The sequence below is a fragment of the Haliotis cracherodii genome, unplaced genomic scaffold (genome assembly GCF_022045235.1).
Source record: "Haliotis cracherodii isolate W230 unplaced genomic scaffold, xgHalCrac1.p SCAF_4, whole genome shotgun sequence".
NCBI classification, from domain to species: Eukaryota; Metazoa; Mollusca; class Gastropoda; order Lepetellida; family Haliotidae; genus Haliotis; species Haliotis cracherodii.
The window spans coordinates 13,033,762-13,157,424 of NW_027266297.1; the positions used below are offsets into that span (position 1 = coordinate 13,033,762).

General features: G+C 39.9%; 3 protein-coding genes across 3 annotated transcripts; 2 read left to right on the forward strand and 1 right to left on the reverse strand.

Annotated features, from left to right (window-relative positions):
* The first annotated feature begins 11,609 nt into the window (after positions 1-11,609).
* On the forward strand, positions 11,610-78,450 carry LOC139479047 (adhesion G protein-coupled receptor L4-like). Its single transcript, XM_071261793.1, has 20 exons — positions 11,610-11,733; positions 42,991-43,160; positions 44,775-44,908; positions 45,828-45,961; positions 46,168-46,887; positions 51,442-51,542; positions 52,989-53,183; positions 54,215-54,398; positions 57,517-57,636; positions 58,065-58,258; positions 59,352-59,404; positions 62,664-62,787; positions 68,311-68,414; positions 68,808-68,910; positions 71,427-71,580; positions 72,438-72,504; positions 72,956-73,022; positions 73,713-73,807; positions 74,770-74,938; positions 75,337-78,450. The coding sequence occupies exons 1-20, from the start codon at positions 11,613-11,615 to the stop codon at positions 75,472-75,474; spliced, it is 3,147 nt and encodes a 1,048-aa protein (XP_071117894.1). The 5' UTR covers positions 11,610-11,612; the 3' UTR covers positions 75,475-78,450.
* Positions 78,451-82,740: 4,290 nt separating this feature from the next.
* Positions 82,741-89,020, reverse strand: LOC139479049 (solute carrier family 66 member 3-like). The gene is made up of 6 exons (XM_071261796.1): positions 88,857-89,020; positions 87,663-87,745; positions 87,330-87,402; positions 84,810-84,876; positions 84,015-84,135; positions 82,741-83,284 (listed from the first exon to the last, which is right to left on the reverse strand). Exons 1-6 carry the CDS (start codon positions 89,018-89,020, stop codon positions 83,148-83,150), a joined length of 645 nt encoding a protein of 214 aa, XP_071117897.1. The 3' UTR covers positions 82,741-83,147.
* Positions 87,317-112,118, forward strand: LOC139479048 (radial spoke head 10 homolog B-like). The gene is made up of 21 exons (XM_071261795.1): positions 87,317-87,386; positions 89,211-89,468; positions 90,307-90,382; positions 90,856-90,924; positions 91,768-91,826; positions 93,147-93,261; positions 94,091-94,297; positions 95,780-95,956; positions 97,213-97,354; positions 98,857-98,975; positions 99,173-99,365; positions 100,050-100,161; positions 100,681-100,760; positions 104,191-104,285; positions 104,580-104,633; positions 105,073-105,183; positions 106,105-106,266; positions 108,543-108,701; positions 108,996-109,086; positions 109,469-109,609; positions 111,140-112,118. Exons 2-21 carry the CDS (start codon positions 89,227-89,229, stop codon positions 111,403-111,405), a joined length of 2,670 nt encoding a protein of 889 aa, XP_071117896.1. The 5' UTR covers positions 87,317-87,386; positions 89,211-89,226; the 3' UTR covers positions 111,406-112,118.
* Positions 112,119-123,663: the final 11,545 nt, after the last annotated feature.

Below are 123,663 nucleotides of genomic sequence, written 5' to 3' on the forward strand. Positions count from 1 at the left end.
CTTGTGAATTAACAGTGAACGCTTACCCGGGTCCTCATTTCCCACTCGGCAAATACATTTACATATGAATGTTCCACATGCTTGACAATCTTGTTGACAATCTAAAATGATTCCAGTCCCTCCGCACATGGCAAGGATTACTTGTAAGACATGTATACGTACACACGGCCATTGCCCACCCATAACTACGACACTCAAAAGTCAATCTTATTAAGTTTTAAAGGATCAAACACTTCATCCCCAATCACTCCTTTAATGACTCATGGAAGACGCAATGAGAGTTTAGATTCACAATAAAAAAGTTGCATTTTCTTGCCTCGGCTGCAGAAGTAGGATATGTCAAACACTGGCGAAGGGGCGACAGACCACGTGGAAGCAATATGTAACTTCCGGTCCGGAAGTCAGGATTTTGGCGGGGAAATGTCAAAGTTGATGTAACATTTGCTTCTGATGTGATGAGATGAGTGTTAGGCATACCCTGTGAAAGAAATCAACACGTGCAACTGTTAAGAGTTTATTGTGTTTGTATCAAAGCCTATCTTCGTAAAACCGTTGGTGATAAATAATATTATTTGAAGTCAAGTGGTAGATCATCCGCCGGGAGACCGAAGGTCCGGGGTTCGACATCTTTCCGAGGCAAGGGAGTTCACAGACTATAAAAGTCCAGTTTCAACTTTTGCCGAACTAGTCCGGAATTATGGAGTTATATTTTGGCAGGACTAAAGTGTTTATGCAAGTCCAATCAAAATCGTGTAATCTTGGACGCGACGTTAAACCCATTTCACCTCACCTCAAATGAATAAATTCAATCTTTTCTGTTTTAAGACAAGTTCGGACCTCTTTCTAAGACAGTGTCCCTTGAGTTACGACTAGCATGTTTAGTGCTTAGTCTTGTAAACTGAGATTATATATATATAACAACAATGCTGAGAATTGGTGAACATAACAGATCTTATCCTTTCATTTAGCTTTGCTTTTAGAAGAACATACATGAATTTTGTTAATTTCTATTGGATGGTTTAAGTCCACACTTTTCATGTGTACCATTGAAACAACAATACACGAGTCAGAATGAACAATTAATTTCTTAACAAGCAGTTGTATTTATCTGGAAGAAAACTATATGTTTGATAGTATGGCCTTGACGACATGATATCAGGACAAGGTGACACGTTAACCGCATCCAGACGGTGAGTCAACCGCAAGGCTTTTATCATCAGAATGTTTCGTCCATCTGGTTACCATTTTCATCTTATGAAGAAACATTCTCAGCGGCAAATGTGGTGCTATTGGCTTTGATAAGCGTGATAAAGTTAGCTTCTTTGATAGGATGTACACTTTCCTGTGCTCTATGTTTCTGGGCTAACTTCATTAATTTGTTTGTATGTTGTTTAACGCTGCATTCCAGCGATATGACGACAGCCGTAAATAATCGTGACCCGACCAGACAAACCAGTGATATTATGACCAACGCCGTCCGACGGGTGTGGTGACCCACAATCAACCTAGTCACCGAGCCTGACAATCCTTTCTTCACCTCGTACGAAAGGCATGAGTTGCTGAGGACCCATTCCAACCCGGAGTTCATTAAAGTCACAGTTTAGATGTACGCGTGGCCCAGTCGTTTAATGCTCCTCAATACGATGTGAAGACTTGCGTGCCTTAGAGGTGCCAGAAAGCTATTATCGTGGGTTCAGATCCCAGGTTCGTCCTTAGTTTGCCAGCATCATGCAAATGTTCACCTAGTGGTAGACGTTTAAAACCGGAATAACTTCATTCTTCCCTCCCACTTCAAGCAGACACGCCTTGAAAAATGCATAGAAAATAGCGTTCCTTGAACACATACACCTAGTGCCTTCCTTTATACGTAGAGAAGCGAAACCATCATTTAATGCAAATCACCAGGCTAAAAAGTCTGTCTCACATGTTTAATATTTTTAACGCTATCAAAAAATACTTCGTTAACGGGTTTTGAGCGGATTGCATGTTCAATATTAGCAGCACACAAAAATCAGCTTCACAAGCAGAGCGTACTCCACATCGTAATATCATGTGTCGATCTTGTTTTTACAAATGTCGTTTTTGTGGACATCGCATCCATAGACGAAGTGAGCATTAGGAAGGCACCGCGTTTCTGCAATGGTCGTTTTCGGTTTCTGCAAATTGCCACTAGGTTTGATTGGTTGTGTCTTGGATTCGCATGCTGCTGTTGGTGTTCACTGGCTCGAGACACAGTTCTCGTGTAGACGACGTCTGGGCATGATATAGATACGTTAATCTGTGTTTGATAATAACTGTCTCAAGCTTTTCTTGGAAACATCATTAAACAGATGGCCGTTTTCGCGTGGTGTGGTTGTGGTTATTGGGAGTTATGGGTATTCTAGGAGACGATGGTTCTCATGTTACGTGTTTACCATCTCGGGTGTCTGGGAAATAGGGGGATCCATCAGTTAAGCTTATCCCCCCGGGTCAATGACCTCTCGCACTGTAGACGCGTATATACACGTGGATTTGTTTACAGCGCTTCGGAATCTCAGAATCATCTGCGACTGGGAGGAATGTAGCATTTACATTTGTGACCAATTTGATTATAACGGCAAATAAATATTATCGGAACGGTAATGTCTAGATGTCATTGACTTCCAAGCTTATGTTAAGCATGTAATTGTCTTTTAGATGATTTCTGTGTATTTTGTTCAATGATAATATATGTGTGTGCGTGCTTGCGCGTACGCGTGTACGTGCATATGTGTATGCGTGTGCGTGTGTCTGTAAGCGTTTGTGTGTGCAGGCCGTTGAAATAAAGGAACTGTCTGCCACAAAAAATACATTGTTGCAATGCTGCAACTATCGCGGTAGTGACGTGTGGTAATGCAATATCATGTGTCATGTTTCCTTGTAAGCAATGAGTTTTGGTCGTAAATACTTACGATATTGCGGTAGTATCATCGAAGCAACTTTTGTGACTTTCAAAACAGGAAAGTAGGTGGCAAATGATTTGAGCATAGTGAAATTCGACATTAAACCCAAACGACGGGTAAAGCGATTTTCACACTGTTGGAGGGCAAACCACTTTAACATTTTAAGAGTTGCCTGGCAACGACAGAAGACCACAGGAGGGTTATCTCGATGACATCCTCAACCAAGGGCGACGTGAACTTGAGATCGAAAGTTAGTTTCCCTTCCTATGTTTCTCTGTATCGCACAGCGTATGATACATGTGTGATCTGGAATAAACGACATGCACCATAGTTATAGTTTTACCATACTCGGTGTATGTGTTTCTAAAAGTGAAAGTAGATCCGATATCAAAGAGATTTAGAGCTATAATCATTATGATTTAACACTATAACCAAAAAGATGTAACACTATAGCCAAGAAGATTTAACACTTCAACCCAAACGATTTAACAGCACATCCACAATGATTTAACACTATAACAACAAGATTTATCACTAAAGCCAAAAGGATTTAAGACTTCAACCAAAACGATTTAATAGCAGAACCAAATGATAACACTACAACCAAGACGATTTAACACTATAACCAAGAAGATTTGACACTATAACCAAAAAGATTTAACACTATAACCAGAAAGATTTAACACTATAGCCTAGACGATTTAACACTGTAGCCAATAAGGATTTAACACTATAACCAAAACGATTTAACACTATAACCAGACAGGTTTAACACTATAACCAAGACGATTTAACACAATAACCAGAAAGATTTAACACTATAGCCAGAAAGATTTAACACTATAGCCTAGACGATTTAACACTATAACCAATAAAGATTTAACACTATAACCAAAAACGATTTAACACTATAACCATACAGATTTAACACTATAACCAAGACGATTTAACACTATAACCAAGACAAAATGAAACAATAAACCAATTACCATAGTGACCATGATGACTAAACAGTTCATTTCCCGTCCTTGTATAAGCGCTCATCCAAACTAACCCTCAACTCACTCACTCACTCACTCACCTCACGTGGCTTCATTGCGTACCATCGAAAGAGGATCTTTGTATAACCAACAAGCGCCCTACCTACTGGCTCATCCAAGCTTTCCTTGGGTGTGGTATGAAGTTCATATCTGTTTCCAAGATATTTACACACGATCAGCAGGATATATTTTATGAAAGCGGTAGTCTGTTAAGTGGCTGCATACGTTATCAGCAACTACCAAAAATCCAATATATACTTGCAATACACTTGCGTCATTATGATTTTGAAATTAAACTCCTAATCCGTCCAGTCAATAAAGCGCGGCTACGAGACATGTCATTAATAATACTCTTCGCGTAAACAAAGTTTATTTTAAACAACAAGCAAAGAATTTTCCCCAGAAATATCTTTCAGGGGCCACTTAAGATAATCTGGACGGTAATCACAGCGAGCTGAGCCCAGACATTACACAGACACGGGACAGACATATCTGTGTCAAGTTATTAAAATCTCCAGCATCTGTCAAAGGATAAAAACTACGGCCATCCTTTCGAGCAACAGCAGCAAGCGTGGTAAGAGAAAAACGTGAACTGTAAGATTGGTGCTTCCGCATGATATTTATCCGAGAAATGCTTGATATCTTTGTTGTGATAGCATTAATACTCTTGCCACAAATTTTCATAATCGTTCCATGATAAACTTTGAGGGATATATTTTTCTAATTATACTATTTTGACGTGTATGTATACTCTGCAACACAAAGAAACGCAAAAGTAGCAAATTCGTGTTGCCAACATCTAGTATAATACAAAATAATTACCAAATATGAATTGGTCATTGTTTCATGGAGTGGGATTAATTTGTGTGGAAAGAAGGAGATACTGCAGAAATTTGATGAAAAGATGTAAAAACACAACCACGTGACAGCCTGGCGCCGAAACACACCAACATGACATGCACGTGCAACATCACTTGTTGGGGTATAAAAATGTTCGGTTTCCATTTGTATGTCATCACAAGCCTACAGCAAGTGAACAGTAAAACCAGGCCACGACTGACGGAAGCCCAACGCAACAACGCCATCGTCCGACTGCAAAGAGGGGAATCATCTTCAACTGTAGCCAGGTTTTTCCACCTAGCACCAAGCACCATTACAAGACTGCAGAACGGTTATCAGACACACATGACATGTGACCTTCCCAGATCCAGTCGACCAAGTATAACTACAAAAGCACAGGGAAGATTTATACGGCTACGTCCCTTGCGTAAAAGAACCACCACGGCCACCTCTACAGCTACGGCAATACCAGGATTGCGTAGGATATCAGCCCAGACAGTGAGGAACCGTTTGCGCGCTGGAGGTATTCGCGCTAGACCACCATTTTGATGTATCATTTTGACGGACCTGCATCGTTGGCTGCGGCGTCAATGGTGTCAAGGTCACAGAGTATGGCCACAACTGCGATGAAGACAAGTTTGGTTCAGTGACGAGTCAGTTGATGTCGTGTTCACATGGAAGGACAGATTTGGTGGTGGCAGTGTGATGATGTGGGCAGCCATCTCCTACACTGGTAGAAAATAATTGTTCTGTGGAATCTAACGGCACAGCGTTACACGGATGAAATTCTTCGGCCACATGTCCTTCCCATTATACAACAAGCGAACGTGATTTCCATAGGAAAGAAAAACATGTGTTTATAATTGATATTTGCATTACGAAGTACCATTGGGGAAGCAAATATATTCTGAATGTGGGTTCGAAAAACCCGATTGTGATTCGTTGTTTGTCGGCACCATATCCTCCCTCCACCTACCTAGTATACATTTACTAAGTCTTGTTGCTTTCCTGCCACATATTGTGTGGGTGAGTGAGTTTGGTTTAACGCTGCTTTTAACAGCATTTCAGTTATATCACGGCGTGTCAGCTTAATGTGGGAGGAAAGCCCGAAGTGATGCAGGTGTCAGACGTTTACCACTTCGGTGAAACCAACGAGCACGGATATGGTGCTGAAAAACCTAGAAACATAATCGGGGCAAACCGGGATTCGAACCCACAATCATAGGTTTCTGGCGTGCCCAAGGGACGCAACTCTGCACAGCGAATCGCGGCGCCTTAGACGACTGGGCCACCCGTCGCCCCTGCCACATATTGACACACCGTGATATAATTACAAAACTTTCTTAAACTAAAGTCACTCACTGTATAAAAGGAGAAAGCTTTAATATTGCCCTCACCTACTTAAACTTCCCCAAATCAATCACACGTATCTAATGTCAGGATGCTCCACGAGGATGCACACATGAAAACACTGCCTGGTGTACGCGTCAATGATGACTAATGCTGCAGCGTCAACGTCTTGGCTGCGTTTGATTCTTTATTACAATTATATAAATAATTTTTGTTCAATATTGTATCTTAGTTGACTTATCTTCTATCTTTGTTTAAGCAATAATTTATCTTGTTTGATCACTATTTTATCTTCTTTTGTTGATAATATATTTCTTGTTCGATTGATAATTTACCTCTGTTTCATTAATAATGTTTCTGTGCTTGATCAATATTTCATATTGTTTGATCATATATTTTCTTTTTTTTAATCAATATCAGCGTTTCATCAGCACGTCATGCACATAATTCATATCTAGTTAGGATGCACATGTCGCTTGTAGAATTTCTTTTCAATATAATTCACCTGTCCATTCTATCTCCTCTCCTCTTGTCTTTGTCTGAGAATGTTTTCCCTGCAGCTAATAATCTGTTCTAGTTCTTCTTCCCAACACATCATGCTTTTCGGTGTGGACCGCCTCCGTGGTCTACTGGATGTAGCGTCTGCCCGGAGAGCGGAAGGTTGCGGGTTCGAATCCCGGCCGCGTCATACCAAAAGACGTATAACGATGGTACTTGTTGTTTCCTTGCCTGGGTCGGCATTTAAGGGGATAAAACGAGGACTGGTCGGCTCGGAGTCAGTAGACTGTGTCTGAGTGGGGTATCCATGTTAAACTGCGGTATGGTTTTCCAGTGGGCTAACACTGTTAAATCAGCATTAACCACACACACACACACACACACACACACACACATACACACACACACACACACACACACACACACACACACACACACACACACACACACACGTGAATGCACGTCGCAATCATCTTGAACGCGACGTTAAATCCCATTTCACCTCGCCTCACCATCTCTCGGTGTGTGTATACCTCTCATTTCGTGGTTCTTTGTAAACCTTCTTGTTCAACCGTCTGTTTTATATATATATATACACACACCGAGAGAGGGGGGTTCTTTGTAACCCTTCTTGTTGTAGTCCTTCTTGTTCAACCGTCTGTATATATATATATATATATACTTCAGGACAATGCTTCAGGACAATTACACACCGGTAGTGTGTCCTAGAAATTGAATGTTTCTACCCATAACACTTCTGCAAATGCTTACGTCCTAAACTCATAAACTCACAACACCATTAAATCCTTGATCAAATCATCCGATGTACTTATCTTTGCTAAATATAGAAGACATCCCCTGAGGTCAGTTTCTGTATAAAAACAACTTGAGCCATATCCGTTCTACGGCGAGCTCCACTTGCACACTCGTGTCAATGCATTTATGTAATTTCGTAGCGATGTGACTAAACAATTCTTCGGAATAGGATCAACCACAGGACATGAAGTGCATGTTTATCAAAAGTAGCGAGAGTTTTTGTTTCTTGCTTTGCGCATTTGTCGCTGTCGATAGCCGTCAATCATTCATTCGTTAATATTGACGTAGATTCGGCTGTATATGTATTTTCGAATATATTCAGAGATAGATTTACATCAGTTATATATTGCGTGAATTGATTTGGTGGGCGTGTAGTGGGGGGAAAGTGCCGAGGGGTGGGGTTGGAGATGGGGGCTTGTGGGTACAGAAGATTCATTGTGTTGGCAGATGGGTTGAAAGATAAAGGTGTTGTTGGATGGTAGTCATTTTATGACCATGTAGGTTAGTTTGGTTTTTTTCTTGTTTAACGTCGCAATCAGTAATATTCCAGCTATATGACGGCGGTAAATAATCGAGTCTTGACCAGACATTCTAGTGATTGACATCATGAGCATCGATACACGCAATAGGGAAACGATGACATGCATCAACCAAGTCAGACAGCCTGACCACCGGATCCCGTTAGTCGCCTCTTACGACAAGCATAGTCACCTTTTACGGCAAGCATGGGTTGCTGGAAACCTATCCTACCCCGGATCTTCATGGTTCTCCTTCACTTGTACAGATCGTTAATACGCTCTAAACTAGACTAGGGTTCCATTTAGAAAAAAATAGAAACACTATCCACAACCAAGGCCAAGGATCTGTCCTTTATCAAACCTGGTTCCACATAATCGCCTTTTACGGCAAGCATGGGTTGCTGAAGACCTATTCTACGCCAGATCTTCACGAGTCGACCGTGTAGGTAAAGGAACTGTGTACATGTTTGGGTTAAGTTAACGTTGACATTGATAAACGGCGGGAGGAACATGATTTGGTTGGGGCACGGGATATTTGCTAACGTATTTGAGCGTGTGTAAGGCGTCCATGTGTGACATGAGTTAGATGTTGGGATGTTGGATAGAGGGAGATGTAATTTAAGGGTGCGAGGCGTACGTGTGTGGGTTCCTTTAACGTTGACAGGCAGGTGGAGATACGTGAGTTGGTGGGGGGAACAATGTTGGGTTCGGGAGGGTTTGTGTTGCTTGCATATGGAGGACGTGTGGGGTGTTGGGGTTATAGGATGGAGGGTAGGAGATGGTATGTGTGTTCTTAATGAGACGGGTAGTCTGTCTTACAGACCCTGATACAAATATATCAACTACAGCCCATGCAAGTCTATAATGTTTGGCAAGTCTAGATTACTGCATTATCTGAAAATGATGAGAATCACTGGGCTCCTTTTTTATTATATTTTTATTAAGATAACTGAGCAACTGTTTTTTCTGTACGATATGTTCATTTCAGAGACTATATGTTAGTCTATGAGACGGGATGGAGGTTAGGGAAGGAGTCTGGGTTGCTAACAGAACGGGACAGAATATAATTGGTTGCTAAGGGGAGGGTGTGTTTGTGTTGTTGTTTCATTTCATTCAAACAACACAAAATGTTTTATTTGCTCAAACATCGAAAGCCACGACTCACCAGTCCAACAAAAACAACCCGCTCCAAGGTTGTATGTCAAAACGGCTCCACTCCTACCGGTCTTTCAGGGGCAGCAACCGAACATAGCTTTACAAGCTTTACACCGTGTATATTTCAGTGATCCGCGGAAGCACTCTTGTTGAAATGTCAACCCCAGGTCCCTTGTCATAGCGAACACAAGACATCTTTCGTCACGGCAACATCCATCATGTTTGGTGATCATACGGGTTCAGTGTTGTTCAGTGAGTACGCCTCATGTGAAGTGGCGTTGACCGTCAAATATGTTAAACGTTCCTTATGTATGTTTATAGAAGTTGTTGATGGTTCCCCTATAAACAACGCCAGACCTCCAAGGTTGAAGTTATTCAGCAAAGGATTTCAGATTTGTCATTTGTTTTTTTTGTTTTTAAGCAAATATCTAAAGAAAACAAATTTTACAGTCTCGACGTTTTGATAAAAAAAACCAATGCTTTGAACCTATGTATACCTAGAACATCATGGTTATCAGTGAAATACGTTTACCAAGCAACCACAAGCACAGTGAAAAAAATAATCTCAAAACAAAATGTTCATACAATAAATATCTGCATCTCCTATCCGGACCTTTAGTGTGTACATTTGTATATCAATGTTAATAACTTTCTGTTATAACTAGTCATGTCCATGCTTTGTAGCCTGCAACTTGTGGGTGTTTAAGTACAATAAATCGCCTTCTTCTTCTTCTTCTGTTCATCGAGCATGTCACTCGGCCATTCATGACTGTAACTAGTTGTTGTTGTTTTTACGCTGCAATCAGCAATGGTCCAGCTCTATGACGGCGGTCTGTAAATAATCGAGTCTGGGCCAGACAATCCAGTGAGTGATGTCCATGGCATCTATCTACGCAATTGGGATACGATGACATGCATCACCCAATTCAACTAACCTGTCCACCCGATCCCGTTAGTGGCCTCTTACGATAAGCATGGGTTGATGTAGACCAATTCTTCCCCGATCTTCACGGGTAGGTTGTTACTATAGCTAGTGGTAGCAGCTATAGTATGTATGGGAAGTCTCACAGTCCCTGAACCATATTATTTCCCCTTCGCCCAGCCCTCAATGGCTATAACCCTAAATGAAGCAAGTCTAGATTTTCCACAGGTTCTGAATATCAAATCTCACTGGGGCTCCTTTTAAATTAAAGGTTAGTTGCTAATGTCTTTCAAAGATATATTTTCAGAAACAAAGCGTTAGTCTATAGTACGGGGTATATATATATATATATATATATATATATAACTAAACAACCGTTAACGACCCGATTCTTTCATATTACTATAGTTAAGCTGTCATTGCATGACAGATTGACTTTAGTGATATGAAAGAACCGGGTGATAGTTAACCTTTTATTATTAATATATTCAAACTTACTCAGAAGCTGATACAAAACCCGGAAAATCCGTAGCAAATGTCAGTGTTAATGTCATGAATATAGTCCCACCAATTGTATGGCTTTGTCGAGATGACTTGATTTCAGTGATAACAGGACCAATAGACACAATAAAGAGGAAGACACGTAATTGTATTGAAAGCCTTATCAGAATACCTCTGCATGAAAGAATATAATAACCATGTCATTATAACTAGATTAGAGTTAGTTGCCTTATTGAAAAGTCCAAACAGTGGACATTTCACAGTAAGTCGTTATTGGTCAGTAAATAAAATATGTAACCCCATATGTAAGCAGAGTTGGGGTACATATTTTATTTACTTACCAATAACGGGTTCCTGTGCTACATTTCTTTTTCTTTTTTTAGAGGAGTAAACTCTGTTTTTCTTTTTCTTTTAACACTTGTAAGACACTTTAATACCAGAACTGTATTACATTTAAGTTGTATTCGCTCCACCTTAACTTAATAATACGGTACCCAAGTAAATACAAGACATTCAGTATCTGGGCCCACTTGCACAAAGCGATCTTAGCGCTATTGTAAGCCTATTTTAAAGAATGGGAGTTACGATCATCTTAGCGCTAAGAACGTTTTGTGCAAGTGGGCCCTGGTTTACACATTATCCAACTCCTAATTATTAGATGTTCTGACCAATCATTTCGACCCGTATTAAAATAATAAACAAATTTTAATTAATTTTGTTCAAATAAGCCTGGATCTGGCAAATCAAAGCCCATATATATGTACAGTTATAACTGATGCTCGAGTTTTTTGTGAATGATTAAATCTTGTGCCCTCCCCTACTTCCCATGAAACAGACAAAACAAATACGTCTATTACGTGCATAAGACAATAGTGTGTCGTTCATTCCTGGGTCTTGCTGTCGTCCGTCCTTGTATAATCATTTCCTGTCAATAGCGAAGTCTCCTGGAAGCGTTCACTCGCTCTCGCCGCACGCCCAACAGTCACGTGACGCCTCCGTCACTGAGCCAATTAAAGATCGGGAAACCCGACACCGCGCCGCGCTCAGTTATATGAGCGTAAGGAAGCGAGCGAGCGCTGATGCCAGTAGTCGTCGATTTCTAACTATAAGCAAAATGGATAGTTCGTGGATATACTGTGTGATATGTGCTCTCCTAATATTCTCAGATGGAGGTAAGTAGCATTTGTACATTTCATGTCAATTTCATGAGAATTCCCACGAGACAGTGGCGCTGCTAAGATCAGCAAGATGGTTATACGAATCAAGCATCTGTATTGTCATGGTAACAGGAATTATTTGTATTTTAAGTTCATTTTTTTATAAATGACAATGTCTCGTGCTGATTTTGACAATCAGTCAATCCCAAATGGTGCTGTTCAATTTCAAATCGAGACGAAATTGATTCGTGTTAATATCCAATGAGATCATTATATCAGAGTGTATGAGTCACAATAGGGTATAGCTCCAGGCTGTCGCCTGCAGATTATAACAGTTCTTTGTTTCATAGAACAAGGAAATGGTCCAATAACTTTACGCCTAAAGGAGGGGCAGGCCTTTCAAAACATACATGAGTCGGGGGTGACGAGAATCACAGCTCATTGAATACTGATAGTCTTGTTTGCTTGTTGTTTAACACCGCAACTGATAGTCTTGATACTGACATGCATTGTATAACGTGTGTGTCGTACCATGCCTTTCCAAATCATTTCAACTGATATTGATATTATCTTGACATGATCATGTATTGTGTAGCGATTAAGTTTCACTTAACTAAAACCAGTCATGATATCGACATGAAATAGACAAATACATATGTTTTCGGCAAGATATTTTGAAATTATACGTACTTTATATCAGTATACATGTGATATCGAAAAATACACAAATTGAAATACACAATGTAAAAATGAATTAATAACACATTTTGAGATTATAAATATCTTTATAACAATAATGATACAGCAGTAATTGGACTTAATCATTGTCGTATTGTATCTGGACACTACCATTGACCAATGGCAACGTTTCGTTTAACAAATAAGTTTCAAAATGTTACCAGCCATTCAAAACAGCATCACTCTCATGTTTTGGGAAGTCATCCTTTCCATAAAGCCGAAAAGGCACATATTCAATGCCACCGAGGCACAGCGCTGAGGAGTAAAAGGAGGCCGGTGCTTGTAGCGGAGAGGAAACAGTGAAACTATAGAAACTGTTACAAAATACGCTACACGCCTTTATTAGTCAGGTGTCATGTTAAGCTGGGGATGTAAATGTTCTAATATATTATCCCGTTCACGGTCGGCTGCATCTGACAGTGTCACGACTTCCATCTATGTGTAGTAAGCCCCTCGAACAACAATGATGCTGTGGCCTCGGTAGCATTACCATGTGACACGACGCGGTGACAGTTTTCATGACCTCACTATTACGATACTGTGTACTCCCACTGACATTTGAAGACATAATAATCATAATCATCATCATAATAATAATCATATTATTATTATTATTTTTATTATTAACTGCCAACAATGTACTATTAGAGCGAGCGTTGCAATCAGCAATACGCTACGCTACATGTACATAATATATATTCCGTTTAAAAAGTTTACTAAAGGAGGCTCAAAATACATACAGTGTAATTTGCGCCTACGTATGTATATTTTTTGTGTGTTATTTACGTACTTACCTTTGGGCTGTTACATATTGCTTCTTGTAGATTGCAGTGAGTCAGAGATTAGGTACACGTTTACCATCCTTATGCTCGTTATGTTTACTGTTTAAACCCTGACACGCCGTGAAATAACTGAAATACTGTTCAAATCACTACTCACTTACTCACTAACCACTGTTATAATGGGAATAGCATACATGTCCTAAACTACGTAAATAGTGGGTGGATGAGTTGGGTTTAACACTGCTTTTAACTGTATTCCAGTTATATCACGGCGTGTCAGCTTAACGGGAAAGCCCGAAGTGATGCAGGTCTCAGACGTTCACCACTTCGGTGAAACCCACGAGCACGGATATGGTGCTGACAAAGCTAGAAAGATAATCGTGGCGAACCTGCATCACTTCGGGCTTTCCTCCCACATCAAGCTGGCACGGATATATGTGGAATACTGTTCAAAGAGGCGTCACATCAACTCTCACATTTTTCATATCAACCAACCCTTGTTCGTGAAGGATCTTTATATCCACCACCTATCGCTGTCTACTGTACCAGACACCATGGATAATCTGCTTAAACGACAAAGTAACTGTTATAAAATTGTAAGAGACACACGCACACACACACGCACACGCACACGCACGCACGCACACACACACACACACACACACACACACACACACACACACACACACACACACACGTGTGTATGTATGTATGTATATATATATATATATATATATATATATATATTTGGCCAAGTGTGAAATTATTTCACAAGGCGTTGCGTACCATTCGGCAACTGACATCCATAAAACGGAAGAATGACAATAAAACAGTACAGTTTTACTGTTTTACGCCTCCTGGCTATACTGAGGAAGTAAGATAGAATATAGTGATTGGGGGTGTATGACGTTGGGATGGTACCAGTCATATATAAGGTTTATCTCTATGTCTGTATATATGTCATCTTTCAAAACTTCTACATGGGATGCATATTTACATGGACGTAATCTAACACAGTTTATGAGACCCAGATTGCCATATCTTATCAGGGTGACATATCGAGTGTTTAAAATTAATATACAAAACGTCAAAATAACAGTTTGGCACTTGACATCACTGAATAGGCCCGGGGATACCGGGGTCTCCAGGGAGACCGGTTATCACAGTATGTTTGTTACAATAGAAGTAAAAGGTCTGTGAGGCAAGGTTGGTATAATCAGTTAATCAAGTTAACGTGAAAACCATTTACCTAAAATGCAACATGGAGACAAGTTTTAGTTTTACGCCACGTCATCAATTTTAGTAAATGTTAAAGCATTATCAACACGATACTATTAGTAATACGATTTTAGATTCGACTTCGTGGATTCAAACGTGCCTAAAGTGTGTTTTAACATGTAAGAGTTTAACGTTCAAGCAATCAAATCACATTTAGGAGTACGTCATATATGACAGTGTTAAAATGTGACCACATCTCTAAGTGGTTTAGTGACCACATCCCAAGTTTCAGCCTTTTCCGTCTGCTCATGCTGGGAAGTGTTGAACTGTCGCCTCATCCGGACAAGCTTACCGTGACAGATATTGTGTCAGGTTGTGTCACTGCCCGTGACTCTCTTAACTACTTGAGGATTGCTGTGAGGAAACGAGTGGCAACGTATCATTGACAAAATGGGAAATGCATGTCTCAATTATTCATTCAGCGATTGTTTGAAATACACAATAACTAAATAATTGTTAACACCTTCACTACTTTTTTGAATACTTGTTTCCTGATTTCTTAGATATTAATAGCTTTAAATTTGCCTTTATTAATTGAATACAAACAAATTGAAGGAAATAATTAAACTGTAATTAAGTTTACAAATTCAATTGTATGTGTGTATATACATGTTATGTCATTTGATTTTTAAATTGTTTGTTTGTTCAACACCGCACTCAGTAATATTCCAGCTGTCTGACTGCTGCCTGTAATTAAACGAACTGGATCAGACAAACCAGTGATTGATGTTATGAGCAACGTTCCACGTCATCTAAATGCTTCGTAGGACTAGCTTAGCATGGACCTGTTATAACTGGAATTGTTTTTTTAAAATTGTTTTGTAATGAGATAGTGCGACCCTTTCATTGTTTACCATGTTATGAAAATATTTTGAAAATATATGCTTTTCTTACTTTTATCTACTCTCAGCTGCAAGTAACGGCTTGTTTATCCAGAGCGATCTCTGGGCTTTCAACACAAGGTCTTGTTTTATTGCTCTTAAATTGTTTCTTGCAATGAATATTTAACTTCAGTCATATTACCAATTCACACACGTCTTCAAACAATGGCAGTGCTCATACATATCATGTTTTATTCATACACGCCAGTAAGTTTTTGGATATCTCCACATCCCTTTGTCACATTACCATAAAATTATAACATAAATTCTTTCTGTGTAACCCTTTAAATTCTTTCTAAATAACATTACTATAAAAACGACAACAACCAATGTTTTTTTGTAAGGTATCAGAATCTATTGTAAAACTCTATGACTCACTATCAAATACTGATAATACATAGAGCTGATACAAGGTGTTTGCGAAAAGGTGAGCGTATCCTGACCGACGGTGACACCCGTCACAAACACATGCAAGGGCATGCCAATATTCAGTTGTTCACGGGAACATAAGTCAAAATAGGGAATTATATCGGACATCATTTTGTCACTGATGCATCTAATTAAAAACTATGTCCTCCACGTATCTATCATAAAACTTTTTGAAATCTTTACTGAGGCTCCGAATGTTGTAACCTTAATCAAACAACCCAGAGACAAAATACACATGCATCATTTCCCGAATACAAATAGCTTATCATATTTTGAAAACGATAGGCGTGTACACGTTTAATTTCTCTTACACTTTGAAAATTCAAATCAACAAACATCCTGTCCACATCAATCTGTTTTTTAGGTTGTAAAGTTTACATTCATTAAAACAGTATTAGTATAATACATTTTAAGCTGCGCAATCACCTTGTGCGCATGCCCAAGACGACTCAAGAGCATTCTATAATGAATCCAATCCTTCATGTCTTTGACGTGTTTACTGAGGATTTCAATTAAGGGCATCAGTCTCCCCAAACAGCCAAAACATGTCGCAATCACGATACAGCCCGATGGCTTCAGCGTATGTCTGTTTGATGTCTTGTCTGGAGTGTTGACATTCAATTGACCTTTAACCCTTGACCTAACCTTACACCCAATTCGTGATATTGGTAGTTTTAAAACGCCTATTAAACTTTCGTACTACGGTGGTTATTTTTTCAAGAATGTAATGGTATAAACACCATGTCCAGTTGATCTGTATGGTGTGGATTTATTGTTGCTTTGTATCTGCAGAGCTGCAGATAAGCTGCGTATCTGCGTGAAATACGCATCAGAAATGCAGAAATACACAGTAAAATATAACCCAAGCGTATCAAGTACGCAACGAACATTACAGATACGCTACAAAAATAAAACTTGTGCGTATCATCAAAATATTGTGAAGTAACCCTGCGTATTCGATTAGCAAATCAGCAACTTATTTTGAAATTATAAACGGGCATTCCGTCAACCTTGCCAAACTCCACGATGACAGTTACATCATGATCATTTGCCATCACACTTTCTTGTGGAAGTATCGTGGTATTTTTGAGTCCTATAAAGCCCTCGAACCCACACGACACCAGTTTGCAGGGACTAGATGAATGGTGTTTTTAAATATTTAACTTAAATACCCACATGTGTAAAAACTAGTGGGTAACAGAAATTTGAATACGCAGGTGGAATTACTGATACCCAATGATTCTAAAATGCATGGGTAAAATACCCACAACACCAAAAGCTGATCTGGAGCTCTGGATTACCTCTCTGTTTTCTTTTTTTGTTCAACTTCTTCCTCTTCCTGTTGTAAGAATATACATTTGTCAAATAACATCATATGATGATCAACTATTACCCATTGATATCTCACATATCAATCCTTGTCAGGTTACGAGCTATAATAAGCATAGGCACCCATGTGCCAACATCAACATTCCACAATATGTCTTCGGTGAGAAACAAACGATATTGGAGCAACATACATATATTGTCTAAGTAGATACAAATTATGGATGACCTGTTCTTTACCATACTTTTATAGCGACGTTACGGTATGGTTCCTTATATCGCTGTCAAGGAAGACTAAGGATTTTTTACCAAAACGTCGCTTTTACAGTGTATTTAAGAAGTTGTTTTCCATAAATTTGTCTAATTTGTCATTCGCCAACTATGCCTATGAAAGAACACGTATTGTCCTGTTTGTTACGGTGACACACCATTTGCTCTATCCAAGAACCATTTGTGTGCGAATATATGTGATGGCCTATTCACATGTGTTTATTTATGACATTGTCAAAACAATGAGAATGTAAAATGGCCATCCATTGTAGACTTTTGTCCTAGCCTTATTGTTATGGCCCATTGTCTAAATAACAATAACGTTTATTACACAGACGTGGTACTAAACTACATGTAATTATGCTGTAAACACGTAATGTAGCAATGTTATTTCAATTGTCAACATGCTCACAAAACATCAACTGGTCATTTGTTAGGCATAGGCTGATGTAAATTTGTCAGTGTGTGAAAATAAACACACCCATATTTTTTCACAAACATTTAGGGTCTCGTATTAAATCATGTTGGTATGTGTTTTTTCTGCTCATTTTCGCATGTTGTTCTAGGTGTGGTAATTTTTAAAGTTTTTTTTATTAAAGATACTGATGCTAAGAGGGGATCAGCCTAGTAGTTTTAGTGACGATGTTTTGAACCACAAAATAGACCGTGTTGTGTCAATGTCTTTGTGAACAATATGCAAGTCAAAGTAAAAAAGACTTAGGCGTCTGCGTTCATTCATGATGGCTGAGTTTAGAGAGCTATCTAATCAAAGACAGATGCTTCAGAGTGTCTTTGTGGTACGCTAAACAACAATCTAAAACGAATCTCTTACCGTGGCGTAGTCTTCAACGCGCATAAAAACGTTGACTCTATCAAATAACAACTCTGTGTGTTGTAAACTCTTGGAATATTCACGGTTTCAGTGAAATATTTGACCTATAGACCTATATGTAGCAGCCTTCCTCTTGTCTCGTATATTTGGATGGATGGTTCAGCGTCAAAATAGTTCGTCATGTCTTGGTACTGTGTAATATAATGAAAGAGCTCATTCATTCAATCCCTGATACCTAAAAAAACCGTAACATTTAGTAAAAATGTGGAAATAAATATGAAAATAAGTACAAACAAATATTGCCTTGTATGTGTTCCTTTTTAATTAAAAAAAATATGCCTGTAAGTACAATGTCAGTGTGCTCACTGTGTTCCGGGTTAGAAAAAGGTCCTCAGCAACCTACGATGGTAGTAAGAGGACACTTAATTGAACTGGTAGTCAGGCTCGGCTTAAATAATTGCAGGTTATCGTATGTACCCCGACGACTTGGATCATTGCTCATAATATCAATTTCTGGGTTGTCAGGTCAAGACTCGATTATTTGCAGACCGCCGTCATATAGCTCGAACATTGCTGAATGCAGCGTTAAAAAGCAAGCAAGCAAACAAACAAACAAACACACACACGCACAAATAACCCCAAGTATAGCTGTTCCCTTTTTTCTTGGCATCAGTATTTTCAGGCACGTTTAATTTAGACATTTCTACATGTCAAGTTATGGAATGCTTCAACAACAGCATATATGTAGAAAGTTGAATATGATTCATAAGCAAAGAAGCAAAAATCACGATATCAACAGGGGAGAAGAACTTTTTTATCTTTCCAAAGGGATGTCATTATGAGTCTGTATCATGACGTCAACATGCTTCAAGCCAAGATCAGTCAGTTAGGTTCACCAACATCCATTTGACACCATACAAAAGTATCCATGGATGTGGTACAAGACTGTGTTTAATTTAAATGAGGTATAGCCAATGGTCAGCCGTTCAAACTGAGACGCTAATGTGTGAGGAAATAAAAGAGTAAGGGCAATTGGCAACAGCTTGCCAAGCAAGCCTATCTTATAACCAACGTTAAATGTTTCCAAAGAGTGCAGAAGATTTCATTTCAAGTTCACACCATGGTTAGAGGACAGAAGCACACACTATTTCGACATATATTATTAAAATTAACTATTTCTGTATGGATAGATATAGAAGAAAAATGAACAAAATATTGAAACTTTATTTAAGTATGTACTTAACATATAATTTGATAATATGTAAAACGTGGTTTCAAGTGTCTATATTTAACGCCAAGTTAGACGGAAATGTGTTATATTCTTGGTACTAATTGGGCGTTGAGGAATAGTGTCAATGAAAGAAGTGACATAACCATAATATGTATAATCAACTCTAAATCCCGTGCCAGAATTGTTTTAGCCCTATTTATATAACTGAAATGGATTCTATAAAACTTCATAGAGAATACGGATGAACTTTCATCAACAAAGGATGCCTTTGCGGGTCGCGAAGTGTTTCCATGACGGCTTCAATCATCAGCTTCCTAACAACACTGCACTGTTTCTGTTTGTCCTTCATATCAGGATCCATGCCATCTTACCACGGATGCTCTTATCGAAGTGTCAGAAATAACGTGAATAAGAGTCTGACCTTCAAAGTGCCCGGGGGCCGGGTGATGATAATACTGGGAACGAAATATTTCCAAAATTCCTAAAGAAGGAAATTATATTAAACATGAAAGGGGGACACGTGCAGTCAGTATCGGCATAAGAGCATGATATGTGAACTATTTACAGAATATACAGCGAGCTACGTGTATTTACAGAGTATCTGCCGCGAGTGAAGGAATGGCGTACACCATGAGGGTCTGACACTGCTAATTCACGAGGGACAGATAATCCTTAATTCCGAGTTTGGAGTAGGTTAAAAAAATATTCTTTATCTTACTCTTTGTTTTAAGAAAGATAATTGAGAGAAACATGAAATATCAACCGGCAGATAACTTACTGATGTCATGAATACTGGGTGACGTCATATATTGTTTTCATCAACGAAGCAATGTGACGCCATATCGTTTCAAATAACAAGTGCATTATTTTGGAAAATTGCACTCGAACTTTGTCCTTGGGTTGGTATAATTAGGCGTTATGTGTTTGTATCCTCTTACACGCACGCCTACCTGGCTACAAATGTACATGATATTAACATGGTTAGAAAAAAAATGTCCTGATCGTCGGAATTGGGATATTTATGTGTGTATTAATTAGGTGATACAAATAACGGTATGCCTTTTTTAATAATCTTGTCTCTGCACCATGGCCGTCTTGTAAGCATGATTTGGCAATGACCTTATTCCTGTATATTAATACATAATGTTATATGACAAAAGATAAGGCATATGCTGTTCAGAGATCCGCTTTACTCTTTCCGGTTATCAAATCATCAAATTGAAAAAAAGTCAGTTAAACTTAATTTAGTATCTTTTTACTGTACGCTACCTCGGTGGTCTTCCAACATTATCTCGTCTCAGTCATATGATGGATATTACATTGCCATTAAGGGGCTATCTATGATACATATACGACGTTTCCTTGATCCTGTGCACGTGGTCCTGTCAAATCAGGCGAAATTAAGCGATGTTGGTCGCGGAGAGCAGTGGGATGGGTGTTCGGCAGTCTGACTCCTGAGAGTTTCTAGGTCTGTCCCACACTGAAGGACATGTAGCACATGTGGTGTCTCCTTAGGCAGGGGACTTGGTTTCAAATATGCCTGCTGTTAACCAATCAGTGAATGGGTACCCGGTAGGTTGAGATGGCCATGTGACTGACTGTTAAACTAGCGCCTCACAGGTAGCTTGGCTTGTATACACCCTAGGGATCTGAGAAAGAAAATCGAGTGCACACCGATCCATTGATAGTAATAGTGGTGTTAGCGCTTTTCAGCATGCTTCAACGGATGGCCTATTGCTCAAAACAAATATCTAATATCATTATTATTATTATCATCATCATCATCTTCATTATTATCATTATTATTATTATCATTATTATCTTAGGATTGGAATGAACAATGCAGTGAGGTATGAATAACATATTTATGTTGTTCAAAATAAAATTCTTAAATAAACGAGATTTTAAAACGAAGCATATTCTTTCCAGATCTTTTACACCCTTCTCTCTGAAATATGCACAGAACATACGCCCTATTAAAATAATGGTGTGTTTTAAAAAGTTTCTGTGTAAACCTTTTTGTTTACCTTCTTGTTATCGTGTTTTGAGGAGATCTATATTGCTATAGTGAAGCCGTGAACAGAGGCATGTACCGTGTGTATGATGCACTGGTTGTACCTGGGGCACATCACATGGGTGGTACTTTGTCATGAATCAGACATTTACAGTGCCCCAATGTATGCAGTATGTTCAGAGTAGTAGAGCATGAGGATGCCTCGTAAACGTCAAGAGACCAGCGTGTCTGGTTTACGGCGGTTGCAGAACAATGATTATCTGCATATGTACGTCTGTCTATCCATATATCAAATCCAGTCATTATTAAGTCTTTCATTCTTTGTTCCTTTTCCCACACATTTGTACATCTATCTATCTATCTATCTATCTATCTATCTATCTATCTATCTATCTATCTATCTATCTGTCTGTCTGTCTGACTATCTAACTATCTATCTTGAGTCTCACGATAATCTCTCTCACTCTCTCTCACTCTCATTATAGTGACTGCGTGAGTGAGAACGGTTTTACGCCGCTTTTAGCAATCTTCCAGCAATATCACGGCGGGGGACACCAGAAATGGGCTTTACACATTGTACCCATGTCGGAAATCGAACCCGGGTCTTCGGTGTGACGAGCGAACGCTTTAACCACTAGGCTACCCGACCGCCCCCTATATATTATAACAATATTATATATATGTATTTATATGAATATATATATATATATATTCATATAAATACATACACGCGCGCACACGCACGCACGCACATATTTAGATACATACATCTGTGTGCATCCACGCTTGCACCCGTGAAGATCCGGGTTAGAATAGGTCTTCAGCAACCCACGCTTGTCGTAAAAGGCGACTAACGCGATCGGGTGGTCAGACTCGCTGACTTGGTTGATGCATGTCATCGATCCCAATTGCGTGGATCGATGCTTATGATGTCACTCACTGGATTGTCTGGTCCAAACTCAATTGCTTACAGACTACCGTCATATAGCTGGAATATTGCTGAGTGCGGCGTTAAACAACAAACCAACCAACCAACCATCCTCGCTTGCCATTAACCCCATGAAGTGTACTCCAACAGTCACACGTCATACACATCCTGGATCTGCACTGCAGTGCGCTTTAACCCTGGAACATACTATCACATGCTGCCTAATTACAAGCACTAACGTCATCCTTCAGTGTAAGTCCTACACAGTCCTCGTAACTCGCAAGTCCCACTGACACCGGAGAATCAGCTGCCGCTGCAGCGATGACGACTGAGTAACCCAGATATGAACCCCGTCCTGCAGTTGAGAAGCAGTTAGATACTGACAAGAGATTATACCGTTCAAGCGTCTGTTTGCCTAAAGCCACGTTTCCCACCAGATGTTCCTTCAGTTTGACATTAAATTCGACAGTTCCTCTTGGGTAAGAGCGACAATGGGACTTGATAGTGTACTGTGATTGGAATATTATTTTATGTATGCTGGCATATGGGCGTGTTGTGGAATTTCTAAATTTCTAAATTTCTCAATCTACTTCGCGTTGATGAGAAGCTGAGAGCCAAGGAATTACTTGGACATACTGAGATAACACATTTTTGTCCTGCGTTTGCTTTTGGAACTTTTTAAAATTCTCAGACCTCTTAAGTGCCAGAGTCTAAGGAACGCCCTCTTTGTAACAGTAAGACATAGTCAATGGAAACGACAATGATAAGGTTTCTGAAAGCATCTTACATAATGTAACGTTCTTCGCCTGCTTTCAGTTGCCATGTGAACTGGGTTTTTTCAACTTTCGGGGAGAGGAAAAGAACTATTCGTTACAGTGAAGGCGCTTTGTCAATAACAAGCAATAGGTGTTCGTGCTGTTAGCGCCTTTCATTTCCTACAGTAATGGATGTCAAGGCTTCTTTGTACTTCCTGGAGCTGTAATTAAACACAGCTGATGTCCCCACACGATCTCCACATTATTTCAGAAGCACCATCTTCATGTATGTAAACTGGACGATGATTAATTCAACATGCATCGTACACATGCATACATTAGGAAACATACGATGCAGTATAGGACACACTTCATTTTGGAAGGATCTTTACGTAACGCAATACGAATAACCTTTCTTATCATTTCGATGTTTCCTGAGGCCTGGCCAAATGTTGTATTTTATATTTTGCAGACAACTTTTCTTAAATTTTGAGAACCGAGAAGATTGCTGTGTTTGATCCAATGAAAAATTATTCAAAAGCTCAAGATCTTTCTTCTTCTTTTTAGCTCATTTAAGATCTGTTATGTTGCCATGGTGATAAGATTTTCGAAGATACAACCTGATTTCTTTGGTAACTAACAAATGTCTCTAATTAATGCAGCATCAATCACACATCTGGACAGGACTAACACTAAAGTCTTGTGTTTCTAGTCATTTTTCTGGCATGATATTATTTGAATACGGCCGTCCTATGTGTAGAATCGTTGCTTATATAACACTTTCTAAGTGCAGTATGAAGTTTTTCTGTTATCAAGATACACCGAAGTCAACATCATACCTCACACAGCGTGCATCAGTTTTCCTGAAATCAAGCTGAAAGTGACGTCATGTAGAGACTTATCACAATTTGATAACAGTAACACATTATCATTAAAGATGCAAACGTACATCATAACATTAACCTTTGAATTCAGTTCATGCCATGCAACATATGGAAAGCGTTAACTAACTAGCAGAATAACCTTCACCTTCCTTGATAATGAGTTCATTAGCTCAGAATGTCAAAGTCCAAGACAGCTTCTACTTCTGTCATACAATGCACTTACATTGCTACTTCACAGGCAACACTTTATCAACCAGCATTCTGATATAATTATAATCACTTGTAGTTATGCTAATTATGTTTATTAATATGCCCTCAGAGTTACATAGTGTCTGCATGCCGAGGGTTTAAAGTGGGGATATGGTTTGTAAAAAGTTCTTTCCTTTTCGTACAATATACTTTTGTGTGAGACTTCTTTATGGAGATTATTTTATGATTATGGTTAGGCTTTGATTTTTTCCTACAGATAAGGATCATGAATCAGTTTAATTAAGATCGGAATACGTGAGTCTCTAGTTGAGAGCAATTCTGTTCAGACTAAACATTATAAGCCATGATGTAATATGACCCATTACACCCATTTCCAGGCTAGCATGGGAAGCTCACCATACACAATGTGGGAACAGTTTTAAATCACTAATCCTTCATGCTCCATAATACTAAAACAGCTTACATTGTTGTGGGTATTGGGTGAGTTAGTGAGTGAGTGAGTGAGTATGGCGTGACGCCGCTTTTAGCAATTTTCCAGCAACATCACAGCGGGCGGAAATTGTACCCATGGGAAATCGAACCCAGGCCTTCGGCTTGTCGAGCGAACTACTAGGCTTCAACACCGCTCCGAATTGTATTGAACTGATCAAACAAACAAACGAGGCCCCAATGTATAATACAAACACATACAATTCAATATGATCGTATCTTGTGTCCATACGTGTATCCTGCTAGTGTCCTGATGAAGAGAATTCGGATTATAAGGAATTATAGTTTACCATATCATAGATATTGTAATTGTTATTATGATATTGTTATGTCTTTACACTTGTAACTGGATTGTCTGGTCCAGACTTGATTGTTTACTGACCGCCATCATCAAGCTGTAAAATTGCTGAGTGCGGCGTTAAACAACAAACACAAAAACCCTGAAGTCTTTTTTCTAAACATGTTTATATCATGTACATTTACAGCCAGGTAGGCGTGCGTGTAAGAGGATACAAACACATAACGCCTGATTATACCAACCCAAGGACAAAGTTCGAGTGCAGTTTTCCAAAATATGCACTTGGTTATTTGAAACGATATGGCGTCACATTGCTTCGTTGACGAAAATAATATATGACGTCACCCAGTATTCATGACGTCAGTAAGTTATCTGCCGGTTGATATTTCATGTTTCTCAAGGGCCAAGTTCAAACTGGAATTTTCCGATGTATCAGTCCTTCTGAAACAAACATAATGGCGACAAGCAATATTACACCATGTAATATATGGGGCGGTTCACTCAGTTGTTTTCATACACAGTTGCTAAAGTTATCGGGGCGAACTGGGATTCGAACCCACGATCATAGGTTTCTGGCGTGCTCAAGGGACGCACTCTGTACAGCGAATTGCGGCGCCTTAGACGACTGGGTCACCAGTGCCCCTCAATCATTTTTTTAATATCATTATCATAAAGACAGTATTACCCATGGGCTTGCATAATGCAATTTATATGATATTTGTGATACGGAAATTTACAATGAAGTCTTATTTAATCACTCATAAGTAGCCTTGGTGTAAATACCGAGTTTAGTACAAAGAACAGATACCCAAGGCAGTTTAGTATTACCGAGGTCATTCGTAAACCCTCAACGGTAGTAGCTAGCGTTATTGTCTACAGAAATATTCTTCTTGGATATTACGAACTTAAAGTTCGTTATTTTAAAGTGATTTATAAACACATGCTAATGATATAATCGGAATAGTATAATGGACTCTGAATTTCGCAGACATTTCTTATGGTTATGGAATAGGGTTATTTACAGTTAACCGTAAGTTCGAACGCGGTCTATTCAAAACTAACTTAATCTTAAGCGTAGGTTTGTATTAATTTTTTATTGTAATGACAATATTATATTGCTCTGTCATCTTTTCGAGACAGCAGACACTTCGAGATGATAATATAATGATGGATGATAATGGGCAAAGAATCGCAATAATTTTGTTTATCATTCTTGAGCTATGTTTTTGTCGATAGAAATCTCAGTTCCGGAATGGAGGTTTTGAATTACGTTGTTTTTCAAGAAAAACAGCTGAAATGGGATGGCGTCGCTTTCTCATGACGATAGACCCCAGCATGTACCAGCTCTGCAGAATCTATGTGTGTGTTGTTATAGAAATTTAACACGAGTAGCATAATGTGGTCTTCGCAAACTTCAAAATGGTTATACAAGTTGTTTTGTTTTTTAAAGACGTCATAATAGAGGTATTAAATGATTGTACTCTGCAACTGCATTGGTCAACTTGGTTGTTGAAGTGACCATTAAATGGCCATGTTTGGTAGTACAGTAGCATTCTACATCTTGGTTGGTTCACTTTAATTTATTTTTCTATCCATCCACGTTTTCATGCATTCAGTTATTCAGTCATGCACTGTGCTATACGCATCGTGCGTTGATGTCACCAAAAAGCGTCTACTGATGCCCAGGTGACTGTGGTCCCACTGAAAACAAAGTTGTCATTGTTAATACGCTATTTTAAACGAAATTGCGGCACTCGTTAAGATGTCAGGCTTTGTTAAAGCGATGACGCAAATGTCTATCTCATTCATTGTCGGGAAACAATGTTTTTATGTTGAAGAATTAAGAAACAGATGTTGGTGTGAAAACAACATACACAGGAAACACCATAAATGTTCTACTTTACGTAAAGAGAGCGTGGTAGCATACGTTATTAACATTCCTTTAATGCATCTATGTTGGATTACATGCAACAAAACTTACTCAATTTATTTTTGAATATTTACAAAAGTTTTACAGAAATTGCAGGCCTCGTGTTTGCTTTGAAATTCGAGAAAAGTGTAAATGCAAACACCCTTTTAAAATACTTTTAAAATTAAAACATTTCATTAGAACAATTTATGGGTGACAATTTCAACTCTTTTGGTTCGAGTTCACTTGACACCAGAAAGGCATAACTGTAAATGACAGCTGATAAAGGTTATAACGACGAGCATAAACTGTTTCTTTGCTGTTTTTTAGCCACACATTACTCATTATATGGCTCGTTTTACCATTTCTTTAATCCCCTTAATGGACTGGTAAATCTGAGCATGCAGAGAGAGGAGTTAGGCAAGGCAATACGCACGATCAGCGCTTATTGGAAGCTTTTTGTACGACGAAATAACACGCACTGTAGATACATGGTTTTATTTAGACAACGCTGGAGAGTCTCACTTTCTTGATTACATTTTATGATGCTATATTCCTTCCACAATGCTGAATCTTGGATAGGAGACACTTTGGTGACTAATACCGTTGAATTAATTTGATAGGTGATGGCATCTTAACGACACGACTGACGCTTACAGAGTGAATCACCCGAATTACTCATTTTAAAATGAGCTTATCAACATAGTTACTGTTATTAATTTCGTATAAACGTGTACATATTAGATGATATATTTAAACTCGAAGTGACGTGGCATTCTTATTATCGGCTTATTTCTGAAATAGATTATTCTTCCTGTTGCAATTTAGGAAATTTTCCAGGCTGTGTCACGTCTTACCACTTAGAGGTGACAATATACGCTGTTGTTCATTTACCCCGCAGTAGGAAACGTGATTGCTGATGTGGCGTTAAAGGGGGCACTTGTGCCTTGGTTTCAAGTCCAGATCCCGACGTTGTTATAAAAAGGCCTTTGTGTAACTGCGACATCGTCTCTCTCTGTAACTAGGGTAATCGGTAACTGCTAGATTGATACATCATAATATTGAGATGAAACATTATACTATTAGGCTGAAAGAAAAACGTAATATTTGTTTTATTTTAAAAAAACCCAAAACTTTTATTGTTCCCAGTTGTAGATTAATACAGTAAGTATTCCGTCAAAAACATATTTCGGATTGCATAGAATGACACAATACACTCTTTAAAAGTTTTGGAAACAAACATTGTCCTATTTCAAACCAAAAAGGTTGCAACACACAATCTGACTCAAACATAGCATGTATCAACAGAGAGCTAAGAATAAAATGCTGAGAATAAAACTGATCATTTTCTGTTAAAGTTATTGTTGTCATCCTGTTTTATAGGAAACATTTTATACATACATTTCTCGATTGAATACATGTTTTTAAGTAGTTTTGAAAGTATTTTTGTTTTGGTTCCTTTGATTCCACATACATGAATATGCCTTTTTCCCAATACACGTTTATGATTGCTTAAAGTATTAACGTAATACTTAATTACGAGTTAAAAGACATTATAGTGTTAATAGAGAAACATTCACAGGGTGAAAATCAAAGTGGATCAACTCATTCCCATTTTGTCGGAATCGTACAATCGACCCTGTTTTGGGAAGAGAAGTCTTACGAGTATGGAAAGGACTTTGTCACTTATATTTTATTTAGGTGAATGCCTTACGTCAAATGTGCTTTGGCCTAAGCATAGTCACGCTAAGCTTGGTCACCCACATACTCTATATAGGCCAAAGAAGGTTGTTGAACAGTCTTGATATATCTAGTGGCTTTGTCATTCTTCAGGCAATATAATTATATCCAGTTATTTGTTGTTTTACGTCGTAGCAATATTCTAAGCGAATCTAGTTCAGATAAACCAGTGATTGATATGATGAGCAACGTTCCACGCCGTCGGGGGTACGATGATACGTACTCAACCAAGCAACCGGTCCTGACAAGATTATAACAACAGTGTCTGTATGTAAATAAGGGTGGAACGGGTGGCTCAGTTGTCTAAGGGGCCGCTAGACGTTGTTGCATGCCAGAAACCTATGATCGTGGGTTCGATTCCCAGGTTCGCTAGAGTTATATTTCTAGATTTGTCAGCACGATACCCGTGCGAGTGGGTTCCACAGAGGTAGTAAACGTCTGAGACCAGCATCACTTGGCGTTCCTCCCGCATCAAGCTGACACGCCGTGGCACAACTAACATACTGTTCAAAGCGGCGTTAAACCAAACCCACTCAGTCACCCTCACAATAGATGTATATGAAAAGCTAATGATCAGTTGGAGATGGACGGATAACTGCTGGAGAAAACATCCACACAGTCAAGATTTACCACTGTGAGAATTTCCTGTTGTGTGTTTCCAGTGTGGCGTCTTTTCATGCGGGATCTTGTTTATCTAAATATCATGAATGTCTGTTCTTAACATTGGTAGATCTTATCATCACACATCTACACAGAACATTCTGTATGTCATGCTGACGGCTAGATCACGACGCCCTTTACAATGTAGGCTTTAGTTCTGCACATGCACACCAAGCTCTTCACACTTGGCATTTTTCAGCTGATCCAACAATGTTCATCGTTTTTGAGCCAAGAACGTCTTGGAGATATGGTGAATTGACAACAATGGAATAGAAAGGGTGGTCGGGTAGCCCAGTGGTTGAAGCTTTCGCTCGTCACGCCGAAGTCCCGGGTTCGATTCCCGATATGGGTGAAGCCCATTTCTGGTGTCCCCCGCCGTAATATTGCTGTAATATTGCTAAAAGCGGCGTAAAACCATGCTCACTCACTCACTCACTATGGAATAAAAAGTCCACAAGGTACATTTGATGTAAGGATGGGCATTGGACATGTTCTGATTATGGTTTTCCAGATCCGTGTGTATTATATAATGAATTAGCAAATATTTCGTATGTGCATTTATAACTTTAATGGGCATCCCCTCTCAACATGCTCAATTTGTCGGTACATTTGTCCAAAGAGGCACGTGTTAGTTGAGGTCCTCAATGTAAACTGCCGGGCAAAAGAAAGTATACACACATTGTTTGAGGTCGACTTAATATGAAACAAACAAGAAATGGTAATTCAATAGTTGTGTGTTTCCTACGGATATCATAGTTGTGTTAATGACCGTAGGTTTGCAATGTTTCGGTGACTCTTTTCAGCCTGGAAACATTTTAACACCATTGGTAATTTTGTGGACAATTTTCAAGTGTTTTCTTTTGGCTGGGAGTTTAGTTCTAGTTTGCAAGGATTGAAATAAAGATAACAAAGCCGAAAGGATCTACAGTCAACATCCAGTTTCTCACCTTACAAGCAGCCACCCTTCTGAACATTCCCTTTTTTATATAAGATAAACTTCCTAAAAGACTCAAGCTGCTTGGAAAGGAAATCAGGTTGAAAGACAACCTTCACCATTTCCAATTGTAAAATCTACGTCTGTTGTTAGACTGGGAATGCTTGTATCGCCATTCACGGGGTGCACTGGGGCAAGGAACACATGCATCTGAATGGCAGAACGTTGACGTCAAGATACTCCCGCAAAAAATGTTTCTCAAAGGGCAAATGGTTGTTCGACCATGTGCTGTCTGTGTTTCACGTTGTTTAGTTGAAAACTCTTGAGTCAGTTCTTGATGTTAGTTTTCGGGCCATAAAGTGGACATAGCCATAAAGGCATAGGTAGTTACATCGTGGTAACTGTCATCAAGATGTCTGTGTTTCCAAAGGTGGACTTACGCAAGAGTCAGAAAGGCATAGGTAGTTACATCGTATCAACTGTTATCAAGATGTCTGGGCTTCTTAAGGTCTAGTTAGGTGTCGACAAGAAAAATCTTTATACGAGCAACTTTACTATCATACTTTAATGGAACACATCACCGTGTAGAAGCAGGAATCATATTTTCGCGCGCGCGCGCGCGCGCGTGTGTGTGTGTGTGTGTGTGTGTGTGTGTGTGTGTGTGTGTGTGTGTGTGTGTGTGTGTGTGTGTGTGTGTGTGTGTGTGTGTGTGTGTGTGTGTGTGTGTGTGTGCAGTCCGAAGCATGTAAAGTTTTCTGAATCAATCTTACCTTCTTTAACATACATTTAATGTCTAAACTGTCTTTCGTCATGTAAATTACCAAACCATTCATATCATTTTCACCAGTATTTTGCCTTTAACGCCCAGGTAATGGAATAGGTTATTCTCTGGCTGTGACGTTAAATATATATTTAGAAGTCAATTTTGAAATAACTTGAGTCCTTCAAATTCCAGATTCGCCCTGGTACTGTTTCTAGGTTTGTCAGCGCCATACCCGTGCTTATCTTTTTCACAAAGGGATAAAGGTCTAAGATTGACATCCCATCGGGCTTTCATTCCATGTTAAACTGTCTCGTTAATCTCCAACAAACTCTGCCACTTATTCGGTGATAAGACCTTTATAATACATCCACATTGAATCATTAGCTATAAAACACTTACATATCAGAAAGCGTGTTTATTTTGCCAAGGACACCTCGGAAAACATCGGGCTCTTTAAAACAATCGCGTTTGATTTAGATTCAATCGTGAGATTAGCAAACTTAAAAAAAATGTCTCGAATATTTCCTCACTAATTTCTGCACTCATAACATCCTTACGGTAAAGGAGTGGTATTTAGCCTTGTGTGTAATGTCTTAATCTTCTCTCATTTCCATGGAAACACATTTGAACTCCTACACTTGTAAAACCGTTCACCAATTCTTCTCCAATACGATGCCTAACACTAACTGTTGTTGCTCACTATAAAATGTGACAGAGATATGAACACTACTATGTTGTGACTTTACACTTAACCAAGTAATTAGGTCGTAAAGTTATGCGGTCATGCTTTATGTAGGAATTAACACAACCCCTGTACATCAAACTTCATCCATATCATTAATTCATCCAGAATGGCTGCACTTACCGAACAGATGTTTCTCCACACTATTTGTTTACCTTCTGACATAGGTGAAACAAACAAACCCCATATCGTTGAGAGTGTGTACCGCATCTCAGCGTTACGTTAGGGTATTATTAGACTGTCGTGTCAGCGTGACTTGATGTGTTACGGCATGTGTAACAAGGCAACACAATGCGGAAACTACCGCCGTCATAGACACAGCTGCTGACGTTCATCAAGGCTGTACCTCCGTGTTAACAAGTTTCACCGTGTGTCTAATTACCGCATGTTGAAGCGCCGGTATCAGACGTCGACTGACGTTGCGGTGAAAAGTGTGCTTTTATCACCCTTGAACTAATTCTTGGAGATTTATTTAATGATAAGGAAATTTAATTATCGAAAAAAGGTTTGATTCATTCATGCTTGTTCTATCGAGACAAGTCGGCACATTGCACTTAAATTCAGAAATAGTCTCTTACATACACGTTAGGATATGTATGTATGTATGTATGTATGTATGTATGTATGTATGTATGTATGTATGTATGTATGTATGTATGTATGTATGTATGTATGTATGTATCAACATGTTTTTGTCATTTAAATAGTACATCTGTTCCGCAAAGGAATGTGTGTGTGTGTGTGTGTGTGTGTGTGTGTGTGTGTGTGTGTGTGTGTGTGTGTGTGTGTGTGTGTGTGTGTGTGTGTGTGTGTGTGTGTGTGTAAAAATATTCAACAATAATGGTTAATGACACATGGTTTGATTTACACTAATGACGTTTATGTGCAATACGTATTGTTAATTTTGTGAAGTGTGACAAGAAGAAGAAAGAAGCAGTTCACAACATAAACCTCAATGAAACATCGTTACAATGTGTAATGACACATTTGGTAACATGGTAACATTGTGAAAAACCAATGCTAAGTGTAATGACACATTTGGTAACGTGGTAACATTGGGCAAACCAATGCTATTTGGTAACACGTATAAAGAAAACCCTTTCCGAATAACTGCAAGAATGCTGATACATCATTAAGCCATACAACCATTTCAGCAACGTTTATGTCAACGAGTACAATTATCATAGGCTGATTTTCATGTAATTGAGTTAGTGAGTTAATGCTTTACGTCACATGGGCAATATTTCAGCCATATCGTGATTTCATGTAATTGAGTTAGTGAGTTAATGCTTTACGTCACATGGGCAATATTTCAGCCATATCGTGATTTCATGTAATTGAGTTAGTGAGTTAATGCTTTACGTCACATGGGCAATATTTCAGCCATATCGTGATTTCATGTAATTGAGTTAGTGAGTTAATGCTTTACGTCACATGGGCAATATTTCAGCCATATCGTGATTTCATGTAATTGAGTTAGTGAGTTAATGCTTTACGTCACATGGGCAATATTTCAGCCATATCGTGATTTCATGTAATTGAGTTAGTGAGTTAATGCTTTACGTCACATGGGCAATATTTCAGCCATATCGTGATTTCATGTAATTGAGTTAGTGAGTTAATGCTTTACGTCACATGGGCAATATTTCAGCCATATCGTGATTTCATGTAATTGAGTTAGTGAGTTAATGCTTTACGTCACATGGGCAATATTTCAGCCATATCGTGATTTCATGTAATTGAGTTAGTGAGTTAATGCTTTACGTCACATGGGCAATATTTCAGCCATATCGTGATTTCATGTAATTGAGTTAGTGAGTTAATGCTTTACGTCACATGGGCAATATTTCAGCCATATCGTGATTTCATGTAATTGAGTTAGTGAGTTAATGCTTTACGTCACATGGGCAATATTTCAGCCATATCGTGATTTCATGTAATTGAGTTAGTGAGTTAATGCTTTACGTCACATGGGCAATATTTCAGCCATATCGTGATTTCATGTAATTGAGTTAGTGAGTTAATGCTTTACGTCACATGGGCAATATTTCAGCCATATCGTGATTTCATGTAATTGAGTTAGTGAGTTAATGCTTTACGTCACATGGGCAATATTTCAGCCATATCGTGATTTCATGTAATTGAGTTAGTGAGTTAATGCTTTACGTCACATGGGCAATATTTCAGCCATATCGTGATTTCATGTAATTGAATAGATATAGATATTCTTTGACGTGCAGAAGCAGCCTTTGACATTCTTGTGTTAATCTGAGCCCCCATCAAATCCCCGGGGTTATTAGCAGTATATGCTGAAGGAACAAATGTCATCATCCAGCCCTGGTTTCCCAACAGTTGTGTGTGTGTGTGAATTACCCCTCCAGCAGTGTCTTATATAGGCCCACGCCCAAGTGTTCTCTTTCGGGAGAACGCCCTCATTCATCCGTTTACATATGCAGAGACCATATATCGGTATATGGTCTCTGACATATGTAATACGTTAGCCGAAGTTATCATGCACATGATATGGTTATCCCTGCCTAACTACTACATATATCATGCAGATACTATAGTTGTCTGTCCCTGCTGAGCACCGTTCCAAATAGTTAAGGTAGTGGGGTAGCCTAGGATGTAAAGCGTGCGCTCCCCACGACGCAGGACTGGGTTCGATACTCGCTCTACATAGTTAATGTCATGAGACCTACATGGGTTAAGTATTCTTCACATTACACGTGTCTTACACCTTGTAGCTTTCCCAAACAGAGGTGGCCGCCTCCGTGGTCTAGTGGTAGAGCGTCCGCCCGGAGAGCGGGGTTCGATCCCCGGCCGCGTCATACCAAAAGACGTTAATAGATGGTACTTGTTGTTACCCTGTCTGACACTCGGCATTAAGGGGCTAAAACAAGGACTGGTCGGCTTGGAGTCAGTATACTATGTCTGAGTGGGGTATTAGTGTTAAAACTGCGGCATGGTATCTCAGTGAGCTAGCACTATAAATCGGCATCAGTCCGGACTAGTACAAGCAGCCACACAAACACACACACATGCTATATAAGTGCAATAATCTTGGACGCGACGTTAAACCTAATTTCACCTCACCTCACCTCACCCATACACGGGCATTCATAACATAATGTGTCCCCATATCATCTTCATCGATGTCCCGCCGACGGCAGCATGACATTCATCCCTGCCAAACAGCATCCCCTGCGGCTGCATGTGTGCAAGGTTACTGCTGCACAGCGAGCGACTAGGCTTCATGGTGCAGATACACACGCAAGGCGAGTGTTTATATACGGTCATTAAAGTTATCACATCAATCATATATGTTTAGTCAGGGAGTGTACAGTCTACAGTCTGCATAGTTCGGATTGCAATGTGGGCACGTTGCAATCAGCTGCATTCAAATATGTGCAGATGATGGCGATAGCTGAGACTTTGGCTTGATTTTGTAGATGTTGTCTCTGTTCCATCCTACATATCGCGTGCACCTACATAAAGTTGTTAATGCAAATACAGATTTAATTACGTGGGACCTCCCCATGGCGATAATGCACTCTCATGAAACATTATTTTTAAAAAGTAGTGTATGTTCTGATAAATCGTTTGATTATTCAAATGCTGATGAGACCTTATGTAAATGTTTGTTCAGTTTAAGTTATGTGTTTGAAATACCAAAAAACCTACTGGATGCATGCTGCTTTACAATCAAGGATTGCCTGTGCCACCACATCGGACAGTGGCAAGCATTCTGTATAAATATTTTACTCATCTGATTAATGAATGTCTGGAAGATACTGAGTCAAATCAAAATATTTAATTGTGAATACATAAAAAAGAAACATAACGTTATAACGTATACATAGCTCATATGCATGACATTAACTTGCCGATATCACTGGGTCTGTAAATAATAGAGACTGGACCAGACAGACAAGTAATAAAAACATGAACGTACGGTGACACGCAACGAATCAAGACATCAAGCCAGATCCAACTTTGTCGCCTCCTACGAGATGAGGGCCTATTCTGCCAAGGAATCCACTCAGACGTTTATATCAAGGCGTGCATAAGTCACCAATAAAAACTACTTGATAAATGGTATATTAACATTGACAATATGACATCTGAGCCTTCAGAATGAGCCTTGAAATAAGGGTGTGGTTAATCCTGACATCCCGACACAGCTAAACGTATCCCTGCTTTGTAAACAGAAATGATGTGAACAACACATACTGCTATCCCAGGGTCTGATTGGCGTGGAGAACGATAGGGGTTGTAATATATAGACATTTACAAAGCTGTATAGCTATAATTATGTCCGTCGCTGTCATGCAGCGGTGACCTTTAGCCATGTATGTAAGCAATGTCAAAGAGTACGATAATATGTTTATTGTAAGAAGCCTTGGGCGGATGACAATGATAACCCCGAGGTACCTGAGTCTAACAATATGGCTAAACATGATGTGTTAAGTCGCACGTTACACCTAAAATACTGTATTTCCATACGTGTTATAATGTTCACAATACATCCAATCCGTCGCAATAACTGAATAACGTGTATGGTCATATTACACGGGTAACACTTACAAGGTACGTAATTCTCAATGCAACCATGTCATCTAAATATTACGTACCGATAAGCTGCCTGCTACTCCTTATCAACCACTGTTGACATCTACAGACGCTGGGGTTAGACAAGGGGTAATATAGAACGTCTCTATTTCATCTTTATCTGTCTACATACTTATTCTTACAGGGACAGATTAGTTCAGGCGGCAAATATTTAATACTAGGTGCCATGCTCTTTGAAGCATATGATATGATAAGTCGACTCACGTTTGCACAAATGGTTACATCGAAATATCCTTTGTCTCGAAGATTATTTGTCAAAACATCGTCATTTTTTTTCATACCATCCTAAAACATCTTGAAGTATAATACATGTATATATTTTAGGTTTTCTCATTGTCCAAAATGATATAGTATCATGTAAGTCTGTTTAACTTCGGATGTATCGAACCGTCCTACAGGTGTTCTTCTGTGTTGTGAATGGTATCATTGCTCTAAAAGTACTCCATTTGCGTTCAATTCGCCATGAAAGCTGATTTACAGGCTTCCTGAGAGTACGCACATAAGCTAAGGTTTCTCTCCTATCAGCTATGTGTATCAAATACCACTCTAAGATACACACCTATCAACTATGCATGGGTTACTATCATGGTGTTTAAAGCTGGCTTCTGTGTGATAAGTCACGACAAGACTGAAATGTTGAATGATGATAAGCATGCTTCCTCTGCTATCTCAGGACTTGTTTTCTACTGTTTATACACATATGGAAAAATGGAAATGTGAAGTTATTTCTTGTCACAAGATCCACCTGTAGCCGTTGCTTCAAATCTGTGTCGGTAATCTGGAACTTAATTCTTGGCCTTTTCCACACTTGAATCAAGCCACGTGATAGTTTGTTCATGCCAAGAGTTACCGTTTCAATGATGTCCATAAAACGCCTACGATAATGCCATCTGCCTCTGTAAAACTTGGCGTGTTCTTCAAGGATGATTCGATCTGGTGTTCATACTCGTGAAAACACATGAAAAGATAGAGTTCAAACAAAATGACAAATTTCAACTGAAATACAGTCACTAGCCTACAGTCAACAACGCAAAGTTAACAATCCTTCACGCAGTGTTTACCACCATCCACGTTGCGTTAACATTATCCATGCAATGTTAACACCGTTAAGCATCACCCACACAGTGTTAACCTACCATCACCCACACAGTGTTAACCATCACCCACACAGTGCTATCCATAACTCAGACAGTGTGAGCTATCACTCATACAGTGTTAACTATTATCCATAGTGTTAACCACCACACACACAGTGTTAACCATCAACCACACAGTGTTAACCATCACCCACAGTGTTAACCATCACCCACACAGAGTTAACCATCACCCACACAGTGTTAACCATCACCCACACAGAGTTAACCATCACCCACACAGAGTTAACCATCACCCACACAGTGTTAACCATCACCCACACAGTGTTAACCATCACCCACACAGTGTTAACCATCACCCACACAGTGTTAACCATCACCCACACAGTGTTAACCATCACCCACACAGAGTTAACCATCACCCACACAGAGTTAACCATCACCCACACAGTGTTAACCATCACCCACACAGTGTTAACCATCACCCACACAGTGTTAACCATCTTCCACACAGTGTTAACCATAATCAAAACAGTGTTAACATGTGTTCGCACAGTGCTAACCATCATCTGCACTCTGTTAGCCACCATCCATCCCCCACACCACCATTTACACAGTGCTAGCCACAAAGTCTTCACAGCACCTTCAAGTGTTACTATAAGAAATACAGTAACTAGCATCTCCTTCAACTGAGAACCCCCTGTATAACGTGCAACATGTCCATGGAAATCCTTTCATCAGCCTCAACGTATTGACGCCATGACACCCGTTTTAGTCATTATAAGGAGATGTGGTTGTCCAGTGTGGGAGTTTTACATACAGTGTTACCAAGTAGAATTTTTCGGAGACTGTTAAGAGCTCTTACTCGCACCATATACTGTGACAACAACTTTGCAAGGTTACAACATAAGTGTTGCTCAACATAGTGTCCAATGATGCCCATTTCCTTCTACAAGAGCCTAATTGCCACACAGTTAGTAGATGACGGTAGTGTCTCATATAGAAGTGTATTCAGGACGTTAATCCTTAAACCTCGCTTCTCAATGTATTAAGATGTATGTATTTATGAACATACGAATAAACAGCGTAAATAAGTAAGATAAGATCATATTTATTGCAAACACACATTCCTTTGCGGAACAGATGTACTATTTAAATGACAAAAACATGTTGATACATACATACATACATACATACATACATACATACATACAATGTCATACATACATACATACATACATACATACATACATACATACATACATACATACATACATACATACATACATACAATGTCATACAGACAGACAGACAGACATACATTCATACATACATATGGAGCTGCTTACAGGAATTCAAATGAAGCTTTACAGTTTTGTGCTTGCCTGGGTATTCTGTGATTGCCAACTGCTCGACATCATTCACTACGTATACATGCTCATTAGCCTGCAGACTTCTGAGACGAGGCTGTATCTTCTCCGCGTGTGTATTCCTCTGCGTCTTCAAAACCAAACCAGCAACAGGATTAGATAGCAGAGCGCAATGCTCGATAGGTTATGGAGGTCAGTGGGTAGGGTCAAGGCAACCTAGTTACGTAAGGTCAAGGCCACGTTGCTGACATGTTTACCTGATTGTGGTCTGATGTTATCATTTTGTAAACGGCTCGGTGGTCAGGCTCGATGACTTGGCTGATGCATGTCATGATATCCCAATTGTGTAGATAGATGCTCATGATGTCAATCACTGAATTGTCTGGTCCAGTACTCGATTATTTACCAACCGCTGTGATATAGCTGGAATATTGCTGAGTGCGGCTTTAGACAACAGCAACAAATTCTCTCAACTACCAATTTAGCTCTGTTCCATAAAGAACGGTTATCACATATTGAAAATAACCTCGAGGTACTTTAAGGTGCATAACGTTAAAACGTCAGTGGAAGGAGGACGAACAAGCAACTGATATGGGAGATACACCTGAGTTTCTATGTCAAGGCTGACGTTTCCCACTGTTTTGCAACAGATGTTCTGCCTGGAGGGGGGTTCTATGTCATGTTCCTCGAATTTATGTGTTTTGCAGATAAATAAAAAGACACCATGCCTTTCTCACAGTATTTGTTTTTCACGCTGTGTAGTGCCTGAGTATATTTGCAACGTGAAACAGATCTCACTCTTCCACCGTGAATGTGGCGTAATACTCAGCGTAGAAGACAACGCGAGATATGCATTAGCTGAGGCATGTTTATGAGAAGCTATTACAGTTCACAAGTCATGGGAACTCTCCGAGATGAAGTTTTGCATCTCTATCTCAGTACTGCCGCGACAAAACATGATCATTCACTACTTTGCCTGTCCAAAGAAGAATTTCTTTTTTGAAAAAATATTTTTCCTTTACTACAAAAGTGGGTAGAAATTATATTAAGCAATTTTCCAGAAATACCACATCAGGGGTTGGGACCGGGGATGGGGGTGCACCAAATATGGGTTTCACACATTGCACCTTTTCATTTAGCTGACGTAACCTCACATGCAGCATGGCACATGAATTGTAAGGGCATGATGGGTACATGCATATCAACAACAGAAAGCAATGGCGACCACGAATTTCATCTGATGTACGGTCATCATGGAAATATCATCGAAAAAACATTACAGGACACGTGACTATTGTTACTGAATAATCTGTCTTATTTCTAAGGAGTTTTGGGCCAGGACAAACGAAATCGACATGCACAGCTTAACACATATTTTATGAGGTGAGGTGATATTGGGTTAAACGTCGCGTTAAACATTATTGCACTTATACAGCGAGGTGCATGCACGTATGAAAAGTGTAGCTGCTTGTAATTGTTCAGACTTAGTCTGGTTTTATAGTGCTAGCCCACTGATATACCATACCGCAGTTTAACATGGATAATTTCATCCAACTCAGACACAGCATCTAGACTCCGAGGCGACCAGTCCTTGTTTTGTCCCCTTAATGCCGAGCACCAGGCAGGGTAACAATAAGAACCACCTTTCAACGTATTTTGGTATAACGCGGCCACTGACGTTCCGCTCTCCGGTCAGACGCTAGATCACGGTGGAGACAACAACAACAATAACAACATATACACACCTGGTCAAGTCTTATCTGATTTGGTCTCCTAATCCCACCATCACAATACAAACCATGTGGGGAATAGAGTTCATGTCTTTGGTCATTCGTGACCCAACTCGTGTTATTCCGGGACAAGCCGAATCTTCTTGCAGGCTACGGAAAGGGGCGAGTGGTGACGAATGGTCTTTGGTGTGAAGAGCGAACGCTTTTACCACTAGGGTACATTTAACCAACTACCCTAATTTCAAAACTATGCATGAGACCTACATTTAAATGAACACTCACTGTTTGTGGTATTTCTTGTTCAATGTCAATCTTTGTATCAGTATTTCATATTTATTAGTTTCACTTGAGGTGATCGAGTATAGAAATAAATGATTCTTTATTAACGTACCTCTCTCAATGTTTATCAACATAAATGCTTCCAGTACTAAGACAATGTTCATATGGGTTACTTTATATTTTGTCCCGTAAAAATTCAGTAAACCATGTCTACCAAGAGGCGACTAACGGGATCGGGTGGTCAGGCTCGCTGACTTGGTTGATGCATGTCATCGTATCCCAATTGCGTGGATCGATGCCCATGATATCAATCACTGGATTGTCTGGTCCAGACTCGATTATGTACATACCGCCGTCATATAGCTGGGATATCGCTGAGTGCTACGTTAAACAACAAACAAACAAATAAAAAAAAAAAATCTTTTATTTTCACGTTAGAGGAAGAAATATGGGCGTAACGCATGGATTTTATATCTCAGTTTAAATTCTTTAAACAACCGATTCTATCTATGTTTTAAGAACATGGACCTCTTTCCTTAAACGGTTGCCGTGACTGAAGCAGGGCGGGTCACGAAAACGCTACCAATACCCCATCTTGTCGTTTTTTATCATCTGGAAGCAGGATCTTATGTAACGCACTCGTGCCTTTCCGATATGGAGTTAAGATAGAGTGACCCTCGTATAGCAAATCCTGTGTATGAGAGGTTGGCTGGAAGGTGCACTTTGAGCCAGTGACAGATCTTAAGAGCTCTTTCGTAACCCAGCGGATGTGGAAATAGGTTAGTCGTGTCGGAAACAGTGTATCAATGTGCCTATTCTATCGAGTGCTGACTTGTAGCTATGTCCGTGTAACATGTTGGAGTTTAAGACGGTTAACATCCGACGCACGTCATACCTCTTGATGTGCTTCAGAGGAACGTCGACCGCCTCCATGGTCTAATGGTAGAGCGTCTGGACGGAGAACGGAAGGTCCGGGGTTCGATCCCCAGCAACGTCATACCAAAAGACGTCAAAGATGGTACTTGTTGTTACCCTCTCTGGCGCTCGGCTTTAAGGGGCTAAATCAAGGACTGGTCGGCTTGGAGTCCGTATACTGTGTCTGAGTGGGGTATTCATGTTAAACTGCGGCATGGCATCTCAGTGTGCTAGCACTATAAATCGGCATCAGTCCGGACTAGTACAAGCAGCCACACACACACACACACACACACACACACACACACACAGAGAGAGAGAGACACACGTGCATGCACGTCGCTATATAATCTTGGACGAGACGTTTAACCACATTTCACCTCACCAGAGGAACGTCATAAGCAGATCCAAATTGCCTTTAAGGGAGCTTCCAATTGAGTTCGAGGTGGGGGATGTAAATGAAAAAGTTAGTGAATAAGTATGCCCCTAATGAATAGTTTGTTTGCAGTGGTGGAGAAATAAATCTTGTGGAAAATACCCAAACAATTCAATGTTTCTGTTAAAAGTGAAAATGAATAAATTGTTTGGTTGTTTACAAATTGATACCCCTGGGGAAAATAGACTGTTCTGACCCACCCAAACCCCTACAAACCAAATGGTTGATCCTTTACAATGCCTTTAATCGAAGAATCTTAAATCAATGCAACGTGTATAAAAGAAAATCGAAAGCAGATGATTTTATTTATGGATTAATATATTACTGTCCTTCGTGATTAGTATATTCTGTTGTGTATACGTCTTTTCGTGCAAGAAACCTGCACTAAATATACTGTCCTCATGTTAATCCTCATCAAATATTGCCGTTGTGAACAGTAACTGCCGAGCAAAGGAAAGTTGAAAATTTGGGTTACAAACGTCATCAAAACGTTACTGGGCTGGAAACCACCGAAATGATACAAAGTTAAGGCCCAAAAGACAACTATGACATCTGCATCAAATACATCACGATCGAATAACCATATCCTGTTTGAGTTTAGCTTTATCAAACATAAGTGTAATCTTTCTTTTGCCCGGGAGTTTGTGTGTAGTTACATATCTATATTTACGACTGATATTGATATGTCGTATTCAAGTAATATGTAAGGCTTACATTTTTCAGCACACAGTCGTCGTCGACGAGAAGAGACTCAGGCATGTGGGAACAATTGGGTTGTCATGCACCGCGCCTGCTACAAGTTTGACACCAGGAAGATGTCATGGGAGGACGCCAGAAACGCCTGCAGACAAGAAGGGGGAACTTTAATATCCATCAGCTCTAATGCTGAGAAGGTGAGCTTCCTGGCCTAAGTTGTATGTCCAGACAATCTCATTTCGAGCCAGACCTCTGTCCGATCTGTAGTTACCGTGTTCAAATTCCCCCTCCTATCTCGAAGATATTTGGTTTCCTCGAAGTGGCAGCAGTATTCCTGCCGTCACTAATCAAGAGGGAACGGGTGGCCAAGTCGTCTGGGACGCCTCAAATCTGTCTGCATACCCGTGCTCGTGGGTTTTCAACAAACTGGTAAACGTCTGAGACCTCCATCACCTCGGGCTTCGCCGTGATATAACTGGAATACTGTACAAAACATCGTTAAACCCAACTCACTCAGTCACTAATTCAGTCTTGGCCAGACATGCTATTTATTAGCAATATAAGAAATGATCCAAGTGCACAATGACCCACAAGCCAGGTCACAAATTGCAACCAACCGATTCTCTTTGGTCAGCGCTTATTCTGCCCGGAATCACAACAGGGGTGGAGAAATGGGAAGTCAGTTTTAACGAATAAATCAACATTTAGGTCCCATCAGGTCTTCAGACGATCTTGACTCACAAGTGGAATTTGTGGCATGGAACCCTTGTGTCGTCTCTCACATAAATGTCTGCGCCGATAAATATGCAAATTAGTTCACCTAACAGAAACTACTTTCCATAGACTGCTTGCTTGCTCAATACACTATTTACCTACGTTCCAACTCCCTTTCGATAGGGGTTTCCAGAGTATTGGATGTTTCTTTAGACAAACATGGCTGCTAATCATTTGGAACTATATGATCAATGGGACGGTTTACTCAAACTCTGTATTCATACGCGGTTTCTAAAGTGATTCCATTAGTGAAATTACATCTCCAACATAGATTATTTTAAGAATGACAGTGTGTGAAAAGGAAATTATTAGCTTCGTGTGTTAGGATGTCATATGTTAGGAATACAAATATGTAATATATATATTCGCACAAGGCTTGTATAATGCAATGTTTTATTCCTAATATATGATATTACCATACTCAGTGAAACACACTCAGCGAATAATCTCTACGTAAGACAATCTGTGAAAGTTATGTTACTGTTTTCTAAATAAATCAAATGTTAACATGTAAATATCGTATAACCTTTAATGTCCTGCAAAAATACAAATAAATATAAAACATCAACGCCAGAGAATGATCAGTCTTCATTACCTGCCGAAACAGATTCCATTGGGCGTAAAAGGCAAAACAATTATGACAATTATATGAATGAAGAAAGACAAGTTCTATGGATGAACAACTTTATTACACCTAGTGCGACGTTTCGGTGTAGATCCTAACACCTTTATCAAGCAAGTGGTGGATAGTGCTGAAAAAACATATATAAGCTATATATATACTAACATCAATGTTTATACAGTAAATTGATTGATGGACACAGAGAACTGATTAAGATGATTGGAAGCCAGTGAATGGCTAACAGGAAGCTGATTGGGATGATTGGAAGCCACTAAATTAGAAGCCAGTGAATTATCTAATGGACACAGAGTCAGCAAGCAGACTGATAGAGATGGCAGGTCTTTCTTCATCACACCAACTTCTAAATGCCACTGAAAGAAATTATATGAATGGAACACCATTTTTAAAATTTCAGAAAAAGGTTGTTCGGGAACTGAAGAAGAAGATAACGAAAGACGACATGTTGACGTGGTGGGTCGGACTCAGATGGAACACCGACCTCAACAAGTTCATCTGGCAGGACGGGGGTGCTTTCAGCAGGAGGATCACGTGAGTAGATGGAGGAACACGGTTCTGTTCTATTCCGGTTAAACTTAATTGACTTGAGTTGATCACAAAACACGCTTGCTGCTAAGTAAATTGTTCCACGGATGAATGGGTGGATTCGTTTAACAACATTTTGAACAGTAGGCCTGTTATATCACGGTGTGTAAGGTCTATGTTTCGAGTTTTGTTTTAGAACATGTTGAGAGACCAACTAAAAATTTAAAAACAACAACAAAAACAAAAGACAAGAATGTTTATGCAGTGGAACCTCACTTATCTGGACAGTATTTTTCCCGGTGAAATAACCTGGATTAGACAACTTCAAGATAAAGGAATTTTGGAATTATGGTGCTTTAAATATACATGAACACACGATCGTCCGAATGTCCAGTGTTCCGAACTAACGAGGGTCCACATAAAGATATACAGAAGTTTGGTTGTGATACATCACTTTATTGATGTCTGAAAGTGATTCATTTCTTGTTTTTTTAAGTTCTGATTGTTGGATAAAAATACTGTTTTTATATTATTGTTGTTTTTATATCATTCTTAATGACATAGAGGCGATTTTATTTGTAATAAACAAATTGTTATATTGTTTGTGGGATGTGTGTGTTAAACTTTTACATAACATCGGACTATTTGTTATGGACATGTGTTGAATTATCTGTTAAAGAACAAACAATGTATTGTTTGCATATACTGTTCCATTGTTTTATTGTCTAATTGGTTTATAACCAGTCGTTTTACTGCTTGATTATATCCTATGATAATTATTTTATTGTCCTATTGTGATATATGTATTTATTGTTCAGACTGATAGGCCGCAGTGGCTACTGACTGCAACATCATACAGTTAGGTAATGATGCTATCGACAATGACTAATTTACCACTTTAATAATTATATTATCCATATTTCAGCCAATGGGGACCTGGGGAGCCCAACAATGGCCGAGGCAGGTCTGTCGAGCACTGCGTGGAAATACGATTTAATGGCTTTCTCAACGATAGAGCTTGTAACATCCAAAGACCGTTCATCTGCGAACGACATGAGAGTAAGTCATCGTCTGCTTAGAGGACGATCATTTGATATGGGGCTCGGAGGAGGGGTAGAGGTTTTTTTTTCGATTTTAACGAAACAAATAAATTGTCCCCGAACATTCTTGAATAAAATAATTAAATATCTGGTCTAAATACAAAATCCCAACACCCAGCCAGAAAAATCTTAATTAATGTGTGCAAATAAAATTGTGTGTTTCAGTAACCCAACGACCTACATTCCAAACGACCGTAGAAGCCGTCACGTCGACGAGTACGACCATAGCTACGACCTCTGCAACTACAGCCTCCACAACAACTACAACAACTACTACTTCTACTACAACAACTACACAGCAAGCAATTACAACAAAAGTAACTGAAGATCCAAGCACAGTGACACAGACAAAAATTCAACCGACAACTCCACCCCAAACATCCCCCAAACCAGATTCAATGTCACGAGCAGAAACATCCTCAGTTGTTGAAACATCATCTAAAACATCATCCAAACCTGAAACATCATCTTTTGCTGCTGAAACAACCCCAGAATCAGAATCATCAACTAAACCCGAAACGTCTTCACACTCGAAACCTTCATCGACGACGACCAAACCCGTTACGTCTACATCTGTAACAACAACAACATCAACGTTACCAAAGACGTCAAGTGTTCGTCCTTCAACTCCGATGCCAAACTGGAGGACAACGTTAAGCGTTCTAACCAGCACCACCTGGGAGGAAAAGTTATCTCCCTTTCATGGATGTTTTCAGCTGACTGAGAATAACCAGCCCGTCAACAGTGACGGCATGGCCAGCTCAGCGTTGATGCAGCAATATAAGAAGGGTGCAACTACATGTCCGGGGGCCTATGCCTCTAACATGAACTGGCCTGAAACGGTCGCTGGAACGTTCGCTGAAATACGATGCAGAAGTGGCTCTGGTAAGTAGTAAACGCGGTTGTGTTTTCACTTGTAGTCTGACTCGGAGACACTTCATTAGTACGCAGTCCTTTAAGTTTTTTTATCGTTTAAAACGATTTACATGGTTCTTTATGACCGCTGCAGGATTCTTATCGGTACTATTGTATGGATCGGTGACGGATAACTTCGACTTAACAAGGTATCAGTGTATTTCAAAGTGGTAATCGACATTTACACACCCTATCATAATTACAATATAAAACGGCAACGCCAGAGCATAACCAGTCTCGATTATCCGCTGAAAATTCCATAAGACGTAATAGTCAAAATAGCTGTGACAAAGAATCACAGAAAATCAGTGATTTCACCAGGTGTTCGCGAAAAGATATAAGCATGTCCTACCCTACTTTAGCATCCTTGATAAAAAAAAGAAACAACCTCATCATGCAATGTGTGAATCCCATTTCTGATTTCTGAGTATTGTGAAATGCGGAGTAGGACCCAACTCACTCACTCACTCTCGCCTAACTCGTTTCTTTCGTAATTTAGTGTTTTCTAACATCCCTTTATATATATATATATAATATTAATTATCATTAAGGTGGATTTTCTTAGTTCAATAGTCTAGTATTTAGTTTGTCAATGTCAATGTTATTTGGTTTCATTTTTTTCATATTGTTGTAACGTTCCCGAACAAGGAACAGTTGAAAACTAAGCATCTCATCAGCAAATCCAACCTTCCCATGTGAACAACATGGTAACAGGACACACATATGTGTGCACTTTCAATGACGTACGTTATTAACCTTTGACAATTGCCGATCTTCTATTTCCCCGTCGCGCACACGTGTGACAGGAATTGCAAGCATACAGAACAAAAATATTTAAAAACAAAGTACGTGAGATTCACTGTTCCACAGCTGTTTTAAGCGTCACATTTCCTCCCCCGGGGAATGACCTCACTGCAGTGTCTTATCACTTCACCCCTGTCGCCTGGTTCAAACCATGTCAGCTGTGAAACTAACATATCAGATAGTTTAAAGTCACTTGGGACAAATAAGTTTTCTTTCATACAGAAAGAAAGTGTTTTTACTAATCTCAAGTTTTTTTCCCTGGGGACCTATCTTAAACATGTTTTAGATGAATTGCAAAAATGCGTCTTATGTGTTGAGATTGGTGTGTCGACCCTGTCTCTATGTTTATGTATTTATCTCATAACGCTAGTATCTATATTTATGCAAAGTTATTCTCCTTAGTTATTTTAAAGAAACGGCAAGTTGAGAAATAAGGCGTTTTGACTGTTCCTTCTCTGGTTCCAAACACCAGAAAATAGCCTTAAAAAGTCTTAGTATTTAAGTTTCACGTTTTATAGTATATTTTGACAGCTAGGAAATAGTTTTCAAGATCTTTAGATTGTGTCTTTGTGTCCGATGTTTGCCCATCTTTGTGTTAATGGCCAGGCATCATCCACATCTTTGGAAAGAACCGAGTTTGTTTTGTTTTTAAGAATAATAAACATTAGACAAATGAGAGTTTTAATCTCTCGCGAGATCCCGTTAGGAGATAGTCAAGCTGTCAAACATGGCGGCGGGTAATGTAGATACCAGCATGTGCTGTTCTCACTTTGTTACTGATTGATATTTTCAACCAACTTAGAGAGTTATTTAACCAGTTTTCAGTTATATTACGGCACGGCAGATTAATGTGATAGAAATAGTCGCAAGGGGCTAATCTTGGGTTCGAATCGCTATGGTTCCTTCGACTACCTGGCCACCAGTGCCCCCTTTCAATCAGTGATTGTTAAAGGTAGCCAACAAACGTTAATTCCAAGCTCTACTTAATCCCTAAACGGGTATGTAAATCAAAGTGTGAGAGCAAAGCTTAACTTAACACAACTAATTAATAATATCACATGCAAACACATTGTTTGCCGAAGGTCACCAGTTAAAATGATATCCCCCATCTAGCGGCCATTCTGTCCACAAATCCTCATATGAGTTAAGCTATACGTTTTGAAGGTCTTTTATGACAGGTAGTCCCCTACGAGATATACTACACAGAAGAGTCTTCGATACTGGGATAATAAGTAGTAAAACTACGTAAGTAAATCGAAATGTATTTATGGATATTTGGTTGAATAAGAAACGTATGAATTATTGCAGAAAACATGATGAGACATGTCTGGGGTTATTTGACTAATACTAACTCTCATTGCTTGACAACAAGACAAGATATGACAAGAAGTATATTCTATAGTAAAGGCATAGTTGCACAGAGTACACCTGTAAAGAAACATCTAAGTAACCTAGTACATATAAATATAGTTATATTCATTTAACAAAATCTCATTGACAGTGTCTTTTTTTTAAAAAAATACATATTTAACTGAGAGGACATTAGCCTTGAGGAATAATTAAACAAAATATTCTGGATTAAGCTGTTTTCTGCTCACATTAGTATATGGACAAAGCAACAGAAAATGGTATTCGTCCTTATTGCCATCACTCATTTTGCAGATTATAACATCTTCATGAACAGAAGGTTTATAACCGACCGGGTTTATAACGCTATGTTATATATCTGCTATGTCATAGAACATCAGAGAAACCTAATACAAATATGTCATAGAACATCAGAGAAACCTAATACAAATATGTCATAAAAACCTAATACAAATATACCATAGAACATCAGAGAAACCTAATACAAATATGCCATAGAACATCAGAGAAACCTTATACAAATATGTCATAAAAACCTAATACAAATATACCATAGAACATCAGAGAAACCTAATACAAATATGTCATAGAACATCAGAGAAACCTAATACAAATATGTCATAAAAACCTAATACAAATATACCATAGAACATCAGAGAAACCTAATACAAATATGTCATAGAACATCAGAGAAACCTAATACAAATATGTCATAAAAACCTAATACAAATATACCATAGAACATCAGAGAAACCTAATACAAATATGCCATAGAACATCAGAGAAACCTTATACAAATATGTCATAAAAACCTAATACAAATATACCATAGAACATCAGAGAAACCTAATACAAATATGTCATAGAACATCAGAGAAACCTAATACAAATATGTCATAAAAACCTAATACAAATATACCATAGAACATCAGAGAAACCTAATACAAATATGCCATAGAACATCAGAGAAACCTTATACAAATATGTCATAGAACATCAGAGAAACCTTATACAAATATATCATAGAACATCAGAGAAAACAAACCTCATTATTATTACGTAGAACTCGTTGTAATCGACAATGAAAGATCATACTGTTTCGCCCTATATTCTGTACGAAGATCCTTCTTGTACGTATCACAGAGGCTATTCCAGTTAAATCAAGAGAAGCGTATTCTTAGTCTCTGAAATTGAGATAAGAACATTGTGTGTCTGTTTACACCGAAGATCGGTGAAGTATCTGTTTTTGTCAGGCCTGTGAAGTTACGAAGCGTGGATGAGCGACAGTTGTTTTTATAAAAAGATACACACACAGCGTGTGTGTTCTCTAACGTGTATTTACGTAGTAGAGAAATATGAACATATGAACATGCAGCCCGTTCTTGTAATCTAATGATAATACCAAACGGCAGGAAAGCGATCCTAGCACTCAGAAGGTCCTATCTCCCGAACATTGACGTTCAACAGACGAAGCACTGAGACCGTTTTATGGAACAGAGCCCTGTTTCACAAAGCTGTCTCAGCCCTAAGATTGTCATAAATATAAAACGTCAACGTCAGAGAATAACCAGTCTCTATTTTCAACCCAAACAGATTCCATTGGGCGTATTAAAAACTCAAAATAGCGGTGAAAATCATGTGAATGGATCACTGAAAATCAATGATGACACCAGGTGTTGGCGTAGGACTATGTTGAAATATAGAAGTTATATGATAATCGTAACTATGACAACGCACAAATATTGACTATAAAAATATGTTTTATCGAAGATTTAATTTAGTTTCATAAGTTGAGCTTACCTGAATCTGCATATTTTAATGTTAAAGATTCGATTAACTAGATCCTCCGGTCTATTCAAACTCATATCACAGTCCCATGAAGGTAAAAGTGGTCAAACTAAATAAGAACGGCATCTTCATTGAGGCAACAGGTAATATGATACGTTTTGTTCTTCTGGTTGTTTGAATACAGAGTAATTCCACTACACGACAAAGCTTCATATGTCAATGTGTAATGTTGTGTAGAAGGTATGTTTTTGCTTTTGTAGGGCCTTCATAGTCTTGAATTAAAATAATTTTGTCAATATTATTAGAAATATTCCAGACTGATCATAGTTCATAAACTGCGGGGCAAAAGAAAGTATACATCCATGTCTGATGGTGGCTAAACATGAAGCAAACAAGAAATGGTTATTCGATGGTGATATAGGTACCATAGTTGTGTTTGGACCTTACATTTGTAGTGTTTCGGCGACTGTTTTTAGCCTGGTAATGATTTGATAACGTTTCTTTCAGTCAAATAGAGTTTTCAAGTGCATATGTATGACATTGTCATATTTAATCTATCCTCAGGCATAGCAACATGGAGATGTGGCAGCAACCCAACCTGTTGGCGAGGCGAACCTAATCTGGCAGGATGTGCCTCTCCCAAGTTCAAAAAAATTCTCAAAAAGGTATCAGTACAATTTCTACTTGACAAAGAATAGGCCTTACTATCTAATACAGATGGGCCTCTCTTGCACCAAGTTCATCGTATTGTAGCAGACGTATGGTCGAACTCGAACTCATTTACTCGATGTATCGTTAAGACGAAGCAACATTCTATTTTATGCAGAAAACTAATCGGCATTACCACTGACACCTCCTGATATCCTTATATATACTATTCAAAAGAAATTAAAGAACACTTGATATTTTTCATATGACAACATCTGTCATGACATTGGGTGTTCTTCAACTTCCTTTGAGTGGTAAAACCTGAATATTTTGGGGGATATATCTATAAAATTGTGTCCTCACTAAACACATTTTCCCGAGGCAAGGGAGTAAACTGACTTTAAATGTCAAGTTTCCACTCCTGCCGAATTAGGCATTTTTTATTTTGATTGGACTATACATAGACCCGTTAGTCCAGATAAAAACAACTCCATAACTCCAGCCTAGTTTGCAAGGATGGAAACTGGTCTTTTACAGTCAGTTGACTCCTTTGCCTCGGGAAGATGCTAAAAAACAGATATCACTAAAAGTATCCATGATCCCTAACTGTTTTAGTTCAGCGTACAGAGGACATCGATTATAAACTCTTTCAACTGAAAGGACACAGGAAGGTCATGCCGACTGACTTTGCCTCTGACCATGTGTACTCATCGTAGTGCCCTTGTCCTTGTCCACTACCCTTCCTTTCCCGCTCCCCCTCCCCTCCCTATTGTCTTGCCCTCGCTAGCCCACAGGAACAAGTCCTTCAGTATATGGTACAGATGATGGTGTGCCAGGAAACAACGAGGAAGGCAGCTCGGGTTCGCTGTAGTCTACATCCTGACTGGCGTGTGTCATGGAGAAGGATGGTTAACAAGAGCCACGCAATCAACTTGCACTAATAGCAGAGAACTCTAATCGGACTCTCTTTTTGAAAACGGATATGTGGCAACAGGGTGTGCGATCTTTAATTCACCTAACCCATTAACCCTTAAGACGATGTCCTTTACATTGTTCGTAAACTGAATCGAGAACCAACATATTTCATTTTTTACCCGATTATCCCCTTTTGTGGAGGGGGGGGGGGGGGGGGGGGGGGGGGGGGGTCAAGGGGATTGGATTGGTTATCAGCATTCTGTTGCGTGTTGTAAGATGCGGCATAGTTCAGTCGGGTGGTCAGGCTCGGGGACATGTAATCGTACCCCGACAATGTGGGCCGTTCCGAAACCACTGTTTCTTTGGCCCATACTCGAGTCTGATAAACTATAAAGTAAGCATACATGATGGTTTAGCAGATTGGCTGTGATTACTGCAGTATTACTATAAACGGCGTTAAAACATCACTCACTCGCCGATTGCCCTTTGTCAATGAGGTCTGGTATATCATTTTTGCACATTTCGCCATGTGATGTTTGACGCTGTAGGTGCTGGAGGCGTCTGCAGAGGAGGCGAACGAGGAGGAACAGGTCAAGATGACCACAGCGCTGGTGGAGGTCACCAAGACGGAGGAGATGTCCGTTGAGGACGTCATGTTGACCTCCAAGGTCATTCAGAGCCTCGCTACGCCGAGCAAGGATAACAAACCTAAAGATGAAAAAGCTGTCAAAAGTATCGTCAAGGTACGGTGGCTTATTCCTATTCTATTATTTTGACGTTCATTCTTTTGACTTATGTTGTATTATTTATATATCTAATTCACTTACTAATTTATCCTGTTGGAATTACCGGTCCGAATTAACCCCCACAACCCCAGCCTTGTCCTCAGAGTCGATGAGGGGGCACGGGTGGCCCAGTCGTCTAAGGCGCTGCGATTCGCTGTGCAGAGTTGCGTCCCTTGAGCACGCCAGAAACCTATGATTGTGGGTTCGAATCCCGGCTCGCCTCGATTATGTTTCTAGGTTTGTCAGCACCATACCCGTGCTCGTGGGTTTCACCGAAGTGGTAAACGTCTGAGACCTGCATCACTTCGGGCTTTCCTCCCACATTAAGCTTACACGCCACGATATAACCGTAATACTGTTCAAAGCGGCGTTAAACCCCACTCACTCACTCACTCACTCAGAGCCGACGAAATGGCAATCAAGTGATCAGTCGCTGTGCTGATTAGGTTTATCGTGCCCCGGTGGCGTGGATCGTTCAGGTTTGCTAGGTCTAAGCTGCCGTGGTATAGCGACAAACCAAAAAACAACCTACTATTTCTTTGCCACCTATCTACCTGATGATGACATGTGGCCCTGCCCCACACTCAAACCCCTTAGACAAGTAAATTTATGTTCGAAATATGCAGTTTACCCAGCAGTGAATAGGTACCCAGTTGGACGAGATGGTAATATGACTGTTTACCGAAAAGCGCCACACAGGCAGCTTGTGTCGCATACATCCTCTAGGAGTGAAACTTAGGTGCTCACTGATCCACCTTGCTTATCTTGGTGCTCGTGATATCTGGCATGGAAAAGGGGCAATACAGGTGGCATTAGTATTCAAATTGCTAACAGAAGCAACGGTGTTAAATCAACATGCAACACCATGTCAACTTGACAGTTCCTCCTCAACAAGAACAGTCAGACTTTTTTCCTCAAAAAGGACCCATTTTAGATTTACTTGTGTCGAACAGGACACTCCAGAAAATTAACTTTTATTTATTTTACAGAACGTCGTTAAAGCTGGCAGCAACGTTGTCTCCGAGAACAAGTCGTCCACATGGGAAGAAATGGCACCAGAGGACAAGGCAAGATCAGCCTCCAATCTCTTGGTTGCCATAGAATCAACAACCGTTGCCATGGCAGCTGTCATCGATCATCCGACTGTTATTGAGGCTAAGGATGAAAATATTGGTAAGTGAAAGTTGATCTTTTCTCTTTTCGTTTTGTTTGTTTTTTATTTGTTGTTTAACGCCGCACTCAGCAATATTCAAGCTATATGACAGCGGTATGTACATAATGGAGTTAGGACCAGGCAATCCAGTGACTGACATCATGAACATCGATCCACGCAATTGAGAAACGATGACAAGCATCAACCAAGTCAGCGACCACACGATCTCGTTAGTCACCTCTTACGGCAAGCATGGGTTGCTGAAGACCTAAGCTTACCCGGATCTTCGCCAGCTTCTTTTCGTATATGCATAGTATGTGTCATTGTACTCCGAAATGTTACGCCATGTGGCTGTATTGCAGCCTATCACAACCAAGATAAGATTAAATATTTATTGCGTAACGTTCAATGGAGAATCAGAGGCAATGTTCCTCCAGATACAAAGGAGGAACAATAACACTGCAATTTTAACAGAAATGTCATGTAATATAATGTTATTGAAACAATAGGAGAATGAGCAAAACTGTGGTAATGTAAAGGTATTTAAAATGGTAGCTATAACAGTTTTTGGAAAAGAATTATTGATATCTGTTGGTAAAAAGTGTCAAGAAGATATAGCAAGTTTTCATAAACAGTGCAAAGAACAAGGATCGATGAAATGACAATAAAAACACAGTATCCGGTTATAGTTTATTTCAACAGCTGATGAAATTAGTGTTACTTATAATCAATATACTCGTACCAGTAGACTAACATTTAGTCTCTGAAATCTTATATTACACAATATCCTTCTTGACTCTTAAAATAAAAAATATTTCCCTATGCTGATTTCAGAGACTAAACATTTTCAGAGCCTCTCTATCAGGGCAATCTTGAAATGTAAATTGGACGCATGTAGAATATAGCTAGCTTGAGCTGGCTAGACTTGCTTTTGTATGCGTTTCTAGATTTATTTATTTTTTCTTAAAATAAATATATTCCACGGTCATGGTGCAGGACTATCGTACCAGTTGAGTTCAAACACATGACTCAAATAACTGAAAGCCACAAAATCCTTTTCCATATTCATAGGAAATCTCTGCCAAAACAGAGTCGACTGTATGTTTTTGACTATATCATGATCATGCGTCTATGAATCGCCATCAAATAGTGATGATACCAGGTGTTCGCGAAAAGTTGAGCGCATCCTGCCCCACCGGTGGCACCCGTCACAAACACATGCAAGGTCAAATGTTCATCCCCAAATACGGGAACATATGTCACAAGTCAAAATAGGGAATTGCATCGGACACCAGTTTTGTCACTGATTTGGAAATGTTATTCTCATGTCCACCACAAACCGTTTGGACAGCTTTACTAGAACCTTCGATATTGTAACCTTGCGCAAGAGTATGACGTTCTTTGAAATCTTTGAAGAAAGAGCGTGCCTAAAAAAACCGCTTTCGTTCCATTGTGAATGAAACGTTATAAACAACATGCACCCGCCCTTGTTTATGACTTATAAATAGCGACTCTAAAATATGCTTTCTTGCAATCTTATCGTTTCAGTCCCGCTAATCGGGATTTAAGTATTGCATCAAAACATTCTTATCTGTGATTGACGTTTTTGTACAGTAATTTGTAACTGAGGCTGATTTGTATTTGGTCGACACAAGAAGTGCTTGTTCTGTGACGATAGATCCGTGATATCTCAACAAATAGCTCCATAGAGGGCGTACAACCATCCTTTCTCGCATTGTCTCGTGGAGAACGTGAACCTGAAAATTAGGAAAGATAAAACATAACGTGGAAACTAATTTCTGAAAGACCGAATTCACTTTTGCATGAGACAAACATCAAATTATTTCTGATCTATGAGCATCTGGCATGTTCATTTTTTTATGGGTAAAACAATGTCAAAACTGTTGTGTTCTGATAAGGTGCATATGGCTGACACTCGCGCAATGTTCGTTTTGGCTAAAGGGGGGCTCGTATTTCAGTATTTTCCTAGAGGCTCAATTTCGTTTTAATTTTGAAAGCGCTTTACTATGAACCATTGAGTAAATATTTTAAGAGCCTTTGCAGTTTAAAGATAACACATAGGATCCTTATTCATGAAATGTCCCTGGTTTTCTAAGAAACTCACACTTTTGCCTAGCTGTAGTTCAGACAACCATTGACCTTTAACCCTGAGGTATGTCGCGAATAAATATGTTCCTGAAATACGTCGTTTTCTGGAGGAAAGGGCATACACATGTATTTCATCTGAAGCCACATGCATGTAGAGTGTAAATCTACTGTTGAGACCTCTCGCGTCAATATGAATTTATTTTTACGTTAAAAGCATATCTCGTGACCTTGTTCTGATGTGATGTCGAGCTTCTCTTTGCGACCGAATTTCTTTGTTGAAAGTTGCTGATCGGGCGTTTTCCCTTTTCAGAACTGTATAGTTTGACTCGTAGACAATGTTCAAATTTGTTCACAAGTGTACATCTCCTCAAAAGTTTGCCACAGCAGTTCTCAATAATTACATATAATACCAATAGCAAACTATTCGTTGTTAAAAATGACTTCAATGCTTAATCCTGATTTCGTTTCATTTCAATAACATACATTATTATAACTGATGTTTTCATAATTTTTTATTTACTTGTAACTGTAATATGATAAAAATGCAACAACAATAAAAATGAAAATATATAATGAAAAGGTATAATAAATACCTTCGTTCTTAAATTGTGTATGTTATAATGCACGAACAGTTTTAGTTATACTAACTTACATAACCAAGTATTTTAATGGATGAAATGAAATATTGTAAACATTTATTTCGTTCTAATCTTTCTTACGTCAATCTCTTACACGTGTAACACCTGAATCATGTCAAAAGCGGCGTAAAAACGTAGTCACCCATACTCGAAAAAACGTGGTCACCCATACATGAAACTCGGAATAAGGGATTATCTGTCCCTCGTAAATGAATGCTTAAAGTCACCCGGGACAGATAATCCGTTATTCTTCGTAGATCGTTGGCTATTCTATAAATTCCAATGGTAAATTTGCGGTATTTCGACTCCACGGTATCGCAGTTATGCCAACGATGAGATATTGAACAGTTAACGTGGGATAAAGTATAACGACAGACCTTTGTGCATCTAGATCTGGAGCTGCACGTGATAGACGTGGAGAACATGACGAGCGACATTCTTACATATGACGACGAGCGATCAGACAACGTCATCTCCATCCCTGCAGGAACCCTTAAGGAACTGAGCAAAGGTGAGCCAGGTAGAAACTGATAACACTCCATGTCCTCATTGATGCTGCAAGGATTCTTGCACACTTGAAGACATTCATAGGGTAGCCTGGCGGTTAAAGCATTGGCTCGTTACTCCGCAGAACCATGTTCGTTTCATTCCAGTTGTACACATGAAACGCATCATTTGCGTCCAATGTCGTGATATGGATAAACAATTGTAAAATTCTTAAACCTTACGCACACACCAAAGGGCATTTAGTCCAGTTTAAACCAAATTTTGTTTAAGAAATACATTATACATAATACCAAAAAATTAAATACCACTGTGATATTTGAGAAATGGAATGGAAATGGAAGTTCAGTCTATAAACTATGAAACTGAAATATGTTCTGTTTTTTCGGTGTCCACCTTTACGAACCATATGCATGTCATTACCTCTTTCTAAAGGCGGCCTGGCCAGGGCAGTGTTTATGACTCATTACAAGATGGCGGACCTGCTCGAGGAGAGGCCGAGTGCTACCGATGAAAAACGAAAGAGCACGAAGATCGCAAGCAGTATTCTAAGCGCCTCAATCGGATCCGACAGTCACCGCATCGTACAACTATCGGAGCCAATCACATTTACCATGAAACTAACGCAGGTAGGGTGGTACGGAGTTATCTTACCTGGCATATTCACAAAAAGGATGAGGAACCATGAGGGCCATTTTTGCAACGTAATTGCGGTCGGGTAGCCTAGTGGTTAAACCGTTCGCTCGTCACGCCGAAGACACGGGTTCGATTCCTGACATGGGTACAATGTGTGAAGCCTATTTCTGGTGTCCCCAGCCGTGTTCTTGCTGGAATATTGATAAAAGCAGCGTAAAACCATACTCACTTATTCGCACGTTTTGGACTTGTATGACCAAGCATAGAAGTATTGATAAAGAGTGACAATAGCCGAATTGTGAACGTATTGGAATTTCGATGAATTGATCACAGATGTTTGTCCATTATTTCCCAACATCTCCTCATGAAATCAAAGACAAAGACTTGCTCATGTCCATATATTAGAAAAGGGGTCTCTTAAACACCTCTCCAATCAACCTTCGTAACGCAGTTTAGTCTTACGTTTTTGTTTTTGTTTTGTTAAAAAAAAGTTCAAAACATGCAAACGGTAAAAGAACAAAGACAAAAAGTCTGAAGCAAACGAATATATCAGGTAACATTATAAGACAACATTTGAACCTTTTTTGCAGATTTTTTAAAATTTTGCAGATGTAGTGGGCGCAAAAGACCATTTAACATCTTACCGCGTACCCACATCATACCTCGTAACTTGCATCCATTGCCAATGTAGAGATCTGGTTCTCGGGGGGTCAGCGGCGGTATCTGTCCACAATGTCGGCGGCAAGAACCGACCAACGAAAGGGCAGATACTCGCAAGACTTCCTTACAAGAAAAGACAATCTCCGGAAGTTCTTCTTTGAGATTCATTTAGTTTAGGGGACACAGTTTCAAGGGAAATGTGTTCAGTTATTTATATTTTTCAAGGGTAGCCTAGAGGTTAAAACGTTCGCTCGTCACGCTGACGTCCGGGTTTTATTCTCCACCTGCGTGCATTTCTGGTCTCCCCTGCTGTGGTATTGCTGGAATATTGCGAAAAGCGGTGCAAAACTATTGTGTCACATATTATTTTTATTACGTTTTGCATTTTGCCGACTGTCCTTGACTTTTGAAATCTCTTCACAACAGGTTGTTCCCGAAGGTGTCAAACCAAAATGTTCTTTCTGGGATATAAGACAAGAGTAAGTATACTTGATTCACCGTACACATTATGAGTGAGTGAGTGAGTGAGTTGGGTTTAACGCCGCTTTTAACAGTATTCCAGTTATATCACGGCGTGTCAGCTTAATGTGGGAGGAAAGCCCGAAGTGATGCAGGTCTTAGACGTTTACCACTTTGGTGAAACCCACGAGCACGGGTATGGTGCTGACAAACCTAGAAACATAATTGGGGCGAACTGGGATTCGAACCCACAATCATAGGTTTCTGGCGTGCCCAAGGGAAGCGACTCTGCACAGCGAATCGCGGCGCCTTAGACAACTGGGCCACCCGTGCCCCCGTACACATTATGAATTATGTAGAAGTATAGTCTCACATGTGATATATCCTGAATATACCGTTGTTCTACCTGCATCACCTCGGGCTTTCCTCCCACTTCAAGCTGACCCGCCGTATAAGTGAAATACTGTTCAAAGCAGTGTTAAACCCAACTCATTAACAATTTTTTTCTAGGAGTAGCGCCTCAGTTAAGCAGGTATGTCGAGGGCGGATGGTGAGTCAGCCGGAAACAAGTATATCTTGTTTTGAAATGAATAACATATCTTACATGTGTACAGCTTACCGATACCGAAGCATAATATTGTTTATCTATTGTTGTTTGCTTTTGATAAAAAGATTGTGTTTGTCTCTCTAAAAGTCGGGGCGGTCGGGTAGCATAGTGGTTAAAGCGTTCGCTCGTCACGCCGAAGACCCGGGTTCGATTCCCGACATGGGTACAATGCGTGAAGCTCATTTCTGGTGTCCCCCGCCGTGATATTGCTGGAATATTGCTAAAAGCGGCGTAAAACCATACTCACTCACTCACTCTATAAAAGTCAAGTTTCCACCCTTGCCGTTCTAGGCTGCCATTATTGAGTCATGTGTTTGGCTTGACTAACGAGTCTATGCATAGTCCGATTAAAATCGCGTAACGAAATCGACATCCGGTTCGTAAACAACATGGATTTCAACGTGCAGATTTCGGTCGAAAGCGGGAATTGCAATCGAGGTGTACCGTCAACTGGGCGTCGACAGATATTTTCAAAAAAAATTGCATGGTTTTAATCAAGGTGCTCGATCACATCGTCTTGACTGGGCGCCGCCATTTTGTTTGCAGCAAATGAAAGTGATATGAGAGATTTGCAGAGGGGTTTGCACAATTAAGATCTATTTATTGTCTTTGGTGGTAATTTATACAATTTATACGGAAATAAAGATTTTTTTCGAAATAAAAAAGGGTGTGTGTGTGCCCCCCCCCCCCCTTCTCCCCCCCCCTTCTCTCCCCCCCTCTCTCTCTCCACCTCCCCCCCCCCCCCCCCCCCCCCCCCCCATTCCCTCTGTATCCGCCCTTGGGGTGTCAACTGGACTTTTAGAATCAGTTAACGCCCTTGCCTCAGGAAGAAGACCTCATTGTGATTGTTTTGATACTCCGTCACTGAAATAGATTCAGTACGAAACAATAGCATTTCCTTATAAATTCAATTACTTGCATAAATCAAACAACGTACCCAACTGAAAAGTATGAAAACACTGCGAAAATATTTTTAAACATGGCAAAAGGGAAAAGAGACAATGCAAACTGACATATTGTAAAGTGACAAAGAAGAATAAAAGAATAAAGGATGTCATCAATATTTCATTTCATTTCAGTTAAAACTGTGTCATTGTGACAAAGAAAGTTAAAAGATTTATAAATGCAATCAAAATTTCATTTCAGTAAACATTGTGTCACTGTGACAAAGAAGAACTAAAGATGCAGTTAAAATTTCATTTCATTTCATTAAAAAGAACTTTGCCATTGTGACAAAGAATTCACAAAAATATGTGACAGTCTCAATCAATTAAAACATTGCACCCACAGCTGTAATCTTCAAATTTCAAATTCTAAATATCTGGAATTTAACCTATGTGATATCGCGACGGTTTATGGGAGCGCGGACGTACATATGCCCCAGCAGGCAAAGACCGATGTCGCCATATTTCCTGCCGTCCGTGTCGTAGGGCGGACTGAAGCTGGTGTCAATACCTCGTCTGAGTGTCTGAGCTTTGTTCCGGATTTTAATTTATCATCCGGGTGATAGAAGTGTTATTACTGATTGGTAAAGGCGGTTTCAAAAGAATGGACTCACAAGTCGGATCGAATGTCCGGACCCGCCCTAAATGTCAAGAGTGGCCAACCTTTGATGTTTCTAGTTGTTAATTAATGACTTTGATTTCAGGGTAAATATGCCATAACGTACTCTTTGTCTCGTAGCTTAAGTGCATGATGTACGTAGTGTTAGACATGATCGAATAAATTAAAAGGACATCATCTTTATCACTGTCAAAGACAACGAAATACATTTACTTGGCGACTGCTGCGTAGCGTTTCTACTTGATGTTTGATGTTGGTGCTTGCAATATCATGTTTATCAAAACATCGTCCGCAGTCTGATAAGTCAACATACTACTTAAACAATTTTCTCTTTTCCACAGCAACATAGGGAAAGTTCCCATGATGAATTGTAGATAAACCTGATCCGTTTTATCATCATCAGTTTGAAAAAGAGCACCTACTCCCAATTTGTTTATAATAACGGGAACTGTAGTATCTGAGTATTTTTTTTTTTAATACGACCCCCTTAATATGTATCTCGCAATGTTATCGTCGTTTTTATAAGACTAAACTGTTTAGGCAAGTGCGGGGGGTGGGGGGGTTGTCACTGGACACTGGGTCCCCCAAAACTGTTTGGATCCTTCATTCATACAGAGAAACAACACACACACACCTCCGATTACCATCTTATTTTTCAGTCATTCCTGAATCCCGAATATTTGCAGTTGCATTACTGATAACGTTTCGAAAAAATGAAATAGACACAGTTATTTTTTATGTTCAGCATTATTCTTTAAATGTCGATTCTACGTACCAAATGCAAATTTTTTTGTGTTCCGCGTACCACACTGATGAGCCCCCAATACCCAAATGGAGCCTCCCATCCCGCGTACCAGAAGGGACTTGGCAGCCTTAGTATCCGACAGTAGTCGACTTATCTAACCGCCTCATTCCTGCATGTCATCGCCAAATACCATCAAGTATGTTCCCTGTAAACCAGTGAAGAACTATCTCAAGCTGGTCTCTCTTGAAGTTTATCGTTAACATTTTTTATGTATATGCTGTCAATAAACTGACAAGACGATAATCAAGTGCCCAGCTATAGTATATTGCTTGTCTTGGCTAAAGTGTCCCTGTTTATGTTTCAGCAATGGCTACGGTCGTTGGTCTCAAGATGGATGCCGTTTGGCCGGGACTAACAACACACACACCACATGCAAATGTGACCATCTTACCAATTTTGCTATCTTGATGGACGTCGAAGGGGTGGAGGTGGGTGAAAGACTTGATTCAAGTCTATTTCTTATTTATAAACAAAGCTGAATTAAATGAGTGAAGTACAAAAGGGCATTATCTCCCCTTTCTTAGTCTCATCCAACAGATCACTTCCGGATTGTACATGTCGTCTGCTTGTAAATAGTACATAAGGGTATTATCTCCCCTTTCTAAGCCTCATCCAATAGATCACTTCCGGTTTGGGCATGTCTTCATGTCAATAGATGGATTCAGGTATTACTGCATTCCTTGTTCAACATATTCTTACTTACTAACACCTGTCGAATAGCCTTCTTCATTTTTTCCCTGAAGAAATAAAACAAAAAAACTTCAGTCTTCACAGAATTGCCTTCATGATGTAGCGGATGGTCAGTGATTCGGTCCCCAGCCCCGTAATACCAAAAGATGACTTGAAAAGACGGTGCTTGTTGTTACCCTGCCTGTTACCCTTAAGGGGATAAAACACGGACTGGTCGGCTCGGAATCAGTATACTGTGTCTGAGTGGGGGTATTCATGTTAAGCTGCGGCATGGAATTTCGGTGTGCTTGCACACGTGCATTCACGTCGCTATATAAGTGAAATAAACTTGCACGCAAGTTAAACTCCATTTCACCTCCTTTCAGTCTTCACAGGACATGGGGTATACGAGATTTCTATATCCAGTACTCTAGGTCCGTTTCATTAACGGATAATTGTTGGTAGTCTACCGTAAAATGGCGGTTGTGTGTGCTTATCAACGACGAAACAAGAAAACAATGGAACTGACTCTGTTGTTAAAGATTAAATTAGTATTATATCAAAGAAACAGAGAGACGTTATGATACATTCATTGTGCAACAAAGACCGGGTAATCACCCCCATGACGTCACAGTAGCCAATTGTATACATTTGTATACACAGCACTCATACCAGACCATCCTTGTTGTGTCGTCAACAATGAGGGATGTTGTATCTAAAGCCCACAGTCATGTTCGGGTCCCGACGTCCATGATCGTTCTCGAAATACTGCTCAACCTGTTGCGACCTATAGTGATTTTTTGATATATTGAATAGGTAATTTGAAAAAGAAATGGTATTATTTAAGTGATTGATAACCTGTTTAGTTATTGTATTACCATCTATACACGGCAGACAAACAATAGCCGTCATATAACAGCCAGTCTTCCTAATGTATGAGAGCTGTAATCTCAACAAATACATCATTAGAAGCGTTTTGGCAGCTTACACTCTAAATAACGAAGGACGCCCTATGTCTTGGTGGGTAAATCAGGAATGTAATCAGGAATTATTGGTAAACTTCTAAATTTATCGCCAGAGATAATGTCTTGTCTTGATTAACCGAAAGATTCCATAGTCGCAATCTCTACTGTAATTAACCGTGTCCACGATGTTAAAACGCGAATAGCCAGCCCGCTGGGAGCCTGTGGCGTACACATTAATTGATATCAGTTGCCTTTGCGGCGGACGGTAGCCAAAACGTTCATGTATTCACTCATCCCTGGTTTCCATTCCAAAAATGCAAATAGTTAGTGAATTACTGTCTTGGTACTTCCAGAAGCTTTCGTGTTATTTTTGAACTTGCAGCTTCACCTTGACTATCCGCTTCATCTCCAAATTCATAATGAAAGCGACAAAATCTTTTCCATAGCCCCAAGAAATTCCTTGTACGATTCCGATAAGCATGTGTTGTGATACAAGGTGTTTGCAAAACTGTGAGAGTTTCCTGCCCCGCCGGTAGCACCCGTCATAAACACATGCAAAGGCAAGTCAACTGTTCGCCTAAATGAAAGCACGGGAACATGTGGTACAAGTCAAAATAAGGAATTCCATCGGACATAATTTTTGTCACTGATGGGTTAAATTTGGAAATGTTTTCCACATGTCGACTATAAAACGTTTTGAAAGCTTAACTGAGGCCTTGAATGTTGAAATAGTGATCAAAACAATCGCCAACCCCTTGTGTGAGTGAGGGAATGTAAAACGCATATATTCAAACCACATCACGTTGGTCGTAAATATTTTAGCATGTTCAACAACCCATGCCTGTCGAAAGAGGCCATTATCAGGATCTGGTGGCCAGGCTCGCTGACTGGGTTGATGCATGACATCGTATCCCAATTGCATGGATCGATGTTCATGATATCAACCACTGGTTTGTCTGGTCCAGACTCGATTATTTACAGACTGCCGTCATATAGCTGGAATATTGCTGAGTGCGGCGTTAAACAACAAACAAGCCTGATCGTGGACTGGGTGAAGCAGTGAATGGAAGCACAAACAACGATCAACGCCATCGGGGCACGATGACATACTATGCAACACACCTAGCCTGATGTTCTTCTCACGATCATATCATGAAGTTTAGTGGATTTATTTTGAACCAAGGGGATTGTATACTATGCAACACACCTAGCCTGATGTTCTTCTCACGATCATATCATGAAGTTTAGTGGATTTATTTTGAACCAAGGGGATTGTATGCATGCGGCGCAATCAGTGCGTTACAGCTGCCACACATTTCGAGGTAATTAGCATCTTATTTATAGAACAATACACCCGTAACTCGACATGCTATGAGCAACACTGTTCTTCTGATGACAACAGTAGGCTATTGTACAAACACCCTTCTAATCAGCTCTCAAGTACTGGGAGTCATCACTCTGGTCAAGTTGGTCGTAATCAACGCTTGGAGCAATAAGAAGTAAATAAACTGAAGATAAACTTATCTTAACGACGCAAACTGACTGCTCAATGACTTCTCCCAGATCTCACGGAATTCTCGCCAAACACCAGATTTTGTCTCAAAATACAAAGAAACCAGTGCGAGCAACCACTTGTAGACTGGGTTCCGTATCTTGTCATTAATGATAAGGTGCAACTCGGAGCTATCGTGTGTCACTACAGTGCTCCGTGGTATCTAAAGAAACACGTGGTGGTGTGTTTTTTTGCTTCGTCAGATGGTTTCGATGTCCGCCCCAGTTAAACAGATGATTTCAAACGTATTCAAGTTCCCTATCCTGAACGCTTCAAAGGGCGTAACTTAAGAGCTTGTTGAAGCGTTAAGTATTTCGCTACGTTTTATTGTACAATCAGGTGGAACCCGATTTGCTGAGGGATTTAATGTCAGGGCTTCACGAATGGTATCATAAATATATGTATCAAATCTCAAGCGTCAGAGGGCAGATACCAGCGTCGACGGCTGCCTTCAAACACGTTTGTGTTCGATTCTGAAGCATCTGAAGATTCGGACAGGATCGTTTAATCTTGTTGATATTTTACGTGTCTGTAGTATTTAACAGCGATATTCATATTGCGTATAATTGGATCTGATCAGAGACCATAAACTGGGTTCTAATTACATACAGGAATCCTAAACTGAGTGAGTGAGTGAGTTGGGTTTAACGCCGCTTTTAACAGTATTCCAGTCATATCACGGCGTGTCAGCTTAATGTGGGAGGAAAGCCCGAAGTGATGCAGGTCTCAGACGGGTATGTGCTGACAAACCTAGAAACATAATCTGGGCGAACCGGGATTCGAACCCACAATCATAGGTTTCTGGTGTGCCTAAGGGACGCAACTCTGCACAGCGAATCGCAGCGCCTTAGACGACTGGGCCACCCGTGCCCCCTCCTAAACTGAGCTCCTGTCTATTACTGTACAGGGGCTGTAGATAAACCTGTGGTTTAATACGGCTTTCGCTCGTCACGCAAGACCCTGGTTCGTTTCCCATACGGGTACCGTGTGTGGAGCTCATTTCTGGTTTCACATGCCACGGCATCGCTTGAATACTGCAAAAAGAGACGTAAAACCCTTTCTCACACTTACTCACTCGCTCACCCACTGTCAGCTAAGGTGCATCTTCCCGAGGCAAGGGCGTTAACTGACTATGTAAGTACGAAACTGGACTTTTATATAAAGTCAGTTAACTCCCTTGCCTTGGGAATATGCTTAGTTGCGGAGTACTGGTAGAGTAGGTCCCTGGTACCTGAAAATGTAGCACAGATTTGATGGTTACAATGTTCTGTCTTGCTGACTGTCGTTGTGCACCGATGACATGGACCTCAGTCGCTGGTTTGCTGGGAATTTCACCGTCCATACGTTTATATCATTCAATATGAATATTTGTGCAAAGAAAGCTTCGTGAAAGCCGACCTGTATCTATCAAACTGTATCAATCAAAATGCTTTCGCAAACCGAAAAACTTTCGTTGTTTGCTTTACTGAACAATTCCAACAAACAATACCGCAACCTGCTGATCCTTGTCTTGTCCTACCCGATAAATCCACAACCCTAATTGTACCCCCAACGGTTAGTTACTGTTTTACCGGCGTCGAACACGGTGTTTGTTTTTTATTCTTTGACGTGGTCCGACGATCCTAGGTCCCTTGCCCCGAGGGGGGTTTGCTGGCATAGATTCCCATCCCCCAGACTGCATGCCTCAAATGCACTCCAGATGGTCGGGAGGGGGAACAAGGAGGGGTTAGGGAGGCATTTCAACTGTCGGGGTTATTTATTCCCCTCCCGACCCCCGGACGTGAGTAGACACTGAGGGAATCAACCTGTTAGGAATTGGTCTGGAGTTGGAACAAGTGTTTGTAAGATGTGATCATATGGCTGCAGCTGTACGCTACCGAGGTTCTTATCTTTACCGTGGCAGCCTACAGACGTCGATGAGAGAGAGCGAGAGAGAGAGAAAGAGAGAGAGAAAGTGAGAGAGAGAGAGAGAGAAAGAAAGAAAGCGAGCGAGAGAGAGAAAGAATGAGGGAGAGAGAGAGGTTTTATTTAAAGGAATGCGCCTAAATATTTATCTTTATAAAATACCTTCAGCACCAACATGGTAGTTGTGTCTTTTCAACAGTTCTGATGCGTAAAATATTTTTTGAAATTGTTTTTTGGGACAATGCCTTATTTTCCATAATAGCTATGGAATCCTTTGTTTCACAATAACTTTCTCTCCTCTACAATTAAAAAGAATCGGACAGCCTAGTTTCGAATGTGTCAGTTCTTCACATATGAGACCCTGGTTCGATTTTCCACATAGGTACAATTTGTGTAGTTCTTCTGTATGCAAACGGCGTAGAGGTCCGACACAACAAACGGATCAGAAGTTATTCTTTTTTACTTCCAATTCATTGTTGGGCGACGCGTAAATTGGAGCCGTATGTGTTCGCTCGTAACAGTGGAGACCCGGGTTCGATTCCCCATTTGGATACAATTGTTTCCAATCACAATGTTTGGATGTCCTGCTGCAATACTGTTAAATGCCATTGTCTGTAAAGGTTGCACAGTACACAAGGACGTTGCTGCAATGCTGCTAAATACCGTTGTCTGTAAAGGTTGCGGAGTACATAAGGACGTTGGTGTAGTACTGCTAAATAGCGTTATCTGTAAAGGTAGCACAATACACAAAGACATTGCTGCAATACTGCTAAATACTGAGTACTAGAATCTGTACTTTACTAAGAAAGTGTTATCCCAAATATAACATTAGTTACTGAGTCCATCGTTTCTCCTTGCAGATGCACACTGTGCACAAGATGTTGCTGGAGTTCATAACTCTGGTCGGCTGCATCATCTCCATCCTCTGTCTCTTCGCCAGCTGGATGACCTTCACTTGCTTCGGGTAACTACAGTAACAACAATTACATCAATGCTTAAAATAATAATACTTTTCAAAATACGATTATCAAGCAAGGTTACTGCTCAAAATCACTTTCCACAAGATGGAGAGGGAAGGTATGGTAACGTAGTGCTGAATGCCTTGCCTCGTCATGCCACAGATCCGGATTCGATTCTCCACGGAGGTGCAGGGTGTCTTCCACTCTTGTATCCTTTTCATGATATGTCTCAGATGGTGTGAAAAACTGCCTAAAAATATACTCGAGGTGTATAAGTTACAAACGAATAGCCTGTCAAAAATATTTTCGAGAGGAATTATGCCTTTAAAAAACAAGAAAAACAACATTGTCTAGAACTGTTTATACCAGTTTGACGTGTTCTGTAACCTTCATTGTAGATCTCTTCAAGGAGAAAGGAACTCCATACACAAGAACCTGGTGGTGTGTTTGTGGGTGGCAGAGATTCTATTTATAACGGGTGTCAGCAGAACAGAAAATAAGGTGAGTGGTGGAGCAGAAGCATGTCAATAAAGATTCTGGAAAGGTGCAAAGAAGTTCAATTTTCTTCATCAATATGGTATCCTTACTTCAGGATGTGACGAAAATATGTTCAAGCGTCACAGTCGTGTTCCTACTGATTCTTTTAAACGAAAGACATATTTCCAATGAAGGTTTGCTCTTGCATTAACAATTTTTTTATTTTTCAAGAAACGCCCAAGACATTCATATATATTTTTTATTGCATTTATAGAGTGAGTGAGTATGCTATTACGCCGCTTTTAGCAATATTCCAGCAATATCACGGCGGGGGACACAATAAATGGGCTTCACACATTTTACCCATGTCGGGAATCGAACCCGGGTCTTCGGCGTAACGAGCCAACGCTTTAACCACTAGGCTACCCGACCGTCCCTTTGCAATTATAGAAGAAAATAACATAATTATTGAGCAAATAAAGATTTTTTTTAAGTATAAAAAAAATTCTTATATATCATCACGTTGAAGTTAAATGGTTAAAGTAACAGTGCATGAAACGAGATGAATATTGTAAATAAAGGCGGTAAAACCCTTTCCATATTCAAAAGAAATCTCTGTCAAAAGCAGAATCGATTGTACGATTCCGACTATATCATGAATAGCATGTTCATGAATTACTATCAAATAGTCATGATACCGTGTATTCACAAAAAAGGTGGGCCTATCCTTCCCCATCGGTCGCAAAAACATGCAAAGGCAAGTCAATTGTTCACCTGAAAACACACGGAAACATAAATCAAAAGAGGGAATTGCAGGACATCATTCTTTTCACTATAACATGGCGGTTTGTCTATTTGTTTGTTCTTTAACTCAGCAATATTTCAGCTATATGACGATGGTCTGTAAATAATCGAGCCTCAATCAGACAAACCAGTGATTGAGATTAAGAGCATCGCCCTACGTCATCGAGGTACGACGACAATGATCCGAGGCTCACCACCCGTACCACTAAGTCGCCTCCTACGACCAGCATAGGTTGCTGGGGACCAATTCTAAGGGGATCACGGTGGTCTGAGCGTCATACCTTCCGTTACACTAATACACAAACATCGGCAACGTAAGACTAACGGTTAAGTAATGTTAAGTGCTACTGGGTTCGTCATACACCTAAAACCCTTCGCTTGCACAACAGCAGATATTGCATCGTTCTCACTTTCACAGCCTGTCGACAAATCTGTCAGCTCCCATGCACACATTTCAACTACCAGACATCTGTCAGGATGTGTTTTTGTTTGTTATCTTTATTTCCTGACACTGGATCAACGAGAAGAAATGAAAAAAACACTGTTAAATAAATACGTATTTCCTGCCGTGTGTTCACTGGAGATGCAGAAACTTCGTGATCATTATGTACCGATTCTATCGTGGCGTTTGTGCAGAAGTAGACAACCCCATTCTCCTTTCAATATCTCTAACGTGCATTAGCGCCGTGAGCACTAGAACAGCCTCATGATGAGGTCATGACACAAACCTGCGGATTTTCTACCGACGTAAACAACGTCATTCAACGCCATGTGTATGTTTCTATGTTCAAGTTATCGACGTTCTAAATCTTAAAACAAACGCCCTTCCCATTCACTCCACACAGAGTCCCTTATGTAATTTGAGAAATAATCTCGTATCATTTCGTTCATAAACATTGATAATTTGTTTGGAACAATTAATGTCGTTCTTCTTACCACATAAAATAGAAATGAACAACTTAATTCGTTTATCTTTTGTTCGGCTGTACCGTTTCGTGGAGGTGGGGTAGCCTAGTGGTTAAAGCTCGTCACGCATAAGATCCGGGTTCGATTCCCAAATCGGGTCCAATGTGTAAAGCGAGAGTTACCGAACATAACCTCCACCATGGTCTCTCGAAAATTTTGCAATTTCGAAAAAAACAAATAACACACTCTACCATACTTTGGTACATGGATGAATATTACCATCCCCTGCGATGTCCCCTTCCCTTGTGGGCGGTGGGTGGCCTGGTGGTTAAAGCTCGCTTATCCCGCCGAAGGTCCGGGCTCGATTCCTCACATGGGTATGATGTGTAGAGCTCATTGCCTGGCGTACAGCAGGAATATTGCTAAAAGCGGCGTGAAACGATACTCACTCCCTATGCCCTCGTTACTTGTATACTTATGGGTATCCGTCCCAGTTTTCTACTCGACTGTAGACCCGTGAACATCCGGGCTAGAATAGGTCTTCAGCAACCCATGCTTGCCGTGAAAGGCGACTATGCTTGAGGTAAAAGGCGACTAACGGGATCGGGTGGTCAGGCTCGCTTGGTTGATGCATGTCATCGTATCCCAATTCCATGGATCGATGCTTATGATGTCAATCACTGGATTGTCTGGTCCACACTCGATTATTTAGAGACCGCCGTCATATAGCTGGAATATTGCTGAGTGCGGCGTTAAACAACAAACCAACCAAATAATAATACAAACAAACAAACTTGACTGTATACAATGTATATGGTTGTTGTTTTCAGCTGGCCTGCACCCTGATCGCCGGCTTCCTGCACTACTTCTTCCTCTGCGTGTTCATGTGGATGTTCATAGAGGGAATCCACATGGTCATCATGCTGGTGCAGGTGTTTGATGCCGCCAAGTCACGCCTGCCTTACTACTACATGACTGGATATGGTGAGTTTCTTTGTGATATTTATTTGTTTGTTGTTTAAAGCCGCACTCCAATCTCATTAAAATCAGACCTTAGTTCTCGATACCGCTAAACAAAGATCTGAAGACATCCCATTAGTGCTCACGTCAGAACGACCTTTCGTCCGACCAATCAGTGCGTCGCTTACCAGATTATGAAAGTGACAGTCGGAATGTGTTTTCTAATTATGCAATCTCGAAAACTTTAACATGGGGTATTCCGAACGATAGTTATGGCATTAACGACTGAATCCGTACAATCTAGACCATCTATTAGCCATTCCAGAATGTTTTTTTGTTCAGGTTTCAAATTTGTAATCTAGAATTTGTCAAAATATGTCTCGAAGCGTTGTCGCCAATTTGAAATTTGTGCCGTGAAGCACGAGAAAGCTGCCTTCTGATTGGTCACTCCATTGGTCGGTCAAAGTTCGCGCAAGGTCGGTCTGACGTGACCCGTAGTGGGATGTCCTGAGATCTTGGTGTAGCGGTAGAGACAACTAAGATCTGATTTTAATGAGATTGAGCCACACTCAGTACTATTCCAGCTTTATGATAACGGCCTTTAAATAATCAAGTCTTGACGATACAATCCAGTGATTGATATGGTATGTATTCTGAAATACATTGGTATCGTTTTATGCCGTCGTTAATTTCAAAGAAACAAAAAAGGCATCAAATTCCATACAATTATTTGATTTCAATATTTTAGTGATTGTGTTTAATATTTTACTACCATTGTTCTGTTTTCTACCAATGTCATGTTACAACGATTGAGCATTGAAATGCAAGGAATTTGATTTTATCTAACTTAAAGATAATCCTGGTATGGTTGTATTTTGCAGGTATTCCCCTTATAATTGTCTCCATAGCTGCGGGCTTCTACTACCAAGGCTATGGAACAGACCAATAGTAAGTGAATTTCACTTATATAGGGTGAATGGCGGGTGCTTAACCTTTTGTTTAAACTTTTCGCGAACACTTGGTGTCATCGCTGTTTTTCAGTGATTCAAACATATCAGCGCTATTTCACCTTTTACGTCCACTGGAATCTGTTTCGGGGATAATCGAGACTGGTTCTTCTCTTGCGTTGACGTTTTGTATTTCACTACCTGCTCGACGAAACGCTGAAATGATATTTAAATGTTTTGCATTTGGCCATTGTATAAAAAAGAGATTTCTCGTGTGAAGCTGATTCTTAAAATGTCACCTTTTTACTCACTAAGCAGGAAACTCGTTTATAGCAGCACTGACGGCCATAAACAGTTTTGGAAAGAAAAGATAACTCTTCTGTTAAAATCCGGCAATCTTGACGTTCGTGAAACTAATATTAAAACCAGACTTGTGCTGTTTTTGTTTCCAGCTGTTGGCTGACAACAGAACGCTACTTCATTTGGAGCTTCGCTGGTCCAGTTGCCTTGATACTTCTGGTGAGTTATGAAAGTTATCTTCTTTCCATCAAACTGCAAAGATGGCTGGAGAATATATTACCTAACAATCTGAAAATGTAATTTAAACGTGGTAATAGTAGTAGTAGTAGTAATAGTAGTCGTAGTAGTAGTAGTAGTTGTAGTAGTCGTAGTCGTAGTAGTAGTAGTAGTAGGTTGATGATGATGATGATGATGATGATGATGATGATGATGATGATGATGATCCTAACGAGCCTGAATGTGCCAGGATCACCCGACCCAAGTTCATATTCGATATGTTTCACGTGTCTCAGAGGGAGCGAGGGAGCGAATGTTGTTTAACGTCGTAGTTTGCAATATAACAGAGTCGATTGCACGATTCCGACTATATCATGAGCATATGTTTATGAATCACTTTCAAACAGTGATGATACCAGGTGTTCACGAAAAGGTGGCACCCGTCATGCGCTGGCACAGGCAAATCAATTGTTCACCTGAAAAACACACGGGAGCATATGGTACAAGTCATAATAGGGAATTGCTTCGGACATCATTTTTGTCAGTGATGCGTCAAATTTGGAAATGTCCTCCACATTAAACCTTTTGAAAGTTTGCTGGGGTATTGAATGTTGTAACCTTGATGAAACAACTTCTGAGCAGGAGTTGTAGGACCTAATGTAACCTAATGTTTCAAATGTGTTCCTGTCCTAGGTAAACGCCATAATCCTCACGTATGCCATGGTGATGGTGTGTCGACACTCCGAGTACGTCCTCAACAGCAAGGAGAAGAACTCTGGCGGCATGAGGTACGTGACGGGATGAACACACCACACTGATGCCCTCAAATATCAACGTCGCTACCACACAGCAGGGCCACACAATCGTGTTCTCAGTCTGCACCAATGAACGGCATCGGACATCGGCATCGTGTGTGTGTGTGTGTGTGTGTGTGTGTGTGTGTGTGTGTGTACCAAATGGAAACAAAATCATTTTTGTCCTTTTACGTTTTGTTTACTAATCATGGTAATAACTAACAAAGTTATAACTGCTGTGGTTTGAAAAGGACAGACAGCAACAAGGAGAATTGTTAATTTACAGGAGAGAACATAAGGCCAAATTTACAGTATGAAACGAGCCATAAGTATATGAATATCAGATGATGGTAAGATCAAACCAAATATAACATATACTTGAAATTTTATCAAATGAGACATTAATCCAAATACAAATTAATAAAGTAGTTTTGTGCTAATAAAATGTTTATAGCCAGCGGCGACAGAAGTAAGAAAACTGTTATTATAATATATACTGCTATATTGTTTTTCTCTAAATAATTGGTTAGGGACAAGAATAAATTTGTTTCTATTTTCAACAGTACTTTGTTTACCACCAACCATCCATATCCCCTCTGAGGGTCAGGTAAAGGATATTATGGTACTTCCTTCCCTTCAGGGCGCGGTAAAGGATGTTACGAACCGTTTTATGCCTATGATGGTGTTTGCTGATTACAGTCCAAAGGATGCAGGCTGAAATGTTTACAACTTCAGTGAAATCCTCGAGCTGATCATATTCGAGGCAAATTTGCTTCGATATCAGATCATGGCATGATAAAGGGAGACAACTCTGCAAAGAGAGTTTCAACGCCTCCGAACACTGGCCCATGCGCTCTGGGCATTTGTAGCGATTTATGATATAATGATGGTAGGTTAGTCAGTCTTAGTTCAAGAGATTCAGAATCCTGTATTTATTGTTCTGTCATTTTCTCCAGAACTTGGCTACAGGGTGCCCTGTCGATGGAAGTTCTGCTTGGTCTCACCTGGACATTTGGCTACTTCTATATCAGCCAGGAGACCATCGCCCTGGCCTATATCTTCACCATCCTCAACAGTCTCCAGGGACTCTTCATATTCTGTTTCCATTGTCTCCTCAACAAGAAGGTGAGATAACCAACAAACAGCAATACAATTAAAAAATCTGGCCATGTCGAAGCTGGATCTAACCGATCTAACCCGCCATCTTCGGGATAAGGAATGTTTCGTGTTTGGAACTTGAAATGGATCTAGTACTTGGGTTTAAAGTTTTAGGGTTTTAGGTTTACCCATATGTTGGGTTGAACGCCGAGGTACAATATTTCAGTTATATTAGGTATCGAACTTACCACTTTTGTAAAACCTATGAGCACAGATGTGGTGCTGACAAGCCAAAGATCATAATGAGAGCGAATCTGGCATTCGAACCCAGCGGATCCAGGCACAACCATAAAATATAGTGAAATCAAGAAACAAAATAATATAGATTACGTATTCTAACGCTGAGTAATCTTCTGTTGCTGCAGGTGCTCAAGGAATACAAAAGAATACTCCACATCAGCAAGAAGCGCCCCAGTGCCTCTACACAGTCCGCATCACTGATGCGCAAACAGAGCCAGTCGTGCGAGATGTCAAGCAAGTCTCGCAAGAACTCCAGCTGCTGATCCAAACCATCGCTAGGACAAAGACGCGTGAAAGACAGTAGCCACAAGACACCACTTCTGTCAGGGTCGTAGACCAGGATGCAATCTACGAATTGATAACTGTACATAAGATGTCAGCTGAGTTGACCTCGTTGGCTATCATCTTTTCAGTTTTTATTTGGGATGGATATAGGGATCTGGATAATATTAGAACACGCGTTTCAGCTACAAAATCAAAATCAATCATATTTTAATCTTTGTTTTGCTTTGTGGGCCGCCTTCTCCAAAGTGTACAGTCGGTCGACACTCAAGGAATTGTATTCAGACATTTTCACGGGTTGATTTTTCGAGCAGGATACATTGACTTTCTGATTATATTACCTGACAGTGTTGAGGTATGGGTTGATAGCACTGAAGACCTTTCCCAATGATACACAATTGATGTAGGTCAGAAACTTATTGAGCTGTTGAAGTACTAATGCTTCAAGGATGTTGTCTTTCACACTTGCTGAAACTAACAGTTGACACGTGTGACATGTACTAATGCACTAAGAGATCACTGCCATGTATATATCTGTCTATGCACTTCCGCATTGTATTTGTCTGTCTGTGTTCGCCTAGGAACTGGTCAAAGCGACCATAAGTCGATAGACGGAGGTCTTTGAGAACGCAGACTTAGTTGGAGTCTAGATCATCATTATCGGTGCCACTGAACAATGTAAAGATCCTTTCGCCGCTCATGTGATCATATTTAAATCATGAAGATTGACATGAGCATATAGAAGTAAACAAGCCCTCCAAGAGGATACAGTGGATCTGGGCCATGTTTTACAAAGCGATTTTAGTGTGGGAATAACGGTCATCTTAGCGGCAAGGTCGCTATGTAAAAAGGATGACCTGAGGTCCTTTTCATGGGCGATCTTAGTGGTATGACTGCCGTTAGTCAATATTAAAGTATAGGAGTTACGATTGTCTTAGCGCTAAGATTGTTCCGTCGAACATGCCCTGAACTCATTCTGGAATGCATTTCGTGATAATGAATATATCAACTAACAAAGCATGTTGACAAAGTATTGCCATGCAGTATTCCATAGCAAATACTCGTTGTAGAGTCTGTTGTAGTGTTTAGCAAATGTTCCGTCACCATCAATGGTGTGTTTTAATCATATAGTAATATGTACAGGGTATGAATCTGTTTGTAGTCGCATTGTTTCATGTGTATATAAATGACAATCAATGTCAGTAAGTTATACTGATAGTTGACAGTGGAACCTTCTTCTGCAGCACTATTACATTCAAACCCGCGATGTTTGCTTTTCACAACTACACGTTGTTCTTGAGGCTTATTTGAAAATATGGGACTCAATAAATTCCAACATGTTTACGTCAATATTAACAGATACATGAATCATATGTCTTTACAACCTCTCACGGGGAACACATTTGAACTAACAATCTACAAAGACGTTAACAGGATTTGGGAACATACGATGACAAACAAAACCAGATGACCAACTCTCATATCATAGGTTACCGTTCCATGGTACTGTTATTTCCAACACAATTTGCATAACAGTAGACGTGACGAGGTCGTACTTATAAGATAAAAGGTACGCAATATTGGATGCAAATATCAATTCCACATAATTGTATTTGTTCCAAATGGACCAACGATAAATATTTCCATGACGCATTACTATGACATTCTTTCCTCTGATCATCATTTATAGAAATGTCTGTATTTGTAAACGTCCACAATGTGCACCATGACTATTGGGCGTCTGTGTTGTAGAGGAAATGTTCATTCACATCACACGAGGGACCCATTTAATATTCTGGGAGGGAGTTAGGGGAGGGGCTGACATTTTTGTTAGAGAAACGATATCTTTTCGGTCACTGCTTCAGAACACGTAATCCTTTTCTGCCGAAAGAGTCGAACATTTTATTTTTCAACGAACATTTTTCTTGTGTTATAAAGCCGAGGACAACTTATTTTGACGTGAAACATTAAAGGTTTTCCGAAATATTCCACCCCCCTCCAGAATATTAAATGGTCGGCACCTAGGCATGTATGTGTTCGTAGGTAACATGTATATAAATGTTGCATCCATAGACATATTATACACATGTAAGTTTACACCATTTAAAGTACTTAGCATTATCTCCATGCGCTTTTGAAAATATTCAGGTTTACAACTCCATCCTTATCACAGTACACGATACTTTTATCACACTTCGTACATAACTAGTATAATGACACTGATATAAAAGTCATTTCAATCCACTCACACAGTCCCTTCTGTTAAAGGAAGTCATCTTTGACGAACTCTCTAGCCAGTGAATGTAGAAAGCGCTCGTAAAATATATAATTTGTTTGCCCAGAATGGGAAAATATTATACGATACTAACTATACCAAGCATGACTTCGACTGTTGTCTCATATTTTTTGTGTTAATGAGTGTATATTGTGTACATTGTTTGGTGTAAAACTTTACTCCACTTTTTGAATGCATTATAGAATTTCGTTTTACATACTCAAGATTTATTGCTGCATTTTGCCTCATCGTTGTTTCAAACTTTTTGGCTGTTAAAAATGCCAATCATAATGAAAGGTATCACTTCGTCTTCGTTTAATAGGCTCATACATGTACACCGGAATATCTTCTTTGGTATTTCAAGGCTTCTACGCGAAACGATTATAGTCGTATGTCAACACAACTCGTTAACCTTTTGGGGAATTAAGAATAAGTGGATTCCTTCATTATAAGAAAAGTTGTGGGTTGGGGTGGGGCTTTTTCGCTTGATCTGAAGCTTTATTTCAGATGATACAAAATATTGTATATTAACAGTGTATGACCCTTGGTGGTTCAAACCTTATTGTTTGGTGCTATTTGGTGGCTGTAAATGTACATTTTGTCACATCTTGGTTTATTATGACTGTTTACACCTGCTGAGTACTGACATAATTAAACTGTTAAAGTGCTAAATTTCTTCACACATTAGCCTCCGCGTTTTCTGTTTGTGTTTAACCCTTAACTCAACACTATTCATGCTAAGTGACGGCGGCTGTAAACAATACAATCTGGACAGCATAAACCAGTGGTTGATATTATGAGCAATGTCCTACGCCTTTGGGGTACGATGACAATCATCCAAGTCACGGAGTCTGACCACTCGATCCATTCAGTGTCATCTTACCCCAAGCACAAATACATCAACATCGGTAATTTGAGACTGGTGAGTGCATGAGTTTGGATTAACCATGTTTTCTAACATGATTGCTAGATCACGTGGTGGCAGCTTATTGTGGTAGGAAAGCCCTAAGTGACGCAATTCTCTTAAGTTTACCACTTTGGTGAAACACGTGAGCACGGGCATGGTGCTGACAAACCTAGAAACATAAACGGGGCTGACTTGGATTCGAACTCAAAGTCATGGGTATTTGGCATTAATATAGGCCTGACGTTCAGTGCTACTGCGTACAGCAATGCATACACAAAAATCCTTGCACAACAGCAGATATTGCATGATATCAACAAGATACACATCGCTTGGTTAGGAGGACACCCTATCTTATTTTCCAAGTTACTGAGCCTGGCAACCGATGTATTGTCACATCCTACGACCTCTGGAATCGATGCCAGACAATCCTGAAGGTCAAATGAAGAAAGGTCATTATACTCCGAGTAACTAAACAAGGCTAATACTATACACATTTACAAAATGAGAGTTCGGTTGTACACCCTTTTGAAAAGTATTTTAGTATTAAAAAATCCAAAATAAAGAAGTAGATCGTTGGTGTTTATAACACCAAGGGTATGATGATGAACAAAGTGTCCAAATCCCTTTGGATCTGGAATTCGAACCAACGATCAGCAGATCATGATGTGGGTCTCTTAGGACAAAGACTTAGCATGATAATTATGTAACGTGTATTGTGGCCCAGCATCGTTTTATACACGATCTAAGTTGGGTTTTTTCTTCAGGCAAGAACCCCGTTCCACAAAGCGATCTTAGCGCTACAACTGTCGTAAGTCTCTGTTAATACATAGATCATGCTTATGTCAATCACTAGATTGTCTGGTCCAGACATGATCATTTATAAACCACCATCACATAGCTCGAATATTGCTGAGTGCGGTGTTGAACAACAAATAAACAAACAAACAAAACGGGAGTAACGATAGTCTTAAGGCTTTATCAAATGGGCCCTGTACTACCTTAGGCAGTAACACAAGATCAGAAAGAATTCTACAGTAATCTCAGTTTTACTGCGGCACATGGCTTGGCAACTTCACAACAGTATCAACATACAGTTTTAATCAAAGTTATTTCATATTAATCCTTGATGTTATGGTACAGGTGCATTATCCCCTAGTAAGCTACATTGCAGCAATATCAGGTCAGAGAACACAAAGAATGGGCTTCACACATTGTACTCAAGTATCAGAAATATATATACAACCGACACCGTTGGATAGTGGATGAGCATCTGTCTGGAGACCGGACGATCGTTTGTTCGATCCCCTGACGGTCATACGAAAAAATACATTGAAAGGAAGTGCTTGTTGTTGTTGCCCTGCCTGGTCTATAATGTCTCTGGGTTAAACATGGTATCTCATAAGCTCAGTGGGCTTGCACCATATAACTGTAATAAGTCTGGAATAGTACAAACCGACACACGCATGAATGCACCTTGAATGTGACCTTAAACTGATGATATGTAACAGGATCCAGGTTAACTGAATTTCACAGTACACATGACAGATTAACTATACTAATATGAAAGAATCAGGTGTGCCCTAACGTTTTCGGTAGTATATTTACACATGGTGGATATACTGAATGCTACAGGAATACTCAAGATCAAGTTAAAACATATATAGATAAAATAGTAGGATACAGGGGCATAAAAAGAATATTGCCGGGTAAAAGAAATTTAACACCCATGTTTGATGGTGGCCAAAAACGAAACAAATGAGAAATGGTTATTGGATGGTGATCAAATTGAAATGCTTATCACAGTTGTGTTTCGGACATTAACTTTGCAGTGTTAGGTGACTGTTTTCATAAAGTTTGTATTTTTGTTGTTGTCAAATCCAATTTTCAAGTATATACTTTCTTTTGCCTGACAGTTTATATTAATTCTGTATTTGTGCTACAAATTCCTGTACATGTAGTCAGAGGGTTATTTTAAGAATAAAATAGAGATTTGACAATGATCCTCAGTCAATATTTTTTATCATGATATATGCTTTTATACATTGTGTACATCTATATATGATTAAGTACAATGCCATGTAAGCAAACCTACTGTACAAAGTTGTGACCTTATCCTAACATCTCATTGTCAGGATGAACAAAATTTAATCACAAATGTAAAACATATTCAAATATACCCCTGCATACAATATACATAGCACTTTTCTAAGAAGTATTATATCAATAAACTGTAACAAAATATCAAAGTATTAATACTGACTGAACACAAGAGGTAAACTAGATAACGACTGCACTTTTGAATGAGAATACACAATATGTACACCTATATGCACTTAACCTTTTTGTAAAGTACTACTTTTTTTCGAATAATCTGAATTTCCATGAATCACTTGAAAATATCCATGTATCACATTGACCTAATCATGATATACATCTGATATACCATTGTCTTACTGTATGTTCCTCCTGAGTTAGTGAGTGAGTTGGGTTTACTGCCGTTTTGAACAGTATTCAAATGATATCATAGCGTGTCAGCTTAATGTGGGAGGAAATCCCAAAGTGATGCAGGTCTACAACTTTCGTTAAACCCATAAGCACTGGTATGGTGCTAACAAACATAAAAACTTTAACATAATTGGGGCGAACCAGGATTCGAACCCACAATCATAGCTTTCTGGGACACAGCAAATTGAGGTGCCTTAGATCACTGGGCCACCCATGTTTCCGTTTTATATGATACAACAAAGCAGAGGGAGCTATTGAAATGGTAGTCACATAACTACTGCCATGAAATAGTTTGATTTCAGTGCCTGTATTTCAATATGAGTATGTCACTTTGTAAAGGTTGGGCAGTTAATGGCAGACTTTGGGCTTCTGCAGATGATAATGCCCGGAAAAATAACATTACCCTTATACTAAGCATACTAATGTATAATATTTTACTTTCCAAATATATAATAAACAAACATATAATACCAGTAATGTGACACAGATGCCAATAACATCAAAAGATGCATTTCTTGTCATCAATTGGTTCGACAGTAGACAGAGCATAAATTTGAATTTTAGGTAACAAAATGTTAAGTCTATTTACCACTGAGTCTCATACTTAAAAACCATTATTCAGAAATACCATACAGTGTGCAACTGAGTATGGTTTTGCACCGCTTTTAGTAATATTCGAGCAATATCACGGCAGGGGCCACCAGAAATGGGCTTCACACATTGTACCCATACCGAGAATCGAACCCAGGTCTTCGGCGTGACGAGCGCACGCTTTAACCACTCGGCTACCCGACCGCCCCGATATACCATACAGAAGGATATAGATCACTATCTGCATACATATACCTAAACAGTCTGAATAGAATTATCATTCCCATATTGTTTTATCAATGAATGTGGTGTTATGCAAGAATGTCTGTAGTCCACTGTAATGATGTTTTCCCAAGGAAAATGTGTACCTATCTGTATTCCTGCTTAGTGAATGTGATAAAGGATATCAAAACATGGCTATTTGGTGATATCAAATAAATGTATTCCCTGAGCAAATATATCCACAAGTAAAATGAGTTAACATAATAAATATTACAGGTAATTCAATAATGAGTACTTAGAAGAATCTTATGATAAAAACCAAAGATGGGATATTTCTTATACAATCAACATTTTCTTCATAATTATTATCTTATTGTCAACTAAACATATATCATAATGTAAGTTTTGGAGACAAGGTAAATATCAAAATTACATTATCTGATTAATTTCTTTTCTATAATTACATATTAACACATGTAATGAACTTCCCATGCTATCTGAGTTTGATGTCCACTCTTCTATTTCAGCATATACCATAGGCAAAACTTTGTTATTTTATGTTTTAGGGATTCAAACAACCTTATGGATTTATAAGAAAACAAAAATAGTTTAACTTATTTTTGTCTGCATTATCATCCATTTTTGATGAATTAAAAAAAACCACAAAAAATACTATTATCTTTTTAGATAAGAATTGAACAGATGCTTTGAATGTAATCTCAACCATTGTAACCTTTTATAAAGAGAACAAAGCTTTTTTTAAAGTACATATGGTAAACACATATATAAATGTTGCAGTAAAAATACTAAACATCCAGCTCATACCAAATAAAAAATTCAAAAATTAATTATTTTAATTCATTTTAATTATACTGTGACTGACCCAAACTTATTAGTTTGCAGAAATATATAAACTATAAAAACAAAATGGGGCCTTAAGCTCACCTGGTATACCAAAGCTTCCTTCTTAAAATCAAACAATAGTGTAACGTTAGAAATATGTCAAATAACATAATGTCTTCAAAGATTGTTTTAGGCACATATCTACTTGACATGAAATCCTCCATGGAACCTTTCTAGAAGCTTTTCCCTTTGTGTCCTATCTTACTTGTGACCTAACAAAGATCCTGCTCCTGTAGGATTCAGCAGTAAGTTTAATGGAGCTTCTTTTTGCTGATCCTCCTGTAATAAATGACCAGTACCATCAGTGTCAGGTTGAGGAGACAGCTGGTGGCAAAGTTGGCCAACACTGTGATGTCTCCTGTCTGGACAAGCGTTGTCACACTTCTTGCTGAAATATGCAATGAATAAGCACATATTTGTTTTCTGAACAGTCTATCATTTTCAACAATACAGATTAAAAGATCAATTTTATCAGAACATTTTATTTAAATGCTACAGTAAACAACTCTGTTTCATATGTTTTTTTCTAAAAAGACAATGTATAACTTTTGAAAATTGGGTTTCATTCAGGATCTCAAAACTCTCTATTGCGATATCATGTTTATCAACAGGTTGAAAAAGATCAAGTATACTACTGGTCTTGAAATATTTTGGGGGTGGAAATTGTAAGTGTCTATTCCAGTAAGTAATGGTGATCTGCCATGTATCTGGTGTGGACAAACAAATGGCTGATAGTGTGAGCAAATATTTCCATAATAATACTCAAAGAATATGAATTCTACTGGAGATTAATAATAATAATAATAATTGATTCGTGAAGCGCCGCCTAATGTCCATCGACAGTTGCTCACTGGCGCTGTGACAAAGTTAAAAACTAATGTCTAAATGTCTATGTACATATGCCAACAATCAGATTGTATGTTTGGTTTAATGCTACACTGAGCAATATCCCATGGCATCGGGGTACAATGACACACAATCCCCCAGCCTGACCTCTTAATCCATTCATTCTCCAGGTACAACAAGCATAGGTTGCTGGTGACCAATTCAAACCCACAATAAAAATGGGATCATGAAATTATGAGTGATCGTGAAATATGAACAACACCACTACCTACCCATGGTTGTGTAGAAAGCCATCCCCCATGTGACAGCACTTACTTGTCCAGGGTCCTGTTTACTCACTATCGAGTATATCTGCATCAGTTTGCTACCTACTGACAGTGGCAGACCAGAACCCTTAAAGAATACAAAACATTTTCAATACATTTATTTGCATAACACTTTCTTGATTCTCAAACATCTTTGAAAACAAAAACACTCCACATGACACAATTCTATAGCTTTTCAAAAGACAGAAAAATATTCTGATTCCTATGTAAAATACCTTTTCATAAATAGATTCATAAATGTTTTATCTGTATGAAGCTTGAAAAACATTTATTTTTTCTTAGCTTAAGATATTTTCTTGTTTCTGTGAATTTTTCAAAATAAAAACAGTCAAATTTACTTTCTTTTCCAAAGTCAAGTTATTCAATCTAATAACGTAACTCAAATTGGTGTAGGAGAGTTTATTGGAGCAGGGCGATTAGTGCAGCGAATATGGTAAGCATAATCACTCAAATCATCTAATATCTCTTTTGTTTCAATATTTTTGGAAATGTATAAGTTGAAACCTGGCTGGAAATTGTATTTCAGTTGTGTAAGCCCAGCGTGTCAGTTTAAGTGGGAAGAAGTACAAAGTGATATAGTTTGAGGCTGTTTAACACTGTGATGGAACCCCCACCATGGGTATGAAGATGACATCCATATGCTAATAATAAAGGCGAATGGAAGCAAAGCAACACAACTTGGTATGATCCTACTGTCAAAAAACATGATTGGAAGAGTTATCTCCCATGAATGCAACTCACAATGGCCAACTGCAAAATAACATCAGGCACAAATCTGAAAGCAAAAGAACTGCTCACGACAAAATAGCTGAGTAAACATAAGGAAAACAAAGATGCATCATGCATTAAATACTGAAGAGAAACAATCTTAAGAAGAAGAAGAAGAAGAGTGAGTGAGTGAGTGAGTGAGTGAGTGAGTGAGTGAGTGAGTGAGTGAGTGAGTGAGTATGGTTTTACGCCGCTTTTAGCAATATTCCAGCAATATCACGGCGGGGGACACCAGAATTGGGCTTCACACATTGTACCCATGTTGGGAATCGAACCCGGGTCTTCGGCGTGACGAGCGAACGCTTTAACCACTAGGCTACCCGACCGCCCCAAGAAGAAGAAGAAGAATTCCTATCTCCTGATCTCTCTGGGTAGTATACACACCTCTAAACTGCTTTGCATTTCCATTACACCTTATCATAACCATTCTCGTATTGGTGAACAGGAGCATATTATGAACAAAGAACATGGAGGCACTAAATATAATATAACCTGTGTTTCAGTGGACCGCCTTACTGTGCTCGGAGTCAGTAAACTGTGTCTGAGTGGGGTATTCATCTTAAACTGTGGTATGGTATCTCAGTGGTCTAGCACTATAAATTAGCCATTAGTCCAGACTAGTACAAGCAGCCACACACACATTTTGAAATGGTGATAAATCTTTTTCGTTTGTTGTTTAATAACTCACAATATTCCAGCTATATGACGGCGGTCTGTAATAATCGAGTCATAACAATCCAGCGATTGACATCATAAGCATCAATCCACGCAATTGGGATACGATGACATGCAGTCAACCAAGTCACCAAATCTAACCACCCAATCCATTTGTTAAACTGCTATACATTAATAAATCTGTTAATATTGCTAATGGAATAACACTACCATTAATTCATTTAATTCTATCATGAGTTCCTAGTGTTGAGAGATATTCTGAATTCTACTGTTAAAACGGAAATATTACCAGGTTATAAAACTGATCATTCATTCGTTTTTTAATTCTTTTAGTCAGGAAAAAGGGTAGAGGCTACTGGAAGTTTAATCCTTCTCTGTTGCAATATATCAATTATGCAAACATGGTTATTTCAACATTAAAGGAGACAATAAGATAATATGCGGATCCAAAATACAATGCAAATGATTAACAAGTTAGAGAAATATTCATTGATCTTTCTGTGAGTTATAAACTATTTCTTGAAGGTCTTTTAATGAAAATTAGGGGGAAAACAATATCCTTTGCAACTGATAATATAAAAGAAAAAGAAAAAAGCTTGATTCTTTGGAACTAATCATAAATGACCTCGAAGATAAAATAAGAGATGATTTTCAAAACATAATGAATCATTGTTATCCAAACTCTCCAAACATAAAATTGAATTCTCAAATCTAAAGGAAGAAAAAGTTATATTTTTGTTAGAAATCAATATAAATGGTACAATGAAGGAGAAAAACCAACAAAATATTTTTGTCATTTGGAAAATAAGAACATTATGAATAAACTCATAAACAAAATAATTTTTACTGATGATGGAAAGGAAAAAATAGAAGGACAATTGATCTTGGACAAACAAAGACAAAGATATACATCCAACAAAGACCATAATGGAATGGGTCGAAATATCATGATTTGTGTCGATTGCCATACATCTTCCCGAGGCAAGAGAGTTAACTGACTTTAAAAGTCCAGTTTCCACCCTTGCCGAACTAGTCTGAGAATTCCTGGACTCGATTGTAGCGCCACCAGGGGTTATTATGAGTTATGTCCCTTCTGAGCCTCTCCTACTGACCAATTCGATTCCACCACTCTCATTTGTTTCAAACAAAATGGCGGCTTACAGTTAAGACGATCTGATCGATAATCAAGATCTTTATTGTGATAAAACGTGTCTTACATCGCAAAGTGCATCAAATCAAGTGAGCACATCATTAAAAACATGAAAAGGTTTGGATAATATCTGTTGGCGGTGCACATGTTTTGCAAATCCTGTAATCGACCGAAATCTGCACGACAGTTTACGAACAGGATTTCGATTTCTTTGCGAGATTTTGATTGGACAATGCATAGATCAGTCGTAAGTACAGCTAAAATGTAACTCCTTAATACTAGCCTAGTTCGGCAAGGGTGGAAACTGGACTTTTATAATCAGTTAACTCTCTTGCCTCGGGAAGATGATTGCCATATAGCCTAATCTAATGTCTATTGTCCATTTCAAGCTGTTTTATTTGTTAAAAAGATGGATATGTATCATCCCATATATATTAAATGTAACATATCAGTCTTGGGAAATAAATTTAAAAAAATTTTTTTTTAAACATAAAAAAGTTCATATCATGTGTATGATGAGACAGGAAGTTATACCAGGCCATGTCTTCAATAAAGAGCAATATTATCGACATAGTTTGAATGTCATGTTCAAAACAAATGAATATATACTGATATCCATTCATTTCAGACAACACCAAAAGACTGACAACCACAGAAATCAAGGATACACTGCAAACCATGGAAGAATTTTAACTTTCAATTTACCACTGTAGTGTAGCAGCAAGGTAACTAATGTTAAATCTGAAACAGAAGTTGAGAAAATGAGCTGCAAGAGGTTCACAGCTAGACATATACATATTGTCAGTAATGAAAAACATACCGGATGAAAATATAATAAAATGTTGAGTCAACAATATGGTCAATCCTCACATTCAGGTCACTGATAACATAGAACTTGACTATTTTTTACTCTTTTCTAATCAGAAAAATATATTTGCATATCCAAAATGAACATTGTTATCGGAAACAATTCGAAAGCATTTGTAAGATAAGTTGTATACCTTGCAGCACCAAGAATGTGTACTCGAAGTATGTTGACAGTGGATACTGCATCGCAAAGTGGTATGTCAGCATTATGGAATATCTGAAATACAGAGACAATATTAGACTGAGTGTCTAAAAAGTGAAATAATATGAGGTCTTGGGCATTGTACCATATGCTACGATGTTTTGACCTTTGAAATGGCAGTCTGTAACAATCAAAGAACATGTTCAAGACATGCAAAGGAAAGGTTTACCATGTTTATTTTCTAAGACCAGGTGAACTATTTCATTTCATAGCAAAAATGGATAGAATTATCATAAAAAAACCTGCATGCTATCAGAAATCTATGGGCCAATATAACTTGATAATAGCCCTCATTTCCCTCACGACAGGCTGTAAGCTTTCTTTTGTTATTTGACGTCATTAGCGTCACTTTCCTTGTTAGTGATGTCATCCTAGAGTATGTTCTACATGTTCTATGATATTGCTGATTTGTATATAAGTTAACTCGATTTTAAGGTTTTTAACATTGTTAGAGTCACTAAACCATTTGTTGTTTTGCTCATTTTGGGATAAGCTACAAATTCTATCCTTTTTATCTATAATAATGGTAACGTTATTTTTCAGGCCATTATCATTTGCAGTCATTATCATGGCCCTTATCTCTCTTTCCTACAATCAGCTTTAACAAAAGTAATTCATGTGATTTAAACCTAATCAATATAAGTCTAAACTATTGGCGTATGGATGTTTTTGTGGACCGTTTTTGTAAAGCATCCGTTTCATTAAATGAATTCATGTGAAATAGTATAGTAAATATGACAAAATAGCCATACAAAATTCCAAGTGTAACTGGCAGAAGCAATGTGTGAAGAAAGCGAGATAACACCAACAGACAGACAGCTTGACTGAGATATGTAACCAGCTGTATCTGACATGCCAAGTTCCACACACAATCACTGAGTGACAGCTGCTATTGAAATTCCTATTGTCACATGCACAATGGATAAAGGATATAACTGGCATGGATACCATCCGGCAAATTGTACTAGACTGTGTAAATAAATATGTTGAATAGAAATTTAATCTCACTCGTAAGTTATTCACACACATCCTAGGCTACCACTCCCAGGTTATATATATCCTCAAACATATATGTGCTCCAAATCCGATCTCGTCACACAACTTGATTTGTGGTTGGATGTCTTACCCACATGTTTCCAACATGACACTGCCAAAGCTTATCCCTCTACCGCTCTTAGACCTGAAAATAGATACAATCTGGGGCACTTTGAGAATAACACATGTTACAATGACTGTTAAACTTAAAATATTGCACATGAGCTGCAGCGTAGCAGACGCTTCCGTCGCCATCTTGAATTATTTACTGCGGGTTGGATGCATCTCTTCAACAAAATCAAAAGAATAGTGCAATATTATATTGGCTATATTAGTGACATTTAAATAAACCATTCATGGATATAATGTAACAACTACATTTATTCATTCTCCTTATTTCGTAACTACTCTAATCTATTCAGTGCGGTACTGCATTTGTTGACAGCTTCATTGGATTCAACATGGCAACTAAAGCGGCGAAAGGTGCAAAGCAAACCAAAGAAACTGATAAGAAAGGAAATAAGAAAAACGATGAATTGCCTTTAGTGGAAGAAAAGAAAGAGGATAGTCCAGTTGAAGGAGAATTTAATGACACACCAGAAACAGTTGAAACAGAAACTGTCGAGGATCTACCTCCACCAAAGGAGCCGACGCCTGAACCAGTTTACGATGAACCAACATTATCAGAGCTCATCATTGAATGGTGTGTAACGTTTATATTGGGCCTACATTGTAAACAAGATGTGCATCTAGACAACTTTCGTTCTGTTTCATGAGGAAACATGTATTAACATATGCAGTGTTTGAATAAATGCCAGGCGACCATCAGGACTTCAGAAGCTGAGGGCCCTGACTAAACTCTTCAGGACCTCGTTAAGAAACTGCAACTTTTTCTGTATATCGACATGTGAATTTAGGGCTGGCCAAAAAGACCCATAGATGTTTGAAACAATGGGTCCAACACGAGATCTACCTGCCACAGGCCTACTGGCAGTCACTTATTTATTTCAAACACTGAAGATATGTTTTTGTATTGTATATCTTTATAAGTATGTGATAATCAAGTTCCATTAGTGTTCACCACAATAGATCTAACTGTTAAGATGAATTTTTACAGTACAATATAAACTGCACATGCATGTAACATGTTTCTTCATGACACCTGAAATATATATTTCAATCTGTTACTGTGGTTTCAAATTTTAAACCGTTAGTTGGGATACTTGATTTCATATATTCATATGGATACCTGACTCTCTAGAGTAAAATCTGGTTAAAAGTTGCATTTTGGTGCTTGATGAAACTGTCTGTTATGGGAAAGAGTGTGAACAACAATAAAAGTTAGTGATGGATAACCATTCCAAGTGATCCGATTCAAAACATGTGGAAATCCGTATGAAAGGATATATTTTCTTTATGTTTGCAAAAATATATTTCATTTGCAAGATCGATGTGTGAAAACCAGTATTACCTAACTGAACATGAAATGTTGATTCATTTTCAGGACTCATAAGTTTATACCATGATAACTTCTGTTTCAGTTTTGAGGGTGAGAAAGCCAGAGGACTCTATGAAGGCGAGGGCAAGGCTTCCTTTGCAGGTGGACACTGCTATATTGTAAGTGCCACATAGCTATATCCAATTATTTATTTCTAGTTTCATTGTTGGACTGACTATCATGTGCTTATTTACTGTTAAAACTCGATGAACATAGTATAGGGGATTTATCTAGTATTTGTACATTTTTACCCTTGGCAGGCAAGTTGGGAAAAAAGATTATTACTGAGTTGTTCTTTTCAAGTTCTAATTTTCATAAATTAATTTATGTTTGAACATTGCATTCAATACAATACTGTAAAACTAAGCATTAAAAATTCCTACTCTTTATCGTTTATAAGTCAAAAACAAACAAGTCTCCTAAATCTCTGCAAATTTACAAAAGTAGTTATGATCATATTATTAGTAACATAATGAACTGGTAATTGTTTTAACTACCGCCACTTGGTGCAGAAATGGGGCCTAAATAAGCAGGTCTAGATGAATCTATAGTATCTACCATGGTTAATAATCTTCATTTATTATAATTTCAGGGCCAGTTTTCCGAAGGTTTGATGCATGGCAAGGGGATGTATGTCTGGGCTGATGGTGTTGTTTATGAGGTAAGTGCTCCTACGAGATGTATGCTCACCACATCTAAACTGTGTTAAACATGTCAAAAAAGGTAATGCAGTAGTCATGCTCCTCGAGATCACTGCATGCATATTATAAAACACCACCAGACCACCAATTATATTGTTCCCATTTAAGATACAGTCGTGCCCCGCTTATACGGACTTCAGATATCCGGAAACCTCGGTTCCCGGACGATTTTCATTCAAAACGAAATAATTACTATACAAATTTACCCGTATATCCGGAAATTCAGTTTCCGGAACCGGACGGTCATTTTCATACACAAAACACTGAAATGCACTCAAAATTGTCTCACTTATCCGGACAATACACTTCCGCTGGTGGAAATCCTTTGATTCGTGAGAAGTCAATTAACCAAGTGACACTGAGTTACGTTTGAGACGAGCTTGTTTATTGTACATGTAATCCCCTTCGATAAATATGGCGTCTGTGGAGGTCAGAGGTCAAAGTTGACCTTGATTACGTATTACGAGAACATTAAGAGGAATTGTTTTATATCTAGGGATTAAGATTACCTTGTGTATTTTACATAATTGAAGGGAAGTAACTCTTCCAGTAAGAAGCTGGTTTCAGTTATACGGAAATTCGTTTATACGGACGAATTGTGAAATGACGCAAGTGTCCGTATAAACGAGGCACGACTGTATATAAAGAGAAATATTGATAAATGTTTCTACAATAGTGAAAAAGACTTCTGGCTACCCTGAACCAATGTTTCAATATTTGACATCCATTTATTTTGCCTATGCTAATTCATTAATGGAAATAACAACAGCCATTAATACAGTATGACTACAAATACATTTCAGGGAGATTTTTGCAAGAATCAGGTGACAGGAAAAGGGTCATACAAGTGGCCAGATGAAAGGTAAGATAAACATTGAAACTAGGGCTGGGATGAGTACGAATTTACTACCCGGGTACCCACCCACTATTACCCCACCCTACCCGGGTACCCACTGTAGGTCTCAAGAGATAGGTACAAAATGTCCGATTGTGTATTTGTGCACAAATAAACAATCTGGTCATGCATACACTGAAGTACTGTAAACAGGGATTTTTTTGCGACTGTTTTATTATTGCGAGTTTTGCGAACGAGACTCAATCGCAAAAATTAAAAACGCAAAAATAAGTATAAATAATACATACATACTTTATTCATTGCAACACGTCATCAAATGTTGAAATCATCAACCAGAACTACAAGTTACTCAATAAGTTAAAAACACAAATGAATGCAGAATGGTCACACAATACATCACAAATGACAGTGTAGACAGACCAGTTAGTGTCACTGTTACAGTAATCCTGCCTTCTTCCAACCTCGCTTGATTGCGTCAGTGTCCTTTGCAATTTTGTCCACACATGACATGACACTAAGTTAAGTCAATTATCGTATTTGATAATTGGTCCCAATCTCTTCCGGTCAACTTTCCGGCCAACTCAGAAAAACTAGCTTCGGAGAGAAGCTGTCTATTGTTTGGTACGCGAGGGGTCATCTCAACACGGCAACTCGCAAAAATATCTCGTCGCAGTATTGTCTTTGGCGTGGTATTCGCAATATTTTAACTGCGCAGAAATAAAGCTGTTTACAGTATGTATTTAGATACATGTATTAAACAATCTGGTCATGCATACACTGAAGTATATATTTAGATACATGTATTAAACAATCTGGTCATGCATACACTGAAGTTGACTCAAGTTATATTTTCATTCAAAGATATGAAAGGTCAGAAGGAATGCGAACATTTGTGACTTGTAGTTTAACCATAGAGTTCTAGATACTTTTGTCATTAAACAATATATCATGTGACTAACCACGGGTCCGGGTAGTCCTGTGGGTACCCGGGTCCTACTCAGTACCCACCCGACCCGGGTACCCAAGCTACACGTCCCGGCCCTAAATAAAACCTCTGGGCTCATTGATAAATTTGATATGTCCAAACTCAAGAGAGAGAAAATCTATTCTAAAATTTAAATATTTCTTTCATTATGGAAAACTTTTGTTCATCAGATCCATAAAGGAGGTCATTAATAATAAGCACATTGGGCAAAAAGATCGTTGTATACAGTCTGTCGCTTCCACATTTGCAAAACTAGTTCTTTAGGTTGTCATTTATTTTAAACAGATTTGCAAGAACCTTTGTCCTTAAACTTAATCAATTTAATTATTCAACACCTTTAGCACTTACGAGGGTGAAGTGTTGAATGGCAAGAGACATGGCGCTGGAACATTCCGGTGCCCGGACAATGCCATGTCTTACAGTGGAGACTGGTGTGGGGGAAAACGTCATGGCAAGGTAGGTTGTTTGCTGCTACCTGGGGTCATATCTCAACCCAAAAGCTGAAATGTTGATTTCCCTATACCAGGGATGACTATACAAGGCGTTCAATAAGTTTTGCTACTTCAATATAAGACCAAGTCACAGGATATCTTTTGCACTTTTTTTTATCTCCATTCACCTCAATACACTTATTCCATTTGTCCATCAAGCTTTAAATACTACTTTTATAGAAATCCGCAGATTGGCCCTCTAACCACGCCTCTGTGGCAGCCTTTATGTCCTTGTCATCCTGGAAGCGCCTTCCACGTAGGGCAGATTTCATTTGCCGGAACAGGAAATAGTCACTGGGGGCTAAGTCTGGGTTCGAACAGTTAAATCACCCACCCAACAGCCCAGACTGAGCCCCCAATGTCAATATTTAGCTTCCTCAGAATCATTGAGGAAAGTTATGAAAGCACTCATAAAATCACATATTTTGTCGTATCACATCTAGATACCCTTAAACAGTACAGGTTATAAGTGCAAAGTGCAATTTGTAAATGGGATGATGCAGAATGAAGGATCTTCCATGAATATACAGAATTGAAGATTTATTTTTTTGTTCATTGTGAATGTATGATTATTTTATGATATATATGATATCTCCAATTCAATTTTTTTTTAATCTACTCTCTTGAAGGAATATTTTTAAAATGCAGATTGTGGACAAGTGCTTAATCTGATCTGTGTAACCTGCTTGGATAAGCATCAAGGAAACATTTATCTGGATAATCTTTTCATAAGTATAATTATTGTAACTTCCCTTAGTTGTCTCCCCTTCTAATTTGACTTACCTCACCCCCAGGGCCGGATGGATTATGACCCCAATGGCCGTTCATACTTCGAGGGTGACTGGGTGTACAACATCCGCCATGGTTGGGGGACACGTCAATACCCATCTGGGAACGTTTACCAGGGCATGTGGTTCAACAATGTCCGCCACGGTGAAGGTACGATGAAGTGGTTGGACAGGAACCAGATCTACACTGGTCAGTGGGAGAACGGTATACAGGTGAGTGTCAGACAATGAGAGTAATTCATTCATAATGATAATGATGCTGATGCATGTCTGGATTATGCAGTATCCACACGGTACCCTGGTTGACATGTCAGTGTCCCTTCCAACTGCTTTCTAACCCATGGGGTTTCCAGGTTGATATTGGAGACTTTAATGGATTGCGTGGTCAGTGATTTGTTGATGGTGTGTCATTGTATCATGATGATGTGGATTGTTGCTCATAATATTAGTCACTGGATTGTCTGGTCAACTCATTTATTTAGTCCACCATCTTCTGGATGTAATAAGTTGTGTTCACCAACAAACAATTGTGTTGGAGTATACAAGCAATGTTACTTGTTAGTGTTCATCTTCCAGAGGCAAGGGAGTTAACTGACTTTAAAAGTCCAGTTTCCACCCTTGTCGAACTAGGTTGGAATTCCTGGGCTCGATCGTAGCGCCACCAGTGGTTATTATGAGTTAGGTCCCTTCTAAGCCTCTCATATGGACCAATCAGATTCCACCTCTAGTATCACTTGCATTTGCTTCAAACCAAATGGCGGCGCCCAGTCAAAACGATCTGATCGACAATAAAGATCTATGTTGTGATAAAACGGGTCTCACAAAGCAAAGTGCATCAAATCACGTGAGCACCTTGATTAAAAACCTGAAAAACCTTGAAAAGAATCTGTTGACAATGAGTTGGCGGTGCACATGCTTTGCAAATCCTGCAATCGACAGAAATCTGCACGACATTTTACGAACCAGATTTCGATTTCTGTGTGCGATTTTGATTGGACTATGCATAGACTCGTTAGTCCAGCCAAAATGTAACTCCATAATACCAGCCAAGTTCGGCAAGGGTGGAAACTGGACTTTTATAGTCAGTTAACTCTCTTGCCTCGGGAAGATGGTTAGTGTTAGGCACTAGAAGGTTTTGCAGTCACATGACCATTTCTTTCAACCAGGATGAATTTGAAAAGACAGTCAATTGATGATTTGTACCTACATGATAATGAAATCTTTTGCTTGATGATGTCATCTCTTGGGCAGGGCTTTCACAAGTTCTATTTACCAGTATTCATATCAGCTGAGGGGCGGTTGGTTAGCCTAGTGGTTAAAGCGTGCACTCGTCACGCTGAAGACCTAGGTTCGATTCCCGACATGGGTACAATGTGTGAAGCTCATTTCTGGTGGCCCCCGCCGTGATATTGCAGGAATATTCTTGAAAGCGGCGGTAAATCGAACTCACTCACTAATTCACTCATATCAGCCAAGGACCACCTCTGTGGCCGAGTCGATAGAGTTGAGTGTCTGCCTGGGAGAGAGGGAGGTCGACTCCTGGCCATGTCATACCCAAAGACATTAAAAAATGGTACTTTTTGTTGTGCAGCAATCTTTTCGTGATGTTAAACCCGATTTCATCCCATCCCATCTCAAATTATCAGCTGGTCATCATGTTACAAGTCACTTTCACTGAATCGTTTCTCCTCATAGCATGGTATGGGTCAACACAACTGGCTGCTGCAACGTGTGCAGGGATCTCAGTACCCGCTGCGCAACATGTACGACGGAGAGTTTGTCAATGGGCTGAGGCATGGTTTTGGTACCTTCTATTACGCTAACGGCGCCAGGTACGAAGGCTACTGGAAGAACAACATGAAACATGGCAAGGTGAGTGTGGAAAGGAGGGAGTGAATGTTGTTTTGTGACCCAGTCGTAGCATGGTCAGATTAGATTGTATGAAGTTACATTTAAGTCAGGTTATGATTATGCATAGTCATGCAGATCATGATATACCACTCAACTTTTGATAAGGATAATCAGATATATCTTTTAGTTGAAATATTAGGGCTGGGACTTGGTAACTTGGGTACTCGGATTGGGTAGGTAATGAGCCGGACTTCCTGGACCTGTGGTTAGTCACATTATATATTGTTTAATGACAAAAATTATCTAGAACTCTATGTTTAAACTACAAATCACTAATGTTTGCTGTTCTTTCTGACTACTACGTCCATTCCTTCTGACAACTTCTGTCAACTTCAGTGTATACACCTGATCGTTTTAAAAGTGTATCTAAACACATTTTGTCAGGGCTACGGTCAACCTTTTCCCAATCGGGCATTTTGTATCTACCTCTTGAGACTTACAGTGGGTACCCGGGTAGGGTCGGTTAATAAGGGGGTGGTACCCGGGTTGTAAATTTGGACTTGTCTCAGCCCTATAGAGTGTATCATGGAAAGATAAACAGATTTCCCTATCGAAAGTGGAGTTGTATACTATGACTACTGTATCATGGCCAATTATTGGAGCTGACCAATGTCATCATAGACAGCTCTTATGACAAGCATTGGGCAATTAATCATTCTCAAACATGTAGCAGGGAATGGGGCGGGTGGTGATGTTTCAGAAAATATTGGCACTAAAATGGACAGGAATGTCCTCACTGAAAATGAGTTGCTTCTCTTCCTCCTCCCCCCCCCCCCCCCCCCCCCCCCCCCAATATTATTTGTCTTTTTTTTCAAAACTGGAAAATGTATGAGTCAGAACAATATTGCAGTAAAAATAGTCTGTTTCTGATAAAAGTCCCAGAATATTTTGTTAAAATGGTCTGTCCTAAGGGACTGGTGCTGAAAGGGTCCCACTGGTTTTTGTTTTTGAAAGTATAAATTACCATGATTAGTAGCTTGTTCCAATATTGGGTTACACAATATTCATGGTCCTTAGGAACAAGTCATAGACATGTGTTTCCTGCTCTGTCACAAGAATTCTTAATTCAAGACCAAAATCCACACACTAGAATTCTGTTAGCACTAGATTATAATAGGCTGCCAGCTTATCATGTTGGATGCACATATGAATGTTGAGTCCATGTTTGGGCATGAACACACAGTTCCCCAAATAGATTCAGTGTTTTGGTGTTGCAGGGCAAGTTCACATTCAAGAATGGTCGTATCTATGAGGGCATGTTTGAGAAGGATCACATCGTGGAGTACCCAGACTTCAATGTAGATGGCGCCACTACTCCAGACATCACCAGCATTCGGACAAGAACACCATTACCATCAGGTGAAAATATGTAATCCTAAAAGTACAACTTATTCCAGAACATGAAGTTACACAAAGCAGCAGTGCATATGACTTCCCAGTGGAAAAGGTTTATGTATGGTAGGTACTACCTGTTTTGAAGTCCTACTGCGCCAGCCATATGTTTCATTCCCGGAACCAAAAGTGACATCATCAGATCGGGAGAGCTGATAACTGTCATATTAAGCTGGGTAGATGCATGGAACTTTCAGGTTTAATGTACTGTGTAAAGCATGTTTTCCTTTATACTGGTGGGCACGGGTGGCCCAGTTGTCTAAGGCGCCACGATTCACTGTGCAGAGTTACGACCCTTGGGCACGCCAGAAACCTATGATTGTGGGTTCGAATCCTGGTTCGCCCCGATTATGTTTCTAGGTTTGTCAGCACCATATCCGTGCTCGTGGGTTTCACCGAAACGTCGGAGACCTGCATCACTTCTGGCTTTCCTCCCACATTAAGCTGACACGCCACGATATAACTGGAATACTGTTAAAAGCAGCGTTAAACCCAACTCACTCCTTTATACCATAAGTAATCTCTTTCTATCGAAGGTTTATGTCTTTGTGGTGGGGTCAGAGGAAATCAGGGGAGGGTCACCGAAATATATGACAGTCTCTAGGGGAGGATGAAAAAAGTAATACCCACCTTTGGGGCAGGCCATTATAAAGGTGTATAAGGAACTGGGGAGGGTCATCCAAAAATATAACAAGCGTTTGGGGAGGTTTATTATTTTCATTAGTGCACCAAAAAACCCTGACCCCTGTAATAAATGACTGGTCCCTAACTTGAGGCATGGTACTCCCCAAGCTCCTCACAGCGATAGCCCGTTCGCGGAGCTCTCTATACTATGGCTGCCACCAGTCAAAACTCCCCACTGTGAATAGGTGGCCACAACCATGCTTGGAGTTGAACTCGCAACCGAATGACTGTTATGTTTACAAACAAGTGACGACTGTCTTGACACCGAATACACTTATTGCTGCTAAATTACATTCTTTGTTTGTCAATTTGAATTTCTGTTTCATTAAAACTATCATGTTTTTGATATAGTAAGAATGTAAGGGAGAAGTTGGTTGATTTTCCATTAGTCTGCAATCCCGAACCAATCTGATTATTAAAACAACAAAGAAAATTCATCTGGAAAACCCGGTCAGTCGTAAACCTTTTCAAAATGAAATATCATGGCATTCCCAAAGATATAAACAAAAGTATCAACGTTAATACATTTGGGGTTAAAGGGCAAATTTCAAGATTCTTGTAATTGCCGCGCCCACACTGGTGGCAGCGATGTTACCGAGAGTGTAACGAAGGTGTCATGCGCTGGGAAGGAGCTTGGGTACTCCCTGGTTTGAATGATGGTTTGTTATGTTTGTCTTGGAGGAGAAGATGGTGAAGCGGCTGCCTCTGTTTTTGCAAGTATTTTAGACATGTGTTAGTTTTGATCAAACCATGTAAGAGAGTAATCAGCGGTACCTGTGTTGCAGACAATGTGAGCATGCACAGCAACGAGAGCCGCAACACCATCAGCCCCAGCTTCCAGCTGGAGATCAACCACCTCCTGGCAGAGTTCACCGACATAGACCGGGAGGAGGAGCTCAGTCAGGTAACTCACACAAGCAGGCTCAAGTAGGCTGATCAGGGGCACAGGCTTATGTGGAACACAGGATTATCAAGGACACTGGCTTGTCAGGGACAATGGCTCATCAAGTACACATACACATCTGTAATGGACTTATCCTTTTTCTTTTCTTACAAACATGCCATCTGGACTTATCTTGTTTTCTATTATTGCACATGTAGGTGATGTATGTGACAATGAGACACGTGACCAGTCTGAGGAAGGTCTACAACTACTACAGTTGCCTCGGTTACGAGGAGAGCCCTGATAACACATTCATCATGAACAAGATGCAGTTCTGGCGCTTCCTCAAAGACTGTCAGCTGGACCACGAGGATGCCACACTCATGGACATGGACAGAGTAATCGGCCTAGGTAGGCAGTATACCTGTATGAGCAGAACATGAGGCACTTGCTTACCAGCCTAGTGTTCCCTTTATCATAATAGTCCAGAAACACCATTATGTTTTATTTTCTGAAAGCAAAGATTTTGTTTCTGATGATTTTGTTTTAATTCAAGTCGTCAAAACTCTTTTGTATCTAAATTAAGTTAAATTCCTTGACAGTCATATTTCTGAATGTTAAATCTACAAACATCTGTAGAATTGAATTTTGGCACAGAAAGGGATGATCATGATAATGAAGTTTGTTGAGTGGATATGATTTGTTTCATTTGTGAGATTTTTGTGTGACTAGTTCAAGACAGCAACCATCTTGTTGTCAATTCTTTTATAATGATAAATGAATAAGTCAACATAATAACTTCACAGACTGCTTGTTTAATCATTAGCACAAAAAAACTGAAGACAGCAATACAATATCAGTGACATTGTTCAAGGCAATAACGAAACACAAGCCCCACCCTCTCTATAATCAGCCAATTAGGAAACAGTGGTATGCTAGTGGGCATGGCCTGTTTGGTTTTATGTTTATGGACACATGAATGCAACAAAAAAAACTTGCTTTGTTAGGAATACCATGGCATTCGATTGTCTAACAGTTACACGTCATGATGTGTTTTGGCCATGATTTTTATAAATGTGATATGTTACCTTTCAGGCTACAACAAACCCAACTACTCCCTCCACAATCCCTATGAACGCATCCTGCAGAGAGAGTTTATCAACTACCTGATCATCCTGGCGTTCCATCTCTTCCATGAACAGCATGAGTTAGTAGATCGATAGTAGAAAGAATGTCTTTTCAGCTAAATGGTGATTCTTGTCAGCCACCTTGATTTTAGTCAAGGAATTGTAATAAAACTAGGAAAAGTTGCCATGTGAACAAGAATGAACCATCGGCTCAGCTTGTATAAAGAGAAAGTTCGTTAATCTACAGCCTTGTTTTTAACATATTTTGACCAGACAAATTTATTTCATTGACTTGTTTTAGATTGTACAAAAATAAACCAAAACAAAAATTATGTAATCTGGGTTAAATAAAACTTTTTATTATTTTAGTTATTGTCATAACTTTTGTTTGAAGAGGCAATTAACATCAGATCAACCCTCAAACATATTTCTTTTATTTGCCTTCAACATTATGACTTATTGACCAAGAAATTCTGAACAAAAGACAAATACATTGGCTTGTTCTTTATGTGAAATACGAAGTATGTGCCTTTAAAATGGTAATAAAAAATAACTGCCTTAATCCTAATGATAACATGTGTTTTGTGTATATGTTACAGTGGTTCTTCTCCAGTGCTGGCCTGGTGTATGTCTAAACTCATTCAGGAAAAGGTTCTTCGTAATTCCTGCAATGTGAAAGGTGGGTTGTGTCATGTTGTACATATTTTGCCTTTTCTCTGTACCATTTTGGAATTGTTTTGGGGACTGTACATTTGTTAGCCATGAGAGACTTTAAGAATACAAGTCTCGGTGTATACATATCTCAGTGTTTGTCATTGTTTTATGAGCCTGCTCAATCACTTGTCCTTAGTTTCCTAACATAAGCCTCGAACAACTTGCTTGTGCCTATGTTCCCAACCGTCCTTAAATGTTAGTCCATACTTTCCTGATGGTGGCCCTCCTTTAGTGTTTGTCCTTACTTACTTGATGGTGGCCCTCCTCTAGTGTCTGTCCTTACTTTCCTGCTGGCGACCTTCCTCTAGTGTTTGTCGTTACTTTCCTGATGGCGACCTTCCTCTAGTGTTTGTCCTCACTTACTTGATGGTGACCTTCCTCTAGTGTTTGTCCTCACTTACTTGATGGTGGCCCTCCTCTAGTGTCTGTCCTTACTTACTTGATGGTGACCTTCCTCTAGTGTCTGTCCTTACTTACTTGATGGTGACCTTCCTCTAGTGTTTGTCCTTACTTTCCTGATGGTGGCCTTCCTCTAGTGTTTGTCCTCACTTACTTGATGGTGACCTTCCTCTAGTGTTTGTCCTTACTTTCCTGATGGTGACCTTCCTCTAGTGTTTGTCCTCACTACTTGATGGTGACCTTCCTCTAGTGTTTGTCCTCACTTACTTGATGGTGACCTTCCTCTAGTGTTTGTCCTTACTTTCCTAATGGCAACCTTCCTCTAGTGTTTGTCCTTACTTTCCTGATGGTGACCTTCCTGTAGTGTTTGTCCTCACTTACTTGATGGTGACCTTCCTGTAGTGTTTGTCCTCACTTACTTGATGGCGACCTTCCTCTAGTGTTTGTCCTCACTTACTTGATGGTGACCTTCCTCTTGTGTTTGTCCTTACTTTCCTGATGGCGACCTTCCTCTAGTGTTTGTCCTTACTTTCCTGATGGTGATCTTCCTCTAGTGTTTGTCCTTACTTTCCTGATGGTGATCTTCCTCTAGTGTTTGTCGTTACTTTCCTGATGGTGACCTCCCTCTAGTGTTTGTCCTTACTTTCCTGATGGTGACCTCCCTCTAGTGTTTGTCCTTACTTTCCTGATGGTGATCTTCCTCTAGTGTTTGTCCTTACTTTCCTGATGGTGATCTTCCTCTTGTGTTTGTCCTTACTTTCCTGATGGTGATCTTCCTTTAGTGTTTGTCCTTACTTTCCTGATGGTGACCTCCCTCTAGTGTTTGTCCTCACTTACTTGATGGTGACCTTCCTCTAGTGTTTGTCCTTACTTTCCTGATGGTGACCTTCCTCTAGTGTTTGTCCTTACTTTCCTGATGGTGACCTTCCTCTAGTGTTTGTCCTCACTTACTTGATGGTGACCTTCCTTTAGTGTTTGTCCTTACTTTCCTGATGGTGACCTCCCTCTAGTGTTTGTCCTTACTTTCCTGATGGTGACCTTCCTCTAGTGTTTGTCCTCACTTACTTGATGGTGACCTTCCTCTTGTGTTTGTCCTTACTTTCCTGATGGTGACCTTCCTCTAGTGTTTGTCGTTACTTTTCTGATGGTGGCCTTCCTCTTGTGTTTGTCGTTACTTTCCTGATGGTAACCTTCCTCTAGTGTTTGTCGTTACTTTCCTGATGGTGACCTTCCTCTTGTGTTTGTCCTTACTTTCCTGATGGTGACCTTCCTCTAGTGTTTGTCCTCACTTACTTGATGGCAACCTTCCTCTTGTGTTTGTCCTTACTTTCCTGATGGCGACCTTCCTCTAGTGTTTGTCCTCACTTACTTGATGGTGACCTCCCTCTAGTGTTTGTCCTCACTTACTTGATGGTGACCTTCCTCTAGTGTTTGTCCTTACCTTTCTAATGGTGACCTTCCTCTAGTGTTTGTCCTCACTTACTTGATGGTGACCTTCCTCTAGTGTTTGTCCTTACCTTTCTAATGGTGACCTTCCTCTAGTGTTTGTCCTTACTTTCCTGATGGTGATCTTCCTCTAGTGTTTGTCCTTACTTTCCTGATGGTGATCTTCCTCTAGTGTTTGTCGTTACTTTCCTGATGGTGACCTTCCTCTTGTGTTTGTCCTCACTTACTTGATGGTGACCTTCCTCTAGTGTTTGTCCTTACTTTCCTGATGGTGACCTTCCTCTAGTGATTGTCCTTACTTTACTGATGGCGACCTTCCTCTAGTGTTAGTCCTTACTTTCCCAATGGTGACCTACCTCTAGTGTTTGTCGTTACTTTCCTGATAGTGACGGGGTGGTCAGAAGGCCTAGTGGATAAAGTAATCGCTCCTCATGCTGAAGACCTGCAATCGATTCCCAACATGGGAACCATGACAGCAACCATCCTATTTTTCCCCATTGACCTTCCTCGTGTGCTTTCTTTTGTACTTCTGTTAGCCCAAGCTGTTTCATCATCAGACATGCACATGTTCTCTTCATAGAATGTTATTAAAGGGAAGCAACTCTAGTCATCTTAAAAGTTTATTTCCATACAGAATTCCTCTTTGATTCTGATTTTAAGTCAATTATATGTGAATGAAATTGACCAATGAACTTTAACACTATTTTACTTATATCACAGCATGTCATTTTAATGTGATAGGAAAGACCTACATGTTGTAGGTCGTAGATGTATACTATTTGGTGAAATCCATAATAATAATGCATAATGATAATGAATATAGGATTCAAAGCCACAATCTTCTTGTCCTGGCAACTGGAATGGAGCTTTTCCTCATGATCATGCAATTCACCTTCAGAAATATAAAATTACAAGTCTCTGAATCAAAACTGTCAATAATCATTTGCCTTGACGTACTTTGGATATCCTGGGATTTGATCCTTTGTACCCCATGCTTAATTAAATGTTTGACCAGCAGCGCAGAGACGTTTGTATCTCTACTACTGAGTAAGATGGTCATAGCTCTAAGATCCAGGTGTGAAACTGATTGGGTAAACCTGGATTGATTGTGTGTCATCTTACCCGATTTCATGGATTGGTGCTCATACTGTCAACCACTGGTTTGTCTAGTTCATCTTCGATTACTTCCAGGCCTAACCAATACAGGTGTTATGCTACTTTGCAGAATACTGATTAGGGGGAAAATGACACAGCAAGGTCACTATACGATATGTAGCGGCTACATGTAGTAGTGAACTAAACCATTTTACGATATTTGCCTGACAAAAAAACACTTGGGGTCATTAAACGGTTGGTAAATAATTTATTTTAGCCAGTGTATCATCTTGTATCGACACAGAAAAAAAGTATTGTGTATCATATTGTCACATGAATGCACCGGCGTATCATTTCACCCATACATAATATTGATAAAATTATAGTTTGCTGATGACTTTGTGGCTATTATATTCCTTCACCATGAGTGTGACACGATCTGTGACGTGTTCCAGGGAACATCTACTATGAGACCCGGAGATCTGTGAATGCCCTCGTACACATGGACCAAGCTTATGAGGTTTACCAGTCGGTCTGCAAACACAGGGTGGTGAGTCAAACAGTCTTTCCTCTGCTGTGAAGACACTGTTTGGTCCTGAACAGGGTTGAAACCAAAGTTTATTACTGCTCAAATGACATTATTTTCTAAGAACTGAAACATTTATGAAGCAAGGATGACAATGGTAACAAGTCAGAGAAAGTTATGTCATATTTTCAAAATGTTAACTGACATATATTCTAACTTACATTAAACAAAGAAATTTCTGTCTTATGAATTAATTTTTAACAGAGAAAGTGTATGATTTTGTTGAAAATCATCTTGTTTTTTCTTACCGTCTTTCAGGCCAAGCCTAAAGAGCCTGCTCTGAAGATGAGACAGTTCCTCTTCATGACACAGGTAAATATTTCTGGGGAATCATAGCTCATACTACTGTCTTAAAAGTTTTTTGTCTTACGTACAAATGTCAACAAAGCTTAGCAAAGCAAAGTCTGTCTGTCTGTCTGTCTGTATTTTCCTCCTTGACATTTGAGAAAATTAAGAAAAAACATTTGAAATGTCAACCCTAGAGAGAAACATTATTGAAGACAGCCTTTGTTCAAATGACGTAGTGTAATCTATTTGTGATGTCATGAACAATGGATGACGTCATTATCATATTTTTCTCAACAATGAAGCACTGTGACATCATATGGCTTCAACTGACCGATCAGCATTAAGAATCTCTAATGTACACATGTGCAAATATCAAAGTTATTACACACAATCTTTCTAGCCTTATAAGTACTGTACAATAATTACTTCATGGTGGCTTTATCAATTACTGCACTTTCTCTAGGACCTGAAGCTTATCAACTCCGACCTGACACCCCAGGCTATCCTGGAGGTCCTGGCCTCGGATGACCCTAAAGTTGCTGATGGAGAAGGCTGCTACAACCTGGAGCTGGAGGTGGGTACCCGGTAGTTTCAGAATCCTGTAAACATTCATACACATGCCTTTCATAGTATCTTTACTATAATAGATCAGATACATGGATCCTAAACATGTACAAACACTGAAATCTATCTAGCATTCAGAATTTGGAAACGTGCATAGCATGAGGTGTAAATTTTTAAATATTGTTAAATATTTTCCAGTCATGGTAGAATCTTAAGTAATATCATCCATTCTCATCCCCTCTTTGGTCATATTACCCAATCAAATTCATTCAGTAATACATGTAGTAATACCCAACCAACCCGTGCTGGTTGTAAGAGGACCTAATGGATCGGGTGGTCAGGCTCGGCAACTTGATTGATGGCATGTCCTTGTATCTCACAATATCGATGGCCCACAATATCCGATCACTGGATTGTCTGATCCAGACTGGATTATTTACAACCTGCTGTCACATTGCTGGAATATTGCTCAGCGATAGAAATTGTCACTTGTCCTATAGTCCTTTCCAAACTGCCCAATAGTTAAGGTTTCACAGGGATAGTTGAAATTTGCCATTTCTAAGTGTTGGTACTATATGTTATCATTATAAGGACTAGTGGACTAAAAATGGTAGTTTCTATTGCTGTTGCTTAGTGCGGCATTACACAACAAACAAACAAGCAGCATACAGGATACATTGGTATTTAAGATATAAGTATTAGCCTTCATCTGTGCATCCGCTTACATAGATTACATTTTTTGTCAATATCTTAACACCAATAGGGTTCCATTATGACTTGAAGCAGTTTCTTTTAATCATTCTTCATGAAAGATGCTTTGTTGTCACTACAGTATCATGCCTGGTAATGAGTTGGTTTCAAGAATGCTCATTTATTGCCAGGAAGATTGTCTGATGTCTGTAAACTTTATACCTCAACTGTTGTTCACCAGATGACATTCCTGGAGTTTTTCGAGGCATTGGTTGGTTGTGCCCAGGTGTATGTGACAGAGCAAGTGGTCAAGGATCCGTCTACCCCACGCCCCAGCACCGTCATGACACATGACCAGAGCATGTACTCCGTTCCTGCCTCACCTTCCAGACTCACCAGTCAGGTAGTGTACTCACCCTCTAGACTCACCAGATACGTAGTGTACTCACCCCCTAGACTCACCAGACAGATAGTGTATTCTCCCTTCAGACTCACCAGACAGGTAGTGTACTCACCCCCTAGACTCACCAGTCAGGTACTCACCCCCTAGACTAACCAGTCAGGTAGTGTACTCTCCCTTCAGACTCACCAGTCAGGTAGTGTACTCACCCTCTAGACTCACCAGTCAGGTAGTGTACTCACCCTCTAGACTCACCAGTCAGGTAGTGTACTCACCCTCTAGACTCACCAGACAGGTAGTGTACTCACCCTAGACTCACCAGACAGGTAGTGTACTCTCCCCCTAGACTCACCAGTCAGGTACTCACCCCCTAGACTCACCAGACAGGTAGTGTACTCTCCCCCTAGACTCACCAGTCAGGTACTCACCCCCTAGACTAACCAGTCAGGTAGTGTACTCTCCCCCTAGACTCACCAGTCAGGTAGTGTACTCACCCTCTAGACTCACCAGTCAGGTAGTGTACTCACCCTCTAGACTCACCAGTCAGGTAGTGTACTCACCCTCTAGACTCACCAGTCAGGTAGTGTACTCACCCTCTAGACTCACCAGTCAGGTAGTGTACTCTCCCCCTAGACTCACCAGACAGGTAGTGTACTCACCCTCTAGACTCACCAGACAGGTAGTGTACTCTCCCCCTAGACTCACCAGACAGGTAGTGTACTCACCCTCTAGACTCACCAGTCAGGTAGTGTACTCACCCCCTAGACTAACCAGTCAGGTAGTGTACTCTCCCTTCAGACTAACCAGTCAGGTAGTGTACTCACCCTCTAGACTCACCAGTCAGGTAGTGTACTCTCCCCCTAGACTCACCAGACAGGTAGTGTACTCTCCCCCTAGACTAACCAGTCAGGTACTCACCCCCTAGACTCACCAGACAGGTAGTGTACTCACCCTTCAGACTCACCAGTCAGGTAGTGTACTCACCCTTCAGACTCACCAGTCAGGTACTCACTCTCTAGACTCACCAGTCAGGTAGTGTACTCTCCCTTCAGACTAACCAGTCAGGTAGTGTACTCACCCTCTAGACTAACCAGTCAGGTAGTGTACTCTCCCCCTAGACTCACCAGTCAGGTAGTGTACTCTCCCTTCAGACTCACCAGTCAGGTAGTGTACTCACCCTCTAGACTCACCAGTCAGGTAGTGTACTCTCCCTTCAGACTCACCAGTCAGGTAGTGTACTCTCCCCCTAGACTCACCAGACAGGTAGTGTACTCTCCCCCTAGACTCACCAGTCAGGTAGTGTACTCACCCTCTAGACTCACCAGTCAGGTAGTGTACTCTCCCTTCAGACTCACCAGTCAGGTAGTGTACTCTCCCTTCAGACTTACCAGACAGGTAGTGTACTCTCCCTTCAGACTCACCAGTCAGGTAGTGTACTCACCCTCTAGACTCACCAGTCAGGTAGTGTACTCACCCTCTAGACTCACCAGTCAGGTAGTGTACTCTCCCTCTAGACTCACCAGTCAGGTAGTGTACTCTCCCTTCAGACTCACCAGACAGGTAGTGTACTCACCCTCTAGACTCACCAGACAGGTAGTGTACTCTCCCCCTAGACTCACCAGACAGGTAGTGTACTCTCCCCCTAGACTCACCAGTCAGGTAGTGTACTCACCCTCTAGACTAACCAGTCAGGTAGTGTACTCTCCCTCTAGACTCACCAGTCAGGTAGTGTACTCACCCTCTAGACTCACCAGTCAGGTAGTGTACTCACCCTCTAGACTCACCAGTCAGGTAGTGTACTCACCCTCTAGACTCACCAGACAGGTAGTGTACTCTCCCCCTAGACTCACCAGACAGGTAGTGTACTCTCCCCCTAGACTCACCAGACAGGTAGTGTACTCACCCTCTAGACTCACCAGTCAGGTAGTGTACTCACCCTCTAGACTCACCAGTCAGGTAGTGTACTCACCCTCTAGACTCACCAGACAGGTAGTGTACTCACCCTCTAGACTCACCAGTCAGGTAGTGTACTCACCCTCTAGACTCACCAGTCAGGTAGTGTACTCACCCTCTAGACTCACCAGTCAGATACTTTACTCACACGCCAGACTCACCTTTTACACTCAGTCAGCATCCGGTACTTGCTCACTATCTGTTATGATTGATGTGATGATTGATGTTATGATTGATGTGATGATTGATGTGATGATTGACGTTATGATTGACGTGATGATTGATGTTATGATTGTCTTTGTCCTCATTGTATCTTCTTCCTGCAGGCCGGTATGGATGATTCTGGTGACACAGTGGCTCAGGCTACCCCCCACCACACCCCTCATGGAGGATCCAACACCCCTGCCGCCTCCCCATCCCGGGCACAGTCCTCAGGGGCAGGGACAGCCAAGACAGGGGGAGAGGGATCTTCAAAAGTCATAGATGTAATTAGGGTTCAGTATACTCTCAATACAGCAGCAAGGCCTTTATGTTTCAGACAAATACATGTATATGTAGAACTCAAATACAATGTGATACTCTGAAAAAAACCATTTCAATTTTTTTTTTAAATTCGCGAGTGTTAATCTCAAAGGAGTACTGGTATATAATAAAGTCTGATTCAAACTATGTATGGTTTGTCGCACCATATGTTTTTATGAGAACCAGACTTAAACGTGATGAGCCTCGATATCCCTGTAAGATTGCTTCACTCACTTGTCCTCCACGTTCTGTCCTAGCCCCAGCAGTCCAGCAGTGTTAACCTGGGATTGACCTCGGACCGAGGTCATCAGGCCACCAGTCAGAGTCACCATGACAGCGCCAAAGGAGGTAGGCTAGAGTTACTGTTACCCCAGTTAGTACCAACTGTCCATTTGGCAGAATCTGAGAGTATTTGATGTAGTTTGGTTTGGTCGGATAGGATGTGTATATTATTCTTCGTCATAGGTTTGTACTTCCAATGTTTGGATGCTGTGCTTGATGCAGGAGTGGTGGGGTAAATATATTGCTGACAGTTGCTTTAAAGAACATTCACTCACTCGTTTTGCTCTCATCCACTGGTTGACCAGACTCAGGCATAAAAGAACATTCCCTCACCATGTTGGTTGCAACAATAAAATACTCAGTAGTATTTTATTCCGACTATATGGCCTAGACAGCCTATTGTTGATATTTAAAGATTTCTAACAAGCCGGTTGTTGTCCACGGACAGATGTGACCCCTCTCGCTGACCAACAGAAGAGTGCATCTTTCATCAGTAACCATACCAACGGCACAGAGGAGAACGCAGCCCTTGTCCAGAGTTCTGTTTCCATGGCAGCACACACAGAACCATCAGCAGAGCATCCTGAAGGTCAGCTTCAAGAACTGTATTGTGTAGCATCCTGATTGAGGTCTGCAGTCCCTAGGTCAGTGCGGAAGGTGTCACATCACATGACGCCAGACAGTGTGAAATGTACAATTATTGTTGACACGTGCATACACACAAGAGAATGTCTGAGCGATGCAGCCTGTCAAATGATGCAAAAATTATGCATGACATGCACTGACCTGGGTTGCTGTTACAAGTCGCGTTTTAACCTTCTTAACAGTGTCAGCTTACAGGAAAATACAGTGGCCTATGTAGACAACTCTCCCTTGTTACTAACAATTCTGAAATTACAGTGACTTATACAAGGTACTTAAACAAGGTACTTATACAAGGTGTAGCCCTGTGGGGATCCCGAGTTGGAATAGGTCCTCAGCAACCTATGCTGTCATAAGATGCCACAAAATTGATTGGGTGGTCACACTTGGTGACCTGGTTGACTCCGACGACATGGGTAGTTGCTCACAATAGCGATCACTGGACTATATGGAGGCAGATGACATATAGCTGTAATATTGCTGAGTGTGGTGTAAAACAGGTGAGGTGAGGTGAAATGGGGTTTAACGTCGCGTCCAAGATTATTGCTCTTATATACCGACGTGCATGTACGTGTGTGTGTTTGTGTGACTGCTTGTACTAGTCCGGACTGATGCCGATTGATAGTGCTAGCTCACTGAGATACCATGCTGCAGTTTAACATGAATACCCCACTCAGACACAGTATACTGACTCCGAGCCGACCAGTCCTTGTTTTAGCCCCTTAATAATGCCGAGCGCCAGACAGGGTAACAACAAGTACCATCTTTTAACGTCTTTTGGTATGACGTGGCCAGGGATCGAACACCGGAAACTCTACCACTAGTCCACGGAGTCGGTCAGTGTAAAATAGAACCACAGACACATAGACATAATTATGGTGGTCAAATTTTATTGATTCTATTTACAGACTTGGCTTTTTGTTTTCTTAATATATTCATTATCCAAGGAAATTTGAAGAGGGGAGAGGGCTCCAAATCAATATATATTTACATTATAATATTTTGGGTGAAAAATAAAGTACAGATGTTTTTGTACAAAGACCTGAAAATGAATCATTCAATGCCACCCCCCATCATGAGGCTGTTTAGCAGGTATGCGAGTATCTACATCTTCAATACTAAAAGCTGATATGTGGTGTAGTAGTGATGCAGTCGGTTTTAAGGCAAGTAATGAAACGAGGCTGTGGATAACTCATTAAAGTCATGTTAGCCCCATATAGTGTGAACCCTAATTGCCTGACATTGTAGAGTAGATGTAGCAATATTGCCATTTATTCTCTGCAACCTGAGCTCTCATTGATCAGATCACTTGCTGGTTTCTCTCATGCTGGAACCATGGCTTGATTCATTGGTTAAAAATAGCAGTCGATGTTTGTATGCGAGGTGATGGAGGAACGTAGCGAATGCAAACCTGTGAATATTGACAATGGACACCTTATCCTTGCTTATAATAACCATGTCTCCCCTGGTGTTGCAGGTGTGGGTGAGGACCATGCCGATGGTGCCGCTGAGGACCACGAGGTGGAGGTGGAGGTGGAACTAGATGAGGCAACAAGGCTTTTCAACTTCTGGACTCACCAGATACACATCTTCTTTGTTCGCAAGTTCTTCCCTGCAGCCGAAAAATTAGCCGACCTTAAGCGTCTGGTCGAGAAGCGTCAGTTGGATGAATCTAAAATGAGGCTGATGACAATTAATGCATCCCGGATCCAACAGTGTGACGCAGAGAAATCCCAGGCCTAGAGCCCAGGAACTGGAGTCAACAATAGAGGGACTTATCACGTTGAATATGTTTACCTTTAATCAATATGGCTCTCCAGCACAAATGCATTGTGGGATCGTTGATGAGATTTATCTGATCGATTTTTACCTGAATTGATTCTGAATAAAATAAATGAAGTATTGTTCCATGAAAACCTGTATACAAACGAAATGAAACCGTCCATTTGATATTTACTTTATGTTACGAAGAAACTGTGATATTTATGTTTATTTGTTTGTTGTATAAACATACTGGAATATTAATTTCTTGGATTACACATTTTGGACTCAATGTTATGATTTTGCAGTCGTTCTGCTGATGAGGAACTGATTTAGATTTTCCATGCAGATCAAGCACAGACTTGGTTTTGAGATTCAGGGGTCGTAAGCTTTGAGTAAGGTTCCAATTCTTGTCACAATGGTCGACGAAGTAGGACAGGGGTTACATTGTGTGACCTGGCTGATTGTGTGTCATCCTGCCCCTATGGTGTGGATCACTGACATGCAACAACTGGCTCTCACATAGGCTGAATTACTTATAGCTTCTGTGTTACGCTGCAAAATAACGTTCACTTACTCAAATGACTTTTGATGGTACTAAATATATTTTAATTTGTTACAGGCCTATATAAAAAATGTCAAAACAGAAAATATTGACAACTGACCTGCATACATAAAGAGTAAAATAAGTTGTTATCCAATGAATAAATCAGTTTGTGATGTCATGGTGTGTTCTTGATCTTGTTCTTGGGGACGGGGGTTGGCTTGAGATCAACATTTGTTTCAGAACGTGTACAAAATCTAACTGAAATCTTTAGAATGTTGTGCATTTTTTTTCCTCCGTGAGTTCCTTCCACTTCTCAGCATCCAGGGACCTGATTTGGTTGGTTTGTTGTTTAGTGCTGCACACAGTAATATTCCAGCTATATGACGGCCCTCTGTAAATAATCGAGTCTGGACCAGAAAATCCAATATTTTTTACTTATCCTGCATTACTCCTTAATGCATTCACTGCTTACTTACGACAACTAGAAGGACAGCCTGCGAAGGTCCTGGGTGAAGAAATAAAGTTGTTGTTCTCAAGTCCCAATCAGTGGCCTTCCGTCGCTGTCCTGTGACCTTGATGACACCTAAGGTCATCTTCACATCACTGCTTGTCGCAGCACAGCTAGGACGTGTCCAAGCGGAGCTCTCCTTTTGGATTAATTTTATACCTTCAGTTTGTCTACAATCTTAAAAATTGATCTGCGATGGGTGATGTATTCTTTTCATATTACTTTCACCATGTTGTGTAGTTTTATGTGAATTAATTAGGCGTGTAAAGACTCTTGTCTTTTTTCCCGCCAAAATATTGTTGTTCGCCGCCATTTTGAATTGTGTTACAATCGTTTGCCTGCCAAGGTAGTCATATTGTTTACAATTCTCAGCTACGTATGTATAACATATTCTTATGTTCTTAAATACTACTAGCTTTGGCGTAACAGTGAGTTGCGTATACTCAAATTATTGTATACTTTTTCAACTCGTTAAAAATTATCATTATCATCCACGTTGGTTGGTTTGCGAGCAGATGTGCTCTCCAATCTCTAAATGTAAATAGCCTTGGTTTACATTGAATTGCGTATATAAAAATATTGTATACCCTTGGAATTCGTATTTTTGCCGATAGATTACTGTTCAATTCTACGGCATTCTTCCAGTACCATTTCTTCAATGGTTTAATTGCGTAACTTATGTTTGCGTGGTGTACATATTGTCGTGGAATATTCGCCCAAAGCTCTTTATCCACGGTCCTAGGCATGCATGTAGATGTGCTCGCCCAAATTCAAAATGTAATTTTTGTGTAAATCTCTAATCCAACGAGTTTACTATATAAAAGCAGATTACTCACAATCATATTTTGCAGTTATTCCGTCGTGAGACGAGAGGAATGTCACTATCGCAGAATAGCGAATGACATGGTTCGGTCATTACCACCCAACCGTTATTATCAGCAGGTATTATGACGCCTGTGACTGCAGAAGTACACCATCCACCGAAATCAACAATACCGGAGGATTTTGTGAGTATCGTAACTGCTCTTATTTTTTCAGCCGCCGGACACTTCCAGATACATGTATGTTAATCTGTGAGGTCGGCGACAGCACCAGCGTATCAAGATGCTATGATGGGGGTAGATTAGACGCAAGCCTTGATCCAGTCAATACTTTTGAGCTTTGTGTCTGATTTATCTGCGCCGAGCGCAGCACTTGACTACAACCCAAGCACTTCTATTATGCAAGCGACGCACGATCAGCTTAGCGCTGTTCCAACATATCCAGCATAGACATGCGCCGAGCGCAGCGTCTGACTGCTACCCAAGCGCTCCTATCACGCAAGCGACGCACGATCAGCTTAGCACTGTTCCAACATATCCAGCATAGACCTGCGCCGAGCGCAGCGTCTGACTGCTACCCAATGCGCTCCTATTACGCAAACGTCGCACGATCAGCTTAGTGCTGTTCCAACATTCCAGACCTGCGCTGAGCGCAGCGTCTGCGTACCAATCAAGGTCTCTACAATGACGTTAGCCCAAGGCTTACAGTGTACTCGGTTACGTAACCGGCACATGATCAGCTTAGCACATGTACCCGATTGGGAAGCAAACCATCTCGTGTCAGTAACGCCCTCCCCTGATAACAGGGTAAATAAGAGGGACACCACGAGGTCATAGGAGGAAGACTTCTCCAAAACTCACTTTTGCTCCGTCATTTAAGCGACCAATATCGTCAATGTTTGCAGTGGATCAGAATCTATTAGAGGATAACCCTATCTGAATAGATCACTTTCAAACTATCGTGTTTTTCCTACAGCGTCAGTTTGACCACAGGAAAGTTCATCTTGAGACCGTTCTGACGGAGATTACCGTTACACCCAAGACTTTATAGCGTTTCCAACTGAGATGCTGGTTTCAAGGGCAGTCTATTACGTCAACCTTGGTCATCTACTCCCCTGTTCAACGAACAGATCGCAGACACGCACGTCAAGTTCCCAAAAAGCTTGGAAAGTCCAAGCGGGCTGGCAAGTCAGGGAATTATAAGCCTTGACGCGCGTTTCTCAGGGAAGACCAGCATTCCCTTACTGAGAAGGGAGTGGCAGAGACAAGTCTCAAGGACGATTTCGTACTTATCGCACTATATCATGGTGTCCGTATACGGGTAGAGATAACCCCACCGTTGACCACAGTTTGATTGGGAAAATCCAACATTGATATACTGTTGGTAAGAAGAGCTGTAGAGTGGGTTCACAACCCAGTTTTTACACCGGGGTTTTATCCTCACACCTACCTGGTACTCATGAAGGACCCAGACAAGATGAGAATGATCCACAATCTCTGTGTTCAACGAACGTTTGACTCTTGATCAGTCTCGACTATCCATCCCAACCGTAGACTTTTCAGGTCCAGTTCATTGAGGTTCACTACCAATGGTAGTATTTCCCATTTGACATGTCAGTGACACTTATGGCTATTTACAGGAGTACTTCTTTTGTCATCTACTCTACACCAACCACACACACTTCGCCAGTGGCAAGTGTTGCTAGGGTTAATCACCTCGGCACAGGAGTTAACTAGCATGGGCCGCTTACAACTGCGACCAATTCAATTTTTTCCTGAACCCTTACATCAGGAGTCAGGATCCACTCAAGGCCATCACTCTACCGACTAAGCTAGAGCCTTGCCTCAATTTGTGGCGTTGAATGTCTGCGGAGTCTCTTTATTCGGGTTTTCTCCGAATACACACCTGTTTGTGGACGGCCCCTTTCAGGGGTGGGGTCTTCACTTACAAGACCAGATAAACTCAGGGCTATGGCCCGGCGCTCAATGGAAGTGGCACACAAACAACTTGGAGTTGGAAGCTTTAATTCTGGCTATATCAAATTGGCAGAATCAACTACAGTTAGCCCGACTCGCAATATCCACAGACAACAGCACTGTGGTGTGGTGCCTGTGCAATCGGGGAACAACACACTCCCACTCTTTACTTCTAAGGACATTCAGATTTGTTCCATCTAGTGGATCGGCTGTGACTAAAGTTCATAGTTCAGCACATCCCCGGATGTAGAAACAGACTGGCCGATACTTTATCACGTCCAGACAGGGTGGCTCCCACCGAGTGGAAATTTCTCACAGAAGCATTCCAGTTACTGCTTCAGGAATTCAGGCAACCAAACATTGACTTGTTTATTACTTGCCTAGGCCACCAACTCATGACGTATATCTCCCCGTTGCCGGATCCGCAGACTTGGGCGGTGGACGAGTTCAGTATCACTTGGGAAGGGCAAAAAAACTAACACTTTTCTGCCACCACTTTTACTTCCCAAGGTGATACAGGGGATCAAGGAGACAAGGTATCTCGATCTCTCCTTTGGTCGCACCCTGGTAACCGGCGAGAGGGTAGTTCGTCAAGCTCGGAAAAATCTAAAACGATTCACTACCCCTCTCACAGTGGTCCAACCTACTCATCCACCCTCAACAGAAAATTGCCTCACCCAACGTCTGCACGCATGGTTCGTCTTTAAAAGGCGTTTAAGTGCGAAGGGTTATTTCGACACGGGCAGCAAAGCTATAGCTTAATTCATCGTTACTCTCCCAGAGACGACGATGACAAGTGGGGATCACTTGAGACTTTTTACTGGGAAGAAAAGAATCAAGACCCTACGATTGCGTCACAATTCCTAGAGGAATACCTCCTACATTGCGTACCCAAAAACACTTGGAAGGTAGCACCATTACTACGTAATTGGCTGCAATTATCTTAGTGTTGGCCGTTTCCGGAAAATCACAATGTGATTAAGGTCACGGAACTACAGGCCATATTATGCTCATTCAGGCTTGAGGATCAGAAGGCCAAGTTCCAGCCACCTGATTGGGACTTGAACGTGGTACTTCGAGGTTTGCGAGGGCCCCCTTCGAGCCCCTCATTGCATCCTCATTTTCAAGCTCCTTCCCATCGCGTGACACCTTCGTTACACTCTCGGTATAGTATAGAGAGCTCCGCGAACGGGCTATCGCTGTGAGGAGCTTGGACATCACCAAGGAAACAATGGTTTCTCTTGGCATTAGCAATGGCGGTACGGGTGAGCGAACTACATGTGATCGACTCAACCCGGATCCGTTTTGAGCATGGGACGCTTGGAACGGGACATCTAGGGTTATGCTGGGATTTTATTGCTAAAATCTACTACCGGGCCAACCCGACCGTTCCTTCACCATCCCACCGATATCGACTAGTGTGGGAATCGTACATGGTGAAGTTCTCCTGGGCTCGGTGCGAGCAGTTCGAGTTTTCATTCGACGCTCCAAGACTAGGAGTTCGACGAGGAGTTCGAGGAAGCGGTCATTGATACCCGTATTTACTTTGTCAACGACCGAAGTTAGTCGCATAATTGCAAACACCATATCTCTATGGTTACGTGCAGTAATCCTTCAGACATACGAGATCGCCAAACGGAACTCGCCGAGAGCGAATTACCCTCAAGATCTCAAGGTGTCAGCCTTACCAGGACTCAACACGGCACTTGTGGTTTTGGAACAATCACGGAAGGATATTTCTGGAGATTCGACACATATTTTCGTTAGTCATAACCTTCGCGTTGGGGCTCTCGGGGATGTCGAAAACGTTTGAAGTTTGGCCCTCTGGTTGTTATCCTGTAGGTTGCCAACCCCTGACGCAAGTAATGAACTCGCCCTATACAGAGCCAGTCAACTTCCATGTGCAGTCACTCAGTCGCCGCCAGTGGAAGAATATTAGACAATCTTGTTTGTCAGCGACGGCTCGATGACGTAGTAAGTAAAGAATTAGCTGAATAGCTATTATTTTCTTTATTACTATGCGTGTATATATAGGGAATTTCTCTTTAATTCCTATGTTCAATCTTTTTGATTTTTGAACAACCCTACCGTAATGGCGTTTTGTTTCCTTTCTGAACTTTTCCGCTTCACGGTTTATCGACCAACTGGTGTCGTATTGTAGGGTGTGAATTATTGAGGTTTCTGTATTCTGAAGGTTTACCCACCTCCAAACCGTCCGATACAGATGCATTAAGGAGTAATGCAGGATAAGTAAACAATTTAGTAAAATCTAAATATTTTTTACATTTGTATACTTATCCTGCATTACTACGCTTAAGGCCCACCCGTCGTAAGACTTGCCTCCCCACTTTGGCTTCAGAAACCTCAAAAGTATGTTTTTCTAAGAGCTTGGGCGACAGGCAGTGATGTGAAGATGACCTTAGGTGTCATCAAGGTCACAGGACAGCGACGGAAGGCCACTGATTGGGACTTGAGAACAACAACTTTATTTCTTCACCCAGGACCTTCGCAGGCTGTCCTTCTAGTTGTCGTAAGTAAGCAGTGAATGCATTAAGGAGTAATGCAGGATAAGTATACAAATGTTAAAAATATTTAGATTTTACTAAGATTGATATCATGAACATTGATCCACGCAATTGGGATCGATGACATTAGGCTGGGACGGGTAACTCGGGTACATGGGTCGGGTGGGTCCTGAGTAGGACTCGGGTACCCACAGTACTACCCGGACCCGTGATATATTGTTTAATGACAAAATATATCTGAAACTCTATGGTTACACTACAAGTCACTAATGTTCACATTTCTTTCTGGCAATGCACCCATTCCTTCTGACTTTTATATGTATGAATAAAGATAAAACTCCATGCAGTAAACTTCAGTGTATTCATGACTAGATCGTTTTGCACATGTATCTGAATACATTTTGGCAGGGCTACGGTCAAACTTTTTCCAAATCGGACAGTTTGTACCTACCTCTAAATATCTACAACGGGTACCCGGGTAGGGTCGGAAAATAGGGTAGTAAATGTGGACTCGTCCCAGCCCTGGATGACATGCATCAACCAAGTCAGCGAGCCTGACCGCCCGATCCCATTAGTAGCCTCTTACGACAAGCATAGTCACCTTTAACGACAAGCATGGGTTGCTGGAGACCTGTTCTACCCCGGATCTTCACGGGTCTCCAGTAACCTGAAGTCCTGCTGGCAGACAGCAACCAGCCAAGGCTGATGAGCATCTGATTTTGACGAACCCGATTGCCGCTTGTCACCAATGCCATCCCAGCTTTAACAGTCTTGGTCAGGCCACAGTTTAATAAAAGAAGTCGTGAATAAAAATTTGACTGCTCAGTTTAATCAATGCTTATAATATTGTATAGTTTTGGAATTTGGGTGACATCTCAGATGTTTACTAAGTTGACTGTAGCTGTCCTATTTTCGTTCAGCTGTGAAAATGGAAAACAAACATTTTTTATTACATCCAGGTAAATATTGTAGGAATGTATTGTACCCAAGATATTGAAATGAGATCAGCTGAAGCTGAAGGGAGAATATTTGTATTTCTTTGTTGTAAAATTTAAAGTTAACCAGATCTGGTCCACCTGTCATGCTAATAGAATGAATAAAACAATTAAGAAACTGTCTAGGGACATTTATATAAAAGTCGTTGAAAGATGACCCGTCAGCGCAGTGTGTTGTGAAGGCGGCAGTCCATGCCGTGCTATCAATACAGTTTATCAAGCTCCTTCCCAGCGCGTGACACCTTCGTTACGCTCTCGGTAACATCGCTGCCACCAGTGTGGGCGCGGCCATTTCAAGAATCTTGAAATTTGCCCTCCAACCCCATATGTAGTAACGTTTATACTTTTGTTTATGTCTTTGGGAATGCCATCATATTTCAATTTGAAAAGGTTTACGACTGACCATGTTTTCCAGATGAATTTACTTTGTTGTTTTGATAATGAAATTGGTTCAAGATTGCAGACTAACGGAAAATCAACCAACTTCTCCCTTACATTCTTACTATATCAATAAACACGATAGTTTTAATGAAACAGAAATTCTAATTGACAAACGAAGAAAGTAATTTAGCAGCGATAAGTGTATTCGGCGTCACGACAGTCGTCACTTGTTTGTACACATAACGGTCATTCGGTTGCGAGTTCAACTCCAAGCATGGTTGTGGCCACCTATTCACAGTGGGGAGTTTTGACTGGTGGCAGCGATAGTATAGAGAGCTCCGGGAACGTACTATCGCTGTGAGGAGCTTGACAGTTTATGGTCTAAGGGAGATAATCGTGTCGTTATCTTCTAATAATAAATAAGAGTAAGTTCCCTTCTATGAGCAGGCTCCAAGCTCCTCACAGCGATAGTACGTTCCCGGAGCTCTCTATAATTTACCGAGAGTGTAACGAAGGTGTCACGCGCTGGGAAGGAGATTGAGCAGGCTCCTCACAGCGATAACCCGCTGGGAAGGAGCTTGAGCTCCATTTAGAGTTAACTTAAACTCCCCACATCGTGTGGAATTTTCCGAGTTCTATAGGGAATCAAGCTCTTCACAGCAATAGTCCATTCACGCACTGAGAAGGAGGTTTAAAACTTCTGGGCGAAACGATCTTAGCTAAGATAAATCCTAACAACTTACGTTCAAAGATAAGATATCTTAAGGCTAAGATAAGATAGATTTTCGAAACTATCGTAATCCTGTCGCAGATCGTTCAGAGTTACGATACCTATCGTAACTCTGACAGAGAACTCATTTGTGTTAGAGATCGAAAAAGCGGGTGTTTCCCAATGGCGTCACGGGGATTTCCCAGCTGCTGACAATAACAACAACATAGATAAATGACACGGAATTCATCATAACATTGTCATGTCACATTGTTTAACACGCACATATTTGAGTGAAATTCTGTACAATCCTACATATGTCCTACATGTAGACGTGTTCTTATGATAAAAGATGCCATGACTAACCGAACACAAAAAGCATTCGTGTGCCATGCAATAGCATTTTTCAAAGCCAAAAAATGTTATAATCAATAAGTTTAGTGTTACCACACTTTATCTATTAGAATGGAAATAATGTGCCGAAAGATACTTCACTATTTTCCCTTCAAATGGTCCTCTCGTGAGCGCGCAGATCTTTATGATATAAACACATCGTGTACAAAGTCAAGGACGAAAGAAAGGGACGTTATTCTAAATGACAATGACGAGACCTTTGATCGAACAGCATATGCGTTCAGCATTTAACATGAGTGTTCAAGTCTGATGTTAAGTGATGTATACTGTATATGTTTGTGTTTATGTCAAAAGTCAAGTTTATATTAGTGTAAACACCAACATTATACGTGGAAACACTCAAAACAAAAATTGTTCAGGAAGCAGCGCACCCACAAGCAAGATTTTATGACAATCTAAGCTTGTTAAGTTTTTTTTGTTATTTATGTATCCAATATATTTCACGAATTAACCAAGGACTTATATACAATATCAAGCTATAAGTATTTAGATGATGAAAATATTTTTTACCTATCTAGATCCATAATTCTTTTCAAAATTTAAGAGTGACCCTAATTTTCGTTCGCAAAGAGAGATAATTTCGGAATTGTCAAGTTATGTTGTCTCATGGAACACGCCACAATTAACGTAAACACATATATATTATGTAGTCATTTTCTATCCTTTCAAATTAAGTAGAGCTAATAAACTGATTTGTCTGATTTCATTTAAATCTGACTAAGGAGCGAAATACTTTGTAATGTGTCAAATCTATTCCAGAACGTAGTTCAATGATGTTTGGCTTGTCTGACAGCATTGCTTAGGATCATTAGATTTACTAGTATTTGTCCGTTGACCCTAAACGTGACGATTTTATTGTTTGAATGGTCTCAAGTATATCTATATATTTTTTAAACATAAAACGGGAAGATGTAGACTTAAATATTAAAAACACCAAAATATTTTTAAAACGGTTTATTGAATGCAAAGATTATTGTGTTGAAAAAAGTATATTTTATATTGATCAGTAAATTTCATTCAATAAAGTTTATTTTCTGCGAACATATATTGGAATTCGCAAACTCTGCTACATTTTGACGAGAACCAGAACGAGCATGGGAACCCATTTTTTATTTGATTTGTCGATACGAAAATCTGTGCTTAAATTTTACTGTCAATTCTAGTAAATTGTTATATTTAATTGAATACATCTATATGCCGTTAATCATTGTTTTTAAAGAATGCGAATAACATAGGTATTGAATTTAAAACGAAACAAATTACAATTACTTTTGCAAGAAAAATATTAGATATTGAAAAGAAATATTTGATCACATATATTTCCTTGTTAAGTCAATAAATACTACACTGTATAGTTAAAATTCAATTATTAAAACCACCCGTCCCAGACGATTTTAGATGTAAAAACTTATGCGAAACCTTTGTGGTTTTTTTTACACATGTAGATTGATATAATTTTATAAAATGCGAAAATAAAGACTAAAGCATTGACACAAATGCGATCCAGAAAATATAACAGCGGAACTCTGCGCTTTATTATGAATCTGTACCATTGAGCAAGGTGTCCCGGGCGAATACAAAGGGAAACCACTCTCAACTAGAGTTTGAACTAAGATTAGCTCCCCCTGAGTTATCAATGAGGTCACGGTCATTACTGTAGCCTGCCGACACCTTCCGTTTTTATCCTTCCCAAATTATCGAAAAGGTATGTTGTTTCACACTTCTTCAGCATAGACTCGGATAGAAATTTATTGTAAGCTATCGACTCCACAGTTATGTGGATCGCTGTCGCGATTAAGAACATTTGTGACGTGAAATCCTTGATGCGTTCTTCGTGTTTTCGAAGTGTCAATTTGAATCACTCAGTTTTACAAAATGAAATGTCCATGTTCGAACGTAAAGCAGACTAATTCTTTGGCAAAATATCTATGGAAATGTATGCCGCCATCTTGGATGAAGATAAAATAAACTTACGACAGGTATGGGGCTATCTTAGATTTACGACAATCTTAAGATATCTTAGGGCTACGATAGTTTCGAAAATAGGCTACGATAGCCTACGATTTCCTTACGATAACTTTACGATAATCTTAAGGCTAAGATCGTTTCGAAAATCTAGGCCCTGGTTATCTCCCCTGCTACAAGATCGAATGACGTCATAGCTTAGGTCGGACATGCGCATTGCACATATATTATTTGATAGAGTATCGCGCACACACTCCCTCGCAGTGGTGACTCAGCATAACACCACTGCCACAGGCTAATTTGCATTTCACGTGACTGGACTTTTCTCTTGTTTGTAAACAAACGCGCTTTTTCAGAAATCAGTATAGAACGGACTAATGCAAGTATTTGGGGGCGCTTTACAAATTGTTTTGCATAACTATATAGATATGCTACTACAACTGCGACAGTGAGTTGCATGACAATATATATATTTATGCATCAAAGTGACCGTGTCGCCAGCTCCCCGTTGGACTTCGATGACAGCACGTTGAGCCGTACAACCAATGTAAACATAGGATAACTACGCAAAAACAAGTAGAGTTTACGTATTTGCATACTTTCTCAATGAAAGTTAACCATTCTTTGACATTTGCTTATGGAAATGTGTAGACTTGTCAAACATGAAACGTATGAAAAGCATATGCAATATCTTGAATGGACTGTGCAAGATGTGACGAATCGTCACATGGCGCTGGCCTGTGGCAGAGGTACTCAGAGCTCCAGATAAGCTGCGTATCTGCGTGAAATACGCATCAGAAATGCAGAAATACGCAGTAAAATATAATCCAAGCGTATCAAATACGCAACGAACATTACAGATACGCTACAAAAATAAAACTTGTGCGTATCATCAAAATATATTGTGAAGTAACCCTGCGTATTCGATTAGCAAATCAGCAACTTATTTTGAATTATAAACGGGCATTCCGTCAACCTTGCCAAACTCCACGATGACAGTTACATCATGATCATTTGCCATCACACTTTCTTGTGGAAGTATCGTGGTATTTTTGAGTCCTATAAAGCTCTCGAACCCACACGACACCAGTTTGCAGGGACTAGATGAATAGTGTTTTTAAATATTTAACTTAAATACCCACATCTGTAAGATGGGTAAGAGAGTGTATCGCGCAGTGTTTTAAGACCCTGCATGGAGCTTGTACAAGGGACGTAACTCTGTTTGAAATTACAAAGTAAACTACTCACCTACCCAATACGACCAAGTCACCACTTTCATCGCTTTCAGTCAGAAAGGGGCCCAGTCTAATTACCAAGCTGAATTACTCCCCTTTGACAACAACACTTTGCCGAATGGAATAAAATTGATTGAATTGTCTCCCTTTGACTATGACGAAA

Coding starts and splice junctions, on each gene's coding strand:
- LOC139479047 (XM_071261793.1), top strand. CDS start 11,613: ATGAGCGTAAGGAAGCGAGCGAGCGCTGATGCCAGTAGTCGTCGATTT. Junction 71,581..72,437: donor CTACTACATGACTGGATATG/GTGAGTTTCTTT, acceptor TGTATTTTGCAG/GTATTCCCCTTATAATTGTC. Junction 73,808..74,769: donor AAGAACTCTGGCGGCATGAG/GTACGTGACGGG, acceptor CATTTTCTCCAG/AACTTGGCTACAGGGTGCCC.
- LOC139479048 (XM_071261795.1), top strand. CDS start 89,227: ATGGCAACTAAAGCGGCGAAAGGTGCAAAGCAAACCAAAGAAACTGAT. Junction 89,469..90,306: donor TCAGAGCTCATCATTGAATG/GTGTGTAACGTT, acceptor CTTCTGTTTCAG/TTTTGAGGGTGAGAAAGCCA. Junction 109,610..111,139: donor ATCAGCAGAGCATCCTGAAG/GTCAGCTTCAAG, acceptor CTGGTGTTGCAG/GTGTGGGTGAGGACCATGCC.
- LOC139479049 (XM_071261796.1), bottom strand. CDS start 89,020: ATGGCGACGGAAGCGTCTGCTACGCTGCAGCTCATGTGCAATATTTTA. Junction 84,136..84,809: donor TTATTTTGCAGTTGGCCATT/GTGAGTTGCATT, acceptor GTATTCTTTAAG/GGTTCTGGTCTGCCACTGTC. Junction 83,285..84,014: donor GGCTTTCTACACAACCATGG/GTAGGTAGTGGT, acceptor TGCATATTTCAG/CAAGAAGTGTGACAACGCTT.